The following is a 144,179-nucleotide window of genomic DNA, read 5'->3' on the forward strand; positions in this document are numbered from 1 at the left end:
GCTAAAGTAAAAGGTGTAATTACATATGAGTAGATAGAAAAAGATAAACCATAAATATGAGAAGATAACAATTTCCTAAGGAGTCAGGAACCTGGCCTCTGCCACTTGGTGTGGTCTTTGAACTTCCTGAGTCTGTCTCACATAGGAGGCTAGTTTAAATATCTGAACCCAGGATTTTTAAAGAGCACCAAGATTGATCCTGTGGCATGCTAATGTACGCTTTTTTTGTCTGAGCATAGAACCAAGATTAATCAAGGGCTTGGTAAGACTAAATTTAGGTCTATTCAATAAATAAGATTATAAGCCAAGAAAGGTACTGCTTTTCTCTCTCTTTTCATGTTAAAAAAATTAATTTCTCCTTTCTTTGCTCAAGCCCTGTGTAATTTAGTTTTAGAGCTTATTTCTTTACTTTGATCCTTTTTGTTTGCAAATTCCATGAAATTGGGCTTCATATTTCCTCAGAAGCTGTGGCTTATTATTGATCTTCTAAGAGTCTAGCCTTCTAGACTGTAATCAAATTTTGGGGGCTTATAAGCCTCTTTCCATAGCATTTTACACGAACTACCCATATCCTGGGCTTCCCTGGTGGCTCAGATGGTAAAGTGTCTGTCTGCAATGCAGGAGACCTGGGTTTGATCCCTGGGTTGGGAAGATCTCCTGGAGAAGGAAATGGCAGCCCACTCCAGTATCCTGGAGTAAATAGCATAGAGCTAGTTTAGACTTCCCATTATTCACCCTCCCTTAATTCCAAGAGATCTTTGCTTTATCATTCAGGATAAAAGAGGAACTGCCTGCAGGCACTTCCAATATTAGGTGTCACCAAACTCTTAAAGAATTATATTGCTTGTAGGACTGGAAACTTTTAAAATCTGTCAAGAAATTTACCTTTAAATACCTCACCTTGCCACATCCAGAGATGAATGTCTAGTGTCTTAACTTCAGAGACTTGTTCAGATTTATTCCTATCAAGAATATTTCTCCTTTTGCCAGAATTGTTAGAAGCCTATTCTTATTCAACAGTCTATTGAGGACCTCAGAAAATTCCAAAAACAAAATAAAACAAAAAACAAAAAAAATCTAACTACATTCTACTAGTTATGTTCACTTATTCCACTTCTGGGAAAATAGATTAAGAAAATAAACAAAAGTTGCAAAAATGCCAATTGTGAGTGTTTACATTTAAAAAATTAGAAAATACTTTCATTACCTGTATGACGTTTGGTAAGTTACTAAAACGCTTTCTGACTAAATTTCTTTAACCAAAAAATAGGGATAATAATAGTATTTACTTAAAAGGGGGTTTTGAGTTTTGAATGAGTTAATATATTCAAAGTCCTTAGAACAATGTCTGTAAGTAGTAGTGCTTGCAAATTATTTTATCATCATATAAGAAACAAATGGTGCAAGAAATTGTAGTATAATCATTGATAATGTATCGCTAGGTCATTAAAACATTTTAATAAAAATTAATATTATGAAATAAATTTTGAAAATAAGGAAAATTTTAATAACCTAATTATTGTTTTATATATGTCTGATTATAACTATGTTCATAGTTTTTTTTTTTAAGTAGAATGGAATATATCAAATGACCTTTTCCATCTCTGTGATACATAAAACATTGGGTATTTTTTGGTAACCCATATTTTTTTAGAGAAGGCATTGTTCTTGTAAAAAAGAAAGTATTAATGAAAGATTAGGGCATTTTCATAGCATGAGTATGCCTAATAAAGACTAATGTATAATGTGATATTACTATTTCCCAAGCTGTGTCAAATCTCCTTCAGAGCTGCTATCTAGAAAACAACCAGATAAGTGGTAATTAAGTAACAATAAAATCTTAAAAGTAAAAACTCTGTGTGATAGACTAACTGAAAATGTTCATTCAAGACCATAAGTCTTGCCAGACCTTTAGCATACATGGTTGTAAAACCTGAGCGGTATTAACACCATTTCAACACTCTTGTGGTATTTGAGCAGTATTACTTAGGAGGCAGTCTCAACATTTAACAATATGATCATGAACCCTCAAGGGTTCTGTCAGGTAATAGAACAACCCTTGCCAAATAAGCTTGAAACAAAATTCATTTTGTGTGACTAAGTCCTCTTGCTGGATAAGTGTGAAAAAATATTGGCATCACAGAAGTAGCTGCTATATGTTGAGCCACAAATGAATAAAACCTCCAATAAGACAGGCAAAAGAAATGCACTGAAATAATGCATTAAATAGGATGGCATGTCTGAGGAATGGTGAGGGTAAATGAAATAAAAAGAGAAAAAATTGCCAGATTTTATCAGTTGACACTGCTAGTCAGCCAGTTTAAACATGTGTTAAAGATATAAGGATAAAAGATTTTATTGTTTACTTTCCTGTTTAAAGATGAAAATGAAATATATTAATATCTGATATATTTTCATTGTGATGTGTTGATATTACATGCAGAATGTTCTCCTGCATTTGCTAACATCAAAAACATCACTCAATAACTGCAGGAGAATAAGATCAACCACATGTTAACCCAGAACAATGCAGTGCAGCTGTGTTGGAGAGAAGAAATTTGGCATTTCAATGAAAAAAAAGGCACATATATTAAACTAATCTGTTCCACATGGATTACTAGAATGACTATATTTTAAACAAAAATGCCATCACGTTACTATTCACTGTGTTGTCAGTGTACTGTTTTTGAAAAAAATCTTTTTTCCTTTAGATAAACCATTTACTCTGTAACTTTTGTGTTACTAGATTGTCATTACTTAAACTATATTCTAAATACAATATAAATCACTGTGACTGTGAAATTCATTGTCTAATAAATACCTCCCAAGGAGCAAATTTCCCAGAAAAGATTATTTAAAAAGGCCAAAGTGGTTGGTATCTTGGGAACAGTTGACATGGAATGACATCAGAAAAATCTAGGTTAAAATTCTGATGCCAATTCCTACTAGTGGTAAAAAATATATATAGCCAAGTTTCTGATCTTTAAGAGCTTCAGTGTCCTCATCTGAAAATGCAATTAGTAATATTTAACTTATATATTTGTTGAAATAAAATAAAACAAGTTATGTAAGTTGTCAATTATAATGACTGACACAAGACAGTATTAATAACAAATGACAGCTCTTACATTTGCATATTTGAAATCTTAAACATGTTTTAAAAACAAAACATAGGCTTATCCACAATTACATGCCTACTGGTTAGTCCATGACAAGCCCCAAAGCGAGAGACTTAAAAGTGAAAGTGATCGTTTGTGGGAGATAAAGACTATAACTGCAATGAGAAGTCAGGCATTAAATGGTTCATAAAAAAAATTTTTTTATGTGTTTTTTCATTTGCCCGAAAAGCCAAGTCAGGGAAGATAAGGTTGAAAGATGCATATACATCCTTGAGAGTTCACGCAGTTTCAGCTGACAAGTGTGTTTTTCTATAAAGTATAGTGATGAATGTTCATTCTATTTTATTTTCCTCGTCTCAAGCAGAAATTTTGTGGCTTCTTACAACACTTGACTGCCTGCAGGGTCCCCAATTAGGAAATTATCAAAGCTGATATCTGTATGATTTACATGGATGTTGGGGTGTAGGGGCTGGAAGGACATACATATCACATTCATTCATTGATAAAACTAGTCTTTTGATTTTCATAGTTTTACCAGAATAGTTTCCTATTTAATTTTTTACACTTCTTTATAACTATATGTGAAGAAGGAAATGGCAACCAACTCCAGAACTCTTGCTTGGAGAATCCCATAGACAGAGGGGCCTGGCAGCCTACAGTCCATGGGGTGGCAAAAGTGAGTGGGACGCAACTGAGGGACTAAACAATAGTAACACAGCTAAGTGCTTGACACAGATTGAAGGTACAACAATTTCAACATTTCTTTAAAGCAACATATATATATTTAAATCAAAATCAGCATGAGAAAAATGTAGATTCCATAAAGGAGAATAAAACCTTAAAAGTTCTGGAGGTGTTTAAAAAGAAAATGAAAACAAACGATTAAAAAAGAAAAAAAAAAAAACCCTGTGTATTTTCTGTTCAATTTCAGTATCTGCTCTGTAGCTTTCTTTTTCTTCACTCTAGATGAGTGTCTGCAATCTTAAAACACGACTCCGGTAATACTTTTGTAAATGAATCACTACAGCATTCATACAATTAGCCTCTGAACAGATGTCAGAAAGTAAAGATTGGCTGCTTCTAGATCAAGTTGCCGCTGCCAACTCTCGCGAGCTTTGTCAGTAACTGTTGATTGTAATGTCAGTGCAGTCCAATTTACAGGCTGGAGCAGCAGCTGCATACTGCATTTCCCTGAAGTATTATATGATTTCCACTCCTTGCAAACTTTATCATCTTTGTTGCAGTGAGTCGGGTAAGTTGCTCTGAATTTACGTCTTCCTGTAGAGATGGAAGTTACCCTGAAGCTCATTCTGTAAGAGGAATGTGATCCCTTCACGTGTTTGTTGTGCCCCGTTGGTGCTCTGTGGGAGGCAGTCATTGGAAATGGGACAGATGAAGGGAGCAGCCACATACATCAAACCTTCTGATTATTCAGGAAACAGACTGAGTCCACTTAACTGCTAAGGAAACAATGAATTTGTTCAACTTTGTATAAAGGACCATAGCACTTAATGGGATCACCGCAATGTATGTTCCTAATCCACCCTCTAAGGGAAAACATTTTATGCTGTGTTTTACATTTAAATGCTCTGTTTGGTGAATGTCTCCTTAAAAGAGAAACAAAAGTGTTTATTGACCAATCTTACTCTCTATTTTTTTCTTTTTTTAAAGTGGTTTGAAATGAATAGTTCTCTTATTGTCTGGTTTTACAGACCACTTAGCATTTTGCCATTTGAAACTTTAGCAAAATCAATTTGCAAAAGAAAGGTCTAAGTTTGTTTTGTATAAAAGGAAAGATCTACTTCTTGATTTGATTTACAAACTTTTGTCTAGTTTGCCCTGTTTATTCTTTTTCTAATATGTGTATTTATAGAAAAGTGTTTTACATTTGCTGTTATTTTTATTATTATAGAAATAATAGCAAATGCACACTTTCTGCTCATCCTATAATTTTGTAAATCTACCTTTATTTTGATATCAATTCTTATTTCACCAGAGGATTTAGCATTGAGTTTTTATAAAACAATATGAATGATTAAAAGTGAACTGAAATGTGAACAAAATTATTTCACTATTTATGATTTCTGTTTGTAATTTAAAAGAAAATAAAGTTATTCCTTCCAACTTTTTATGAATATATTGAATAATAATAAACTCAGGAGTTACTGTTACTAGTCTGTATAATGCCTTCCATGATATGAGCTATCTCATAGCTATGATAAATATAATTATATGTCACTTATGTAGTTATTAAGGATAAGCATGAGGTTTTAAATAATTATTTTTACTTTAAATGACAACCTTTGGAATTCTCTGTGTGTTTGAAATAGAGTGGTCTTTTGGATGCAAATTAAATTTCTAATTGAATTTGCAAAGTTCTGTTTTGTTCTCCTAGACATATTATTGTCCTTAGTTTTTTAATTATAAGAAAATATTTGGTGAAACTCCAACTAAAAATCTTAATATATTTATTTGAAACAAAAATTTGTAATATATAGTGGAACTATACATAACATTGTTCTGTAATTTCCAAGTCTCCTGTAAATGTGTTAGCATATTTTCAGAATTTAAAAAAATAAAAAAGAAAGCTAAAAAAAGAAAATATAGGGATCTACTCCATATTTCAGCTTTTCAAATATAAGCAAATGATATCTTATTTACAGATTTAATTTATGCTTTGATTTATTTCTTGGTAACAATGAATAATGCATGCTTAAATTATATGTCTTCATTTTAATGCTTTCTTGCCAAAATCTGCTCATTCTTATCAAAACTGAACGGTTCCAAATGGAGAATTATAAATGAATAGATGTCAACCTAAGAACAGATTGAACTTTGCAAGAAGACCCAAGATATCTAATATTAAATGTTCAAATTATTCACACAATAAAAAGTTTGTAAAATGTTTTCCTCCTTGAGGAGAGTTATAGATCTGTGTTTCATACCTAATATAGTGTCTTCTATCTATACATCCTTTTAGTGTCTATTGGGTATCTGAAGGATCCCTGGAAGACAATGCTGTAGTTTATAAACAGACTTCCTCAATTCCCCGCTTCACTTAGCCTACAACAAAACAAGCTTTTTAGGTTTGATATAAAGGCTCAGTTGTTTTAATTGGACTATCTACATTTTAGTGGCCCTTGTTCTAGATCATATTATCTAGATGGCTCTTTTCCTACCATTTTAACAGTCTTTATTTTTATATAGAAGTATACATTCTACTAAAACTTTCTTAAAAAGACAAGAAAACTACATTCAGCGAAAACTATTAACAGGTTTTGCTTGACCATCCTTTAATAAGTCCTTGACTGCCCCATTATTTAGAAAATTTGGTTGATATCCAATTATGACAAATATATGGCAAATAAACAGCTTTTTATACCAATAATTTTATTATACTCATATCTTATACCATTGAATATTTTTAAAACTAGTCAAGGAATTTTGATACTACTTTCAAAATTGAATTAAAAATGCAAAAAAAAAGAAAATACATTTTTAATTTTGAAAGTTTTTTTTTTTTTTAAGTTGAGAATAATTTCCCCAAATTGCCAGTAGATTTTGATATCCTGGAGCATTTGATAAACTTGGAACACTATAGTATTCATTATTTTCCAGGTTTGTCTCCCTCCTCACTCCCATCAATTTTCTTTTGCAATTCCAAACAAAACTAATGCCTTTAATCAAGTATTAAATATTATTACAATAAATTAGTTGATTTAAACTGAGTATTTCTAAATTCATTTACTCAGTTGTCCTTGGTATGAAAATTTACCCCATTCTTTGTGATAAACATGTTATGTGTTCTCAGAATTTAAATTGTTTAATGTACCAGTAGTCAATTTGCAACAGAATTTATAGGATGAAATAAATGAAATTTTGTTGAATACTTTAATTATTAGTAAACACTTAGAGATACAGAGCAATAACATTTTTTAATCTCCTTTGTCTACTTTTTGATTGCTTATCATGTGATAATGTATATTAAAAACATAAACATCTCTTAATGGTAAAACTACAGTGCAGCATTTAGACTAGAAAATACTAGATTATGAAAAAAAAATTATTCTTACTTAAATAAAGGACTGCAGTGGCTCAGCAGTAAAAAATCCTCCTGCAATGCAGGAGACCCAGAGTTCAGTCCCAGGGTTGGGAAGATCCCCTGGAGGACGGCATGGCAACCCACTCTAGTATTCTTGTCTGGAGAACCCCATGGACTGAGGAGCCTGGCAGGCTACAGTTCATAGGGTCACAAAGAGTTGGACATGACTGAAGTGACTTAGCATGCATGCAAATAAATATAAACATATTAGCCTACACTAATAATGAGTATGCAAATAGAAGCATATGTTCATGCTAAAACCTAGATTTAATAATATAGTATTTAAAATTATTCCAACAGGTTAACACCAAGGTGAATTAGAATTATATTACCATTCTTGCTACAAACACAAGTTTATATGATTGAATGTTACTAATTACATTATTTACAATTACAAGGTGTAAGTACTTATATTAGTAATACCAAGGTGATGACTCATAGATATCACTGTTGAAAAAGAAAGATTATTACTCATATAAATCATATTATATAACATTAAGTTCTACTTAGCACAAAATATAAATAAAAGCATGCAAGTACTTATATAAATCAATTAAGTGACATGGAATGTTATTACAACCTTTTAGATGTTATAGCAGCCTTTCATAATACATGCAATGAATATTATTACATTTATTAATTACATACAAAAACAAAATATGTTGGTAGTAATTTTATATTCGCTATGGAATAAAATTAATAAACAATAGAATGAAAGTTTGAAAACTGTCAGAAACCAAAAATTATCAGGATCTGTTATATGGTTTATGTAAAACCAAACAAAAAGAATACAATCTTTATTAGACTTAGTAGAGATTGATTGAGCTAGGCCAAATGCCTACCTCCAATTTAGAAGAAATGTCTTAGGATTTATCAGAAGGGGGAAAAAATAAAACTGTAGTATGTGTTAGCAGTATCTCTAAAACTCCTAACTCTCTGAAATATAAAATTTTATTAGAGTCAAATTTGCTACTGCTGCTGCTATTTAGTCACTAAGTTGTGTCCAACTCTTTGTGACCCAATGGACTGTAGCCTCCCAGGTTCCTCTGTCCATGGGATTTCCCAGGTGATAATATTGGAATAGGTTGCCATTTCCTTCTACAGGGGATATTCCTGACCCAGGGATTGAATCAAGGCTCCTGAATTGGCAGGTAAATTCTTTACCACTGAGCCATCAGGGAAGCCTCAAGTGTCAAGTTTACAGGCATCTTTATATTACCATGCTGTTGCTGCTGCTGCTGCTAAGTCGCTTCAGTCGTGTCTGACTCTGTGCGACCCCATAGATGGAGCCCACCAGGCTCCCCCATCCCTGGGATTCTCCAGGCAAGAACACTGGAGTGGATTGCCGTTTCTTTCTCCAATGCATGAAAGTGAAAAGTGAAAGTGAAGTCGCTCAGTTGTGTCTGACTCAGCGACCCCATGGACCGTAGCCTACCAGGCTCCTCTGTCCATGGTATTTTACAGGCAAGAGTATATACCATGACATTATATTTATTATTTTTATAAAAAATTATATTTAATTTGATTATATCTAAATTTCATAATAGAATATAGTGTTAAAATATTATATACTTCAAAATATTTTATTGGTAATAACAGAGTCATTTATTTCAAAATTGAGAGCATAAAAAATCTCATGGCTTAATTTTTTAAAGCCTTACTATTATAGCAATCATTATGTATAAATATATATGTGTATGTAGGCATAAACATGCAGATATAAGTAGAATTAGAGATAAATATATTTATAGACATAGCCATAATCATAGACAAAGAGACAGAGATAGCAGTAGAAATGGATATACATCTATAAGTACTGTACATTGAACAAAGTAGTGTATACAGTGGATTAGTTTATTCATATATTTTGGGGGATCAAAAAATACCTGTTGGTTACTAGCTGTCCTGTGAGCAGTGGTGAATGAGGCTCATTAACTGTGAGGATCATAGATCTAAGACAGTTATCTTAATAGGTAGTGCCTAAATCACTGCCTTCTAAGACAATCTAAAATTTAAGAAAAAAAATAAAAAATCTAATACAAATTCTCAGTGCTCACAGGATTAGTTTCATGGACACATAGTTTGGATTTATTATTACACTCTCAAAACATAATGAAGAAAACATTTTGTACATGTATGGAACTTTGCTATTGTTTTATGGATGAGAATCAGTGTTTGTATTTGACAATTTTAATCAGATTTTCTTTTTTTCCTCAGTTGTATGAAGATATTAGTTCTTTCAGATGATATCTGCATTACATTTTTCTATCCTTTGTCACTTAGAGTTTCAGAATGTGATTTAAATTTTTTATTGAAAAGAAACTCAACTGTGCATTATGAATTTTAAATAAAACTTTGATTTCCCCAAATGTTCTTTTCATATTATTAAATAAATATTATTTCATGAAATGTCAAATAGTGATGATTTGGTAGGTATCAAAGATTACTTTTGCTTCCCCCACTTTTTCCAGTAATTCCTTAATTTTAATCTTCTGATTTCACTGTCCACTACCAAAATATAAGCAAATCTGACCATGCTAACACATTTAACCTCCCTAGTTGCATATGCTTTAATAAATTAACAGATTAAGACATGTATTGAGTCATCTCTGAGTGTAAAATTTCTTCTAAATTGATTTCTTCATCCACACATTACATTATCAGTCAGTCTCTTCATTGACAATATAATTTAGGTAGAAAAACCCTTCATGGTTATTCAGTTCCAAAGGACTGGTATATATCCAGTCTTCTCTATCTATTTCTGGTAGACCTTTATAGTGGTAGATTTGTTTGTTTTCACAATTTGTAGGATTAATGGCAGCTACTGCATTTTTTTTTTTGTTACTTAACATTTTATGAATTGCTTGTCCAAATTCTCTTCTGACCTTACATTATCCTTATGCTTGTACAGAGGAAAAAACCACTAAGGCAAAAAGGACCCCAGATGGGACTGTGGAAACAGAAAAAGACAGTAATAGGTCTGAAGATCCTTAGAGTTTCTTAACCTACTTCACAGCTCTGTCAAGAGCCAGTCAGCCATGATTAGAACTGTATATATATTCCAGAGAATATGTGAGCTTGTATTTCTTCCTCTAACCAAGGTAGAAATTTAATCTACTATATCTGTCATTAATAGACTGCCACTTAATGCCTGGTAAAATTGTATATATATATATATATATATATATACACACACACACATATATATACACACACACACACACATATGCCTTGGATGAATTTTCTCCTTAAAATACTAAATCTCTCTTTCTTACAGAGGTTTGTAAATGAATCTCTTCAAATTGAAATCATTTCTTTTTCCATTTCCATTTCACTCATTTCTTTCCTAAATTGAAAATTGAAATATGTCCAACCATTTTCTATTGTTTGTAGCAATAACAGATTAATTAGTTTTCATAATTTACAGGATTAATAAGAACTGCTAAATTTTAGTTAATTATCATCAATAAAATATAACATTAGATGCATGAAGCTGTTAAAACTTCCTGCTTACCTCTCTTGCAGAAACCAATATGCAGAGCCGGAGTACAGTCATATACATCAGATTTGTCTTGTGGTTCCTTCTGCTCTGGGTACTCTTTGAGAAGTCACACACTGAAGAAGACATCATAATTACCACCAAGAATGGAAAAGTCAGGGGGATGCACTTGCCAGTACTTGGTGGCACAGTAACAGCCTTTCTTGGAATCCCGTATGCACAGCCACCTCTTGGTAGACTACGATTCAAAAAGCCACAATCTTTGACCAAGTGGCCTGATATTTGGAATGCCACAAAATATGCAAATTCTTGTTATCAGAACACAGATCAAAGTTTTCCAGGCTTCCTTGGTTCAGAGATGTGGAACCCAAACACTGACCTCAGTGAAGACTGTTTATATCTAAATGTGTGGATTCCAACACCTAAACCAAAAAATGCTACTGTAATGATATGGATCTACGGTGGTAGTTTTCAGACTGGAACATCATCTTTGCATGTTTATGATGGCAAGTTTCTGGCACGGGTTGAAAGAGTTATTGTGGTTTCAATGAACTATAGAGTGGGTGCCCTCGGATTCTTAGCTTTACCAGGAAATCCTGAGGCACCAGGGAATGTTGGTCTATTTGATCAACAGTTGGCTCTTCAGTGGGTCCAAAAAAACATAGCAGCCTTTGGTGGAAATCCTAAAAGTGTAACTCTCTTTGGAGAAAGTGCAGGAGCAGCTTCAGTTAGCCTTCATTTACTTTCTCCTGAAAGCCACCCGTTGTTTACCAGAGCTATTCTGCAAAGTGGATCCTCTAATGCTCCTTGGGCAGTGACATCTCATTATGAAGCTAGGAACAGAACATTGACTTTAGCTAAATTTATTGGTTGCTCTAGAGAAAATGACACTGAGATAATCAAATGCCTTCGAAATAAAGATCCCCAGGAGATTCTTCGTCATGAAGTGTTTGTTGTCCCCTATGGTACACTCTTATCAGTAAATTTTGGTCCCACTGTGGATGGTGATTTTCTCACTGACATGCCAGACATACTACTCCAACTTGGACAGTTCAAAAAAACCCAGATCTTGGTGGGTGTTAATAAAGATGAAGGGACAGCATTTTTAGTATATGGTGCTCCTGGCTTCAGCAAAGATAACAATAGTATTATAACCAGAAAAGAATTTCAAGAAGGTTTAAAAATATTTTTTCCAGGAGTGAGTGAGTTTGGAAAGGAATCGATCCTTTTCCACTACATGGACTGGTTAGATGATCAGAGAGCTGAAAAGTACCGTGAGGCCTTGGACGATGTTGTTGGGGATTATAATATCATATGTCCTGCTTTGGAGTTCACCAAAAAGTTCTCAGATATGGGAAACAATGCCTTTTTCTACTACTTCGAGCACCGATCCTCCAAACTCCCTTGGCCAGAATGGATGGGAGTGATGCATGGTTATGAGATCGAATTTGTTTTTGGTTTGCCACTGGAAAGAAGAGTTAATTACACAAAAGCTGAGGAAATTTTTAGTAGATCCATTATGAAACGTTGGGCAAATTTTGCAAAATATGGGTAAGTGCCAATTTTTGTAATTGTTCTTGTTTGTTTTGTTTTGCTTAGCTTTGCATGTTCCCCAGTGTAGACTTCATTCAAGGTACAGAAACATTTTGATTATTTATTCTCTTCACACCTTAAGCTGGTTTTGTTTTTCATTATTTAGTACATTTCAGTTCCTTGCATCAGAGTGCTTAAAAGAAATAATCAAAGGACTTTTATGAAAAATATTTTCTGATTTCATTTCCAAAGCAGCATAAAGTACTTTAACAACGTTCCCCAAAGTTTGTATGGAACTAGATGTCCACCTTGCGAACAAGATGTCCACCTTGTCAAGTGCTTTTCAGCCTAAAAGTTCACAGTGTTCACATGTTTAAGAAGGAGCAGGAATATCTCTCTTTTGCTCATGCTCTTAAGCAGTGGTACACTGTTTCCTGATACACAAAGAAAGACATACCATCACAGGAAAATCAAAGGGCAGGATGGTATTCAGGTTGGTCCTCACATTACTCAAAATACAGAATTTGACATTTTATCAACGTTTTTTATTCCCTAATATGTTTGTTCAGAGGTTTTAGGTAACCTTGGTTGAACAAGAGCTGCAAGGCTCATCTTGTTTAGCTAAGCTGCTGTCCACTTGAGTAGTCACAAGGGTGACATTACATAATAAGAGATGCTACAAAAGAACATATTTTCCCTCATATGTTATAAATATTGTGATATTATCTCTTCAATAGTCAGAGGAAAAAATGCTCTTTTAATATCAATATATTTTCTATTTTTTAATACTTCATGTGTATAAAAAATAATGATTTTGTAATAATGTGTAACCTCAAATTGAATTTTCTACACCAAAAATTTGTATCAGTGAGAATAACCAAAAAAATAAAAATTGGGGCATCTCTTTTTTTGAAAAATGCTTACAGAAACTCACAAACTGATTGATGCATTAATCCAATTTGTCATCCTATCTTTATAATCAAAAAGAATTTGGGGAATGATTTTCTTTCTGGTTTTATTTTCCGTCCTCCATTTGGTTTGTTTTTTATTTTATTTTTTAACTTTACAATATTGTATTGGTTTTGCCATATATCAAAATGAATCCACCACAGGTATGCATGTGTTCCCCATCCTGAACCCTCCTCCCTCCTTCCTCCCCATTACCATCCCTCTGGGTCGTCCCAGTGCACCAGCCCCAAGCGTCCAGTATCGTGCATCGAACCTTGGAATTCATTGTGTTGATGCTTCATGTTATTGTAGGTATCTTTCTACAAAGTATCTGTATTTTATAACTCCTCTCAAAATGTTTTGACACTTATTCACTGTATATAAGGCTAAAAGTCTTCCATCTGGCATTAAGATGCTTCTCTAACCTTGCTACAACCCATTCTCCTTAGTACCTGTTTCTTTGGTAGAGGAATTATCACATGAATATCAAAGATTTCAAGTTTAACTATACCGTAGAACCTGTTCTTGCTGTGTGCCCTGTTTAGAAAATTTACCTCTCTCCTTTTTAATGACACAAGTCCTACTATTGTGTTGTTTTGACCAATTACATGTTTCATACAGAGTAACTTTAATTCTAAGAGTTGTAATTGCTTCAGACCTGTTTTACACTCCCAGAGAAACCATTGACAGTCATGTATCTAAATGCTATCTTTCATTTTATTCTGAGCCTCCTAAACTAGACTAAGATTTAACTTCTTGATAGAGAAGTTATGGTTTTATTGGATACTTATTGAAGTACTGACATTGGTATATGTCCCACTTCACAAATATTTAGATTCAGTAAGAACAAGTTAAACTTTTTTTTAAGATATGTAAGCTATTATCTGTAGCTGTACAATATATTACACCTTCTCAACATCAGCCTAAATTTCTGCTTAACAAGGAACATCTTATTTCTAGAGCTACTTTAGAATTATGTATATTTCATTCTGTTCTCTCCCTCAAGGCTTTAATCCACATTAAATCACTTGAATATGTTTTTAATTCTGTCTGACAATTCTAGAAATTATAAATAATTTAGGGGAACTATTAAGGTAATTTAAGGGAAACATCAACATTTCTTCAAAATATTGATGCCTATAATTTTTAAAAGACTTATATCTTACATGTTTAAATCATCAAGAAATATATATTTTCTTATTTCACAATGGAGAACACTGAGAACGAGGTGAAGTATCTATGGCAAATGAGTGCAACAGGTCAAAGAAGAGAATATTTGATAATTAATGGAATAAAAGATTGTTTAATCCTAATTTACTTCTATGATTAGCATACTTTAATAGGGAATAAATGAATATTGAAAAATTTTTATGTAATAGTAAATTCACATGAACAAGATTAAAACCATAAAGATTAAAGTAAACTTTTTAGTGTAGTTCAGTCATAGATACCATTCAGCAAGATACCAATTTAACCAGTGAGTTTCTTTATAGTCCATGCTTGCACAATTGGACAGAGATAATAATATGTCATATGCATTGAGATTTGACTTGATGGAAAACATAATGTTAATCTCCTGGTGTGCACTATATTTTTTCAAAGTATACCTATGTAATAAATAGAGAAGCTTAGAATGATTAAATAAACTCCATGGTAACAAAGTTGGTTTAAGTGTCAGGTTGGGAAATCTACTCACATTCATTTGCCCACAAACATGATGTTTGACGTTCTCTTCCCAGGGAGATGCTCCCCCTTGGTTTGCCTCCACTCCCCATACCAAGGACATTTAACAGTATCTGGAGTTATTTTTTTATTTTTTTAAATTTTATTTTATTTTTAAACTTTACGTAATTGTATTAGTTTTGCCAAATATCAAAATGAATTCGCCACAGGTATACATGTGTTCCCCATCCTGAACCCTCCTCCCTCCTCCCTCCCCATACCATCCCTCTGGGTCGTCCCAGTGCTCTAGCCCCAAGCATCCAGTATCGTGCATCGATCCTGGACTTGCAACTCGTTTCATACATGACATTTTACTTGTTTCAATGCCATTCTCCCAAATCTTCCCACCCTCTCCCTCTCCCACAGAGTCCATAAGACTGTTCTATACATCAGTGTCTCTTTTGCTGTCTCGTACACAGGGTTATTGTTACCATCTTTCTAAATTCCGTATATATGCGTTAGTATACTGTATTGGTGTTTTTCCTTCTGGCTTACTTCAATCTGTATAATAGGCTCCAGTTTCATCCACCTCATTAGAACTGATTCAAATGTATTCTTTTTAATGGCTGAGTAATACTCCATTGTGTATATGTACCACTGCTTTCTTATCCATTCATCTGCTGATGGATGTCTAGGTTGCTTCCATGTCCTGGCTATTATAAACAGTGCTGTGATGAACATTGGCGTACACGTGTCTCTTTCCCTTCTGGTTTCCTCAGTGTGTATGCCCAGCAGTGGGATTGCTGGATCATAAGGCAGTTCTATTTCCAGTTTTTTAATGAATCTCCACACTGTTCTCCATAGTGGCTGTACTAGTTTGCATTCCCACCAACAGTGTAAGAGGGTTCCCTTTTCTCCACACCCTCTCCAGCATTTATTATTTATAGAATTTTGGATCGCAGCCATTCTGACTGGTGTGAAATGGAGTTATTTTTGAGTATCACTTCTGGAACTGGGGTGGGCTACTAGCTATATAGAGGCCAGGGATGCTGCTAAACTTCTTACAATGCTCAGGATAGTCCCCCAGCAACAAATTATGCATTCCAAATGTCAGTAATGCCTAGATTGGGAAACTGCAGATTTTTACTCCCATATAACCCCAAAATCACATACAAAGAAAGTAAAAAGTAGAAATAAGAGTTGTAATTATCATTCAGGAAAGTGAATTTTCAAGTACATGGTTCATAAAATGTTTTAATGTCTTTTTCTCCTTAAAGAATGTTTAGTATATGTTCTATTTCTTATTAGGACTAAGTTCAAAATAATTTTGAACTTTTCTTTGTGGTATTTTATTTTCCCAATGGGTTGTTTAGTAGTCTTTTATTTAACTTTCAGCTATTTGTATGATTTCTAGATAGTTTGTTGTGGATTTCTAATTTAATTCAGTTCTAGTTAGAGACTCTACTCAAGATTTTCCGTTTTGAAATATATTGAGAATTATTTTATGACCCAGATATGATTCATATGGGTGATTATTTTATGTGCTCTTGAAAAGAATGCCTGTTATTATTTGGTATGATTAATTAATTAGTAAATTAATTAATTCATGGTTTCTCAGGTCTTCTAATGTTTTTGTCTACTTATTTTAAATACTGAGAGAAGGGTACTAACATCTTTCACTATAATTGTGATTCTGTTTATTTCTCCACTTAATTCTACTAATTTTTCTTTTACTATTTTAAATTTATACTATTAACTCCGTGCACATTTAGGATTATGTATTCCTGATTAGTTGACTTTTATCATTTTGAAATGTCTCTGTCCTGAAATTGACTTTGCCTAATATTAAGATACATACATCAAGTTTCTCATGCTATGTTTGCACAATATATTTTGTTCCATCCTTTTACTCTAACTCATCTAATTAAAAAAAAAAAAAAAGAAACCTTTCTTAGATTTAGCATGATTAACCCAATTGGCATTTAGTATAATTATCAATGTGTTTGTTTAAATCTACCATCTTGCTATTTTGAATCCGTCCTTCTTATTGCTCCTTTGCAACTCGTTCCTCTTTAATGTTTATGCTGTTGTATTTTTTATGGATGTTTAGTTTGTCTTTAATTTTTTCCCCAGTGTTTGTTTTAACACTAAAATTGTTTCACTTATAACTATCTACTTAGAGTTAATACTGACCTACTTTGCTGACATTTCCCACTTTCTAAACAATTCATGCTTCCTATTTTCCATTTCACTCTTAACTACTTCACAACTGTAAGAAATTAGCAATAAAGTTTCATGTATTCTCCTCATTTTTTATATTGTCCTATGTTTATGGAATATATAATATAAAATATCTCTTAAAATTGTATTTGTTTCTTACAAGTTATATTCATGTAAATTCATAAAATAAAAAGCATAGTCTTTTATGTTTACTTGTGTGTTCAGTGGGGTTTCCCTGGTGGCTCAGATGGTAAAGAATCTACCTGCAATTTAGAAGACCTGTATTCCATCACTGGGTTGGGGAGATTTGGAGAATGAAATGGCAGTCCACTCCAGGATTCTTGCCTGGAAATTTCTGTGGGCATATATCATTTCCAGTGTTCTTGACCCTTCCTATGGATTCTAATTGTCATCTGGAATTTTTTTCCTTTGTGCTAAAAAACATCCTTTAGAATTTCTCATTGGCAGTTTGAATAGTTACAAATTCTCTCAACATTTTTTTTTTTAATCTGAAGATACCTTTATTTTCCTTTGATTGAATGAATTTTTTTTTAAAGATAGATTTCTGGTTTAATCTTTTTTTTTCTTTTTTTTCATCAGTTTAAAGATATGTCCCATTATCTTCTTGTCTCTACAGTTCTGATGTAAAGTGGACCTTTATTTGTATGATTGCCCTCTCTATACAATGTAAAAAATTTTTTTCTCTGGTTGATTTCAAAATTTCCTCTTTATCTTTGGTTTCAATTGTTTATCCATGGTATTTCCAAGAATGATTTGTCTAGGGATTTTGTCTTGTTTTGTTTTTGTCTGATGTTTGCTAAGCTTAGTAATTTTTAATATCACATTTGAGAAAATTTGTATCAGTATTCCATCAAATATTATTTCTGCCCCATTCTCACTCTCATCTCCTTCTAGAACTCCAATTATACATGCACTAGATTATTAAATTTTTTCCCGCAGGTCACTAAACTTCTGTTGCCTTTTCTTCAGATTTGCAAATTAGATACATTTTAAAATTTTCTCTACAAGCTCAATGACTCTTTTTGTATCATCTCCAATCTGTGATTGAAGGTAACCAATGAATTTTTTATTTCACTTATTTTAGTTTTCAGATTGAATTTTTTTCAGTAGTTTCATTATTTTGCTGAGTTCCTCCCTGTTTTCTATTTAGATATTATTCTTTAAGTTCCTGAACATATTTAAAATAGCTGCTTTAAGTTGCTCATTCAATATCTAGTTGATGGGTTCATGTACTGTTTTCCTATTTCTTTGCATGTCTAGAAATTTTCACATTTGTACTAGACTTTGTGGATGATGCAGCAGAAATTCTATATTATTTTAGTCTTCTCTGAAGAATATATACTTCCACTGAATGATGGTTGTTTGTTTTTAATTTTACCAGACAGTTCAATTAAGAGATATGTATATACTTCAATTTGTCTGAAGTATGTGTAGACTTTGTTTTATATTTTGAGTGAATCCATGAAAGGTCCAAAATATTTTATAGACTTGTATAGACGAGATACGCAGGTTCAATCTTCTGGGTCAGGAAGATCCCTTGGAATAAGAAACGGCAACCCATTCCAGTCTTGTTGCCTGGAGAATCCCATGGACAGAGGAGCCTGGCAGGGTACAGTCCATGGGGTCGCAGAGAGCCGGACATGACTGAGGACACACATACACCATGGTAGAGATAGACTGGGTCTCCTTAATCTGAAGTTATGGCCTTCCACTCAGCTGGCCTGCATATTAATGAGATGAAAGCAAAGTGTTGACAACATTATACTAGTTATTCACTCTCCAGCTGTCCCATCTCTTCTGCTTTCAGCCATGCAGTCTCTTCTCTTTTCCCAGTCTCTCATGTACTTGCTCTGAATATATTCAGCCCAGGCCTCAGCCAAAGATGTGCAGGGAGACCTGTCCCACAGATTCTAGCTACTTCAATACCCCAGAATTCTTATTTCTGTTTTTTAGCCTCAGTGAAGCTACTGTACTCTGCTTAGGTTCAAGCTCCCTGCATCTTGGATAGCCAGTTATCTTCATGTGAGTAACCACAGTAAACATGGCCTCACCTTGAAGTACCTCTTCTCTCAAATAACATAGACTTGTGTTGCCTGTTATCCAGTTCCTGAAACTCGTCATTTTATTGTTTTGTTTTTTGCTTTTGGTCCAGTATATACTTGTCTATGGTGGGACAGTTAATCCAGTTTCAATTATTCCATCATGGGTGACAATGAAAGCCCAACCCGATTTGTATTTTAAGAGAATCTTAACCTTTATGTACTTCATTCAGTTCCATGAAATTCATTTTTCCAGTTACTTTAAAAACACTTGTCAATTTCCAAGATATAGGTTAAAAAAACAACTTTTAAAATTTCATTTCTTTGCAAAAATAAAGAAAACGTTATCCTGTGAAAGCACTAAATAGTATTTGAATTTAGTATCTTTAGTTGCATGGTTTGAAATTCCTTATAAAATATATACTATATTACTTAAGCCTTAGCTAATTGGAATTAACTACCTATATGCATTTTGCCTGCTTTTGCTTTTCCCTCAATCCCATCTCTAAAATGAATTTAAATCTAGATCCAAATAGCAGGCATGTGCATCACACCCAGTATCCTATAATAGGAGATATTAAAATATCAATATAACATATATATATCCATCAGTTATTCAGCTAGTCAATACCTTGATGACCAATAGATTAGATTAACCAGCACTTAATGATGTATCTTCAGCACTACCTCAGTGATACAGGAAATTGGTGAAATCAAACTTGATTTGTCAAACAGACCAGAACAACTAAAGGAGGAAAATAAGCCAAAATACAATTAGTATAACGTCAGACAGAGGATGGTTATTCCTGGACCCCTCCAATTGCCTCCTGCTGCTGCAGAGCATCATTTGTTTACTGTGTTCTCTCTGGGTGCTATTTTCAGAATTCCTTCAGGGCACCGCCTCCAGTTGAGCTATTCACAGTGCAGTTACATAGCCTTCCCCATCATAAGTGATAGCCCTGATGTGTCCAGTGTTAATCTTACTAGGGATCCTTTGTGTATAATCTCAGCCAAGTGACTTAGCATCCCTTACTGTGTTTTCCTATCTGAAAAAATGAGGCTATAAATATACCTCCCTTACTGACATGTTGAAATAAACCTTATCATTGACAGGAAACTGCATTCCTCTATTTCATTAAAAAATTCTGTTTTTCCCCTACCAAGCATAAACTACTTCAATCTATTCGTATCAAAGTTTAAACTTGGCTTCTTCCTCCAAATGTGAAATTGTTTAACTTCCTGGCTCAGCATTAGTCAAGTTTTCAAACAAATAAAGGTAAACTACAAAATTGAGGCAATTAACTTTCTTCTGTCTCTTTGGTGAGAATTCGTTTATTCAGGATCCTCTAAATTGGTTAATGTTCCCTAATACTTTTTTTTTTTTGGCCAGAAATAAATGGTATGACACAAATACTTTTTGTCCTATTTTGATGTCATGAAACCAAAAAGTTACTTAGCAAAGGATTTTTAGTAATCTCACAGCAGTATACCTGCTGTTATCCTCATGTGTCTTATTTATTTACTATTTATTCCCTTGGAGTGTGAGGAACAACTTTTTTACATAGGAATGAAACTATATTACTAAACTTTCAGTCCCCTAGTTTACTGATCTGTATAAAATAAATATGAACAGTTCATGACATTTGTCCTGGAAAGTAGGTGAGATTAAATGAATGCTGAGTCATAATTTCTTAGTGCACAAGATTATTTTGAATAATTGTCGGCATTTAAAATAGGCTTGCTTCTGTGTACTAAATTGTAATTACAACCATCAGAAATTTACAGATTTGCCAGATTTCTAAAATAATGAACTTTATAGCTATATTCCAGATATATATAAGATGGGTATTACACATGTACTTCCATAACTTCATTATACTAGTAGGAATATGCTTATTTTCTAATATTTATATAAAGTTTATTTAATAATATTTAGTTTTTAATAGGTGTATTTCTCTTGTGTTTACGTATATATGACACAAGAAATAAAGTAATTGAAATAACACTTCAATTCCAGTTAATTTTCAAACAAATCTGTTTTCTTTGTATGTTCTTTTTCATCTCCTGGAATCATTTTATATTTTTAAAAGGTAATAGAAAACTGAAGAAAAGTTAAAAAGAAAATGTTAGTGGAGAACTAGTGCTCCTTTATTCTAATTCTCTGTATAGGGATGTAGCGTGCATCTGTTCTCATTTGATTGAGTTCATATCCTGTTACCAAGAAATTAATTTTAAAATTACACTTGAGTTTATTTTTATTTTATTTTTCATCTTGAAATATATATTCTAGGACTTAATTACAATATACCTCTTAAGAAGCAATTTCTTAAATATACTAAAATGGTAGCAGTTGAAGATAGTTTTAAAGTGAACAGTATGATTAAACTGACAAGGTATGAAATATATGTATGGTATTATTAGAATGAAAATTTGCTGAAATGATGACACTATCTAACATTTCTGATGAGAAGAGTGTGGTCCATAGAAGAATAGTGAATTGGAGCTAAGAGGTGACAGAACAAAGATTAACTATGACTCAAGACTATTAACTTTCATTTCCTTCTATTATCCATTCACCAGGCTGCCTTCACCATGAATTATTGAAAGCAGTCATTAAATATGCTTACGAAATGCATTTGGTTACAAACTTATAATTTTAACATGTTAGCATGCTGATACTTGCCTGGATAATGTTACAGAGGTAAGGACAGAGAATAAACTAAAATTAAACATCATGACATACACAGACAAGTTTAAGTTTGTGAAAGACTCATCTGGCCATCTAATCCAATTATTGTCAGGCTTGTAATTAGATTTTTTGACAGATAATAGTTCATGTGGCTTCAAGAGTGAGACAAAAAGTCCTTGCCCTCCAATTCTATAATTATTTGTGGTGCCTTATCGTAATTAACTTAACTGAAACATTTTGATGACTTTACAAAGAGGTCAGGGTTCAGATCCTCTGGGATTTATTTTATTGTTATCATGAATGCATCAATGTTGTATCACTTCAAATACTTTTCTCCGCCTTAGGAATTAGTTGGGAATAAAACAATAAATGTTGCCTGCAATATTCCTAAAAATACCTTAGTTTAACAAATATATTATATATGTAGGTGAAATATATATACATATATATGCATTAGGTGAAGGTCGCTCAACCGTGTCTGCCTCTTTGTAACACATGGACTATGCATTCCATGTAATTCTCCAGGCCAGAATACTGGAGTGGGTAGCCTTTCCCTTCTCCAGGTGATCTTCCCTACCCAGGGATCGAACCCAGGTCTGCCACATTGCAGGCAAATTCTTTACCAGCTGAGCCACAAGGGAAGCCCATTTTTGTGTTAGTGTAACCTATTTGAAAAGGAAGAATTATGTTACATGACAACTTAAACCGTTTCAGAGTGCAGTCATATTTTACCATCAGTGACAGTGGAATGAAAAGGAGAAACCAGATTCCCCAAAGAGCTACTACATCTACAAAAATGTTTGACTAAGTGTTTTGAAGTACTGTGGTATTAAGGGAGCTCATTAAAACATGGAAGATCATATTTATATTATAGGATCAATTTACTTAGATTAATGTGATTTGTTCTCTGAGTTTGCCCAAAATTTTTGTGTATTTGGAAAAATTATAACATTCAATCTGCCTGTAAATCCTAAATTCAATCTGAAATTAGAGTTAATCATTTTTTAAAAATCAAAGTCATATTTTCAAGAATGTACATATAAATACAGTACTTCAAAGGATGTGTCAGATAGAAAATAACAACTTCAAAAAAAACCAAAATGTGGCTTTAAATATTTTGTTGTTTAAAATACTATATTTTTCTGATTGTTCCAAAATCAGAAAATATTAAAATGTGTTTGGTTAGATTGATAAGTTCCAAGAAATTATTCTTGCTACAGTTTTTCTCCCAAGTCAATAACACTCAAGATCAGAGTTAACAAGCATAACTCCACTCTCTTAAATTTTCTGCATGTTAATATCTCTCCTGGACACCTTCACATTAGCATGATAAATACTATTAACCTGATGGGATAGTCTGTAAATTTTTTTATACATGAAATGTTAATATTAAATTTTACACAGACCTCTGTTATGTAAAAGCAATTGAATCTTTATCTTATGCAAATTAAATTTAATTGCTTTTGATGTATTATTCTTTATGAATTGATACATAATAATATCTGTCTTATGACTAGATTTTAAAATAGTAGTTATAAGTTATATATTATCTGATAAACCATTATAAAACAATAACAATTATATCAAAAGTGTTAGAATTACATATTTTTCTTAAAAGCCATAATGCCAAACATGCTTTTGCTGGTTTGGTATTTATGGAAATAGGAAAAATTACACATTTTATGAAACTCCTTATAATAAAAGTTTGCATCTTTTATAGACCTACTAATCACAAGTTAATATTGTTTGTTTAGATAGGTCATTATGTTGATTGGTTTATTCATTCTTCCACTTAGTCATTCAACAAATATTAACATATTTGAAAGCTTATATGAACCAAGTATTACTTAGGTGATATGAATACAGTAGTCATCAAAATATACCCAAGGAAAGAAAGAAAGGAAAAGCAAAACACTGGAGGGAAAAAAAAATCCCAGAGAAAGTTTCTACCTTCAGGGGCCAAACAATTTAATAGAAGGAAAAAGACAACTAACAAATATATAATAAAATTTTATATTGACCAGAGTTCTGAAAAAATACTAAGCATAATTAGGGATCTAGAGCCTGAAGTGAGTGGAATGTGACGATATTTGTAGGATTGCCATGAAAAGTCTCTCAAAAGTTATATTAGAGTGAAATGACAGAGTTAATCATGTGGATTTCCAGGAGAAAAATGTGATGTCAGTATCTTGGGAATAAGTTTTCTCCAGAGAAAAAGCAGCAAGGACATGCCCTAAGACTGAAATATTTAGGATGTTGCAGTTCCCAGGCGGTACAGTAATGAATCTGCTGGCCCACTGAAGGAGATTCCAGAGACACAGCTTCAGTCTCTGGGTTGGGAAGATCCCCTGGAGTAGGAAATGGCAACCCACTCCATATTCTTGCCTAGAAAATTCCACAGACAAAGGAGCCTGGTGGGCTACAGTCCATGGGGTCACAAAGAGACATGGCTGAATAACTGAACACAGACACAAGCTAACATACGGAAAGCCGGAAAGCAAGTGTATGTGAAGATAAGTGGTGAAAGGCAAAGTCTGAGAAGTATAGAGGGTCAAGATATATAAGATTTGGTGCTTAGATTGATTTTCTGGAATCTACTCTGAATGAAATGATAAGCCATGGGACGTTTGGGGCAATTGAGTGGCATAATTTGACTCAAACTTTATAAGTAGCTCTCTGACTCATAGGTAAATAAGGGGGAAGCAGGGAGAGGAGCTAGGAGACTCCTATTTTAACAATCCAGGTGATGTCTTGAATTAAGTATTACTGGCAAGGACTGTCAGGACATATTTTGAAAGATCTGATAGGTTTTGCTGACTGGATGTGCATATGAGATAACAAGTGGAGTAGAGGATGAACCAAGGTTTTTGATCTGAGTCACTAGAAGAACAGAGCTGCTGTTTTGTAAGATAGGGATGACTGCGTAGGATAGTGGTTGTGATTGTGTGATCAAAACTGCTGATTTAAACATTTTAAATTTAAGGTGCCTATTCTGTAGACAAGATATTCTGAAACTGAAGTCTGGGATTCAGGGGAGCGGTAGAAGTTAGAGATCTAAACTTTGTATATAATAACATGAAAATGATATTTAGAGCCACAGAATTATATCATTTATGGAGGCAGATATCTGAACAGTTCAGAGATTTGGAGGAAAAGAGTAACCATCAGAGGGAATGAGTAGCCAGTGAGTCAGACGGACAACTAGGAGAAGAAGATATCTCCCAAGACCAATGAAGAAAGAATTTCAAGGAGGGTGTAGATATCTGCATCAAATATAGGATACGTATAAGGGAAACTATATGAAACTGTATATATAGGTTTGTGGGTTTAGAATTATGGAAGTTATTGGTGAGTGACAAAGATACCTGATGTTTTGATGAAAACATAGAAACTAAAATCTTAGTGGAAAGCCAAAAAACAATGAGAGGAAAATGATTAGACATTGCAACTCGACTCATCTTTTTTAAGAACTTTACTCTTAAGGGGAACTGAATCTGGGGATATGAGAATAAGAGCGAACAGGAGGGTTTTTGATTGTTTTTGCTTTTTTTGTGGTAGATATTGCAACATGTTTGTGTGTTGATGGCAATGGTATAGTGATTAATATGACTAATTTTGTTTTATGTCAGCATCATAACCATCTACCTAATTTTATACTTTTACTTATTTTCTTTTGAGAAAACAATGCAGTTAAATACAACATGCACCCTTTGGATAGAAATCAGGCTGTCAGTAACTTGGATTTTGCAGAACACAAATTAAGGGACTCAAGAGATGGGAAGCAAAGGGAAAATAAAACCACAACCCAAATATTCTGAACATTCAGAAAAAAGGCTGTCGTGAAATACTTCTTTGATATTTATTCCACAGAAAAGATTGTATTTCATTCTTTAGAGTCTATGGACTTATAATGTGCCCTAAATTCTGGAAGAATTATTTCTTCATCTTTTAAGATGAGAGACAAATCAAAAGCAGCAGATTTCTGAGAGCTAAGGCAGGAAGCAAGCAACTTTACAACAAAACTAAGAGGTCACAGACTAAGTCAGACCAACAGCTGTCGGGGTGGGGAGCCTATAACCTCCGGTATGTAAGTGCCTGTAACTAGTGACAAAATATTAGCCTTTAGACAAAAAAAAAAAAAAAAAAATTTGTGTAATGCTTTCATTAATGTGTCCTTTAACATCCAGGGAAGAATTACACAATATCCATTAGGAAAATTTTCTTTGTTAAAATTAATGTGGTTACAATAAAAGCAACTTAGCCCTTAAGGAATATGCCTCACACATGACCTATACATAATAATAATTTAGCCTAGTGTTGTAGTCTGGATATTCTTAAGAAGGTACAGTAGTTATTTGGATTAATAAATTTAAATCTATTGTAATATTCATGTTAATAACAACATTAGTTAAAAATTTATTAACTGCTAATGATAAGGACAGAGAGAAGGGACGAAGTAAGTGATTAAATAGTTAATACCACTAGGGTATTTTAAACAGAAAATATATAGGAAACCCCTGAAAATTAATGATTACTCAAGAAAGTGGATTTGCTTAACCACAAAACCAAGCAAACATGCTTAGCAAAAAAACCATTCAACAAAAGCATGAGACATGCCCCCAGACCATAAAACAAGGTGGCATGAGACCCATGTTCTGCCCAGGGAACTCAGTTCAGTTAAGTTCAGTAACTCAGTCGTGTCCGACGCTTTGAGACCCCATGTACTGCAGCACACCAGGCTTCCCTGTCCATCACCAACTCCCGGAGTTTACTCAAACTCATGTCCATTGAGTTGGTGATGCCATCCAACCATCTCTGTCATCCCCTTCTCCTCCCATGTTTAATCTTTCCCAGCATCAGGGTCTTTTCAAATGAGTCAGTTCTTTGCATCAAGGTGCCAAAGTATTGAGAGCTTCAGCATCAGTCCTCCCAATGAATATTCAGGACTAATTTCCTTTTAGGATGGATTGGTTGGATCTCCTTGCAGTCAAGGGACTCTCAAGAGTCTTCTCCAACACCACAGTTCAAAAGTGTCAATTCTTCGGCACTTAGTTTTCTTTATAGTCCAACTCTCACATCCATACATGACCACTGGAAAAACCATAGCTTTGATTAGATGGACTTTTGTTGGCAAAGTAATGTCTCTGCTATTTAATATGCTATCTAGGTTGGTCATAACTTTTCTTCCAAGGAGCAAATGTCTTTTAATTTCATGGCTGCAGTCACCATCTGCAGTGATTTTGGAGACTCCAAAAATAAAGTCTGTCACTGTTTCCATTGTTTCCCCATCTATTTGCCATGAACTGATGGGACCAGATGCCATGATCTTAGTTTTCTGAATGTTGAGTTTTAAGCAAACTTTTTCACTCTCCTCTTTCACTTTCATCAAGAGGCTCTTTAGTTCTTCTTTGCTTTCTGCCATAAGGGTGGTGTCATCTGCATATCTGAGGTTATTGATATTTCTCTTGGCAATCTTGATTCCAGCTTGTGCTTCATCCAGTCCAGCGTTTCTCATGTACTCTGCATATAAGTTTAATAAGCAGAGTGACGATATACAGCCTTGACGTACTCCTTTCCCTATTTGGAACCAGTCTGTTGTTCCATGTCCAGTTCTTACTGTTGCTTCCTGACATGCATACAGATTTCTCAAGAGGCTGGTGAGGTGGTCTGGTATTCCCATCTCTTGAAGAATTTTCCAGTTTGCTGTGATTCACACAGTCAAAGGCTTTGGCATAGTCATAAAGCAGAAACAGACGTTTTTCTGGAATGCTCTTGTTTTTATTTTTTTGATCCAACAGATGTTGGCAATTCGATCTCTGGTTCCTCTGCCTTATCTAAATCCAGCTTGAACATCTGGACGTTTCTGGTTCATATATTGCTGAAGCCTGGCTTGGAGAATTTTGAGCATTACTTTACTAGAATGTGAGATGAGTGCAATTATGCAGTAGTTTTAGCATTCTTTGGCATTACATTTCTTTGGGATTGAAATGAAAACTGACCTTTCCAGTCCTTGGCCACTGCTGAGTTTTCCAAATTTGCTGACACATTGAGCACAGCACTTTCACAGCATGATCTTTTAGATATTGAAATAGTTCAACTGCAATTCCATCACCTCCCCTAGCTTTGTTCATAGTGATGCTTCCTAAGGCCCACTCACACTCCAGATGTCTGGCTCTAGGTGAGTGATTATACCATCATGGTTATCTGGGTCATGAAGATCTTTTTTGTATACTTCTTCTGTGTTCTTGCCACCTCTTCTTAATATCTTCTTTCTGTTAGGTCCATACTATTTCTGTCCTTTATTGTGCCTATCTTTGCATGAAATGTCCCCTTGGTATCTCTAATTTTCTTGAAGAGATCTCTAGTCCTTCCCATTCTATTGTTTTCCTCTGTTTCTCTGCACTGATCACTGAGGAAGGCTTTCTTATCTCTCCTTGATATTCTTTGGAACTCTGCATTCAAATGGGTATATCTTTCCTTTTCTCCTTTGCCTTTTGCTTCTCTTCTTTTCTTAGCTATTTGTAAGGCCTTCTCAGACAACCATTTTGGCTTTTGCATTTGTTTTTCTTGGGGATGGTCTCAATCCTTGCCTCCTGTACAATGTCACGAACCTCTGTCTATAGTTCTTCAGGCACTCTGTCTATCAGATATAATCCCTTGAATCTATTTCTCACTTCTACTGTATAATCATAAGGGATTTGATTTAGGTCATACCTGAATGGTCTAGTGGTTTTCCCTACTTTCTCAATTTAAGTCGGAATTTGGCAGTAAGGAGTTCATGATCTGAGCCATAGTCAGCTCGCAGCCTTGTTTTTGCTGACTGTGTAGTGTTTCTCCACCTTTTGCTGCAAAAAGTATAAAATATAATCAATATGATTTTGGTGTTGAGCATCTGGTGATGTCCATGTGTAGCATCTTATAGTGTGTTGTTGGAAGAGGGTGTTGGCTATGACCAGTGCATTCTCTTGGCAAATCTCTATTAGCCTTTGCCCTGCTTCGTTCTGTATTCCAAGGCCAAATTTGCCTGTTACTCCAGGTATCTCTTGGCTTCCTACTTTTGCATTCCAGTCCCCTATAGTGAAAAGGACATCTTTTTGGGTGTTAGTTCTAGAAGGTCTTATAGATCTTCATAGAACTATTCAACTTCTGCTTCTTCAGTATTACTCATCGGGGCATAGACTTGGATTACTGTGTTATTGAATGGTTTGCCTTGGAAATGAACAGAGATCATTCTGTTGTTTTTGAGATTGCATCCAAGTACTGCATTTTGGACTCTTTTATTCACTATGATGGCTACTCCATTTCTTCTAAGGGATTCTTGCCCACAATAGTAGATATAATGGTTATCTGAGTTAAATTCACCCATTCCAGTCCATTTTATTTTGCTGATTCCTAAAATGACCTCGGTGAACTAAGTAAGTTAATAATCCACCAAAAAACACATAAAAAACCATAATTATAAATGTAGTTTGACCATGCAGAAACAGGAAAATTCTTCTGCTTATCCTGGAGGAGTAACTGATGATGGAAACATGACATCTACTTATGAAAGACAAATAAGTTCTTCTCCCCCCACCTGACTTTTCTTTGATTTTAAAACTTTTGCCCTCTAAGTTCTGTGGTATGGCATTTCTTGCCCACTTACTATTAAGCCTCACAAACATCCTATTCTAATAAATCACTTCTTACCTATCACTTGGCTCTTACTGAATTCTCTGCATTGAGACATAAAGGACTATGGTGCTGGAGCTATCCAGAACCCCCGAAATGACACCAAATTGTTTCTCTGACATGTGTCAGTTCTCTGCATGGGACTTCACTTTCATTAGGACAGACAACTTTCTAAGAAAGTATGATCATCAACAGGTGGTGACAAGGATACTGAGAGTATTTAAAGAACTTAAGCTGCTCAAAATTCCACAGGTATTAGTAAAAACCAGAGCTCTAGTTTGAGCCCTGTGGTCTGATAGAAGAACCCAGGTCCATCTTTTCCACACTTTGCTTCTTTTGTATTAGAATTTTTATGGATCAGTGCGAAAGGGAAAGAGCAAATAACTGAATCTTTTCTGCCCTTAGTTTCCTTATCTTTGATATGGGAATGCTGATAACTATCTCCTAGCTGTCATGGAAATCTGAGAAACTATGTGTAAAATATCTAACATATTTCTAGACACATAGTACTCTTGCCTAGAAAATCCCATGGACGGAGGAGCCTGGTAGGCTGCAGACCATGAGGTTGCTAAGAGTCGAACCCGACTGAGCGACTTCGCTTTGATTTTTCACTTTCATGCATTGGAGAGGGAAATGGCAACCCACTCCAGTGTTCTTGCCTGGAGAATCCCAGGGACGGGGGTGCCTGGTGGGCTGCCGTCTATGGGGTCGCACAGAGTCGGACACGACTGAAGCGACTTAGCAGCAGCAGTGCAAGTAGGATTAATGGATAAGAAACAGGATAACCAGTTAAGTTAGTACATATTGTTTAGTTCAGCTAAACAAGAAATATTTTTTAAATATAAGATTTCTCATAAATCCACATGGGGCATACTTATACTAAAATAAAGTGATTACTTGTTTAGCTAAAATTCACAATTAATTTGGTGTTCTGTTTTGTTTAGTTTTGTTTGTGCTGAATCTGGTAATCCTAACAGGAAGTCAGATAGCTTAACAAGAATGTGAAGTAACCGCAAGGAGCAAAGTTTGGTAAAGCTGAGAAAGGTGTCAGAAATTCAGTGAAAGTTCTGAAGCCAAATCTAGCCTCTGTATCCCAATACCAAATTGATTCTCAGAGACAGAGTTTTGGGTCAAGTGGAAAAGAATAGCTTTATTGCTTTGCCAGGCAAAAGGGGACACAATAGGCTCTAGCCCTCAAAACTGTTATCCTAACCTGGAGGGGTAGTGAGAAGTTTTATAGTAATGGTTCAAAGAGGGTATTATCAGTTTGTGGACATTCTTCTAGTTGGTTGGTGGTGAGGCAAGTGGGGGTTAGCATTATCAACTTCCTGGTTCTGACAGGTCTGGGGTCTACATTCTGGTGCCGAACATACTTTAACCGGGATTTCAGCATCTGCAAACAGCTCAAAGACATTGCTATGTGTATCCCTTGAGGGGGAACCAGGACACTGCCCCAAGACTGCTATATTGTTTCTTTTGACTATTCCCCCTCTGTTTCCACATCCCCTCCCTTCAGTAGTTAGCAACTGTTTCAACCTGCTCATTGGAACTCAGGGAAGGCCAAGGAGGCTGAGTGAAGCCTATTTCCTATAACCAAGAAATGGCGGGAAACAGAAAGGCTTTCGTGCCCAGCAGCCCCACAGGGCGTTTTACTTGGTATCAGGCCCACAGGTTGGTAAGAAGATGAACAAAATAAAAAACCAGATACTGAATTCTGTTGTGAGAATTCATTCTCACAACTGGCTCAGACTAGCAGGATTAGGGAATATGGGCTCTGAAGGGACTCATTGTATTTCTGTCCTGGCTGTATTTCTCAAGGTTGGCTCTGGGGTTAGAGAGGCCTCAGTCTGCATGTTTAGGGTTTCCATTATAAGTGAGCTGAGGAAAGTAAAGATCAACATCATAAAGGAAATAGTTGGTCTAAATATTAACTTTATAATAGAAGCAAGACTTTCTTTCCCCTTAACCTAAATCTCTAAAGCTCTGAATATGCATTTGCTGCTGCTAAGTCACTTCAGTCGTTTTCAACTCTGTGTGACCCCATAGATGGCAGCCCACCAGGCTCCCCTGTCCTTGGGATTCTCCAGGCAAGAACACTGGAGTGGGTTGCCATTTCCTTCTCCAATGCATGAAAGTGAAAAATGAAAGTGAAGTCACTCAGTCGTGTCTGACTCTTCGCAACCCCACGGATTGCAGCCCACCAGGCTCCTCCGCCCATGGGATTTTCCAGGCAAGAGTACTGGAGTGGGGTGCCATTTCCTTCTCCAGAATATGCATTTACTTGTGTTTATTTCATTGTTTATTTTTGGATTTTTGTTTTCTTTTCTTTTCTACTTTAAGAAAAGATAAACTCTGGGGAATGAATGTTTCATAAAATATATTCATAAAGACTTTTAAATAGTATCAATGAAACCTGTAATAAAGAATGAGGGGGAAATGGCATAAACTAGAAAATATGTTATTTGTAGTTTCTTCAAACTAATTCTATTTATAACACTAGACTGCAATCTCAGATTTCATTTTTATTACCTCCAGGAATTATTTACAGTGCTCTATATACTCATAAATGTGTGTTATTAGAAAATAAACTACTCAGACCTTGTAATATAAGAGGTTTTCTTACAAAGTAATCATTGTGGAAGTTAAAGAAACCCAATAATTATAAAAATAATTAAAATTCAAGGATGTAGAAGTCCAAATCTTATCTCCTCCATCAATTTGGGAGTAGAGATATTCTATTAGTTATCCAGGCTTCTACTATGTATAATGTAAGTAGATTTTTTGATCTCTACCTAAATTATAGAGCCATACTGTATGGTTTATCCCTTTCCTTTATTACATTCTTTTTCTACCATTAGTACATTGGAGATCATTATTTATATGTGCCTGCATGCTCAGTAACTCAGTTGTGTCTGACTCTTTGTGACACCATGGACAGTAGCCCACCAGATTACTTGGTCCATGGGATTTTTCCAGGCAGAAATACTGGAGTGGGTTGCCATTTCCTCCTCCAGGGGTTCCTCCAAACCCAGAGATTGAGCCTGTGTCTCCTGCATTGGTAGGCGGATTCTTTACCACTGAGCCACCTGGGAAGCCCTATTTATATGCAACGACTAAGGATCTTTACAATGAGAAAAGTTAACTTCTAAATATGAAGTTGAACCTCATCTTTGCAGTTGCCGTTTCTTATGTGGAAACTTTTACATAAATTTTGCTTAAACCTGTTTATATTCATTTTTGTCAAATGACAAAAATAAAACAATTTAGTAATGAGTTTGGTGTTCAAGGGGAAATAATATATAGACTATATATAGATTCAAGGGGAAATAATCTATAGACTGGGGGAATACAGTGCCTTACAAGCAGTGGAGCCTTCTTTCCAAGGGATGTTTGGACAAGAGCAAGTTTTATAGACTCTAGAAGCAGTAAGGAGGGGATAGAACATGACTGACTGGGGTTACATATATGAACTTACTTAGAAAGATCAAGGATCAAGGAAATAAATATGGAGCCCAGAACTGACTTGATGTTTGGAGATTGGCTACCTGGATGTACTGTTGATACTTGAACAATGCTGGGCTTACTGGGACTCAATTTCCTGTGAAATTGAAAAGCCAGTATAATTTATAGGTATCCTCTGTATACATGGTCTACAGCCTTGGATTCAAATAATGGAGGATCTTATAGTACTGTAGTATTTATTATTAGGAAAAATTATTCCTATAAGTGGAGCTGTGCATTTCAAACCCATGTTGTTTAAAGGTATAAGAAATCTTTGAACAAGGATATTACAGTATATTTTTGTCTCTTCAAACAGATTATTGATAAAATTGTGTATTCCAGAGTTAGTACCAAAATGTTAAGAATGTATAAAGACTAAAAATATTTACTCATATAAATTTGTTTGTTCCTGATAGAATGATGTGGTCCTTTATCTGTTCTTGAAAGTCTCTATTCATAGAATCTTCAGGATCCACCTTGCAGATATTTTGAACTCTTGAACTGAGCTTCAGTAAAAAAAAAAAGTCTCTAGAGAATGACAGGTGAGAATAAGAGAAAAGAAAGAAAGAAAAAAAAAATAGGAAGCTTAAGTTTATCCAGTTTCTATCTTTGGACTAATGTGTTCACATATATTAACACATTTAATTTAATTTTCATAGTAAATTCATTTAGAAGGTATTATCTCTCCTAGTTAGATGAAGAGAGATGGTGAATTAAACTGGGCAAAATCAAATGCTAGATATGGTATGAAGTGGGCTTCTGACAAAATTATCTCTGAAACCAAAGCTGTTTTTTCCCACCTGGTCACATGGCCAAATTGCCACTCTATATTTTACTGTTTACTATTATTTTTAAATCCCTATTGCCTATAGTGTCCAGTACTTACAGTTCTGTGTTTAAGCTGAAATTCCATGCACTAGGAAGATAACAATGATTATTCATGTATCCTACTATATTGTTGAGGGACTAAGAATTCTAAGTTATCAGATTAAATTGTCTTTATTTCAAATTTAGAAATTGAATTTTTAATACTGAAAAGAGTAACAGAATTTTTGAAGAGCAAATCAAAATGATGTCTTTTGTGATTTGAGTTTTCTGTTTCTTGGCAGATGCAGATAATTTATTTATCCCCAGAAATTACCATTGTTTTTTCATTTTATTTTAAACCTCTCTTGTTTTTAAAATAACTTTATTACTTTTCAGTTTATCCTTTATTCATGAATTCCCTTTCCACATTTACACTCCTCTATTTACACATATGTGGGGCATTTGTTCATGAATATATAGGTGTTGTTGCTGGCCAAAAGTGTGGCTTTCTCTGCTCACTCAAGTCAAATAAAAATTATGGAGACAGAGTATGGAGGAAATAGAAAGGTGGCTTTAATTATCAGTTTGCAGAGAGGGGAATATAGTAGGCTCATGCCTCAATAACTGTGCCTGATGAGGAGTCTAGGGATTTACATAAGATAAGAGCTCACAGTCAGGAGTCTATGAGGAAAAAGGTGTTAGGATCTTTATTTCTTCCTCCTGATTGTTTCAAAGACAGTTATAGGCTGGCATCAGTAACCCAGTAATTGAGTCTGGCAGTCCGATGGCTCTGAGGCCTTCTTTCTGATATGTAAAAAGAACTATAAGGGAAAGAGTGTTGTAAGGGTAAACACCAGATAAAGGATATATTTTGCATAGAGTCAAAGGAAAATAGGTGCAAAGTGTAGTTCCTATAGAGTTAGGGGGCAGAAAAAAGCAAACTTAGTTACAGACCCTTAAAAAAAAAAAAAAAAAAAGCTAGGAATGTTCAGGCCTGCTCACTGTTCTCAGGAGAAAAAAAAAATACCCTTTTTTTCCCACTATCAATGTAACAGTGTGTCTTCACTTTTATCTCAGACTCATATCCTTTGATATTAAACAAGAAGAAGAATTAGACCTCCATTGGCATGGGCAGAATAATTTCTGATGTCAATTCTTATGTGAGGTTTGTAACTGCCTCTTAAATGGAGAGATCTAAATCCCTCCTCTTTAGATTCTTTAGCAGTTTGAGTCTTTGAGCCAGATTGTTTCATTTCTCAGTGGTTATATTATACTAGTTAAATTCAACATTGCTACTGTTTTCATGTGTGTGCTAAGTTGCTTCAGTCCTGTCTGGCTCTTTACAACCCCATGGATGGTAGCCCACCAGGCTCCTCTGTCTGTGGGATTCTCTAGGCATGAATACTGGAGTGGGTTGCCATTTTCTTACTCCAGGGGATCTTCCTGACACAGGGATTGAACCTGTGTCTCTTATGTCTCCTCTCCTGCCACGTTGGAAGCTGTATTGGCCCACATTTGGCTTAAATTCAAAGTGTTTTCAAGGCTGCATCCCTTCTGGAGGCCCTAAGGAAGAATCAGTTTCTTGCCTTTTCCAGATTCCAGAAGCCACACAGATTTCTTGGCCTGTGGGCCTCAGTCTATCTTCAAAGCCAGCAACATTGGGTTGAGTCTTTTTTAAAATGCCATCTCTCCAGTTCCCCACAGCCAGGATTTTGTTGTTGTTCAGTCACTAAGTTGTGTCTAACTCTTTGTGACCTCATGAACTGTAGCCCACTAGGCTCTTCTCTCCATGGAGTTCTCTAGGAAACAATACTGGTGTGGGTTGCCATGCCCTCCTCCAGGGCATCCTCCCAACCCAGGGATCGAACCTTTGTTTCCTTCAATGGCAGACAGGTTCTTTATCACTAGTATCATTCATGGCTGATATTAAAAATTAAACATTTATTGTATCTACTTTGGCTATCAATTGTGTTCAGTTCAGGTCACTCAGCTGTATCCGACTCTTTGCAGCCCCATGGACTGCAGCACACCAGGCCTCCCTGTCCATCACCAACTCCCAGAGTTTTTTCAAACTCATGTCCATTGAGTCGGTGATGCCACGCAACCATCTCATCCTCTGTCATCCCCTTCTCCTCCTGCCTTCAATCTTTCCCAGCGTTAGGTTCTTTTCAAATTAGTCAGTTCTTTGCATCAGGGTGCCAAAGTAGTAGAGTTTCAGCTTCAGCATCAGTCCTCCCAATGAATATTCAGGACTGATTTCCTTTAGGATGGACTGGTTGGATCTCCTTGCAGTCCAAGGGACTCTCAAGAGTCTTCTCCAACACCACAGTTCAAAAGCATCAATTCTTCAGCACTCAGTTTTCTTTATAGGCCAACTCTCACATCTATACATGACCACTGGAAAAAACATAGCTTTGATTAGACGGACTTTTGTTGGCAAAGTAATGTCTCTGCTTTTTAATATGCTCTCTAGGTTGGTCATAACTTTTCTTCCAAGGAGCAAATGTCTTTTAATTTTATGGCTGCAGTCACCATCTGCAGTGATTTTGGAGACCCCAAAATAAAGTCTGTCACTGTTTCCATTGTTTCCCCATCTATTTGCCATGAACTGATGGGACTGGATGCCATGATCTTAGTTTTCTGAATGTTGAGTTTTAAGCCAATTTTTTCACTCTCCTCTTTCACTTTCATCAAGAGGCTCTTTAGTTCTTCTTTGCTTTCTGCCATAAGGGTGGTGTCATCTGCATGTCTGAGGTTATTGATATTTCTCCCGGCAATCTTGATTCCAGCTTGTGCTTCATCCAGTCCAGCGTTTCTCATGATGTACTCTGCATATAAATTAAATAAGCAGGGTGACAATATACAGCCTTGACTTACTTCTTTCCCTATTTGGAATCAGTCTGTTGTTCCATGTCCAGTTCTTACTATTGCTTCCTGACCTGCATTCAGATTTCTCAAGAGGCAGGTGAGGTGGTCTGGTATTCCTATCTCTTGAAGAATTTTCCACAGTTTGTTGTGATTCACACAGTCAAAGGCTTTGGCATACCCATAAAGCAGAAGCAGATACTCTCTTGTTTTTTCGATGATCCAGCAGATGTTGGCAGTTTGATCTCTGGTTCCTCTGCCTTTTCTAAATCCAGCTTGATCATCTGGAAATTCATGGTTCACGTACTCTTGAAGCCTGGCTTGGAGAATTTTGATCATTACTTTACTAACATGTGAGATGAGTACAATTGTGCAGTAGTTTGAACATTCTTTGGAATTGCCTTTCTTTGGGATTGGAATGAAAACTAACCTTTTCCAGTACTACAGCTTATTTTTATCATTGCTGTGAAATAAATTTCAGTCAATTTATCTTATAACTCTTGAGTAAAATGTAAAACAAAAAAATGCAGTTAATTCAACTGGTGTTTTAGTCAGAGGTTTAATATTAATCATGAATGAGATGTCTCTGCTTGTCCAGAAGTTTCCCTCAGTCTTATATTGACCTTGCCACAGGTTGCCCTTTGAGATGAAAGCACCATACAAGTTCTTCATTTAATGTTATACTGAAGAACAAAAAATTTGAAAGAGATAACAGCTTACATAAAAATCTGCTAAGAAAGCCAATGTCTAATAGCTTGCTCTTAATTTCAAGTGGAGAAACTTGATTCTCCAAATGGCCACTAAAACAGAGCTGATGAACATAATGCATCGTTATTCCCAATGGCATTGTGACTAGTCCTGTTTGTCCTAGTGTCACAACCTAGCTTCTAAACCATAAACTGGTGACAAAATAATACCCCAAGGACAAAATGGGAACAAATGTTATGAAGTGATAAAGCTATGCAAATATTCAGCGAATCCCTTAAAATACAACATTAGCCCACAAATGAAGAAATACGTATCCTGGAAAACCCACACTTTTCCAGGAAAAACTATATAGTGTATATCAAGATATTTTGATATGGTTTTTCCGGTAGTCAGGTACAGATGTGAGAGTTGGACCATAAAGAAGGCTGAGCACTGAAGAATTGATGCTTTTGAATTGTGGGGCTGGAGAAGGCTCTTGAGAATCTCTTGGACTTCAAGGAGATCAAACCAGTCAATCCTAAAGAAAATAAACCCTGAATATTCATTGAAAGGACTGATCCTGAAGCTGAATCTTCAGTACTCTGGCCACCTGAAGCGAAGAGTTGACTCATTTGAAAAGACCCTGATGCTGGGAAAGATTGAGGGCAGGATTAGAAACAAGTGATAGAGGATAAGATGGTTTGATAGCATCACCAACTCAATAGGCATGAGTTTGCGCCAACTCAGAGATAGTGAAGGACAGGGAAGCCTGGCATACTGCAGTCTATGGGGTTGCAAAGAGTTGGATATGACTTAGTGACTGAACAAATAACAGCAAAGATATTTGGCATGGGCATAATCCTCCTAGTAGAGACAATATGGAAAAAATTCATAAACTTTTTGCCTATGAATTTGAATTTGCTGCTAGAAAATCACAAATTGAACATAAAAAAAGCTTATCTATAGCTCATATTGATTATAAGAATAAATAAAAAACCTAATTCTTTTCCCCCGGTTTTATTGAGGAAAAATTAACATATATCACTGTATAGGTTTAAGATATACAGCGTGATGGTTTTCTTTATATATTTTGTGAAATTTTTACCACAATAAATTTAGTCAACTTCCATCATCTCACATAGATGCAATAAAAAGAAAAGAAAATATCTCATTGTAATGAGAAATCTTGGGATCTATTCTCTTCACTTTCCTATGTATAATATCATACAGCAGTTGTAATGTTTTACTAATATATCTTATAACTAGAAATTTGTTCCTTTTAACCTCTTTGCTCCAATTCTCCCTCCCCATTCTCTGCCTCTGATAACCACAAATCTGATCTCTTTTTATCTGAGTTTGGTATGTTTTTGTTTTTGGATTCCAAGTATAAGTGACCTCATACAGTATTTTTCTTTCTCTAACTTATTTTATTTTGTATAATGCATTCAAGGTCCATCCATATCATTGCATATAGTAAGATTTTCTCTTATTTTATGACTGACTGATATCTTATTGTGTATATATATGTGTGTGTGTATGTAGGTGTGTGTGAGTGTGTGTATATATATATATATATATGCATATATGTGATGGTGGTGGTTTACTTGCTAAACCATGTTTGACTCATAACCCTATGGCAAAGTAGCCCAGCAGGCTCTTCTGTCAGTGAGATTTCACAGGCAAGAATACTGGAGTGGATTGCCATTTCCTTCTCCAGGGGATCTTCCTGACCCAGGGATCTAACCTGTGTCTCCTGAATTGCAGGTGGATTCTTCTACCTACTGAGTCTCCAGTGAAGCCCGTGTGTGTGTGTATGTATATATGTGTGTATATATGTATACACACATATGTATATATACTTCTTTATCCATACATCCATTAATGGATATATGTTTTTAAAAATTTAGTTAGCAAGAATATAGCCTACCTAAAACTCATTATTTTTGTCTCCAAAATAAATCTCAATTTCTACAATTAGTGTGAAAGTACAGAATGAATTTAAATCACCTAATACAATGTCTATCATAGAATAAGCATGACTAATAATGGAACATTTTAATATTACTAATAATCATAAACATTAAAAATCTTCTTAAGAACGCCCAGTACTATTGACCACTATAAAATGCTAAACAAATAGGAGTATTTCCAATAAACTATGTTAACAACATAATTTTTATCTAGACAACACCATTTTTTTTTAAAGTTTGACTATGAAGAAATTTAATTAAGGGCCAAGCTCTACTAAACATGCTAAAGTCAGATTTTACTATAATAAGTTTAATCATAAAAGCCATACCAGTTCTCTTAGGTAATTTATGTATATTTTTATATTATGTGCTTTACATTGGCAGATACTGTAAATATGAAAATATGCTACTCTTAGATTATAAAAATGCAGTTGTATAAGTGAAATTAGTTGTAGGGGAATTTACTTAACACATAATTGTCTTAAGGTATCACTGATAAACTTATGCTAAATATGAGCAATGGATTTAAACAGTTATGCATTTGCAATTGTATAGATATACACAAAATGGCAAGTGACATATTTTAATACACCTTGAATGTCAAAAAAATCTTTAAAATCTACTCATTCATCCTAATTTTTTATTGAAGAAGTGAAAGTGTTAATCAGTCAGTCGCGTCCAACTCTTTTCAACTCCATGACTGTAGCCCACCAGGCTCCTCTTGTCCATGGAATTCTCCAGGCAAGAATACTGGAGCGGGTTACCATTCCCTTCTCCAAGGAATCTTCCCAACCCAGAGGGTCAAAACCAGGTCTTCTGCATTGCAGGTAGATTGTTTACTGCCTGAGCCACCAGGGAAGCCCAAATTCTTATTATATAACAATAAACTAAAAGTACCATGTATTTAAGTTGTTATGTCACACAAGAGACCTACAAACATTCAAATTTGATGATAGTTTGATGTCTTGACATAAAAGTTGAAAAATTCTCATAAAATTTTTAAACTGAAACCACATGGAAATTGGTTAAGGAATTTTTTAACCTGGACTTCAGTATTTAAATTGATTGACAATTTTATCCATCCAGCCTCCAAAATAGTCCACAGATAAATAAAGGATAAACATTTTTATAATACAGAAAAATTAAAGTTCATAACAGTTTTGTCTTCTAAAATCTAAATACTAAATAGTATTATGGACACCCATTTATCATAATAACAAATGATTTCATTATCAACTTGAGAAAACTTGTGAATTATATGTTCTTTAATATTAAAGGTAAAAATAGTCTTTAGCTTTCTTAGTGATGAAATAATAAATAATACATGTAAAGTCGAGAGGAATAAATAACTGTAACTCACCTCTCCATAATTGATGATAGTTTTCTTTTTTTCCTACATTTTACTCTCTTAACCATAGATAAGTTTATAGTCAAGATTTTTCTGCAGTATACATGTCTGTTTTGTAGATATAAATGGCATTTTGGAAGAATATTCATAGCAGTCTAAGTGCTTTCAAAATGGCCTTCTTGAGTTGTAGCAGAAATAAACTACAATATTGTCATAGTCTTTGAAATTAAATATTTATTATGTTTATACAATAAGAAAAAATGGTATTTGTTTAATATAGAATGTATTTCCTAATGACAATCTTATCATAATGGATTGATTACATAGCATTTGTTCACAAAATATCACTGGTATATTAGAAATTCAACAAACCAAAGATTACTTTAAAAATTACAAATGTCTTTCACTGTTTCCTTATACTGTATGTAACTAGAATAGAGACATTAGGTATATATTTGACAGTCTAAAAATTTTCTTGAAATCGATTTTTCATCAGCATTTATGAATTCTTAAAGGGCACCTGACATATCTATCATTCCTTTTCCAATAGTTGGTGTCAGAATACTTAATGTTGTTTAAAATAGGTAGGACTATATTACTTGGTAGTCAGTTTTTCTTAATGAAATACAACTCAAAAAAAACCCCTTAAATCGTAAAAATTTTTCTCTGAGTAACATACTTTTAAAAATCTAATCAAATTTAATATTGATAGGAGTCATTTTTAAAATTAATATCTCAGTGTCTTCTGCAGTGATAACTGGTTATTGAAAGCAATTGTAGCTATTTTATGAAAATATTATAATGTTCCAGTCAGGGAGAATTTCAACTCTATTTCCTAAGGAAACTTATTGGGCAAATAAGCTTCTAAAAAATATTACTTTGCTTTAAAGGTAGCCTTTATCATGAGAAATTAGAGCAAAAAAATTTTTAAAGGTCTTATATTATGTCAGAAAAGTAGACAAACATTGTAATTCAACTATAATTTACCTTAATCCATAGGATTTTCATTCTGACTTTATTTGTAAAAAAAAAAAAAATTACTGGAAATTTTTAATAAATTAATGTGAGGAACCTAATGAAACATTTTAATTCCACTGTAGTATTTACCTCAAAAAATAAGTAGAAATGAAATTTATATGCTATTTGAGTTTCTGTATCCATTCCACCAACCACAAATATAGTAATGCTTTCTTCAGGAAAATATGATAGATCATAGTTGCTTAAAGTTTTGATAATATCTATTCAGAGACATAGGATCATTCTTTATTTATAAAGTGAAGTCGCTATATATTGATAATATCTATTCAGAGACATAGGATCATTCTTTATTTATAAAGTGAAGTCGCTCGGTCGTTTACGACTCTTTTCGACCTGGTGGACTGTAGCCCACCAGGCTCCTCCGTCCATGGGATTCTCCAGGCAAGAATACTGGAGTGGGTTGCCATTTCCTTCTCCAGGGGATCTTCCCAACCCAGGAATTGAACCTGAGTCTCCAGCATTGCAGGCAGATGCTTTAACCGCTGAGCTACCAGAGAAGCCCATGTTCCCCAAACGTTATAGTATTCTATCAAGCTATTTTTTCTAACAACTGAATTTTTCAGAATCAATCAACACACCCAATTTGGTCATTAAAATAATCAGAACAATATTTCATGTACTTTGACTACTATTTAGGCAGATTAAAATAAATTACATAATCATTATGCTAAAGATATGATTATACCATTATTTCAGCATCTGGTTCTGGTCCCTTTTTGTTGTATCCAATGTTATGAACTTAAGTGATGATTTAAAAAAAAAATCAAATGGTTTATGTTAAATTTTATCTCACTTCTCTTTTAATATTTTATACTCTCATTCATTGAACAAATATTTATTGAGCAACAGTTACAAACCAGGCAATATGATAAATACTGTGGAGTCAGTAGGAATATAGTGTAGAAGAAATTGCAGACTTACTAGCAGGAGGTTACCACCTTCTTCTGGAAGACAGCAGCAAATAAGTAATATATCATAAGGACTATACCATGCTTAACTGCAGACTTCTCAGACCAATCCTAGAAACCTTCCTGAAGGAGACAAACAAGCCTTTGGGAAGGATAGTGGTTTTTTGTTTGTTTGTTTGTTTTCCCTGTAAGGCCATGCTGTATGATATGTGGACTATCACCAACCAGGGATTGAACTTGTGCTCCTTGCATTGGGAGCACAGAGCCTCAACCACTGGGATTCCAGGGAAGTCCCTGGGAATGTTAATTTGTATTTGCAAAGATCCAGAGGTGATAGAGGGCTTCCCCTAGTGGCTCAGTGGTAAAGGATCACCTGCAATGCAGGAGACACAGGTTTGATCCTGGGTGAGGAAGATACCCTGGAGAAGGAAATGGCAGCCCACTCCAATATTCTTGTCTGGGAAATCACATGGACAGAGGAGTCTAGCAGGCTGCAGAGTCCATGGGCTTGCAAACTGTCAGACGCGACTGAGCGACTAAACAGTGATAGAGTGAGAGAAAGTAAGAAAATGAGAGGGTGACAGGCAGGAAGGCCAGGCATCTCCAAGTGGAGGAAATGGGCTGCAAGTGTCAGACATTTCTTTTTGTCTCTCCCTTAAGCGGCTGCTGCTGCTGCTAAGTCGCTTCAGTCGTGTCCAACTCTGTGCGACGCCATGGACGGCAGCCCACCGGGCTCCCCCGTCCCTGGGATTCTCCAGGCAAGGACACTGGAGTGGGTTGCCATTTCCTTCTACAATGCATGAAATTGAAAAGTGAAAGGGAAGTCGCTCAGTCGTGTCCGACTCTTAGCAACCTCATGGACTGCAGCCTACCAGGCTCCTCTGTCCATGGGATTTTCCAGGCAAGAGTACTGGAGTGGGGTGCCATTGCAAGGGCAGGAGGAAACAAACTCTCTATGGAAATGTTTTTCTTAAGCTATGTTCATGAAACTATATATTTGCTTTGGAATTTTCCTTTCTTTGAAATGGTTCCACCTAAGACTAACTTTTTTTTTTTTTCTTTTTCAAACCTTGGGCTGATAATAACTCAACAAACCAGTATTCATATCAATTGTTTTATGGCTGGGGGATGATACACCTCATGCCATCCTATCTCAAAAATACATATTGTGGGAGAGGAGCCCGGTGAAACTCCTTCAGCCTTGAGGTGTCTCTCTTATCTGATTAATAGCTTTCTAACAGACATAAAATAGCTTGCTATAACTAGGAAGAGTGGGGCACTCTCTGTCCCCCTTCTGATGTCTCTGTCAGAAGCATCTCTGTCACTGTTCTTACTTAAATAAAACTGCTACCCAAAAGGTCTTCAGTGATCAAGCCTGGTCCCTGATCCCGAAGCTAAATCTTCAGAGATCACAAATCCGACATCATTCACAGTAAGCTATCAAAAGGAGGTGCAGAAAGATATGATTCTAGAGAGGTATGGATGAACCAGGTTATACTTTTGCAAATTCCATCAGTTATGGATTATATTCTAAGATTACCATGTGGAAACATTTTGTTTGTTTAAATCAGGGAATAATGCTTATCGACTTTGAATTTTAGTAAGATCATTTTGTTTGCAAAGGAGAGAATGATCTAATGAGTCAGAAAGGTGAAAGGGAGAATAATTTGGAAACATGTCACAATCACTCGGAGCAGAGGCAGCATAGTAATGGTCTCAATTAGCAGGGTTTCATTGGAAATGAAAAGACTTGGTAGAAGATGGCTTTGAGGGCTTCAGTGGACATCAGTCAAATTGTTTGGTGATTACTTAGGTATGGAGAGAGAAGTAAAGTAAATCAAGGAATGTTACCTGGTTTTCTGACTTGACTAGCCAGGGTCTTTTACTGAATTTGAAGCATGTGGAAGATAGGGTTAGATTGATGAGTTCAGTCATTTGTACGCTGAATTAGTGCTCAGGACACATCTATGGGGATATGTTGAGTAGGCACTTGGATATAAATAATAATTTAATTAATCAAACTGGATGTGATCACTAAGATATTTTATGTAGAATGAGAAGCCTATTAGGTGTAGGACCTGACAATCTCCAATGTTAGTCCAATGTTAGGGAGGAAGAAAAGGTAAAGATGCCTACAATTTAGAGTAAGAAGGAATGACTAGAAAATTAGAAGGAAAAAATAAGAAATTTGTGGTGTTTATAAAGGCAATGAAAATTAGTTTTCAAAGAGAAATGTGAACAATTGTTGAGCAGGGGCTAAAAATATGACCTTTATAGTTAATAATTTAGGTCATTGGGTCATCTGTGCTGTATTTTAGATCTTCCAGAATCATATGAAGATAGATCAAGTCTGCATATCCCATCTGCCTATATACATATGACTGTGCAAGCATCGAGTTAAATATTCAAAACACATGACAAGCCATATTATGTCACTAAGGAATGTAACCTTGTTTAATAATCTCTTTGAAAATATATTTTTGTTCCTTTAATAATCTATACTGACAAATATACTAATCATATTACTACTTTTCCCAAACCTTCAAACCCCATAAACTGTTCTTTCTGGGATTCCAAAATTCACTACCATTTCAACTTCTTGAATATTTCCTTAACTCCGGCTTTGAATGATGTCTGGTGGATTCTAAAGATTCTATTTCACCTTCAGTCTGTTCAACTGATGGCTGTTTTTATTTCACTATTCTTGTACCACAGAGTTGTATTTATATCCACCTGACTAGTAGTTACCATTTTTAAAACACTACTTCTCCCTCCTCTCTCACAATATTTCAATTTACTTGAAGCAGATTCGGTCAGACTATATTGCACTATGCTATCCACTCCCCGTTTTTGCTGTATCATCCTCTTAAATTCTGGTGAATCCTATTCATTCATTGGAGATTTTTAGCATCTAGCTTACTTTCCTTCTGTCTACCGTAAGTCATATAGGCACTTTTAATCATTTTAGTGTTCATACTAATAACCTATCCAATGTTTTGACTCCTTTATCTCAATATTTCTCATTATCAAGAATCAAAACTTTATGTCTAAATATATAATTGTGGGCTTCTCTGGTGGCTCAGTGGTAAAGAATCTGCCTACAATGCAGGAGACATGGGTTTGATCCCTTGGTCAGGAAGATCCTCTGGAGAAGGGAATGACAACCCACTCCGATATTCTTGACTGGGAAATATGGACAGAAGAGCCTTGCGGGCTACAGTTCACGGGGTCTCAAAGAGTAGAACACGACCAAGCAACTAACACTTTCACTTTCATCTCATCTCTAAACGTTAGTGATTCAAAACTCAGCTCTTGACATGTTGTCTTTTCTCTACGTATTTATTCCATAGATGATACCACGCAGTTTCGTACCCACCATCTACATGTGAATGGCTTTCAAAGTTATATCTGCAGCCCAGATCTTTGCCTGAACCCCTGGACATAATGTACCTATCCACTTAAATATATAGTACCATAAACTTTTTATAGCCATAGTTTTCTTTTAATATTTCCTTCCAAGGTTTTGCCATTTCAGGTAAAAACCACTCCATTATTCTACTTTCTTATGCCCCAAACTTCAAGAACTATGTTGCTGTCTCCCTCATCATTCCCCACATCCAGTTCAGTGAATTCTGTTAACTTGACCTTTAAAAAAGTAACCAATCACGCATTTCCCTGGTTGCCCAGGGCTTAAGAATCCACCTTGCAATGCAAGGGACACCGGTTTGATCCTTGGTCTGGGAAAATTCCACATGCTGTGGAGCAACTAAACCTGTGTGCCACAACTACTGAACCCTCACTCTAGAGCCCACGCTGTGCAACAAGAGAATCCACAGCAATGGGAAAACCTTGCACCTCAAGGAAAAGTATCCCTCGCTCACTCCAACTAGAGAAAGCCTATGCATAGCAACAAGGACCCACCACAGTCAAAAAATAAAAATAAATAAATAAATCTTTTTTTTTTAATGTAGCCAATCAGAATTCTCATCAAGAGTGCACACTGTTTACAATTACTAATGTCCATTCAGTTCAGTTCAGTTCAGTTCAGTTGCTCAGTCGTGTCCGACTCTTTGTGACCCCATGAATTGCAGCACGCCAGATCTCCCTGTCCATCACCAACTCCCGGAGTTCACTCAGACTCACGTCCATTGAGTCAGTGATGCCATCCAGCCACCTCATCCTCTGTCGTCCCCTTCTCCTCTTGCCCCCAGTCCCTCCCAGCATCAGAGTCTTTTCCAATGAGTCAACTCTTCACATGAGGTGGCCAAAGTACTGGAGTTTCAGCTTTAGCATCAGTCCTTCCAAAGAAATCCCAGGGCTGATCTCCTTCAGAATGGACTGGTTGGATCTCCTTGCAGTCCAAGGGACTCTCAAGAGTCTTCTCCAACACCACAGTTCAAAAGCATCAATTCTTTGGTGCTCAGCCTTCTTCACAGTCCAACTCTCACATCCATACATGACCACAGGAAAAACCATAGCCTTGACTAGATGGACTTTTGTTGGCAAAGTAATGTCTCTGTTTTTGAATATGCTATCTAGGTTGGTCATAACTTTTCTTCCAAGGAGTAAGCGCCTTTTAATTTCATGGCTGCAGTCACCATCTGTAGTGATTTTGGAGCCCAGAAAAATAAAGTCTGACACTGTTTCCACTGTATCCCCATCTATTTCCCATGAAGTGATGGGACCAGATGCCATGATCTTCGTTTTCTAATGTTGAGCGTTAAGCCAATTTTTCACTCTCCACTTTCACTTTCATCAAGAGGCTTTTTAGTTCCTCTTTAGTTTCTGCCGTAAGGGTGGTGTCATCTGCATATCTGAGGTTATTGATCTGTCTCCCGGCAATCTTGATTCCAGCTTGTGTTTCTTCTAGTCCAGCGTTTCTCATGATGTACTCTGCATATAAGTTAATGTCTATTACATATCTTTTAATCTAAAATAGTCTTAAATATAGTCTGGCATTTGTGTACTCGTCATGTCCAACTCGTTGTGACCCCCTGGACTGTGGCCCACCAATCCCTTCTGTCTATGGGATTTCCCTGGCAAGAATACTGGAGTGGGTTGCCATTTCCTTATCCTGGGGATCTTCCCAACTCAGGGATCAAACCCAGGTCTACTTCTTTGCAGGCAGATGCTCTAATGTCTGAGCTATGAGGAATAGCAGTCTGGCTGGCTATTAGGTGATTAAAAAATCGTTGTTAAATTTATTAGGTATTACAGTGTTTTGGATAAATAGAAACAATGTCTTTTTTGAGAGGAGGAAGATGCATCCTGAATTGATTAGGTGAAGAATGTGATGTCTCTACTATAGCATAAAACAAACAAATAAATAGAAAGAATTAGAATATATGCAGAAATTAACCAGTCTTGGCTACTTCCACTGCTACTACTTAGGCTCAAACCAACCTCATCCCATAGCTGTGAAAAGAAGGGAAGTGAAGGAGGAAAGGAAAGATATAAGCATCTGAATGCAGAGTTCCAAAGAATAGCAAGGAGAGATAAGAAAGCCTTCCTCAGAGATCAATGCAAGAAATAGAGGAAAACAATAAAATGGGAAAGACTAGAGATCTCTTCAAGAAAATTAGAGATACCAAGGGAACATTTCATGCAAAGATGGGCTCAATAAAGGACAGAAATGGTAGGGACCTAACAGAAGCAGAAGATACTAAGAAGAGGTGGCAAGAATAAACAGAAGAACTGTACAAAGATGTTTATGACCCAGATAATCATTATGGTGTGATCACTCACCTAGAGCCAGACGTCTTGGAATGTGAAGTGAAGTGGGCCTTAGAAAGCATCACTACGAACAAAGCTAGTGGAGGTGATGGAATTCCAGTTGAGCTATTCCAAATCCTGAAAGATGACGCTGTGAAAGTGCTTCACTCAATATGCCAGCAAATTGGGAAAACTCAGCAGTGGCCACAGGACTGGAAGAGATCAGTTTTCATTCCAATCCCAAAGAAAGGCAATGCCAAAGAATGCTCGAACTACTGCACAATTGCACTCATCTCACACGCTAGTAAAGTCATGCTCAAAATTCTCCAAGCCAGGCTTCAGCAATACATGAACCATGAACTTCCAGATGTTCAAGCTGGTTTTAGAGAAGGCAGAAGAACCAGAGATCAAATTGCCAACATCCACTGGATCCTTGAAAAAGCAAGAGAGTTCCAGAAAAACATCTATTTCTGCTTTATTGACCATGCCAAAGCCTTTGACTGTGTGGATCACAATAAACTGTGGAAAATTCTGAAAGAGATGGGCATACCAGACCACCTGACCTGCCTCTTGAGAAACCTGTATGCAGGTCAGGAAGCAACAGTTAGAACTGGACATGGAACAACAGACTGGTTCCAAATAGGAAAAGGAGTACGTCAAGGCTGTATATTGTCACCCTGCTTATTTAATTTATATGCAGAGTACATCATGACAAATGCTGGGCTGGAAGAAGCACAAGCTGGAATCAAGATTGCCAGGAGAAATATCAATAACCTCAGATATGCACATGACACCACCCTTATGGCAGAAAGTGAAGAAGAACTAAAAAGCCTCTTGATGAAAGTGAAAGAGGAGAGTGAAGAAGTTGGCTTAAAGCTCAACATTCAGAAAACTAAGATCATGGCATCTGGTCCCATCACTTCATGGCAAATAGATGTGGAAACAGTGGCTAACTTTATTTTTCTGGGCTCCAAAATCACGGCAGATGGTGATTGCAGCCATGAAATTAAAAGACACTTGCTCCTTTGAAAGAAAGTTATGACCAACCTACACAGCATATTAAAAAGCAGAGACATTACTTTGACAACAAAGGTCCATCTAGTCAAGGCTATGGTTTCCAGTGGTCATGTATGGATGTGAGAGTTGGACTATAAAGAAGACTGAGTGCCAAAGAATTGATGCTATTGAACTGTGGTGTTGGAGAAAACTCTTGAGAGTCCCTTGGACTGCAAGGAGATCCAACCAGTCCATCCTAAAGGAGATCAGTCCTGGGTGTTCATTGGTAGGACTGATGTTGAAGCTGAAACTCCAATCCTTTGGCCACCTGATGTGAAGAGTTGACTCATTTGAAAAGACCCTCATGCTGGGAAAAATTGAGGACAGGAGGAGAAGGAGACGACAGAGGATGAGCTAGTTGGCATCACCAACTCGATGGACATAGGTTTGGCTGGAATCCGGGAGTTGGTGATGGACAGGGAGGCCTGGTGTGCTGTGGTTCATGGGTTTGCAAAGAGTCAGACATGACTGAGTGACTGAACTGAACTGAACTGAACATGTATTTTTGCATTAGCCTCCTGTCTGGTATCTATTTTCTGTGTTTGTTCAACTCCTATCTGTTCTCAATGTAGCAGCCAAAAGAAGCTATTAAGTTTATCAGGACATGTTAAGTCTTTTGTTCAAAGTGCTTCATTTATTTTCATCTTACTCAGAATAAAATGAAGTATTTTACACTGGTTTATAGGCCCCTTGAATAATCTCTTCTCCAACTTCATCTCCCCTACCTTTACCACCTCCATTCCACACCAGCCACACTGATTTCCCTTCTGTTTTGAACTTCCAGGGTAAACTCCCATTCTAGATATAGTCAGGAGATTTGCACGGAGTTTCCTTCAGTGGTCTCTTTTCCTCCTTCTCTAGAGAAGCATGTGAATATAGCTTTCATTTTCTTCAGTTCAATCCAAAATCACCTTTTCAATAGAGACTTTCCTGGTCACCTTACCATATTTTCAACTTTCTGCATACTAAATATCTCCTTCTTAGTTTCTTTTTTCCCCTGAGTTTGTACTATTTAACTGGTTGATCTTATATACCCTCTCTTTATTTCTCTCACCAAAATACTAGCTCCAGAAGAAAAAAGAGTTTTATTTATTTTGTTCAGAACTGTATAATCCAGTACCTGGAACATACTTACACACATAATAAGCAATAAATAATTGCTCAATAGTGAATAATTGAATAATTAAGTGGATTATTTTTATCTTCCCTGTATTTATAGCTTTCCAGAGCTTTAAATCTCTTCCCTCCTCCTTTCCTATGTGCTTCCCTAAGTAAGATTATCTTATCTCTATGATGTTAAACATCATATATACACTCTTGTGATTTTTCTTTATATCTCTGTAAATATCTCCTATATTTACAAAAGTTACTTAAAACCAAAACCTTTGCTCACTAGGAATCCTTACATTTTCCATTGCATATCAGCAAATTCTATAAGCTCAATCTTCAAAATATATCAGAAGCTAACTCAGATAATACTATTCTCAGTTAAAAACCTAATCTATGTCAGGAGTGTGACTGGGTTTCCTACAATAGCCAGCCTCCCTGGTTCCACCACTGCCTCTCTATAGTTTATTCTCCTCAATGTGGTTGCAATTATCTTTCCAAGATGTAAGTTAGATTTTATCACTGCCTAGATAATAACTCTCCAGTGACTTCTTATTTTATATAGAATAAGATCCAAATTTCTTATTGTCTAAAACAGCCTATATGACATGTTCTTTGTCTACCTTGGTTAAAATTTTCTCCCTGCTCACTATACTTGTCAATGTAGTCTCCTTGATACAAGTTATTTGTATGGATAACTAGTCTCTGAGAAGTTGAAGAATTCCATGTAAGTTTAACCCATTTTAGTAGTAGATTCTGGTCACAAAACCTGTGGTTACAAATCAAATATTATGTGTTCCCTTGGATTGTAATGTCACACTGGGACCAGGTTGAGGACATCCACTGAATTAGATAAAGCGAAAAGTATGTACTTTTGTGGAGGTTAAACATAGTGTGGCCTCACTGAGTTGAAGGGAGAGGTAGAATGCTAAATATAGGTTTATACACAGTGGCTGAGATTTCATCACTAGGGTCAAACAAAGTGCTTTGGATGAAGAATATGGAGACAGGCAGGTGAGTTCACTACATACTGGAACAATTAAAACAGAGTGGGTAAATTTGTTAAGAAGTGAATAGAGGCAGAAAGGAAATTTAAGCTTGGAACCATGAACCTTATAAAAGGCTATACCTGGGGAACCCAGAATCTGAATGGCAATTTGATTTCTTACTTACTACAAACCTTTGAGTAGCAAGGTCTTATTTGCCTCTGGAATATTGAGTCACAGTGATAGCGCTTTTAATGATAGAGAATAGGACATCCATCTTCATCAAAGTTTCTAGATAGGTACATGCAATTTTTAAAAGTCCTGCAAATAAGTCTGGCATGATTCCAGATGGATGTGTCTCCTAATTACCACTATTTCCTTCTACCCTTATTTCCCTTTCCATTGAGAATCGCTGATTTATGTTATAAGAAGCAGAAATATTTTAAATTATTTTTCAAACTACATCAATCAGGAAAGGTTAAAAATATAACAGAAAATGATGGCAGTAGCTAAAGAGACACAGAGTAAAAAATAAATATATATTTAAATTAAAAGCTATATTATGGATAATTGTCATCATTGCACAGATAATGTAAATTACTGGTATGTGAGTGTCTGAAAGAATGTACCTTCCAAAAAAGAGTTGTGTTGACAATATTTAAAAGTACAAATACATTTAAAAGATGCAGTGCTTTTAATTACTTTTCAATCCTGAACATATTGAAATAAATGATGCTGAAAATCTAAACACATACTTTAGTATGAACTTATTTTACCTCCACAAAAAATTTTTATAGAGGCCTTTTTTTAAGGCCTCTAACAAACAATGATGCATCAGAAATAGCATGACCTTTAGACAAACACATAGTTGAATTTTGAAAACCATGTTTACCACAGAGTTGCCAAGGTAATTAATTCTGTGTCTCTGTTTCCTGAATAAAACCTATCTCACATCTTAATTGGCAAATCTTGTCCAATAACTTGTGGATCCTACCGTGAGAAGTTGCAAACAGCAGCCAGCACGACTCCGGTGGTTACAGGATAGTGTGGGTTTTGCCTTCGCCACTGCCGCCATCTTCCTCTTCATCATCATAGATTCAATTCATTAAATATTTTATTCAGATTCAAATATTTCTGTGAAATAATGTATAAATATTTCATATTTAATTTACAACTACTCTACATAAAATGCATTAATATCCCTATATTACAAATCAACTAACAATTGAAGAATTTAGGCAAATTGCTCAAGATCGTGAGCTTCCCAGATGGCGCTACTAGTAAAGAATCTGCCTGCCAAAGCAGGGGACATAAGAGATCCAGGTTGGATCCCTGGGTCCTGAAGACCCCCTAGAGAAAGGAATGGTAACCCATTCCAGCATTCTTGCCTGGAAAATCCCATGGACAGGGGCGCCTGGTGGGCTACAGTCCTAGGGTTGCAAAGTCAGACAGTGAAGCCACTTACCATTCATGCATGTCATGAACCACACAACCAGTAAAATTTTAAACAAATACTTTCCCACCTCATTTTATGATATTAAAATTCTCTTTAAATTATGATACCTGCAATAACACTTTAATACTAGTATCAAAGCAAAAACAAAAACACCTTTGAAACATAAGATTATATTGTTGGCAGAAATATTTGTCTTCTTTAAAAATCTACCATTTTCTATGCAGAAAATAAACATTTATCTCACCTCTCAGATTAAGGATATTTTAATAACTTTAATTTCAAAAATCATATTTATATTGCTAAGTCACTTCAGTCGTGTCCGACTCTATGCGACCCCATAGACAGCAGCCCACCAGGCTCCCCCGTCCCTGGGATTCTCCAGGCAAGAACACTGGAGTGGGTTGCCATTTCCTTCTCCAATACATGAAGGTGAAAAGTGAAGGTAGAGTCGCTCAGTCCTGTCTGACTCTGAGCGACCCCATGGACTTCAGTCTACCGGGCTCCTCCATCCATGGGATTTTCCAGGCAAGAGTATTGGAGTGGGGTGCCATCACCTTCTCCAATATTATATAGGTTTCATAATTTATATTTCAGGTTTCATAGTTCTGTAGTCATGTAAATTGTTGACAATATGTCTCATCATAACAAGATAAAGATATCTGTAGCTCTAATCATAAAACAATACAATTTAATAGGAAAGGTATTTTTAATCTTTCATTACCTTAATATTTTTGCATAAAATTCATGAAATAGTGTCCAAGGAAACCTGTATTAAATTAACAAATTATTACATCATACTTCCTTAGTGAAATAATTATCTTTGTAGTTTTTGTTATTGTCCATCTGCCACGGACATAAGAAATAGAATCTTGTGAGTGACTTAACTGTAATTCTCAAGTCATTCGGAAGTCATATTCATCACTGTCACTGAGAAGAGTCCAGAAGGTATTGCCTGGGCTGTATTTAGCATCTATGAGAATTGCACAATCCATTGCTTCTCATGTTTGTCTTTCTAGGTAAAAGCCAGAAAGCTGTAGCCAAGAACCAGTGCTGGAAAGAAGGTTTACTTTCATTACCCGTCCTCAATTTGTTTCACTTCTCCTTTCCATGACGCAGTAGCCAGTTCTGAATTATTGCATGCTCTTTAAAGACATTTGGCCATACTGCTTATCTTTTCTTCATAGTAAATATAAGTACCTGAATTTTTATTTTATTTTAGTACCTGAATTTTTGATAATGTTACTTTACTTCTAGTCCATCTTCACTCATTAAATTAATAAATCTCTGTGATCAGGAACTTTATCAGTCTTGTCACTGCTATATCCATTGCCCATGGAGTTCCTGCTGCACATTGGGCAATAAAATTCAGTAAGTGAATGACAAACAACTTCCTTAAAAAAAAATAGATTTGACATTTTATTGTGGATTAAGGAAAATTCAACATAACATTGGCTATCATGTGACACATCTCCAGATAAGAAAACCTCATTGTCTCAGGAAGGAAGAGATTATCTTTAGTCTGGAGGACAAAAAGAGGTGTTTGGGTGAGGAGATGAATGTATCTGGCTTCAAGTAAAACAAAGATGTGTCAAATTGTCATAAAGAGAATTTGGATATATTCTTTGTGGACATAAACCAGGGAATCTTTGGGTAAAATTCATAGATATGTCAATTTAGCTTAGCATTAAAAAAAGCCCCAAACTACTCTTTGATAAAAAGTGAAAAATAGCTGCAGTGCCTGGAATTCTGGAAGGGCTTTAATACAAATATGTTTTATCAACTAGAGTTAATAATGAATAAAGTTGTCGGGATTTGGAATGAACTTTTCCAGAATCTGACACACACCCCATGATGTAAAACGAACAAACAAGAAGACCTTTAAGCAGATATTTTATGCAGAATGAAATACTGAATAGGAGATGAAACAACATTACCTCACGGAAATTTCAACTTTATTTAAAGATCATAATATTTATCTCTGAGTAAAAAAAAAAGTTAAAATTATTTAATTAATAAAAAAGCTAGGAAAAGTATCCAGAAAAGAGCCAAAACAATCTAAGAATAGAAAATCTTTGATTATAAAATATTTCCAACTTCATGCCAATAAAATACAAGGCTTTCAAGAGAAATAATTGAGATAAGGATATCATAAAGAGCTTTCCTCATGGCTCAGACAGTAAAGAATCTGCCCTCAATGTGGGAGATCCAGGTTCGATCCTGGGTCATGAAGATACCCTGGAGAAGGGAATGGCTACCCACTCCAGTATTCTTGCCTAGAGAATTCCATAGACAGAGGAGCCTGTTGGGCTACAGTCCATGGTGTCGCAAAGAGACAGATACAACTGAAGTGACTTAGTATGCATGCTTGCATGGGACATCATAAAAGTTTTAAATAATTGAAAATTATGAAAATGATTATTTTAATTTACTAATTAATCAATTAATATGATAAAAGAAGTATTAAAATAGCATTGTTTTTTATATGGTAGATAGCAAACATATAGATTTAATATCAGTTGGATCAAAGGATTTTACCTATTAATTGGATTATACAAAATTGATATTAAATAAGATTATTTTATTTATATAATCATGTTAATAATTAGAAATTCAGTATGCTTTGGTGCTCAGTTTGAAAAATTCATTAATCATGATTTGGGTCTATTGTGTACATATGTGTATTACAATAAAGCTTACTTAAAATATTTATTTCTCCAAAAATAATGTCACTGCTATCACTGAAGCTTAACTTGGCATATTTTTTCCTTCATCTTACTTTCCTTAGAATCAATGTCCTGTAAATAAAATCAAATATACATGGATATTTTAATTTTAGTTTGCAATGTATCATTCATCATATTACCTAAATGTGTGTGTGTGTGTTTGTGCTTTGTACTCAAAATTACATTGGGTTTTGGTACAATCAATCTAATGGTTTACTTACGTAAGCAAGCCCTCTGGTAGGAAAAATCTTCAGCAAGCCGCTTTTATTGAGTACAGACTGTGCTGGGCTACAGGAATGAACAAAACAGGCATGTTATCTACTCTCATGGAGTTTTCCAACCTAATGGAGTTGATTATTCAAACAAAGGAACCTCAAGTGAACGGTGATACAATGAAAAATGTTTGAATTCAAGAAGAAGTATTTTATATACTCAAAGTCTCCCATAAATAAAAAAACTTGCAATTAAGTTTTTATGTAAATTTCTTAGAGTATTTGATTTCCCAAGTCCCTTCTAATGTTCAAGTGTTCCCTTAAAATCAACCTATTTTAAGGATTGCATATGCTACTACAAAACTCAGTTTCCAGGACTTTTTCTTGGGATTTCCTAGGTTTATTCTTGAAACTGTGGGCTTGTTGCCATCAACTTTATGGCACAGATTAGAGCAAACCGACATGAAGAACAAAAATGGTAAAATTTGGAAGACTCAAAAGAGAAGCCAGTGTGTTTCAATTTTGGGGTTATTTTCTCATCCATGATTAATACTAAGTCTGAACTCATTAAAAGAAATATACTCTGTTGACACTTTGTAAAAGTGCATTTGAACTTAATACAGACTATTGCCCTTCTGGGATTAATATGATTGCATCCAAATGATAGCAGTTGCTCTGATGTCACTGGAAGACAGATATAGGTACAAATATAATGCATTTTCACATTAGAAATTTGGCAGATTATCTGGATGCACTTGCAAAGCTAATAAAGAAAAGAAAGAAGGCAGGAGGAAGGGAGGAAGAGAAGGAGAGAGGGAAGAAAGAAGGAAGGAGAGAGGGAAGAAAGAAGGAAGGAGGGAGGGAAGGAAGGGAGAGAGGAAACATTTTTGCTTCTCTTTAAATCAATCTAGTATTCAGTCCAGTTCATTTTTCTAGAGAGCTGGAAGAGGCTAAACATTGCCTGGTGTTTCTCTGTAACTCTCTAGCTAATTAAGCCAACCCTTCTGTTGAAACAATGCAGAGGAAAGAAGAAAGAATAATCCTCTAAACCATGAAAGCTTTGTTCATCCATCATATCAACCATCTAGTGAGAATCTTAGAGATCTTTTGTCTGGCAACCTTTTTCCCTTTCAACTGACAAACAACTGAAGCTGTGCTGTGCAACCTAATTGCTAAATGCAAACTGTGTTCTGGGAATCAATTTGTTTGCGTGATTCTATCCAAATACTTTAGTGAAGCATTTAGGAGACTGGGTTAAGTACAAAAATCTCTCTTAAATACTAATTACAATCTAAATTTTCCTATAAAATAATAGAAAATGTGCTTTAAAATGGGCACCTGACTTTTAGTTATATATTTAGAGGAAAAAAAAGAAACGATGTCTCAGCAAAGGTGAAAATGTGTTGGAACATACAGATTTGGATTAAGAAGAGTAGCATGTTTGTGTGTTTTTAAGATATTTTGAACTTTTTATTTTCCCCTTCAATATGATCGAGTTGAACAACACTGATTGAAAATCTGTGGCAATTTCTTTATTCAGTTCAGTTCAGTCACTCAGTCGTGTCCAACTCTTCATGACCCCATGAATTGCAGCACACCAGGCCCCCCGTCCATCAATTCCCGGAGTTCACTGAAACTCACATCCATCGTGTCGGTGATGCCATCCAGCCATCTCATCCTCTGTCGTCCCCTTCTCCTCCTGCCCCCAATCCCTCCCAGCATCAGAGTCTTTTCCAATGAGTCAACTTTTCACATGAGGTGGCCAAAGGATTGGAGTTTCAGCTTTAGCATCAGTCCTTCCAAAGAAATCCCAGGGCTGATCTCCTTCAGAATGGACTGGTTGGATCTCCTTGCAGTCCAAGGGACTCTCAAGAGTCTTCTCCAACACCACAGTTCAAAAGCATCAATTCTTTGGTGCTCAGCTTTCTTCACAGTCCAACTCTCACATCCATACATGACCACAGGAAAAAACATAGCCTTGACTAGACGGACCTTGGTTGGCAAAGTAATGTCTCTGCTCTTGAATATGCTATCTAGGTTGGTCATAACTTTCCTTCTAAGGAGTAAACGTCTTTTAATTTCATGGCTGCAATCACCATCTGCAGTGATTTTGGAGCCCAAAAAAATAAAGTCTGAGACTGTTTCCACTGTTTCCCCATCTATTTCTTTATTAAGTGCTAGTAAAAAATAAAAATGAAAAGATCAGACAAGGTTCTAACAGTCAAGAAGTCTTACCTTTTATGAAATGTTCAGCTTTTAGACCAAAAGTTTTTTCTTACTTCCCAGGCATCCATTTCATAGTGCCTATCTATCTATATTATATAATAATTGGCCTCTGCTTATTGCTAGAGCTGAAACCTCATCCCATGTTCTGAATGCCTCCAGTTACTACAGTTACTAATTATTTTTAAAGTTAGAAGATGATGTGCAGCTAAATATATCTCATCTTCCTAATGGCATTTTTTTAACTGAAATGTAATTTGTTCCTTTTTATTAGTGCTGACTGAAAATAAATCTTCCTCTTTTCTTCCTTCCCCAGAAAGTTTAGATTATTGGTGTATTTTGCCTTTTGATCAAATTTGGTAGCAGGATTATTTAATTTATATATTTCTATGGGACTCTTTAGTTCCCTCTTTTATCTTGCCTTCTCTTTTCTCTTCTCTTTCTCTTATAAAAATTCTGAATTCCTATTTCCCTGTGAAGTTGAGAATATATCCCAATTCACTAGTTAAGAATAATGAGATAATAAAATTTAAGAACCAACTTGACCATGGATCCTGTTTATGTAGTATATTTAGAAGGAAGAAATAATTTTTAGAGAATTGCTGAATTATTGCAAACTTTTACAGTGTACTAGTTCAATCCTGCCACCCTGGGTACCCATATTCCTGCCTTGAAAAACAAACCTGTCGAAGTAAGGAGGAAACTTAAATTCATGAAGCTAGGGAATGGTTCTTCAGTAATTACTTCTTTCATTTCCACAGTTTTCAATGAAAATGTCAGGAGATGGGGAAACAAGTACCAAAAGTGAACTAAATTAAGACATTTGCATTAAAATATAATCCAAATTGCAAGTGATCCACTTATAAAAAATGCTGTATGCCCAAGTAAATTGTTATAAACTCTATATTGCTTTAGTAACATTTTTTTTTTTTTGACCTTATTACCTCCAGGGAGAAAACAGTACAGTCATAAAAACCTTTCTGATAATGTATAGTGCATCTGGATGGAAGAAATAAGACTTGAAAGAGTTGAGATTCAGTCTGTGAACAGGCTTAAGAGTAACTCATACACATTGCGACCTTCCATTAGCTCATGTAGGACTTTGAAGTGAAATGTATTATTGCTTTAGGCACTTGAAGAATCAATGTACATCTTGGGGTTTTTATTCTTGAAAGAGTAATGTTTACCATACATTTTTATTCATCTTAACCCAAGAGAATAAAGTGAATTTCTCTTTTCATATAGTACTGTGAAAAATATTTAATAGCTCATATTGAATTAATTCAAAATATATCCAAAGTAATGAAGGTTATTCACTTAGTTCTCATTTCAACAAGCATTTATTGAGCATATACTTTTTGCTCAGGATTATTTCAGGTACTGAGCATACAAAAATAAATAAGATATGATTTATTTCAGAGCTCAATATATAATTGTTATTATGTAATTTGGCACTGTTACAGTGAATTGCAATAATATGCTACTATGATATATTTTAATCTTTATGTAAATGATATTTGCTCAATTGGTTTTGGCTTCCTTAATATTTGGGCTTTCCAAGTGGCTCAGCAGTAAAGAATCTGCCTGCAGGCCAGGAGACCTGGGTTCCATCCATGGGTCAGGAAGATCCCCTGGAGAAGGACATGGCAACTTGTCTGGAGAATCCCATGGACAGAGGATCCTGATGGGCTACAGTCCATAGGGTCACAAAGAGTTAGACATGACTGAAGAGACTTCGCATACACACAGGTACATCCTAAATATTTAAGTTGTGTAATACACACACACACACACACACATATATATATGTAATATACAATAATCAGAAGACAGATTAACCAGAATGTATACATTTGCATGTATATTTTTGAAGAAAACTAGTTTACATTATTTCATTCATCATTGGAGCTTCATCATGGAAGCTTGTAGAAAATCATGAGATTCAGGATAAGAAGTTTTATAAAACTAATTAGCCTAGGCTATAACCTTATAAATTAAAATGCAATCAGTATCCTTAAATTACTGGAATGCATTTATGAATTAATAGTTGTTTTAATATAATTCAGTGGTTATTAGACAATTTTATTTGGTTATATAATTAAGAATAATTGTTATAATTTATTTAATTTAAGAAAGCTATCTTTGGGTCAGTTTTTAAATTGTTCAGATTTTCAAACACTTAAACACAATTAGTAGTGCAACCTGATCAATTTTACAAATGTTACAGTCACAGAAATTCTTCTGGAAGGAATCAAAAAACTACTTCAAAATATATTTAATGCTTATTTTTATCCTAATAAGTTTACCATATGCAAGATGATATGGAGAATATGACCTTGCAATAAACAAGATGGTATTTACCCTTTTCTGTTTGTTATCCTTTTCTGTTTCACCTGTGTCTCCATGTTTACTTAAAATAATAGATTCTGTTGGGAATACACATTCCTTTTTATATGCTTAAATATGAAGAGTAAATTTGTTTACTATATGAAAATTGCTTTGTCTGTTCTTTATATAAATATGTCAGTATAATAGAAGCAACATGTGAACTGTTTCAAGTACTGCTCCCACTACTAATCATGATACTCACTGAATGTCTCCTTTTTTGAGCTCAATTTTGCTCAGTTGCTTCCTGATTTTTTTTCTAAGGGTCCTAAATCTGAACATCTCACTTTTAAAATATAGATCCTTTAGGCACAGGCTATATGCTATATTATCAATTGTTTTTATTAAATGCTGAATTGCTATGGTAAAAAAAGAATAGTGTACATGTAAGGGGCATGTAAAAACTGTTGCATGGTGTCTTACAGCCATAGTGAAAATTTATTTGATGCAGAGTTTCACATTATTTAGCTTAGCATGTAGGACACTCAGCTGGTGTCAAAGACTTTCTTATTGTTGTGAAAGGGTGGGGGAGTCTTGTGGGACTGAGTCCTTTTCTGTTGGATCTGATGCTCTGTCCAGGTAGTATCAGAATTGAATTAAATTGTAGAACACTCAGGTGGTGTCAGACTAGCTTATTGTCTTGAGAAAAGTGTTCACACAGTTAATGTCTAAAAGGGTCAGTAGTGAAGTGTTCTATGTGATAGAAAAGGAGACTAACAGGAAAGAAATATACGGTAAAGAAAAGCTGCATTTTTCCCCCTGCATAGGAAGGGGAAAATCTGACATTCTTCCTAAAGACCTGGGAAGAGTTGAACTCATGTTATTTTCCTCCAAGTATGCTCTTCTGGATGAGTTATAAGCTGGAATTAAGATAGGCATGAGAAACATCAACAATCTTAGATATGCAGATGATATCACTCTGATGGCAGAAAGCCAAGAGGTACTAAAGACCCTCTTGATAAGGGTGAAGGAGGAGAGTGAAAGGACTGGCATAAGACTAAATATTAAAAAACCAAAATCATGGCATCCCAGCCTCATTACTGCATGGCAAATAAAAGGGGAAAAGGTGGAAGTAGTGACAGATTTCTTCTCAGGCTCCAAAATCACTGTGGACGGTGATTGCAGCCATGAAATCAGAAGACGATTCCTTCTTGGCAGGAAAGGGATGACAAACCTGTTTAAAAGCAGAGACATTACTCCTCTGACAAAGGTCTATATAGTTAAGGCTATGGTCTTCCCAGTGGTCATGTACAGTTGTAAGAGCTGGACTGTAAAGAAGGCAGAATGCCAAATAATTGATGCCTTTGGACTCTGCTGCTGGAGAAGACTCTTAAAAGTTCCTTAATCAGCAAGGAGATCAAACCAGTCTATCTTAAGGGAGATCAACCCTGAATATTCCCTGGAAGGACTGATGCTGAAGCTGAAGCTGAAGCTGAAGCTTAAGCTCAAGTATTCTGTTCATCTGATGTGAACAGATGACTCATTGGAAAGTCCCTGATGCTGGGAAAGACTGAGAGCAAAAGAAGAGGGTGTCAGAGGATGAGATGGCTGGATGGCATCACCAATGCAATGAACATGAACTTGGGAAAGCTTCAGGAGTTGGTGAGGGACAGGGAGGCCTGGTGTGCTACAGTCCAAGGGGTCACAAACAATCCGACAAAACTGGGCGACTGAACAGCAGTAGCAACAACGTGCTCTTCTTACAGGATTTCCTATTTGAATGATGGCAGCTCTGTTAATCCTCCCAGTTCCTCAGGCCAGAATTCTTGGAGTCATCTTTGACTGTTCTCATTTCTCTCCACTTCTAATTCATGGCCAGTTATAAGGACTCACCCTTCAAAATATTTGCAAGCTTTGAGCACTTCTCTCTATTTCTGCTACTACTTCTGTGGTTCACACAACCATCATCTCTCACATAAATTATTCCTGTGGTCTCCTAACTGATCCCCCTGCTTTTACCTGTGGATTCTCTGCAGTCAATACTCAGAGATAATCTTTTTAAAAAGAATAAGTGAGATCTTGTCCTTTATTTGTGCAAACCTTCCAATTGCTTCTTCTCTCCCTCACAGCAGATGTAAAAAGATTATAATGTCCTACAGGTAAATAAATAATATCACCTTCTACTCCTTCCTCCCTGACTGGCTTCACTTGAGTCACACCCTCCTACTAAGGTTCTTGGAAAACTCCAGGCACACACCTGTCTCACTAGCCTTTGCTTTCTGCTTTTGTTAAAATACTCTTCCCTCAAATAAATTGCATGGCTCACTCTTATCCTCTGTCAACTCTTCACTTAAGTTTCTTTGTTTTCAAATATTGCAGAGTTTCCCTACCCAGAGTCTTCCAAAGTCAAGGTTAAGGCACAGCCCTTCAGACTGTCAACGTGTCCCAAGATTTCAGATCTAACTTGCGAGTTCAGAGTCCACATGCATTCCCTCAGATTTGATAATTCACTAGAATGACTCATAGGACTTATAAAAATGCCATAAATTACAAATAACAGTTTTAATATAGCAAAGGTCTTCCCTGGTGGCTCAGACGATAAAGAAAATCTGCCTGTAATGTGGAATACCTGGGTTATGAAGATCCCCTAGAGAAGGACAAGGCAACTAACTCTAGTATTCTTTTCTGGAGAATTCCATGGACAGAGGAGACTGGTGAGCTACAATCCGTGGAGTCACAGAGTTAGACACAACTGAGTGAGTAACACACACGATATAGCAAGAGCACATAGTTCAGAACCAAAGTAAAAGATACAGAGAGCAAGATCTACAACTAACAAGCTTCCAGATAGAAATCTTCAACATCCTCAGAGACACTTCATCTTCATGGCATCAATTGTGGTAATGTGCACATGGAGAACTGCCAACCCAGAAAACTCACCTGACCTTGAGGTTTAGTTTTATTTGGGTTGCATTAGAAAGTCATGGCACAGTCAGTTATTGGCCAAGTGGTTCAACTCAATCTTTAGGCCCTTCCTCTTCCTGGAGCTCAGGCTGATATCAGTTGGCTCAAAGTCCCAACCCTCTATTCACTGGTTAGTTTTTCAGGGGAGGTCAGTTCCTTCCCTAAGATTATCAGTGTGTGCAGCCCCACCCTGAGTCATTGCATTAGCAAAAGCCGTCATGTGCACAACATGAATCACCTTGTTAGTATAAACTATCAGGTATGGTGCGAAATCCCAAGACTTAGAGGTTATCTCACGAGGAAATTTGGACAAAGTCAATCAAATTCCTTATTATACACTCCCTACCTCTGCCCTCCACACACACACACATACTTAACATACTCATGATTTCCTATCATCCCCACTTTCCGCTTTATTATTTCTAGGAGCTATTACTATCCAACATACTATATATTTTTCTTTTATTATTATCATTATTGTCTATCCTTCTCAAGAATGAAAACTATGTGAGGTAGGATTTTTTTTCTGTTTTTGCTGTTGTTGAATCTTCTGTGATTCAAACAAGTTTGACAAAGTATGCTCTCAATTGATATTTGTTTAATGAAAGAATAGGTTTAATCTCTAAATTCAGATTCTTTTATAACCCTTCTATTCTTTAAATTGAAATATAGTTATTTAAGCATGACATGACAGAATATAAATCCATGAATATTTGCATATAAGATATTATCCACTATATACTATATCCTCGTGCCCTGCTTATGATTGAGGAATATTTCCGGTGGCCTTTCAGTTTATAACTACTAATCATGACTTCATTTTACTAGATTGTAAAGCACACTAAAATATATTCACTTTAAAATAACTGTATAGCACAGGGAATTCTGCTCAGTGTTATGTGGCAGCCTGGATGGGTTTGAGGGAGAATGGATCCATTAATACGTATGGCTTGAGTCCACTCAGTGTTCACCTGAAACTATCGCAACATTGTTAATTGGTTACACTCCAATATAAAATAAATGCTTAAAAAGGAACCATATATCTTAGTTAGAAATAACCATCTCTGAATTCTTAAAGGAATCTTAATTCCTGTGTTAGGATTGGGTAAGCAGTATTGGAATTTGTATTTCTAAGAAAATTTGACACATGAAGTTGAGTATATCCTAGCTCTTCATACCAGGCACCCTGAGTCAGTTAATTTATTTTTAGAGATTCTATTCATAAAATGAATAGAAAATGATCCAATACCCATGATAAGCAAGCAATTTTCTGTAATACAATTGTTCAAACGATATTCTGCATTTTTGGTTAAATAAACCATGTTTTAAAACTTTTCAATCTTACATTAGAGGAAAAGTGCAATGAATGATCTTTAGACTACTTTTGTATAACACATATTAGAAAAAAAAAACCTGATAACAAAAAGAGAAGAGATTTCTTTATATGATGGAAAGTGTTGCATATTTTCACTTTGAGGTCTTAATTTTGTAATCGGAATATAAAATATTTTTTTAAAAAATAGCAAAGTCAGATCAGATCAGATCAGATCAGTCGCTCAGTCATGTCCGAATCTTTGCAACCCCATGAATCACAGCACGCCAGGCCTCCCTGTCCATCACCAACTCCCGGAGTTCACTTAGACTCACGTCCATCGAGTCAGTGATGTCATCTAGCCATCTCATCCTCTGTCATCCCCTTCTCCTCTTGCCCCCAATCCCTCCCAGCATCAGAGTCTATTCCAGTGAGTCAACTCTTTGCATGAGATGGCCAAAGTACTGGAGTTTCAGCTTTAGCATCATTCCTTCCAAAGAAATCCCAGGGCTGATCTCCTTCAGAATAGACTGGTTGGATCTCTTTGCAGTCCAAGGGACTCTCAAGAGTCTTCTCCAACACCACACTTCAAAAGCCTCAATTCTTTGGCGCTCAGCCTTCTTCATAGTCCAACTCTCACATCCATACATGACCACAGGAAAAACCATAGCCTTGATTAGATGAACCTTTGTTGGCAAAGTAATGTCTCCTCTTTTGAATATGCTATCTAGGTTGGAAATAACTTTCCTTCCAAGGAGTAAGCGTCTTTTAATTTCATGGCTGCAGTCACCATCTGTGGTGATTTGGAGCCCAGAAAAATAAAGTCAGCCACTGTTTCCACTGTTTCCCCATCGATTTCCCATGAAGTGATGGGACCGGATGCCATGATCTTTGTTTTCTGAATGTTGAGCTTTAAGCCAACTTTTTCACTCTCCACTTTCACTTTCATCAAGAGGGTTTTGAGTTCCTCTTCACTTTCTGCCATAAGGGTGGTGTCATCTGCATATCTGAGGTTATTTATATTTCTCCCGGCAATCTTGATTCCAGCTTGTGTTTCTTTCAGTCCAGCGTTTCTCATGATGTACTCTGCATATAAGTTAAATAAGCAGGGTGACAATATACAGCCTTGACGTACTCCTTTTCCTATTTGGAATCAGTCTGTTGTTCCATGTCCAGTTCTAACTGTTGCTTCCTGACCTGCATACACGTTTCTCAAGAGGCAGGTCAGGTGACCTGGTATTCCCATCTCTTTCAGAATTGTCCACAGTTTATTGTGATCCACACAGTCAAAGGCTTTGGCATAGTCAATAAAGCAGAAATAAATGTTTTTCTGGAACTCTCTTGCTTTTTCCTTGATCCAGTGGATGTTGGCAATTTGACCTCTGGTTCCTCTGCCTTTTCTAAAACCAGCTTGAACATCAGGTGTTCACGGTTCACATATTGCTGAAGCCTGGCTTGGAGAATTTTGACCGTTACTTTACTAGCGTTTGAGATGAGTGCAATTGTGCGGTAGTTTGAGCATTCTTTGGCATTGTCTTTCTTTGAGATTGGAATGAAAACTGACCTTTTCCAGTCCTGTGGCCACTCCTGAGTTTTCCCAATTTGCTGGCATATTGAGTGCAGCACTTTCACAGCATCATCTTTCAGGATTTGGAATAGCTCAACTGGAATTCCATCACCTCCACTAGCTTTGTTCATAGTGATGCTTTCTAAGGCAGGGTGTTTACATTTATCTTATAATTTTGAAATGAAAATTATATAGTGTTTCAGAGGGTTTCGCAGTTGTCTCAGTGGTAAAAACATCTGCCTGCCAATGCAGGAGATGCAAGAAATGTGGATTCAGTCCCTGGGTTGGGAAGATGGAGGAGGAAATGGCAACCCACTTCATTATTCTTGCTGGGAAAATTCCTTGGACAGAGGAGTCTGGTGTGCTACAGGTCATGGGTCACAAAGTCAGACACAGCTGAGGGACTGAACATGCACAGCACAGTGTTTCCGAATTTTGTACCTGGAAAATATATTGCATTTTACAAAGTTTTTAATTTATACAAATAAGAGAATTGTTTCTCTGGTTAAGTTTTAGTCTTTGGAGGTTTTTTCAAATTATAGAATAAAATGTTTCATCACTTCAATAGCTATTTCAATCACTTTTTGAAAACAATATCTGCATCCATAGGCAAAGGAATTTTATTATCTCTGAACTACAATTTGGAATGTCATGAGTTATTTCATAGGACAAAGTTTGTTAAATGAACACTGGCAGTGCCATTAGTGCTTCGCTCTTGAACTCAAGTACAAGTCAGCTCTGTTTAAGTCACCATTTGCAGAAGCCAGAAATGAATGTGCAGTTAAAATGGTGCCATAAGTTAATTAGAATAGAATTAGAAGGAAAGTGGGCTATTTAGGAACATAAGAATTGCTGTACCGAATCACACCAGTGGTTCTCCTGGTTTAATATCCAGCCTCCAGCAGCTGTACTTGTTAGTTTCTAAAGCTTTAAAATAAAAGAAAAAGACTACATAATTCACCTAGACAAGTGTGCCATCTGTGATCTGGAGAAATTTTCTTCCTGACCTCTTTCAAATAATACCCTAAAGCAAGAGGGTTCAATCCTGTTATGATATTGGTTTAGCTTGAATAGCTCTGGTTTTTAATAATTCTTATTAAATCATCCAGTTCCTACATAAAATCAACCAGTTCATCACGAAGCTATTTATCTCTATAGCTCTTGACTCATGGTTGAATATGTCTGCATCTGTGATAAAATAGGAACTTGTGGTACTTATTCAACACAAGTTCTTGATGGCAAAATCTGCCTCAGATAACCATGCTGATGAATGCCTGCTTTTCTTTCCAAATTCTAGGGGTTCACAGGCTTTTGGCAAGAAAAAAAAAAGAGCTGACTTGTACTTGAGTTCAAGAGCGAAGCACTAATGGCACTGCCAGTGTCCATTTAACAAACTTTGTCCTATGAAATAACTCACGACACTCCAAATTGTAGTTCAGGGATAATAAAATTCCTTTGCCTATGGATGCAGATATGTTCTATCAGTACTCCCAAGTTTCTGTCAATAATATATTGAAGTTGTGTCATTAATGGTGAAGAATTTTGTGTGGTATACTTTTAGAAAAGTTCAGCTAGAGATTTTCTTATATGGTTGTGCTTAAGTTAGAAAGGGATGAACTGCATTTGCCTGTCACTTTAATCTTTTTTTTTTTTTTTTTGATATCAGTCTCAGTGACTACTTTCTAGGTTTCTTGGTTATTCTAGATACCACCTCTAGGTTAGTAATTCTAAACTATTATGTTTATACTAAACCGTCAGGCCAAGAATCCCTCAAGAATCCTAAATGCCTACAAACTAAAGTCTAAACCATTTTCCTAGATTGTCAGATCTTATTGCTATAACACTAATATCTTAAAGCTATTATTCTAATAGAATCTCCTCTTAGAGTCCAAGAAAATAACTTTTATTTTTCATTGCTATTTGAACTAGGAGGAACACAATTTTGTACCTATTTTGTTTTAGTTCCCTTTCTTTAGTTTTCCAAAATTTTCTTTCTGGTTCAGTTTCTTTTTTTTTTTTTCTCCTTACTTCAGGTAAAATTGCATTTCTTTAGGTAATTTCATTTTCTGACAAGTCATGTTTATGCTTGATTTAGGCTACCAGATATTGTTGGTTCTTTGTTTTCATGGATGTCTTTTCTTGTAATTCTCTGAGGGAAACTACGTTTTCCATATGTATTTGTATTTCTAAAGCCTAGAGCAGTCTCAGACTCATAAAAGTTGCATACAAATATATTAAAGAAAAATCTTTAGAATCACCAGTAACTATCCAGATAGTCACTTCCAGAATGTTTATTCTTTGAGTTTCTGTTTGTGTGACCTAGGCAATAATATATTATTGAATCCTACAAGGTGTAAATGAACCCAAAATTATAAATTTCTGAAAAATTGAGTCAAGCACTATTGATTTAAAAATCACAATTGAAAATATGGGAAGCATCAGCATGAAAACAGTATCTAAAGGTTCTGAATTGGTTTTTACACCTGATGTTAAGAAATAAAGCAAATTCCAGGCAAAAGTAATACCTAGGCAAAGACAGGAGGTGAAATAGAGAAAGAAATCACTAAGAAAGTGTTCCTAATTCGTGTTGGCTGGCTTGCAAAGAGAATACCCGAAAGTAAGCTTGGAAATGTGGGTGGCATGTTCACTAATCTTTATCTGATCTCATAGGGGAATTATTGAAGGATTTTTAAGTAGTGAACAAATTTACATGAATGAAAGAACAATTTAAAAGTTAGACCTAGAGTAATACAGTTATTACATACCAAGGAAATAAGCAATCAGTCCCAAATTTAGATATATATGTTCAAATGTAAAGAAAATATTATTATTTTAAAATAGAATATATTTTTCTTCCTATATGTTAAGCATAAATATGTGTAAAAATTTCATCTTTAAATTTTAATTCCTACAATTTTAACTAACATAGTGCTTCAAGGTACTGAAAACATTCAACTAGTTCTTTTATGCTTGATATTATCAAGCAAATCCACATTTTTCTGACTTTTTAGAAGCTCTTATTGATTTCTGAGAACATTATATATGTGCGTGTGTATACACACACCCACACACACACACACACACATATATATATATATATATAAATCTATCAGTGATTTCAAAAGAACTATAATGCCTCTCTATTTTTTTAGAAATCCGAATGGGACCCAGAACAATAGTACAAGATGGCCTGTCTTCAAAAGCAATGAACAAAAGTATTTCACCTTAAATACAGAGTCACCAAAAGTAAATACCAAACTACGTGCTCAACAATGCCGATTCTGGACACTATTTTTTCCCAAAGTTTTGGAAATTACAGGTATTTATTACTTTTTTGTTTTGTTAGTATTTGGTTAAATAATTAGTTGTGGGCTATGTAAAAGAGGAAAATGTTACACAATCCACGGCAGGGTGATAATGTTCATCTGAGAATTTACAGTTAATTGATTCCACTGTGTACATTATTTAAAGAAAGTAAAACCAGACATTTTCTCTAGAAGAAAATGAAACCTAATACTGGAACTAAGATAGGGTGATCTTTCTATTCAGCAAATTTTTGTGGAATTATTTAATAGAAATTGAAAAAGTAAATATATAAAATAAACAACTTATAAAACTGAAAAATTGAACTGGTATAAAACTAAATACAATTGATAATCCAAAAGAGCCAAAAACAAATTTAGTAATACATTGATTGATTTTTAAGGGGAAAAAAATCTCTAACATTTATATATTTAAAAACATTATCCAAATATTTCTAAATATTCTGAGCTTGGAAATATTTAAGACCAGAGACATACATTATATAACATAATAAACAAGTAGTAATTTAGTTAGCTATGCTTCAGAAAGTGATTACTTAGATTTATATAGGGAAATACTAAGAAAATGGTTCAGATCATCATTTATTTCAAAATTCACTAGTAAAATATTTAACTAAGCTCAAACAATCAACTTGAGTGATTGCATATTCTCTAAGAAAAAAGACATACATATACAATCCATTGTTGTTTGTTTGTTTTGTTTTGTATTTTTAATGCCCAGCTCTTTATAACTGATGTGGCTCCTCAAGTCTATTTTCTATATTTTTCAAATAAAAGTAATTTACTTTCAACCACTAGACATACTGCTAACCAGTTCCTTTATTTATTTATTTTTTTAACCAGTTCCTTTAGACTTTACCCTTCTGTTTCTCATAATATGCCACAATTTTCAAGCTATATTTTAGATATCACTATATAGTAGCTGTTTTAGTTTCTTCTTTAGAGAGGTTAAGGGTTAGTTTCAGGCAAATAAGGACATTTCAGAGTTGTATTTGATTGTTTAATATGCTTTTTTATTTTCTCAGACATTACTCACCAAAATTATAATTACAGACTCCACCTGTTTGGGAAGCATTACTTATAGACCAGTTCTCTGTGTACTCCCAAATGTTCTGTGACACAATATACAGCAGAGATGGGCTTCTGCATCCCTTGGCAGAGCTACAGTGCTGCCCTCGTGTCCTCTGGGTGTGAATAGCAATGAGGTAACATGCATAATCTGCCAGGAGACTAGAAGAGGTACCATTTAACATATCACATATTATATAGTCTCAATCTTTACTTAAAATATCAGTATTTTGAAATGGGAGGATCATAATTTGAAGCAAAATAAGCTGAGAGTAGGGGAAATTTTTAAATGACTACTTTATTATAAAATCAACTTAGTCGTTCAGGTTCAAGCACATGTGGTCTATTGCAGTGTGTGTGCGTGTGTGCTAAGTCGTTTCAGTTGTGTCCAACTCCTTGCAACCCTGTGGATGTAGCCTGCCAAGCTCCTCTGTCCATGGGATTCTCCAGGCAAGAATACTGGAGTGGGTTGCCATGTCCTTCTCCAGGGGATCTTCCCAAACTACGTATCAGACCTGTGTCTCTTAAATCTCCAGCCTCCATTGGCTGGTGGGCTCTTTACCACTAGCGCCACCTGGGAAGCCCCTACTTTAGTTTATTTGTGTATAAAATAAAATTTCAATATCAGGAGATTTTGAAGATGTACTTCAAAATCTCTATCTCTAAATACCCAACTTCTATAAAGCAGTTGAATAAATCAATTCCTATGTTTTTGGCTAGATGCTGCTCTATCCTACACAGGGCTGAACAACTTCCTAATGAAAAGAACACTGAGCTGTATGGAAATACATATCTCACTCTGGGATACTTCCAATGTGCCTTGAAAACATATTTTATATTTATCACTATTTTTTCAGATAATCACCCAAAAGGAGTTTTATGAAATATATTTAATAAATTTTAAAATAAATGTATGACATAATTGTTATAATATCAACAAATTATTCATTAGTAATAACAATATTTATACTTAAATAAACATAGTTAGTTTGAAATGTCATGTCTTTGAGTTTTATAAGCAAATAATGTCAGAGAAGGCAATGGCACCCCACTCCAGTACTCTTGCCTGGAAAATCCCATGGATGGAGGAGCCTGGAAGGCTGCAGTCCATGGGGTCACTCCAGGTCAGACAAGATTGAGCAACTTCACTTTCACTTTTCACTTTCATGCATTGGAGAAGTAAATGGCAACCCACTCCAGTGTTCTTGCCTGGAGAATCCCAGGGATGGGAAAGCCTGGTGGGCTGCCGTCTATGAGGTCGCACAGAGTCGGACACGACTGAAGTGACTTAGCAATAGCAAGCAAATAATGTTGAGGGATTTAAATATTAAGAAGATATGTTCGGGATGGGGAGCACATGTATACCTGTGGCGGATTCATTTTGATATTTGGCAAAACTAATACAATTATGTAAAGTTTAAAAATAAAATAAAATTAGAGAAAAAAAAAAAAAGAAGAAGATATGTTCTTACCATACTTTATAATTTTCAGGTCATAAAACTTTAAACATTTTACTCTTCAATATTCTGAAAATAGGGTTCTTCAGATGGCTTAGGCTGAAGATTTTATGGAAATACTCCTTTTGGTTTTTTAAAAGCAAGTAAACTTCATAAGCAAAGGAAGATTTCAAAAAATAAATACTGAACAGGACTTCTTAAAAGGAGAAATGTTTACTTCACTCACAATGGAAGTACAATAAGCATAAGTACCTTCTGAGCAGTTATTTACATCTGAGTAGTAAATATGCTCAAACAAATAATCCTTAAGATTTCTTTAACACACAAATTCTAACACTTAACTTCAGACTATATTTCAGCACACACCTATGGTCTTATTGCAAGTACCTGCAAGAAATAAAATACACTATTTGTTTCAACTGTTAACAAATTCAGATTTTTGTTGCTAAGAATATAACTACAATATTTCATAATCACAAGAAACGGAAGTAGAGAAATGACCCAATGTTGATGAAATATCAATATTTTTCAATAAAATTGAGGAAGTAAATTCATATAAAGGGAAAAAATTGACCTTCGCATCTTCTCAGATTAAAAAAAAAACAGATCCAATTATTCCTCCTTTGGCCTTTGAATAAATCATGAAATACTGCTTGATACAACTAAAGAAGACTAATATAAATTTAAGAGCTGAGATATTATTCTGATTGGTCACATTGGAATCTCATATTCTGCTACTGGCTAATTAGTTAGCAAGAATGCAAAAAAAAAAAAAAAAGGTATAGTGAAAAGGTAGTTTGAAGGAAAAATATCAAGCAATTTTCCATATTTGACTTTTCCATGCCTTGTTAAAAGCAAAACAAAGCAAGTTCAGTTCAGTTCAGTCACTCAGATGTGTCCAACTCTTTGCAACCCCATGAACCGCATCACGCCAGGCCTCCCTGTCCATCACCAACTCCCAGAGTCTACCGAAACCCATGTCCATCAAATTGGTGATGCCATCCAACCAGCTCATCCTCTGTCATCCCCTTCTCCTCCTGTCCTCAATCTTTCCCAGCATTAGGGTCTTTTCAAATGAGTCAGCTCTTCTCATCAGGTGGCCAAAGGATTGGAATTTCAGCTTTAACATCAGTCCTTCCAATGAACACCCAGAACTGATCTCCTTTAGGATGGACTGGTTGGATCTCCCTGCAGTACAAGGGACTCTCAAGAGTCTTCTCCAACACCACAGTTTAAAGGCATCAATTCTTCTGCGCTCAGCTTTCTTTATAGTCCAACTCTCACATTCATACATGACCACTGGAAAAAGCATAGTCTTGACTAGACAGACCTTTGCTGACAAAGTAATGTCTCTGCTTTTTAATATGCTGTCTAGGTTGGTCATAACTTTCCTTTCAAAAGCAAGCGTCTTTTAATTTCATGGCTGCAATCATCATCTGCAGTGATTTTGGAGCCTAGAAAAATAAAGTCAACCACTATTTCCACAGTTTCCCCATCTATCTGGCATGAAGTGATGGGACCAGATGCCATGGTCTTCGTTTTCTGAATGTTGAGCTTTAAGCCAACTTTTTCACTCTCCTCTTTCACTTTCATCAAGATGCTCTTTAGTTCTTCGCTTTCTGTCATAAGGGTGGTGTCATCTGCCTATCTGAGATTATTGATATTGCTCCCAGCACTCTTGATTCCAAATTGTGCTTCCTCCAGCCCAGTGTTTCTCATGATGTACTCTGCATATAAGGTAAATAAGTAGGGTTATAATATACAGTCTTGACATACTCCTTTACCTAATTGGAACTAGTCTGTTCTTTCGTGTTCAGTTTAACTGTTGCTTCCTGACCTACATACAGGTTTCTCAAGAGGTGGGTCAGATGGTCTGGTATTCCCATCTCTTTCATAATTTTCCACAGTTTATTGTGATCCACACAGTCAAAGGCTTTGGCATAGTCAATAAAGCAGAAATAGATGTTTTTCTAGAACTCTCTTGCTTTTTCGATCATCCAGTGGATATTGGCAGTTTGATCTCTGGTTCCTCTGCCTTTTTTAAAACCAGCTTGAACATCAGGAAGTTCACAGTTCACGTATTGCTGAAGACTGGCTTGGAGGATTTTGAGCATTACCTTGGTAGTGTGTGAGATGAGTGCAACTGTGTGGTAGTTTGTGCATTCTTTGGCATTGCCTTTCTTTGGGATTGGAATGAAAACTGACCTTTTCCAGTCCTGTGGCCACTGCTGAGTTTTCCAATTTGTTGGCATATTGAGTGCAGCACTTTCACAGCATCATCTTTCAGGATTTGAAATAGCTCAACTGGAATTTCATCACCTCCACTAGCTTTGTTCATAGTGATGCTTTCTAAGGCCCACTTGACTTCACATTCCAGGATGTTTGGCTCTAGGTGAGTGATCACACCATAATGATTGTCTGGGTCATGAAGATCTTTTTTATACAGTTCTGTGTATTCTTGCCACCTCTTCTTAATATCTTCTGCTTCTGTTAGGTCTCTACCATTTCTGCCTTTTATTGAGCCCATATTTTCATGAAATGTTCCCTTGGTATCTCTAATTTTCTTGTAGAGATCTCTAGTCTTTCCCATTCTATTGTTTTCCTCTATTTCTTTGCATTGATTGCTGAGGAAGGCTTTCTTATCTCTCCTTGCTATTTTTTGAAACTCTGCTTTCAAATGGGTATATCTTTCATTTTCTCCTTTGCTTTTCACTTCTCTTCTTTTCACAGCTATTTGTAAGCCCTCCTCAGACAGCCATTTTGCTTTTTTGCATTTCTTTTTCTTATGGATGGTCTTGATTCCTGTCTCCTGTATAATGTCATGTACCTCCATCCACAGTTCATCAGGCACTCTGTCTCTCAGATCTAGTCCCTTAAATCTATTTCTCACTTCCACTGTATAATCATAAGGGATTTGATTTAGGTCATACCTGAATGGTCTAGTGGGTTTCTCCACTTTCTTCAATTTAAGTCTGAATTTTGCGATAAGGAATTCATGATCCAAGCCACAGTCAACTCCTGGTCTTGTTTTTGCTGACTGTATAGAGCTTCTCCATCTTTGGCTACAAAGAATATAATCAATCTGATTTCGGTGTCGACCATCTGGTGATGTCCATGTGTAGAGTCTTCTCTTAAGACTAGAGTTATTTAATGATCAAAGTAACTGTTCTATTTATCTCACTGTAAAAGCATATGGAGACTTCACAAAACCCAGCCTGAGTTATCATGAAAGTGAAAGTTGCTCAGTGTGTCCGACTCTTAGCGACTCCATGGACTATACATTCCACATGGAATTCTCCAGGCCAGAATAGCCTTTCCAACCCACAGATCAAACCCAGGTCTCCCCCATTGCACACAAATTCTTTACCAGCTGAGACACCAGGGATGTCCAAGAATACCAGAGTGGGTAACCTCTCCCTTCTCCAGTAGATCTTCCTGAAAAGTTTATCATAGTTCACTCTATCTCACCACACACCTCAAATTATAACAGGGAAATTATTGTTTATGATTTACTCCATAAAGAATTATTAATCCCTTTGCAATTTTAATAACTGATTGAGAAACTGGAAGATAAGCAAGTAAAGGGAACAGAAGATATTTTTATGATCTCTTAAAGCACAGGAAATATGTTATTTTTTATTGTAATGTTCAGTACCATTCAGTATCAATATAATTAATGTCTTCTACCTTCATCTTGATTAACAATAACAGTAACTTCTCTTATGTTCTGTCCTAACTCCTCAGACTTGGCTAGTTAGACTTAGCTCACTCTTTTTTAACTGACAAGACAAAAAATTGTTTAATTATTATCCTTCTTTCTGTAGGGAAGCCTGCTGACTTTTCCCCAAATGAAACAAATGTGGGCAAAACAAAGATCATAAAAATCCTGAAAAAGTTGTATCAGTGTGTTATTAAATTACTGGTATTGATCTAGGTCTACAATGATTCAATAAAGAGCAAAGTTAGGAAATAATTTTTGTAACAAAGGCAGTAAGTTCATTTCCAGAGCTCCCCAAAGATGCATATAGTTTAATTCCAAAATGTACACATCATCTCAATTATCCCTCATGGCAACACTGCAAAATAGGGATTACCAACTCCATTTACAGTTGGAAAATTAATTTGAAAAGCTAGTTTCTTTTATACTAATATCATAATTGGTCAACTGGAATTTCAACACATGTCACTCCAAAGCCTATACTGAGGTTCTTTTCTTTATTTCACAATGCAGCACCCTGTTAACTACAAAACAAATAGAACTACATCACAATGATGATGATAAATCTATAGCCACTTAAGTATAACAGTATTCCAGTTTGGGAGGAAAAAGAAGGAGGGGAGGAGAAAAAAAATTCTAATTTTGGTTATGATTTATGACATAGGACTAAGTTTTTTTTTTTTTATTGTCTTTTCATTAGAGTGTATTCAGTTGCTTTAGATTCTGTTAGAAAATAATTAAATGTTTTGTACTATATTGTCTCAATCAATATTCAGTAATTCTAAAGGGAAAATGTAATCAGATTTACAGAGCATTTTGACATTAGAAAGTAAACTTTGAGTAAGTAAATTGTATAGATATTTGATTATGACACAAGAAGAAATAAATTTATCTTTATATGAATCAATGGATTTTATATAATTCCATGAAGAAAATCAGATATAAGACCTTTTCTATAAATATTAAAATTCATCATCTAAATGCTAAATTACTAGTCATTTATTTGTTATACCAAAAGTTTTATCGTTTCTAAACCAGTCATTTATTTGTTATAGAAAAAGTTTTGTTGTTTCTAACCTTATTTTGTGTAAATAATTTTAAAACAGCATTTAATTATCATAAAAAAGAACAGAAGAGTGAATCATTTGGTAGGATATTTAATATGTTTCTTCCACATTTACTGTTTTTTGATTCTTTAGAAAAGTTCTTTTATTCACTTAAAAAAATAGTATAGCCATTGACCTTTTCAAAGGCATTTTACCTAAAAATAGGACATTTTTGTCCTATAAACTCAAATATAAATGCACAAATATTTGTCCAATGTCCAAGCACTGTGAACATTTCAAACCTAAATATATCTTAAATTACAGGGGAATCTCTTAATGACATTAAATATTTTGATTTTCATTTAACAAAAAACAAATCACTGAATGTGCTCCATTGTTAATAATATGAAGACATTTTTATGTATACATTATAATGTAGTATGAGATCACATGAACATTCTTCTCCTAATTAGCACCTTACAAAGTTATAATTAATTTCAAAAATTCCTAACTGGAAAGTATATAATAAAAATTGTCAGTTTTTATTTTCACAATAGTTGAAATAACTTAAAATTTTGTTTTTAATTTAATGACTGTAGCTCAGCATCCTAAAGACTTAAAAAGTGACAGAACTACAAATATATAAAAGACCTATAGATTTAAATAAACCATCTTCTAGCTTTACTCAGTTCAGTTCAGTCGCTCAGTCATGTCCGACTCTTTGTGACCCCATGGACTGCAGTACGCCAGGCTTCTCTGTCCATCACCAACTGCTAGAGCTTGCTCAAACTCATGTCCATTGAGTCGGTGATGCCATCCAACCATCTCATCCTCTGTCGTCCCCTTCTACTCCTGCCTTCAATCTTTTCCAGCATCAGTGCCTTTTCCAATGAGTCAGTTCTTCATATCAGGTGCCCAAAGTATTGGAGTTTCAGCTTCAGCATCAGTCCTTCCAATGAACATTCAGGACTGATTTCCTTTAGGATGGACTGGTTGGATATCCTTGCAGTTCAAGGGACTCTCAAGGGTCTTCTCCAACACCACAGTTCAAAAGCATCAATTCTTTTGCACTCAGCTTTCTGTATAGTCCAATTCTCACATCCATACATGACTACTGGAAAACCATAGCTTTGACTGGATGGACCTATGACAGCAAAGTAATGTCTTCTCTTTTTAATATGCTGTCTGGGTTGGTCACAGCTTTTCTTCTAAGGAGTAAGCATCTTTTCCTTTCATGGCTACAGTCACCATCTGCAGTGATTTTGGAGCCCAAGAAAATCAAGTCTGTCACTGTTTGCATTGTTTCTCCATCTATTTGCCATAGATCCAGATGCCATGATCTTAGTTTTCTGAATGTTGAATTTTAAGCCAGCTTCTAAATTCTCCACTTTCATCAAGAGGCTCTTTAGTCACTCTTCACTTTCTGCTCTAAGGGTAGTGTCATCTGCATATCTGAGGTTATTGATATTTCTCCTGGTAGTCTTGATTCCAGTTAGTGCTTCATCCAGCCTGGTATTTCTCATGATGTGCATATAAGTTAAATAAGCAAGATGACAATATTCAATCTTGACATACTCCTTTCCCTATTTGGAACCAGACTGTTGTTCCATGTTCAGTTCTAACTGTTGCTTCTTGATTTGCATACAGATTTCTCAGGAGGCAGGTCAGGTGGTCTTGTATTCCCATCTCTTTAAGAATTTTCCACAGTTTGTTGTGATACACACAGTCAAAGTCTTTAGTATAGTCAATAAAGCAGAAGTTGATGTTTTTCTGGAACTCTCTTGCTTTTTCAATGATCCAAAAGATGTTGGCAATTTGATATTGGTTCCTCTGCCTTTTCTAAATCCAGCTAGAAAATCTGGAATATTGCCGGAGTCCAGCTCCGGCAGCCAGGGAATCAGCCTGAAGGGGTGAGCAGTGTCGGCGGATGATGATATAGCCTCTTACTCATAGTGTGGAACTACATGTTTATTTCAAGCTTCAGGTTTTCTTTTATACTTTGAGAAAAGCATTAGGTCAGTGGTTTGACATTTTTAGATTTCCCCCACCCAGATTTATTGTCTCCAGAAATCATTGTTGTTCTACAGAGTTCCAGCTTCAGGGATTCTCTCAGAATCGGCTTTACTATCTATTATCTACTTTCTCTTATGTGTTCTATACTTAACTTGTGATTACATTGTAACTCATGCTACATTCCTCAGTTTATTTCTTATTTTTCTAAATCCTGTTTGCCCCTAGCATCTTAACATCACTATCTCCTAAAAAGGCTTCTAGCTATTCTTAATTATTCCTAAACCCAAACTAAGCAAACTTCTTTTGCCATAACTATTTCCCTCACAAACAGGTCTCAGATAACAGTCCTTCCCCTGGCCTCAAGCTGCGGCCTATGTGCTCATCCTGGGACATTCTTTGTAAAGATCCTTGAACAAATGTCAACGGTTATTTTATAGATTATTTTCCGGGCACAACTGCAGAAGGCTTTGTGCTTTCTCATGCTTCTCTCAAGCACCTTAACATTCTTTCCAGCCAACTCAACCGAAGAAAGGAAAAAACAAATCAGAATCACAAGGCCTAACTCCTTCATCCCGGGGCCGTGCCTGCAAGATGAGGAGAGGGGGTTGGGGCCATGCCTCCATTTGGTCAGTAATGCCTAATGCAGATCCTGACAGAACATCACAGTTCACATACAGTTGAAGTCTGGCTTGGAGAATTTTGAGCATTACTTTGGTAGCATGTGAGAAGAGTGCAATTGTGTGATAGTTTGAACATTCTTTGGCATTGCCTTTCTTTGGGATTGGAATGAAACCTGACCTTTTCTAGTCCTGTGACTACTGCTGAGTTTTCCAATTTGCTGACATATTTAGTATAGCCCTTTCATAGCATCATCTTTTAGGATTTGAAATAGCTCAACTGGAATTCCATTACCTTCACTAGCTTTGCTCATAATGATGCTTTCTAAAGCCCACTTGACTTCGCATTCCAGGATGTCTGGCTCTAGGTGAGTGATCACACCACCATGGTTATCTGGGTCATGAAGATAACTTTTATATAGTTCTTCTGTGTATTCTTGCCACCCTTTCTTAATATGTTCTGCTTTTTTGAGGTCCATACCATTTCTGTCCTTTTTTTGTGCCTATCTTTGCATGAAATGTTCTGTTGGTATCTCTAGTTTTATTGAAAAGATTTCTAGTCTTTCTCATTCTATTGTTTTCCTCTAGTTCTTTGCATTGATCACTGAGGAAGGCTTTCTTGTCTCTCCTTGCTATTCTTTGGAACTCTCTTTCAAATGGGTGTACCTTTCCTTTTCTCTTTTGCTTTTCACTTCTCTACTTTTCTCACCTATTTGTAAGCCTTCCTCAGACAAAGCCTTTTGCATTTCTTTTTCTTGGGGATGGTCTTGATCACTGCCTCCTATACAATGTCATGAACCTCTGTCCATAGTTCTTCAGGCACTCTGTCTATCAGATCTAATCCCTTGAATCTTTTTGTCACTTCCACTGTATAATCATAAGGTATTTGATTTAAGTCATACCTGAATGGTCCCATCACTTCATGGGAAATAGATGGGGAAACAGTGGAAACAGTGTCAGACTTTATTTTTTGGGGCTCCAAAATCACTGCAGATGGTGACTGCAGCCATGAAATTAAAAGACACTTACTCCTTGGGAGAAAAGTTATGACCAACCTAGATAGCATATTGAAAAGCAGAGACATTACTTTGCCAACAAAGGTCCGTCTAGTCAAGGGTATGGTTTTTCCAGTGGTCATGTATGGATGTGAGAATTGGACTGTGAAGAAAGCTGAGTGCCGAAGAATTGATGCTTTTGAACTGTGGTGTTGGAGAAGACTCTTAAGAGTCCCTTGAACTGCAAGGAGATCCAACCAGTGCATTCTGAAGAAGATCAGCCCTGGGATTTCTTTGGAAGGACTGATGCTGAAGCTGAGACTCCAGTACTTTGGCCACCTCATGCAAAGAGTTGACTCATTGGAAAAGACTCTGATGCTAGGAAGGATTGGGGGCAGGAGGAGAAGGGGACAACAGAGGATGAGATGGCTGGATGGCATCACTGACTCGATGGACATGAGTCTGAGTGAACTCCAGAAGTTGGTGATGGACAGGGAGGCCTGGCGTGCTGCAATTCATGGGGTTGCAAAGAGTCAGACATGAATGAACAACTGAAGTGAACTGAACTGAAATTAATGGTTTAGTGGTTTCCCCTACTTTCTTCAATTTAAGTCTTAATTTGGTAATAAGGAGTTCATGGTCTAAGCCCCAGTCAGCTCACAGTCTTGTTTTTGCTGATTGTGTGGAGCTTCTCCATTTGTGGCTACAAAGAAAATAATCAATCTGATTTTGGTATTGACTGGTGATGTCCATTTGTAGAGTGTTCTCTTGTGTTGTTGGAAGAGGTTGTTTGCTATGACCAGTGCTATCTCTTGACAAAACCTCCTAAAACCTTAAACCATGAGAGTACTACAAATATATTAAATACCTATAGATTTGAATAAACCATCTTCTGGCTTTATTACATCTATTTATATTAGGAACTTAAATATATGATTTTAAAAGCCTGTAATTTAAGAGCTTCTATTGTTTACAATCTTTATTCTTTAATATAATACACTTCAAATAAATCAAAATTTCAAGTTTGTTTTGTATTACATAAACCCTTTTTGGTTCCTTGTCTCATATTATTTCTGGTAGAAACACTCCTTTCCCCTGACACATACATACACTTTGCAAACTGCTGAAAAACAGAGATTTTCTTGGTCATCTTTCTAATTTTCAAAGCAGTTAATAAACTTCTATATTACACTATTTTTAATAAACTCTTTTCAATGACCAGGCTTTGTGTGTAATGAAAATATATTCATACAGAAAGAATGTAAGATCTATGTAGAATGCCAATTACACAGTTCTCCTAAAGCATTAATAATACATATTTATATATGAATATTTTCATCAGAAATAATACTCTGCTATATAATTAGATATGTAAAATATATGTATTAAATGAGATTTTTGCTATGCTTAGGGGAGTCTAGAAAACAATATTTATGTATCTTCTCAGAAACTATAGCAAAAATATTTAATATAATTTTACATAATATACAAACTGATGTGTGTTGCATTTTATGTTGAATACATCTTGTATGTATATATAATTTTCAATTTCATATAGTATATTTAAAATTTATTAGTTTTTTCATGTAGTGAAGGAAGTTGATAATAAATAATGAATTAAAAGATCACTGTGCAGTGTGCTAGGAGAAAATGGTATCTGAAATCAAAATTATTTTTTAATTAACCAACAGATATTGAAATGTAGATTAACACAACTCACTCCGTGTTTTACAGGAAATATTGATGAAGTAAAACGAGAATGGAAAGCAGGATTCCATCGCTGGAACAATTACATGATGGATTGGAAAAATCAATTTAACGATTACACTAGCAAGAAAGAAAGCTGTGCAGGTCTCTAATTAATAGATTTACCTTTTATAGAATGTTCGTTTTCCTGTAGATCAAGGCAAAACTATCATTGGCTCTCTTACACTCCTGGTAAGAAAGCTATTATGTATAAAACAAAAATGTCAAAAGGATAAAATCGATTCCTCTCTTCTTTCACTTAGTATTGTACCTAGCATTCCAAAACCCAAATGGCTAGAACAAGTTTAATTAAATTTCACATTATAAAGTATGACAATTAATTATATGCATATTAAAACAGTTTGCAGCTTCAAACTCTCTCTTTCCTGAATAACTTTAAGAAAGTATTTCCCTAAAATGTATCTGAGTTGTTTCCAATCTCCAACTGATTTTTATTACCACTGATAAAAGATATTTTTAAAAAATGGGTGGGAGGTCTTGAAACATTACATACTGTGATTTACAATATTATTTCCTTTTAATTAATTTATGCATTTAATGTTAATATGATATATTAAAACAAACAAAGTAATTGGCTTCTTTGGTTTTTCTTTTATATGAAGGCAAGAGAATTTATTTAAGAGAATCTTAAAATAAGAGACTTGGTCACTTGAAATTACCTAATGATAGAAACAAAATGTCACAACCAAAAGACAAAATGTAAAAGAATATAATTACTTGTATTTTGAATTTTTTAAAGATGTGTATGCTTATAGTCTTAAAATTATACTCCTGTTTCTTCAATTTTTTTCTTTCTCACTTCCTCACTCGTCAACTGTCCCAAACATGTCCACATGTAAATTACTCTTCCTGTAATTCAAAAACTATGTACTATCTGAAATATCCCTTGACTGGACCCAGATATATCAGGATTTTAGTAAAGAAATTGTTCAATTTCAAAAAAGAAATGATTATATTTTTTCAGATAAATTATATTGTTTTAATAATATTAAAAATTACAAATTTGCACTTACTAACTTTCATGACAAGGGAATGCATCCCATGAATAAATTCATTGTCTTTCATTAAAGGGGAGATGTCAGGGGATTTTAAATCCCAGGAAAAAGCAGCACTGTTTTTGTTTTGTTTTGCTGTTTTTCTTGTCATTTCTTTTTTTCTTTTTTCTTTACAATTTTATTTGTTTTTCAGGCTGTGCTGGGTCTTCGTTGTTGTGCAGGCTTTCCTCTAGTTGTGGCATATGGGGGCTACTCTTCTTTGCAGTGCCCAGGCTTCTCATTGTCGTGGCTTCTCCTGTGGAACACAGGCTCTAGGGCACATGCACTTCAGTAGTTGTGGGACAGGGGCTCAGTAGTTGTGGTTCCCAGGCTCTGGAGCATAGGCTCAGTAGTCGTGGTACAGAGGCTTAGTTGCTCTTAGGCATGTGAGTTATTCCTGGATCAGGCCCGTATCTCCTGCATTGGCAGGTGGATTCTTTACCACTGAACTACCAGGGAAGCCCAGGGCAGTGTTGTTGATTATGCTAATTAAGCACTGAAAACTAGTACTCAGTATAAAGTGAGTCTATCAGTCTGCAGACTGTCAGCAGAAGCAAATCTCATTATTCATTGGTCATAATTATCTCTATGCTGCTGCTAAGTCGCTTCAGTCGTGTCCTACTCTATGCGACCCCACAGACGGCAGCCCACCAGGCTCCGCTGTCCCTGGGATTCTCCAGGCAAGAACACTGGAGTGGGTTGCCATTTCCTTCTCCAATGCATGAAAGTGAAAAGTGAAAGTGAAGTCGCTGAGTTTTGTCTGACTCTTAGCGACCCCATGGACTGCGGCCCACCAGGCTCCTCAATCCATGGGATTTTTCCAGGCAAGAGTACTGGAGTGGGATGCCATTGCCTTCTCCGAAGTATCTCTATAGTTAGATCCAATAAATATAGATCTGCAGTCCTCAGTGTGTCAAAGATCATGGTATTTTATCAACTTCAGCTGATCAAAAAGAGTTGTTATACATGTCAAGTTAATTCATTTCAGTGGTGCTATAAATGGACATTTTATTTTATATTTCTTCCCTCATCTTGAGATGAATAAAAAAGCCACACATAAGATAGCCAAATATCCTGGTTTTCTATTATATAACCACCATCTTGGTTTCAGGTGCCATTCTCCTAGGATCTATTATGTTTTTCTGAATCAGTTGAGTGTCATTTTGATGTAGAACACTCTTATTTATAAAACAACTAAATGATGCCTGTTCAACAGCATTGAGGACCCTTTAAAAGTTCTCTTGATGAGAGTAATAATGAATAAAACATAACCAATGTTTGTAGAATACCTATAAATTTTCTTATATGATTAGTCCCAGTCATAAGAAAAGATACCATGGTCCACTTTGTCCTACCTTGGACAACCAACTGCTTCATTCTTGAATTTTACCTAGAATACCACTTGACTTATTCTGAAGCTTTTATCCGTGAGTTTAGTTTGCCTTGCTCTGTCTTATACCTGATGCAAAATCTCATCATTAGAGTCACCAACTGATGAGATAATAAAGCAGCAGGAGTGAAAGAATGATTTGAGAAGTGAATGTTAACACAAGTAACCATGTACACACCACATAAAACCCGCCCCAAAAAGACTGGTTTATTTTCCAGACATTTTCTTAGCCTAGTTTAATTCTTTATGGTTACCCTGAAAGGTGAAAAAATCCAAATTCCCATGGCAATTAACTGCCAGTGCCTTGATATTATCAGATCCATCTCTAGATTCCCAACTGGGAACTGTTTGCCAAGTACCATTACACTGGTTAGATGCTTGCTGACTGAGTGATTGGATGGGAGGATGAGATACAGCCGAGCTCAGTTCCATTGTGTAGCAGGAAAATTACATTGTGAGTCCTCCGAGAACCAGGAAGAAACATGACAAAAGTAGAAGAAAAAGATTGAGGGAGGTGTGTGTAGGAGGAGAGCCTTCACTGAATTTGTCCAAATAGACTATCCTATGTATGCAGGTCAAGAAGCATCAGTTAAAACTGGACATGGAACAACAGACTGGTTCCAAATAGGAAAAGGAATATGTCAAGGCTGTATATTGTCATCCTGTTGACAATATACATCATGAAAAATGTACATGATGAGAGTACATCATGAGAAATGCTGTGCTGGAGGAAGCACAAGCTGGAATCAAGATTGCCGGGAGAAATATCAATAATTTTAGATATGCAGATGACACCACCCTTATGGCAGAAACTAAAGAGGAACTAAAGAGCCTCTTGATGAAAGTGAAAGAGGAGAATGAAGAAGTTGGCTTAAAACTCAACATTCAAAAAAGTAAGATCATGGCATCCGGTCCCATCACTTCATGGGAAATAGATGGGAAAACAGTTGAAACAGTGGCTGACTTTATTTTGGGGGGCTCAAAAATCACTGCAGATGGTGACTGCAGCCATGAAATTAAAAGATGCTTACTCCTTGGAAGGAAAGTTATGACCAACCTAGACAGCATATTAAAAAGTAGAAACATTACTTTGTCAACAAAGGTCCATCTAGTCAAGGCTATGGTTTTTCCAGTGGTCATGTATGGATGTGAGAGTTGGACTATAAAGAAACCTGAGCTCAGAAGAATTGATGCTTTTGAAGTGTGGTGTTGGAGAAGACTCTTGAGAGTCCCTTGGACTGCAAGGAGATCCAACCTGTCCATCCCAATGGAGATCAGTTCTGGGTGTTCACTGGAAGGCCTGATGCTGAGGCTGAAACTCCAGTCTTTTGGCCACCTGATATGAAGAGCTGACTCATTTGAAAAGACGCTGATCATGGGAAAGATTGAGGGCAGGAGAAGGGGACAACAGAGGATGAGATGGTTGGATGGCATCACTGACTCAATGGACATGGGTTGAGGTGGACTCCAGAGGTTGGTGATGGACAGGTAGGCCTGGCGTGCTGCAGTTCATGGGGTCATAAGGAGTTGGACATGACTGAGCGACTGAATTGAACTGATGTACTTGAGAGTTTCAGCAAAGAAGAGGTGATGAGATAGAATTGTAGATATGTATAGTAGGTAATTTCACATTGACATTTGGGTATTTAATTCAATGATTCTCAACTTTAAACCTTGAGTACATGTTAGAATCTTGGAGTGGAATCTAGACATCAGTATTTTTAAGTTTCTCAGGTAATTCTGATTTCAGCAAGTGGGGTGGGGGTGCAATATTCATACTGTTTTAGTACTCACAAGCAAATAACCATAAAACTTGCAATTTAACATGAGAAAGAAATGTACTTATTATTGATATCTGAGGACCTAATTGTTTTTCTCTGAACAAGGAACTGTAGCAGATATTACTGAATGCATAAAATAAATTTGGCACACACAGTTTTTTCAATGACCTCCACACCAGAAAGGTATCCTTTCAGGATGTCATTTTTATCATAAATATATACTCTGAGAGGATGTTTGAAAAATAAGAAAGAGTACATGAAATACATAGAATATTTTACAGTTGTTCCTTAACTGCAGTTATTTCTGAAGATCATCTTTTTGTTTGAGCTAACCCAAAATTTGCTTCCGTTTCCCTGGTGGCTCAAATGGGTAAAGAATCTGCCTGCAATGCAGGAGACCCAGGTTCAATTCCTGGGTCGGGAAGATCCCCTGGAGAAGGGAATGGTGACCCATTCTAGTATTCTTACCTGGAGAATTCCATAGAGGAGTTTGGCAGGATACAGTCTGTGGCATCGCAAAGTTGGACATGACTGAGTGACTAACACAACACACAGAATTTGCTTACTTGACACTAAGTAACAATAGCAATTCAGATGCAAGATGACTAATCAGACTTTTAATTTTTGTTTCCCATCACACTTTTCATTTTATTTTTAAAAAATTTATTATTATTATTATTTTTTACTTTACGATATTGTATTGGTTTTGCCATACATCAGTATGCATCTGCCACAGGTGTACACGTGTTCCCCATCCTGAACCTCTCTCCCACCTCCCTCCCCATACCATCCTTCATTTTAAAAGTACTGACTGTTTTTTGAACTCTCAAAAATATGGACAAGTAATCATTCTTACCAGGTTCAGAAAGATATGCTACTAGGATTAATTACATAATAATTATTAAACTAGGTAGGTGAATACAAAGACTTGCTTTTCTCCTCAGAAGCATTTGCAGACATCTTTTGCTTGAGGCAATTACTATATTACCTTGTTTTTCTGAGTTAGACATTCTAATTATTTTTTATATCCTTCAATGGTTAGGGAGAAAGAGCAGGAGCAGAGGGGATTTATCAAAGAAGTCTCTGGATAATAAACTATAAAAATGTATTTAACAGTGTAAAACACCATTCTAAAATGCTTGAAGTACATATATCAAGAGAATGATCTAAAAATAAGAGAGATAGAATGATCTATCAATCTATCTATTATCTATCTATCATCTATTAAGGATAACCGCTCCCAATTTTAGTCAAAGGGAGGGATAAAAGCCAGAGGAATGCTACTAGTATACCTAATACAACCTGGAATATAAATGCAAAGTCATTGCCTTGACCAAGACAGCCTTACTGTTCCCCTCAGGTTGACTAAGCTTTAGACAAATTTCTTCCTGGCTGTGGGCCTCTGACTTCCAGTTTCTTAAGAGAATTTGCTTCAGAAATCTTGCCATTGTAAATTCTTTCTCTATCCCTTTGAAATGTATATAAATCTTTCAGCCTCTTGTCAGTTTTACTACCCATGAAATGTCTTTCTCAAGGACCTGGGAACTATTACTTTGAAATTAAACATTAAAAGAGATAGTGCCTCCATCACTCAGTCTCAATGGGAAGATAGGAGCCTAACTTCTTTGGGAGCCAATTACCAAACACTGATGGCTTAATCCCAGAAGAAAACATTGCAAACTCAAGAATAACTCTATGTGCTCAACATATCCCTTTGGTCAACCCTCCCCCAAAGTCTGCCAGTACTTTTCTACTAGCTCACCTCAACACGTAAAAACCTTCACATCTTTTATTTCAGAGAAGTTGAGTTCAGTCTCTCTCCCCATTTGAAACTGTTGTTATTGTTGTTCAGTTGCTCAGTCATGTCTGAGTCTTTGCAACACCATGGACTGCAGCAGGCCAGTCTTCCCTGTCCATCACCATCTCCCGAAGTTTGCTCAAGCTCATGTCCATTGAGCTGATGATGCCATCATCATCCAACCATCTCGTCCTCTGTTGCCCCCTTTTCCTACCTTAAATCATTCCCAGCATCAGGGTCTTCCTAATGGTTTGTCTCTTTGCATCAGATAGCCAAAGTGTGGAAGCTTCAGCTTCAGCATCAGTCCTTCCAATGAACATTCAGGACTGATTTCCTTTAGGATGGACTGGTTGGATCTCCTTGCAGTCCAAGGGACTCTCAAGAGTCTTCTCCAACACCACAGTTTAAAAGCATCAGTTCTTCAGTGCTCAGCTTTCTGTATAGTCCAACTCTCACATCCATACATGAATACTGGAAAAACCACAACTTTGCCTATACAGACCTTTGTTGACAAAGTGATGCCTCTGCTTTTTAATATGCTGTCTAGGTTAGTCATAACTTTTCTTCCAAGGAACAAGCATCTTTTAATTTCAAGGCTGCAGTCATCGTCCACAGTGATTCTGAAGCCCAAGAAAATAAAATTTGTCACTGTATCCATTCTTACCCCATATGTTTGTCATGAAGTGATGGGACAAGATGTCGGTGATCTTTGTTTTTTGAATGTTGAGTTTTAGGCCAGATTTTCCACTCTCCTCTTTGACCTTCATCAAGAAGCTCTTTAGTTCCTCTTTGCTTTCTGCCATAACTGTGGTGTTATCTGCATATCTGAGGTTATTGATATTTCTCCCAGCAATCTTAATTCCCCAATTGTAATAACCTTGAATGAAGTCTTTATTGACTGTTAAACTTTGTTCAGTGCAGTATTTACTTTCACAGCCTAAACTAAAATTCAACACTTCTTAAAGTGCCTAGGGCACATTCACATCTATATTCGTATTCTACTACCATATTAGAAAATACAAGTATTTTCTTGAAGCAGATATTCTTCAGAAAGGGTGATTCCCTATTGAAGAGGGGAGTAAAACTTTAACTTATGAGGTTTTGACTATATACTTTTTAGTAAACTTTTTCTGATATCTTTTAGACTTTAGTCACATATGATAATTTTCATTCTTACGTTAATCTTGATATTTTGGCATTTTTTGTTTTTAGCATTTCTTAATGTTTCATGATAGATTCTTTTTTCTTCTTGACATCAAATTTAAGTTTTCTTGGTTATATTCTTCTCCTCATAGAATGGCTGAGGACAAATGAATTCACTCATTTGCATGTGGACTTTGTTTTTTCTTCTTTATTCTCATCCTTTTTTTTTTTTTCTTTTCCATGAATGCAGAAAATACAGATTCTTGTGTTGTGGTCTAGGAATCACAGGTGACATAAAGGACTGTGTATATATTTTTAATGCAAATTTTCATTATACTGTTAGGCCTTTGGGATGAAAAATAATATTTTCCAAGAAAAAAGGTATCATGCAGAATAACAAACTTCAAGAATCATACTTGCAAGGACCCCTTTGAAGACACTGTGTGTAATTTTATTTTTGCTAAAGACAGTTTCCAGAAAGACAGGAGTTTCAGGAAGAGCAAAACTTAGTTTAGTTTCTGTTTTTCACTGCATCAATGGAAATGAGTCTTTAGTCTATAGCCTCAGGCACAAAACAACATTTTAATCCAAGAGGACTCTGCCTCCCTCCACTGCCTTTAAAGACATTCCACCAATTTTCTTTAGTTGAAATGTGCTATCATTGTTTTACAACATTGTAATATGCTAATTTTGAAGTTACTATCTTTGTGCAAGGTAATAAGTGAGTAAAAGCTCAAATCCTAACATCTGCTGTGGCATTTCAATTTTAAACCAAATGTGTGTATAATATTCTCTTTGGTAAGTGAATTAACATTTTCACATAACCATGAAAGATAAAATTTTAATAATCTCCCTTGGAGTTTTCTCTTTGAAGTCATGTGCAAAATATTAAGTGAGAAGAAGAACAGAACACTAGTTCTTTCTTATAAGATTATTGAAGTCTTCAAAGACAGAGAGTGAATACCATGTCCTTCTTCTCAGCTCACCTGGAGTTACAGTTCTCAGGTGAGTCACCTCTCAGTCCTGAGAGGCAGCAATTTACTTAGAGTAGATTGAAGTCTACAAAAAATGCCTTAAATTCCAGAGCACCCATGGTTCTTGATCAGTGGTTGACACTGCTGTACAGAATTCTACCCTTTAATGCATATTTTTCAATGCCTGAAAAAACTTTTTCTAGGATGTCTTTCAATCATCTTTTCAATCTCTTTTTGACTGTCACTATACCTCAGGATAAAAAATATTCCAACTATTATATGCTAATGTCTTAATGAAAAATATTTTATTTATCATATTACATTATCACTCCAAGTCATGTCATTTTCAGTAAAGTAAGTCTGTCTTGGATCCCATCTACAGAAATGGTGTATTAGAATATTTGGGGACATCGTCCCATTAAAGTTCAGGCAGAGGGAACAAATGAGAAGGTCCTATGGAGATCTCCTCACATACTGTGTTTAGGGAGCAGGTAAGAGGTCTAAGCTGCTGGAAGAAATAAGGGAGGGTGATAGGAAATGAGGTGGGAACTGAAGAGAAAGGCAGATGGCAAGTCATCACAGGGCATTGAGCAGATTGAGTAACACAATCATGATCATGCTTTTTTTTAAGAAGGAGCACTCTCATTCTTTACAGGCTAAACTATAAAAAGGCAAGAGTGGGCATAAAGGAAGCTGTTTAATTATCCAGGTAAGAGAAAAGAATGGCTTGTAGTTAGTAGCTACTGAGAAGTACGAGATATATTTATAATATTTGTAAGCAATAGCCAAAAGGATTCACCAAAAGACAGAGGGGAGTAAACAATAAATATAAGATTTTCTGCTTAAGTACCTGGTAGAATGAATTTATCATATTCTGAGACAGGGAAAGTTGTAGGTCCTACAGGTCTAAATAGAGAAACAACAGTTCATTTCAGGGTATGCTGGCTTTCAGATGCTTATGAGGTATCTAAGAAAGAAAAAGAGAAAACACCTCACTGAAGGAGAGTAGAGGGGAGATTTCTAGGTTAGAGATATGAATAAAATTGTTTCCAGCATAAAGATGGTATATAAAGCCATGGAACTCAAGATTACCTAGAAACTGAGTGCAACTATGAACTGATCCAAGTCAGCACTCCAGCACTGAGACTTAATTTGATGTTCAAACCTGTCAATTTTATAAAGTTCCCTGCTTATTACCAGACCTTTCCCTATCCTTAAGTTTCTAACCTTGATTCATCTCCCATTCATCTGTAGTTCAACAAATTTTTTTCTTCAGGAGAAGTAAACCAAGACTTTTTATAGATGAGAAAATCTTTTGGTGTCCTCAAAAATAAATGAATATTTGGTTCAATTTATAATATCACCATTTAAATATATTTTACTCAACTCCATAGAATTCTCTACAAAATGAAAGTCTATGAGCAACTAGATTCTTATTTTAATGCTTATAATCTGTATCTTCTCTTTGTGTATTTTGCAAGACTTGCATGTGCATGCAAGCATACATCTAATTCATAGGCTAAATAATGGACCCCCCAAATGACAGCCACTTCCTAATTCCTGAAATTTGTAAAGGTGGCCTTATATTTCATAAAATAATTTTGTAGAAGTGGTCAAGTTGAAGACCTTGAGAGAAGCAGGTAATATTGTATTATCTAGGTGAGCAATAAATGCAATCACGTGTATTCTTACAAGAGAGACGCAGAGGGAGACTTGACACACAGAAGAGAAGGCAATACCACAGAGGCACAGTTCTGAGTGACACAGCCACAAGCCACGGAATGCCAGCACCCACCAGAAGTAGAAGAGACAAAGAACAAATTCTTCCTTGGCACCTATGGAAGGAAGTGTGGCTCTGCCAACTACTTGGTTTTGACACAATGAAACCAATATCAAATTTCTAACCTCCAGAACTGTGAAAAAATTAATTTCCATAGTTTAAATCATCAAGTTTGTGTTAGTGTATTATGGCAGCCATAAGAAACTAATACATGAGATTAAATTTCACCATGATGAACCTAAGTATTGTTTATCTAACGTTACTTTCCCTAGATTTTCAAAGATATTTTCAAGCTGCAAGTTAATATGTATCTTAATTTGGTGAAAGTTCTTATGTGTATCTATTTGTTATTTCTGGTCTGGCTCCTTCATTCTCACCACCTGTAGTCCTACTATACACAGGTCATATTACCTGAATCTGTCTCACTTTAGCTTCATTTTAATCTTACTTTATTCTTTTCCTTAGAAATACTATAATTTGGGAAAATTTCCAAGTGTTTGTGCCTCCTCCAAGATTTGTCTTCTATAACTGATCCATTATTTTTATTACCACAATTATTATTAACTGTTACAATTTTTGCATCTCATATATTTTTACTTATTTAAAGTTTTTCTCTCATCATCCATTGTTATGATTTCATAAGTGTAAAAATTCCTTTAATCTTTAAAGATAATTTTTATATATTCATAAATATTCTAAAAATTTCCTTTATTTTTGCACTAGCAGAATTTCAAAAGCAGTATAGATTTAGATATAGTTATTCCTTTCAAATGAGTCATCTTTTCATAGGTCTAATATAATACTATGTGATATAAATATTGAAATAAATTTTGACAGAAGTAGGTGGGGATTCCTGGTCTATTCCTTCAGACACAGGCAAAGGAAAAGGAGACTTTATAGTTAATATTATTTTCATTTATCAGTGAGGAAATCCAATATCTGGCACCATCTAAGAAGTAATTCTAGTGGAGGGCCGTGCCACAGAAGGGATATTTCTTGAATTCTACTCCAAGATAAGTGTGATAGCAACTTAGCAGTGTCCTATTTTTTCATTTTTCTTGTTGGCTTTATTTCACATATTTTTCAACTTTGCTTGGTAATGGGAAACACCAGAATTCACCTTTAGAGGTCCGTTTGGTCTTTGTCTGGCTCAGTCGTCAGTGTGAGAAATATGATTAATTAAAATGTTAAGAGCCTAAATTCTGTTGACCTGTATTTTTAAAGTTTTTTAAGATCCTAAAAGAGTAAAGGTGTATAGTGAGTGTTAATTGTGTTCAGCATGTCCGACTCTTTGTGACCCCACGAACTGTAGCTTGCCAGGCTCCTCTATGGATGGGATTCTCCAGCCAAGAATACTGGAGAGGACAGCTATTCCCTTTTCCAGGGGATCTTCCCAAAGCATGGAGTGAACCTAGATCTCCCGAATTGCTGGCAGAGATTCTTTACCATTTGAGCCACCAGGAAAGCCCGTAAAAGGGCTGGAATTATGAGTGACATCTGTGCAGAAATTCATAAGCTAGAAAAAGAAGAAGAAGAAAAAAAACTTTATCCTTAAAATCTGTCAGTAAATCAGTATGTCAGAAATATTTCATTAGAAACTCAAAGAGATATATCACACAAGAACAAGTAACTCTGCTATAGTGATATCAACTGATGATCACAATATTGGGTATTAATTGTTCTGTACAAAAGACAACTGAAAATGTATCAAATAATAGTCGTAAGAACTAGAAAATTATTTTAACTGGATCAGAGTACTACAGTTTTCTTTTTGAGTAGCACTTCCATCAATAATTTTATTTGCTTGTAATAGAAGCTCAAAAACTGTCAGATATACCTTCTATAATATGCAGCAGCATTTGAAGACTCCTTTCATTTTTCACTGAGATATTTTCAATTAAAAGTCAAGAGGCATTGTGCTGCTAACTCGGAGTTGGAATAAATCAACTCAGGACTCAGGTATAGTAAATTCACCAAATGCTTCTTCCTTTTATTGCTTTAACGTAGCACTCAAGATGAACAAGTGGGGACCACAAAGCTAAGAGATTGTAGGTGCCATAATTAAATATCAAAATGTATTTTAAATATAATAATATTTGTCAATAATGAATGAAGGAAATAATGACCTAATTTGGAAAAAAAAATTCATGGAACAGATAAAAACTGTAAGCAAATATATTACCATTAAAAAAAAAAAAACAAGTAATTATAGATTCAATAATTCAAAGCACAGATAAAAGAATTCAGGAAAGAAATGATAGGTAACAGATTAAGAGTTAGCAAAGGACAAAACAGAAGGAGGAAAAAAATAAACTCTCAGGTATGATGCTTACACTAAGAACATCATAAAAGAAAATGATCCTGTTTGAGAAGACACCAATGATATGACAGGATTGAAAATAAAATAAGATAAAATAAAAGCAGGAGTAAAAGGAGAATAGAAGAGATTGCAAAAGAATATACAACACAATCAGCCTGCTAAGAGTGAAAACTGAAATAGATCAAAAAGGAATTGATGATATAACTCAGGGAGAAAAGGATGTTAAATACAACTTTTCGTCTGTAAATTGAAAAATGGCACTATTTCTCAGGGTGGAAAATATGTTAGAGTAGTACAGAATCTTAGGACTTCTCCAAGACTTTAAAAAACTTCTTTGTTAGAATGATACATAAATGTCCACTAATAGGGAGGTATTAAAGCTAATTTGGTTTATTCAGAAGATAGAATACCGTGTAGCTATTTGATGAGGTAACTAACTCCTTATGAGCTGATATGGAAAGATTGCCATGATTTTTTTTTCCACCAAATTTGAAAGAAAATAATGTGAATAATATTAAAGATGAGCTATGATTTCTATTTAAAAACATTATGTTTGGTACCTATGCTACAGATGCTCTCTGAAAACATGTTTTAAAACTATAGCAGTGAATACCTCTGGGGAAGGAACTAGATGGCCTGTGATAGAAATGTCAGACTAAGAGTTATTGCTCATGTTCTGTCTTTAAGTGCCTTTTATACTCTGTAGCATGGGCATATAACACCTATTCAAAACAAATAATAACATGTAATTGTAAAAAGGCAGGCAAACCTGTTTAATTATTTGCAAGGAAAAATTATACAATAACAACGATAAGAACTGAATACCCATACAATTGTTTTTGACAGGCATTGTTCTACAATACAATAGATGATGCTAAATAATTCCATCCAACGTGAATACTTTCAACTACTTAAACTGGTATTTTGCTGCCAGTTCATCCTGGAAGATCCATGAAAGCAGTGCTATTCAAAATTTTATGTTTGGCAAAGAGATTTACTAATGTCCTCCAATGTCTATGGATAACTGGAACATCTGCCCTTAACATTTCCAGGCCAAAATGGCTCTCCCATTCTCTGTGGTGTGGAACTCTGGGATCTCAACCAAGGCATTGATTCTTTTACAGGAAAAAAAAATAGTCAATATAACTCTTTAAAAGAAAATACAATTTACAGTTCTTAATTTCCACAATTAACTGTTAAAATGAGTACTTACTGTTTGCTTCAATCAGTATTAAATGTATGTATTAATATACCCCGGGTTTTTTGAACAGATGAAATGGATATGAGGACTTGCCCCAAACCCAGACCATTTTGTCTTCTTATACGATAAAGGAGAATAAGCCCTTAGATTTGAGTACCAACCACACCCACACAGAATTTCGTTGGATCTTCATATTACCCATACACATTCCCTTTGTCTCTTTGTCTGTTGATAAGGTACAAGAGGAGGTTAACAAAAGGCATAAAGTCACAATTCCATGCCCAGGTATGTTCTTTTTCATATATCATGTCTGTTTTCTGATCAAGATAAAGGCAATTTTCCTTAGACTGTTCACCATACTGGTTTCTGTAGTTTCTGAAAAAAGCAATTATGACACTTACATATAAAATACTATAGTTGACATTTTTTTGCTACATAGCAAACGTTTCTCAAGAAAGCAGTGCATTAATTTACATTCTGTTGCAAGTTCCTTATTTACATTTCCAACTACTCAGAAGGTCTTATTTGATAACCAGTGATAGTATATGCCTGGTATATGGTCGCAAATGGTCCCCCAAGTCCATGTTGTAAATGTGAGACGAAAATGACAAGAATGAGAACGTTACATAGATATCTGAGGAAGAACATTCTATATTAGTGCAAAGACCCCAAGGTGAAAATAAGCATTGTGTGTTTGAGGAAAAGACTAGAATTAGAAAGAATAGCATGAGCCATAGGAGATAAAGTTGAATCATAAGAGCTCTAGGATTTTGCATTTTATTATAAATTCAATAGAGAGTTATTAGAAGGTTAATAAGTGAAGGAATGACATGATCCAATTTAGAAATTGAAAGGTCACTCTGACATCTCTGTGGCAAAGATTCTTAGGATAGGTGGTCCAAGCAAAGCAGGGAGACCAATAAAGAAGCTATTAAAATAGTGCAGATAAAAGCTTGAAAGGTTTGAATTTGGAATATGCTTGGAAGGTGAAATCATCAGGGCTTTTTAGTGGATTGAGTATGGGGTATGAATGAAAGAAAGACTTGAGAATGACTCCAAAATTTTTGATTTGATTAACTCAGTGTGTTGTGGTGCAGTGAGGTGGGGCAGCTGAGATCAGGAAACTCAGGAAGTGGAACAAGTTCATTAGCTGAAGGTGTAAATCAAGTGTTCCCTCAAATAGGACACACAATTCATATTGCCTATGCTTAGTAAGTCCCATACTCCTTAGGAAAAATTATTAGATCTTCATTTTAAACAAATTTTTCTTTTCATTTTTTAAATTAGGGGAAGGTATGATAACATATTTACAGGAGACTTGAAAAATACAGAACAAAGTTACATATAGTTCCACTATATATTACAAATATTTTTAAGTATATAAATTAAGATTTTTCACTGGAGTTTCAATATCAAACTCTCAAAAATTAATAACATAAATAGAAAAGTAGAAGGATACAGTGGACCTGAAAAGCACTATGAACCAATTCAACATAATTAAGCTTTATACAATTTTCACACAACAGTAGAATACAAATTCCATTTAGGTTCCCATAGACTGTAAACTAGGAGACTCTAAAACATATCCAGGGATATAAAACAAGGTGCAAATTTTTCATGATTTAAAAGTACCAATATCATGCAGTCTGTTCTCTTATCACTGTGGAATTAGAAATCAATATTGAAAGATATTTGAAAATAACCCACATATTTTCAAACTCAATGTGACATTTACCAAGAGAGATCCTTGATTTAGCTTTTTAAAGCCTAAATAAAGTTAAAAGACAAAAAACACAGAGTGTGATTGTAGAGAAGAAAGCATTTAAATGAAAAATTAATATCAAAATGAGAGATCAACATCAAACATATTTTAAAAACCCCATGTATTTGGAAAATAAATGTCCTCTTTTAAATGAGGGGTGGATATAAGAAGCCGTAATAAGGAAAATGAGAAAATACTTGTAGCAGAGCTTCATTTTTGATCCAAGACGATCTCTCCAACCACATCTCTAGTTGATCCTAACAAACATATGTAAATTCCACTTTCCAAAACAAACCTACTGTTCCATATTTCTTTGTCCAAACTACCTACATCCAGATACTTTCCTTATGAAGTATTACACATCTTATAAATCTCAAGTATATGTCAATTTCTTTCTATTGTTTTCCTTGATCCTCATCAGGCACACTGCCTCCCCTCCAATACTATCACTTCATTTTATTTGGACCTTTTAGGAGAAGGGATCACATTGGCATTTCCATCAGCTCTACTATGAGTTCCTCAATGGTGAATCTATCTCTAATTCATATTAAGATTCCTGGAAACTTGCCCAGTGCATAAATTCTCACTCCAGACAAATTTTCTTACACACTTAATGCTGAAAAATAGCTCACAATATTTTAGACCCACCCACATATCTAACTCTAGTATTTTTGGACTTCCATGGTGGCTCAGACAGTAAAGCATCTGCCTGCAGTGTGGAAGACCTAAGTACAATCCCTAGGTTGGGAAGATCCCCTGGAGGAGGGTGTGGCAACCCACTCCAGTATTCTTGCCTGGAGAATCCCCATGGACAGAGGGTCGGGGTGGACCACTGTCCATGAGATCTCAAATAGTCAGACATGACTGAGCAACTAAGCACAGCACATATCTAAATAGCAATCCCTCTCTCTACATACATCTTCAAGTATGTACGTATGTTTGGAGCATCAAAGGTTTAATTTAAAAACTAATAGCAGATATAAGATCTTTTTTTTTTTATTAAAGAAAACCTCATCTTAAACAGTTTTATTATTATTGAAGAAACATTCTCTTCTGTACTAGGAAGAAAAATACTATTTTCAAGTTTCTCGATTCCTACTCCTTCGTTGGTAGTAAATATTACATGAAGGAACACATTATTTTCATATTAAATTTGTGCATTTGTAATTAAACCAAAATGGTTTCCTTGCAAGTCACAGATTTGAGTCAAGAATCTGACAGTGATTCAGGGGCTGAGAGGCAATGAAAGCAGTGAGTCTGGCTCAACTTTGGGCCCCAGTGCAGAAAAGGATGAGTGCCAGCTGAATGAGTATGTGCTCTCCCTCTGCTTCTTTTTACAACTGTGGGGGCACAGCCAAAAATCTGTAGATTGCTGGCAGGCAAGCAGAGCCAATCCAAGCACCTGTGTTGCAAAACTCAGCAATTATGTGATTGCCATTACCAATCCATCTGTGAGGATGGTTATTTGCCACATGTCAGTTGACTCATATGAGGTGAGTTGGAAGGGAAATTCCATTAGATATGGAGGACAGCAAAACTAATAGATCATTTATTCTTTTTGATTGAAAAAATATAGTGAACATTGATGGAAAGTGAGAATTATACAAATGATTGGAAGAGATTAGTAATGGCTATTTTGTGGCAAATGGAAAAACTTCAATTTGAAAGGCAAAAATAAATAATATTGTATCATTTGAGGAACAAAGCTTTTACTTTATGTGTTACATACCTTACATCACACACCTGGTGGCTCAGATGGTAAAGAATCTGCCTGCAATGCAGGAGACTCGTGTTCAATCCCTGGGTCAACAAGATCCCCTGGAGAAGGGAATGGCAGCCCACTCCAGTATTCTTGCCTGGAGAGTTCCATGGACAGAGGAGCCTGGCAGGCCCCAGTCCACAGGGTCATGAAAGAGTGGAATACGACTGAGCGACTAACACAGACACACAAATGTGGACTTGCCTGGTGGCTCTGTGGCAAAGAATCAGCCTGACAGTGCAGGAGATGGGTGTTCCATCCCTGGATCAGGAAGATCTCCTAGGATAGGACATGGCAACTCACTCCAGTATTCTTGCCTGGGAATTCTCATGGACAGAGGAGCCTGGCACGCTATAGTCCATGGCGTCTCAAAAGAGCAGGACACGACTTAGTGACTAAAGAACAACGACAACAAAAACACACAGATGAAGTATCAGAGTCATAGTCCAGTATAGAGATAAAAGAATGATGTCTTCCCAAAGAATCTAAAACATTTAGTGAAGTTCATTATCTTAGATTCTTAAATAACAAAATCTCAATGGCTGAGACTCAAAAAATTCAGACTTTGTGATAGTAGATCTTGTCTAAGCTGAAGTTGGGCTGCATTATGGGAACAGTCTTACTAAAAATATCAATAATGCAAAAAATATCTATGGAAAAATATTGAATCCTCTTTTAAGTACAGACATGTTTAGCATATTTTGGTCTGTGAATATGTGAATAATATGCAAATTTAAAGTTACATACTAATATCAATTCACACTTATATACACTGAGCATGTGATGTGCCCTGGATGAAGTGCTACAAGCATCTTATTTTGCTTCTCTTGAATCTGTTAAAGGTCTATAACTGGGGCTTAGAGTAGTTACCCATTTTAACCATTAAACAAAATGACCTGTTTAATATTCTCTAAAATAGTTTTACTTCCTTTATATTATTTTGTGGCACAATTCATAGTGGTGCCTATTATGCAGTTCTTGATAAACATCTCAGTCCCTAAGCTATTGAGACAGTACAATCCGATAATACTGTATTATGAAGTACATGCAGAAGACTGTACTAGCTGAGAAAATCAATAGAACATAAAATACCCATGGGATAGGTCAATGAGAAATCTGAAGGATAAAAACAATATTTGTCATGATACGGTTCAGGTGGGAAATGATAAATTTGAATTTTAAGAAGCAGGGTTTCTGGCCAAATCTGTTAGATGACAAAGATAATATGTGCTTCCCATCTATTTGCTTTACTCACTCACTTTTAAAAAGGCATTTATTTATTTATTTATTTTTTTCACTCTCCCCGCCCAGGGCCCGCCCAGGGCCGAGCCGCTGCCTTTCGTCATCCCAGGCAGGGCCCCAAAAGGGCATTTATTAAAGCAAATTCTAAAGAACACACACCAAGTATCTCTGAGTAGTAAGAATATACATAATTTATATTTTCAGATTTTGCTCTTTTGTATTTAAAAATGAATAGCTATTCATTATGAAATTAAAAACTTCAAGGAAATGTTTGAGATGACCCATTGCAATCAGTGAGAAAGGTGCATATTGAACTTAGAAGTTGAAAGGTAAATGAATTTAAAGCAATGTAAAATACTATCTGAAGTATACTAGGAATAGAGATTCTTCTAGACTCTCAAGTGCATAGAAATACTAACTGAGAATGCATGCTTAATGTGAGCAAGTTCTGTTTCATTTGGTTTTTATTTTTTCCCAGTATTTCATTGGGATAATTTTCAAACACACGAAAAAGTTGGAAGAATTTTTCTGTTAAAATACATATATGTACTATATCAGTGCAGAAATTAATATTTCACTCTATTTGTCTTATCACATATCTGTTTGTCCATATCCATCTACACATCCCTCTAACCATTGATTCATGTATATTATTTTTTGATGCATTTCAAGCAAAGTTACAGACACAGTACAGCCTCACAAAAACCTTAACATGCACATTATTAATCAGAGTTCAATATTTATTTACAATGCTTTTTTGTTATTGTTGTTGAGGTATATATTTATATACCTTTTTCAGCATGAGAAGAGGTTGTTTCAGCAGCAAGACTGAACCAGGAAACAGTCCAAGTGACTAATGACAAGAAAGCTCTAATGACAGTCATTTTGGTGGTTCCAGTTCTTTTTCTGAGGTTTGGACATATGAGGCCCTTGGTGACCTGTAAGTTACCCTTATATTCTATTCTGCTAATATTTTTTTCTTTTTGATTAAATGGTTTACAACAAGCTTGTTATTTGCCAGTAAGAGTTATAATTATCATATTAACTATAGGTAGACAATTTTGATCAGGAAACTCCTTTACACCCACATTGCAGTTATATGACAATTTATTAAATGTGGAACTCAACATTTCTAACTATAATCTTACATGTAATTAATACTGAATTTATTGCCTCCTTAATAAATGACATGATAGAATGACGAGTTTCTTTTAAAACAAGGAATTCCTTCTTGTATCCCTTAGAAGTAGCTGAGAGAGCAAAAGAATTGAGAAGTATTAAAGAACCATCTCATCTTCATTTAAATTACTATCCATTTTATCTTCTCCACCCCATTTCTATGAAACATAGAAGGCTGTATGTCTGAGCTCTTATGTCATTGTTACTAAATGTAGCTTTTGGACACTCCAAGAGATTGACTCCAAATATGGTATTTTCTTGCTGCAAGTAATGTGCATATGAGAGGCAATAACTCATCTCTGCAAGCTCTAATTTCATAATAATTTATTCCAAGGCCTTGGCAGCTAATGCTTCAGTCACTATTAATAGAAAACTGTGCAAGTAGTGTAGGTGGTACTTTCAGTTTAGTGGTGCTGTAGTTAATTTCTTTAATTTATAAGGTATTTATAAATCTCATTTTTGCAAAGCTGCTGAAACTGTGTAGGCAGAAACCAGTTATCTCCTTATCTCATAGCCTTCCAAATTGTATCTTCTGTAGCCTACATAATCACTTGCACTCCTCTCACTAAATCTGTGTGACCCCCATCTGTTACTTTGTATCTTATGAAATAGCTAATTATTTGCATGGCTTATGACTAAGAATTGTTTTGTCATTCCAATTACTCTACAGCAGATTTTTTTTTTTTTTACAGAGGGTGTGGTACAATTTCAGATTTGTTGTTGTCATTGTTGATGTTTAGTCATAAATCGCGTACAACTCTTTGTGACTTCAAGGACTATAGCCTTCCAGGCTTATCTGTCCATGGGATTTTCCAGGCAAGAATACTGGAGCAGGTTGCCATCCCCTTCTCCAGGGGATCTTCCCAACCCAGGGATCAAACAGCATTGGCAGTCGGATTCTTTACAGCTGAGCCATCAGGGAAGACAATTCAGATTCCTGAGCTCTATATCAGCCCAGTTAAAAATGTCTATTTCATCTTCATGAATTTGCCTCAGTTATATTTGGAAATCCCTGTACCCTCAAAGCCTCCTTTACATGATGCTAGTACCATATCAGTTTTATCACCCTCAGTGTTTGTATGGTATATCTTTTCTCATCTTTTTACCTTTCCATGTTATAATAAAACTTCATTTCTGCTTTCTAACATTGAATTTCATATCATTTTTTCACTTATATTTTCTTCTTTTGATCCAGTTACAATGGAAAACCCATTCCTAGCTTGAGGGCCATACAAAAATAAGCAGTGTGCCAAATTTAGCATCACTTGGCATTGCTCTGCAATACAGAATAAACTTAATCCTATCTACAATGCTGGATTCAAAATTCAGAGTTCATTTTCATTTGCTCACTTGGTATTTATTGATTATTCAAATTGGGAAAAGTGCTGCAAAGTTGCAAAAATAAATAAATAACACAAGTGAAAGTGAAAGCTCAGTAGTGTCAAACTGTTTGTGACCCCATGGACTATAGCCTGCCAGGCTTCTCTGTCCATGGAATTCTCCAGGGCAGAATACTGGATTGGGTAGCCGTTCCCTTCTCCAGGGTATCTTCCCAACCCAGTAATCAAACCAGGGTCTCCTGCATTGCAGGCAGATTCTTCTCCAGCTTACCTATGAGGGAAGCCCCCAAAATAACTCAAGCAGGACTCTATGTATTAGAAATATGTATTGGAAATATGTATTATTTCCAAAAGGAGAAATAATACATTTAAATGTGTAGAAAATCCAATATTAAATGTGGTAAGTGAAAAAGGGGTATTATGGTAAATACTGGGCACTGATTTGAAGTTTTTTTTGAAAAGGAATTTGCATGCAGTAAAAACCACAGGTGTATAGTTTGAGAAGTTTGACAAATGTGTACTCCTGTGTAACCACCATCCCAGTCAAGGAAAAAAGGTATCTCATTACCCTGAGAAAATATAATTTGCCCCTTTACAATCAAGCGTTCACCAAGATCAACCATTACTGAGATTTGCCTCAAATTAAATTAGTGTTTTGTGTATGTAAATAAAATCCTACTGTATGCCCAATAATAATGATGGATTTGTCTATTTCTCTCTTAGCTCCAACAGTTATTACTTATGATTTGCTGAGCTCTGTTATTAGGTACAAACCATTTAATATTTTTAGATCCTTTTGTTAAATTGATTCTCTTACAATTATAAATATTCATTATACCTGGAAATACCCTGTGTCCTGACATCTACTTTATCTGATATAAGTACGGTCATGTCAGTTTATTTTATTGTGCTTACATAGTATATCTTTTCTGATGCTTTCACTTTCAACTTTCCTATGTTTAAAATTCATCTCATGTATACTGCATATGAAGTCTTTGCAGGTGGCTCAGTGGTAAAGAATCTGCCTGCCAATGCAGGAGACCTGCTTTCAATCCCTGGTTTGGGAAGATCCCCTGGAGGAGAAAACAGCAATCCACTCCAGTATTCTTGCCTGGAAAATTCCATAGACAGAAGAACCTGGTGGGCTACAGTTCATAGGGTCATAAACAGTCGGACATGACTGAGAACACAGACACACATACTGTATATAGACAGAATTTTGCTTATTTATCCAATTTGTCAATCTTTGGCTCTTAATAAGAGCACTAAGTACACTTATATTTTGTATAATTAGTGATATTTGGGGGTTCAATTGTACCTTTTTACTATTTTCCCTATTTTTTGTCATCTGTCCTTTGACTACTGTTTAGCCATCACTGCCTTTAGTTTGCTGCTTTTCATTTCACTTTTTTTAGTTTTGAAGGGTCACTGCAAATTCTCATAAATTCTATGAGAAAAGTTGCCTCTGGATGGTTGTGCCTAGGAATCACTGAGAAACAACAGTCCCATGTAGAGCAAACAGAGTGGTTGAGCCAGGCAGACTACACAGGTCAATGTGTCTTCTTTCTTTCCCCCAACTCAATACAAGCTAAGAGAAGACTGAGTCGCAAATCCACGATAAAGCAACTGACTGGGGCCTGGGAGGCAGAAGATGCAGAGCACAGGCTCCCCCAGACCAGGATTCAGGTAGGTGATCCCCAGGAGAGTCCACTCTAAGGACTGAGGCTGGCCCTCAGTACCTATTTGTAGATAGTTAGTGGGTCTCAGTTGTTCCAAATACTGAAAATTGATGTGTGAACAATGACCTTGGGTGTTCTCTTCAGCTGTGTTCTAGACTGGGACCTTGTACGGCCTTCCATTTTCACAAAGAACTTGTAGAATGTGGAAGGGAAGAGAGAGGGTTCCAATCACAGCATCTCTCACCCCTTAAGGCAAAATCTAGTGAGGGCCTGCTGAAGCTGAAGCTCCAAAACTTTAGCCACCTGATGTGAAGAGCCAACTCACTGGAAAAGACCCTGATGCTGGGAAAGATTGAGGGCAAGAGGAGAAGGGGGTGACAGAGGATGAGATGGTTGGATACCATCAATGAACTCAATGAACTTGAGTTTGAGCAAACTCCAGGAGATAGTGAAGGAAAGGGATGCCTGGTGTGTTGCAGTCCCCAGGGTTGCAAAGAGTCAGACACAGCTTAGGAACTGAATAACAACAACAAGGGCCTGGATGAACACCTTTTATTAAAAAATCTTCAGTGAGGTGAATTGCAGTTCCTATTGCTGTGGATTATCCAGACTCTTATCTGAGAAACCAGAGGTGAATAATGATATTGGGAAGCCAGCCAGGTCCAATAAGAAGACACTTTTGGTGAAATTTAACACCCCAAGGTAGTTTCTTCAGACCTGGGACCAGAATGTACATCCAAGGGAAAGACCATTCTGCTGGTGCCAGTTCTCTAGCAGAGGTTGTTGGTTTGGATTTCCTCCCATCCCCATGGTTACCGAGATCCAGATGGGCTATTCAAGGTGTGGTGAATATAGAACTGATCCACCTTCTAGGAGAGCTGAGTGCAGACTAGTTGGGGTCAGTGGTCACTTGGTGGGTCCTCTGTCAGCAGTCCATGCTGAGGTCTACATCTCACAAACAGGGTGCAGGATCAAAAAACAAAGACTGCATGCAGTCTTGAGCTTAATACTACCTCTGTGATCAGAGTGGTCTCAGTTTCAAAGCCTCATCTAGCTGACACTCGGGAGGATGTTCCATTTTAAAAAGTGCTTTTACACTTTTGTCCAAGGCTTAGATTGTTTTAAGTGTCCTGTCCTTTCCTTCTCATCTCACATCCCCCTTTCTGTTATTGATGTACAATGTCCAAACATAAACATCAGTTGCATTTATCGTATGGCCTATGAAGAGGGAGGGTACAGGCATATTTCTTCTTTCTCCCTCTAGAAGGATAGGAAGTTTCTCCCAAACCCATGTGTACTGTGATTGAAACTATGGAATTGGGGGATAAAGTCTATGGGTGAGGTTATTCCTTTGCTCCATTCTTGACAAGTCTTTTCTTCTCTTGTCTTGCCTTGGAGATGGAGGGCATCATGTGTTTCAGGGTAGAGAGTGTTCTCCTGGCTGACTGGGGATACCACTGTCAGGACTCATGAAATGACTGACCCTGTGGAGAGCCTGGCCTGGACTGGGGCGCATGAGCATAAGAGGAAACCTCAGTTTTAGCCACTGAATGACCCTGTCAGCTTCCTTGTCTTCCCATGGGGAAAAGGATCATTAGGACAAGAACTCTTTAAGGATCTCGCATGTGTCCTCAGGCACAGACTTGGTGTGGCCTGTGGTTCTCAGATCTGTGACTATCTCATGGTATTTCCTACTTGCCATGGTTATGTCTCCAAAGAGAGAAACAGTCTTATAATCATGATTTTCTGCACATCCCAGGAAACATCTCTTGTTCTAGCTATCAGGAAAGACATGAAAGCTGATCTGGCCTCCTAACAGAAAATATGAGGTTTTTATTTGCAAACTCTTTCTCCAGATCTGCTACATCTTTTTTGTCTTAACTTTTCTTCATTAGTAGTGTACAAAGAATTCCGTGTGTTCTTTGGGGCTGCAGCTTCTTTCAATAGAGGACACATTCACATCTCATTTAGAATTTCATTAAAAATACCCCTTTTCTTCAGGAGATTCATTTCTGCAATGTAGCTCAGACAATTGATTAAATCTTGGATTAGGGCCTCACCCAGGTGACCTTGAATATTCTGTTTGTATTAGAATTACCCATCTTTGTATGCCACCAAGCCATTTCCTGAAAACACATAATCATATCTTTTTTAACCACATCATTTTCCAGCTTCTCTTGCACTTTATCAAAAGTCAACCCACCTATTACTCAGATTTTGATCTTCTGCCTCAATTTGTGCAGAATGCCATTTATTTCTTTCATAGTTTCCTGGCAAGAGGCCAGAAAGGTCAAGGAGGGATAAGATGGTGCCAGGAACCCTCAAACCCCTAGTTTCCATCTCTCCTCCCTTACTTTCTGTTAAATTAATGAGATAGTAATAGATTGTTTTTACTATTCCACTCTACCTCCTATGCAGAATTTTGTTTTTCACTGTTTCAATTAGTTTTCTACTGGTTAATATAGAGATGACAATATGCTCCCTTAACTTTTCATCTCCCTGGAATTAATATCTAATTAATTCACACAAGGCAATAATTATTTTCAGTCTCATTTTCTTCTGTTGGATCCACTTCCTGTGATGACCCTTGCAACCCTGCTCTGTTAGTTCCCGATTCTCTTAAGTTTTGTTTTCCTTAAGTCTTGTTTTCTTTATTTTACCTTCTTTTTTGAAGAATATCTTCACTGTATATACCATTCCAGGCAAATGTACTTTATTTTTTTAAGCACTTTAAAGATACCATTTCATTGCTATCTCTCTTCCACCAGCTGTCCTGTTCATCTTCTACTGTATACATTGCTTGTTCTCTTTCTTTCTCTCCCTTTTTTCTTTTTTCTACCTCCCTTCTCTCTTTCTTACTGGGTGCTTTTGAGATATTTGCTTTTTATATCATTAGTAGTATTTTCACCAGGCTGAGACCTGGTGTAGTTTTTATTGTATTTATCCTGCTTGGGATTTCTTTCTTCTTGGCTCCTTGGACTGATGTTTTTAAAAGCTTAAAAATTTTATTTGGTGTTAATATTTTTTCTTCCCATTTTTACTTCTCTTCCTGGGACATCAATTACATGTATATTAGGTTCCCTGCATACAAACAGTTCTGTTCCAAGAGGACATTCGTAAGTCCAATTTGTTGGTTAAGTCCAACAAAATTAGTCTAGGTACCCCACTATTGGCTATAGTATTGCACCGTAATAGGGTTTGTAATACTTTTCACACAAATAATACAGAAAAATAAACATAAAAAAATAAAGAAAGCATTTTTAATCTTACACTATGGTACCTTGAAAAGCACAGTAGTATAGTACAAGAGCTGGCATCCAGTGAATAGGCAAGAAGAGCTACTGACTGGAAGAGGGAGAGGTGGTGTGCTAAGGTAGAGCTGAAGGATTGTCAGCAATAGGAAATGGAGGACAATCTGCAATTTCGCTTGTGCCTGACACTGATGGCACAGGTTCCGGTTCCTTGCTGGAACAAGATGCATGCTCACAACTTCAAGAAGGTTCGTAAGTTTAGGTTTGTATTTAGACTGTTTGTTACTATCACCACCTAAGTCTCTGTGGCTCTATTTTTTCAAGCTTCCTTTCTATATCTGTGCTTCAGATTAGATTAGTTTCTATTTACTGATCTTCAAGTACATATTCTTTCTCTATATTGTCATTATTCCCCTCCAATAATTTTATTTCAAATATTGTATCTTTTTAGTTCCAAGATTTATATTTGGTACTTTTAAGAGAGATTTCAATCTGTTCTGAAACTCCTTACCTCTTTAACATTCGATTCATCTTTGGCTATAAATTATTTAACATATCCCCAACAGTAATTTTGATGTATTTGGCTGCTAATTCAAACAAATGCACCATCTGAGTATCTTTTTCTATCCACTTGCTTTCTACTTTGATTATAAATTTAATTTTCTTGCCTCTTCATATATCAAAAAAGTTTTAACTCTATGTAAAACACTATTCTGAAGGAGATCAGCCCTGGGATTTCTTTGGAAGGAATGATGCTAAAGCTGAAACTCCAGTACTTTGGCCACCTCATGAGAAGAGTTGACTCATGGGAAAAGACCCTGATGCTGGGAGGGATTGGGGGCAGGAGGAGAAGGGGACGACAGAGGATGAGATGGCTGGATGGCATCACTGACTTGATGGACGTGAGTCTGAGTGAACTCCGGGAGTTGGTGATGGACAGGGAGGCCTGGCGTGCTGCGATTCATGGGGTTGCAAAGAGTCAGACACTACTGAGTGACTGAACTGAACTGAAAAACACTGTTGATGATATATTGAAGAAAATCTTGATTTTGTTACCTTCATCAGAAGAATATTGAATTTTCTCTACCTGGCAGTTACATTATCGGTGAATCTCTCTGTCTTGTGAAGCCTCTTGTTTTAGGCTTTATTAGGGTGAATCTATGGGCTTCCTGACTTTCTGCCTTGCAAGTAATTTATTTCTGTTTTTTGTTTCTTTACAAGTTATGTTTAATCATGACACTATTTCACATTACCTGGCTACCCTATGCTGGTTTTGTTACTTGGTTGCTTTCTTTTTTGCTTGTTTTTATTGTTTTGTTTCTTTTGAAGAATGGTCAGGAGATAGGACTGTGTCTTTGTTATCCTTTTTTATACTATATTTGAGGCAAGTTAATACAATTGTTTCAGAGCACACTTAACTCTGAGCAATGAAACTGAATCTGGCTAAGGGATTATACAGATACATATATAAATTTTTTTTTGACTTGGGCTAAGGCAATGGCAACCCACTCCAGTACTCTTGCCTGGAAAATCTCATGGATGGAGGAGCCTGGTAGGCCCCAGTCCATGGGGTCGTGAAGAGTCGGACATGACTGAGCGACTTCACTTTCACTTTTCACTTTGATGCATTGGAGAAGGAAATGGCAACCCACTCCAGTGTTCTTGCCTGGAGAATCCCAGGGACGGCGGAGTCTGGTGGGCTGCTGTCTATGGGGTTGCACAGAGTCGGACATGAGTGAAGCAATTTAGCAGCAGCAGCATGGGCTTCCCAGGTATTCCTAGTGGTAAAGAACCTACCAGCCAATGCAATAGACATAAAAGACACAGCTTGATCCCTGGGTCTGGAAGATCCCCTGGAAGAGGGCATGACAACATAGTCCAGCATTCTTGCCTGGAGAACCCCATGAACAGAGGAGCCTGGCAGGCAACAGTCCACAGGATTGCAAAGAGTTGGATATGAGAAGTGACATAGCATGCCCACATGCAGGGTGAATCTACATTTACTCAGTTTTTCCTATACAAATGTAGCTCCATATTTTGAGGAAGACTTTTACTCCTGAAACATTGACCCATCTATATTTCACTGGAATTCTTGAGTTGTTTGATATATGAGCTGTTCAGACACTTTTAAAATTTTGATATACATTCATCATTTTTTTTTTTAGTATGCTTTTACTTTCTCGTGTAACAAGAATTTCCAGGCTCATCTCTTCCTTTCCCTGTACCACATCTATAATCAGTCAATGGGAAGTTGGAAATCAGCCATAAGGAGTTTTGTTTCATTTCAGTTACTAATAGTATTTTAAAACATAGATCTGGATATACTTGTATTGATGATGCATCATTCTTTATGGGCCCTTTTCAGGGAAAGAAATAGGAAAAAAAATTAATGAATTCAAGGGTATTTATACTTCTGGCCATAAAACACTACTCTTAGAATGACCCTGCTGCTATAAACAGCTTAAAAACTATATATACTTCAACAGGTTTCAGACATTAGAAAACAGCCAGAATAGGACTGTGATTCTTGAGAGAAAGAAGACAAATAAGTAAGACTTATGCTTGATATACGTTACTTTCTGAAGTCAGTTTTCTGAGCTATGGTGCAGGGAAAGAGAAGCCAAACAAAGCTGAGTAATCTCAATCAGCTGAAGAGCCAGAGTCAGGTGGAAGGAGGTGGAGAAAGATCAACGTGTTGGAAAAAATACTGGGGAGAAGATAGTGCAGAGACAGAGGTTCAGAGAACTATAGCGAGGTCTTCTTGAATATTTATCTTATTATTTATCTGTACATGAATAGGGAAACATTCCATGAAGCTAAACAAATCCTAGAGCTCAAAAATACCAAAAGCAGAAACACAAAGTTAAATACTTTACGAGGCCTTGGGGATAGTACACAACTTTAGAAGTTGAGCCAAATCAACTATAGACTAAAGATTTCTCTGAAGTTGCCTTCACAAGGCTTAATAGCCATCCCCAAGGGATCAAATTTCTTTTAAGCAGCTTACATACATGCTAAAGAAACCTCCAAGCTTATTAAAGAAATAAAATCTATTCACCCAACATAAATATCATAATTTCTAAGATTCAATACAAAATTACTACATATGCAAATAAGCAGGAAAAATAGGATCTATAACCAGCAGGAAAATGAATCAAAAGAAAGAGATGCAGCAATGGCAAAGATGACATTGTATTAAAATAGCTAATGTATGTGTCCCAAATGCTCAGAATAAAACAAAACTATGAACATGAGGAGGAGAGAACTAGAAGATAGCAAAAAAGAGCAAAAATTTAAGACTGAAGACTGTAAAACTTTTAAAGTTGCTAAACAATATTTGAAATAAACAGTACACTGGATGATATGAACAGCAGATCAGATGCCACAGAAGAAAGATCAGTGCATTTGTAAACATAGTAATAGAATGGAGCGCAGAGGGAATCAGACCTGAAGGTGGAAGAAAAAAATATTTGAAGAAATAATGATCAAGAAATATTCTAATTTGAATTCTAACGGTGAATCTGAAGATAGAAGGAGTTAAATAAACTCAATCAGCATAAATATGAAGCAAAGCACATCAGAGTCATATTTTGAAAACCACTGAAAAATTGTTTTAACCTTTAAAATTCAGTATTAATAAAGATTTAGTAAAAACCTTTACGTGTCAATGAACTATGTTGAATCTTTACTAGATCAGTTTGCTTGCCAGAAAATAACACAAGGGTCCAGAGTAGAAAGTAATTACGAGACCAAAGTATAAGAAGTAAGTGCTAAAATAAAGAAATGATAATGTAGACAGTTAATAAGGAGTTATTGACCAATATGTGTCCACTCTAAGGCAATATCTGTTTTCTTCACTCTATTATTTCAATTAATGGATCTTTAATGCCTTCATATTTTCTTTGTGAGTTTAGATTTGTGAGGAGCTAGAACTGAGAAAATTCCATGAACATCTATGATATAATGATGTACTATTTTTAACATGTCATTTAGCAAGTCATTTAGCCTTCCACAGTGATAAATGCAAAGAAATAGAGGAAAACAATAGAAAGGGAAAGACCACAGATCTCTTCAAGAAAATTAGAGATACCAAGGGAACATTTCATGTAAACATGGGCACAATAAAGGACAGAAATGGTATGGACCTAAGAGAAACAGAAGATATTAAGAAGAGGTGGCAGCAATACACAGAAGAACTATACAAAAAAGATCTCCATGACCCAAATAATACAATGCTGTGATCACTCACCTAGAGCCAGACATCCTGGAATGTGAAGTCAAGTGGGCCTTAGAAAGCATCACTATGAACAAAGCTAGTGGAGGTGATAGAATTCCAGTTGAGCTATTTCGAATCCTAAAAGATGATGTTATGAAAGTGTTGCACTCAATATGCCAGCATATTTGGAAAACTCAGCAGTGGCCACAGGATTAGAAAATGGCAGTTTTCATTCCAATCCCAAAGAAAGGCAAAACCAAAGAATGTTTACACTACCACACAATTGCACTCATCTCACACGCTAATAAAGTAATCCTTAAAATTCTCCAACTGAGGCTTCAACAGCACGTGAACTGTGAACTTCCAGACATTCAAGCTGGATTTAGAAAAGGTAGAGGAGCCAGAGATCAAATAGCCAACATCCAATGGATCATTGAAAAAGCAAGAGTTCCAGAAAAACATCTACATCTGCTTTATTAACTATGCCAAAGCCTTTGACTGTATGAATCACAACAAACTGTGGAGAATTCTGAAAGAGATGGGAATACCAGACCACCTGACCTGCCTCCTGAGAAATCTGTACGCAAATCAAGAGGCAACAGTTAGAACTGGACATGAAACAACAGACTGGTTCCAAATAGGGAAAGGAGTACGTCAAGGCTGAATATCATCACCATGCTTCTTTAACTTATATGCAGAGTACATCATGTGAAATGCCAGGCTGGATGAAGCACAAGCTGTAATCAAGATTGCCAGGAGAAATATCAATAACCGCAGATATGCAGATGACACCAACCTTATGGCAGAAAGTGAAGAGGAACTAAAGAACCTCTTGATGAAAGTGAAAGAGGAGAGTGAAAAAGCTGGCTGAAAACTCAACATACAGAAAATTAAGATCACGGCTTCTGGTCCCATCACTTCATGGCAAATAGATGGGGAAACAATGGAAACAGTGACAGACTTTATTTTGGGGGGTCCAAAATCACTGCAGATGGTTACTGTATCCATGAAATTAAGACCCTTGCTCCTTGAAAGAAAGTTTATGACCAACCTAGACAGCATGTTAAATAGCAGAGACATTACTTTACCACCAAAGTCCATCTAGTCAAAGCTATGGTTTTTCCAGTAGTCATGTCATGAGAGTTGGACTATAAAGAAAGCTGAGTGCCAAAGAATTGATGCTTTTGAATCGTGATGTTGGAGAAGAGTCTTGAGAGTCCTTTGGACTGCAAGGAGATCCAACTAGTCCATCCTAAAGAAAATCAATCTTGAATATTCATTGGGAGGACTGATGCTGAAACTGAAACTCCAGTACTTGGGCCACCTGATGTGAAGAACTGACTCATTTGAAAATACCCTGATGCTGAGAATGATTGAAGGCAGGAGGAGAATGGGATGCCAGAGGATGAGATGGGTGGTTGGATGACATCAATGACTCAATGGATATGAGTTTGAATAGGCTCTGGGAGTTGGTGATGGACAGGGAAGCCTGGTGTGCTGCAGTCTATGGGGTCACAAATAGACATGACAGAGCAACTGAACTGAACTGAACTATTTTTAGCATCTCCTGGAGTTGCTGCAAAATTAACAATGCCACATATATGACATAAAGAGTCTTGCTCTTTGAATTTGCTCCTTGAGCAATATTGATTTTAAAAATTATATCAATTACACAGTGGCATTTAATGAGTTGAGACTTTTCCAATGATATTAACCCTCTAAAATCATGTATACAAAAGAGGAGTTTTCTAAATACATTTTAAGTTTTCCTTACAGCACAATACTTTTTTAAAAAATCTAAATATGTATGCCTTCCACTATCTATTCACCTACCCATCCATTGATCCATTTACATTTTTTGAGAAAGCTACATTGATTATAATACCTAATTACTGTGCAATTGTGTAAACTATTCCAAATTAACTAAGAAAACATAAACATGAATATTTCACTTAGCAGTAGTCTAATAGTAATCACAAATCTCATTTACATTAAGTTTTATGAATGTATTTATTCATATCATTTCATTAGAATTTCACAACTGTGTCAGGGAGAAAACTGACATGACTCCCATTTTCAATATGGCAAATATAACTTACAAGGAAAAGAGATTTCCCTAAGGCTCTAGTGGCCAGTATTGGACTTGAAATCAGCTATTTTGGTTGGTCTTCCAGTGTTTTTTCTAATATGATAGAAAATGTCTTTGGAAATAGCTGCAAATTTGAATACTGCCCATATATTGATTATACATTCACTAAAAGTACAAATTTTATCATATTTATATCATTAAATTAAATATACAATTAAATTTAAGTACATGTATTGGTTTTTCTATGTGAGTAAATCTCTTAACATTGAAGTGTTGTCACAAGAACTAAGGAACCACAATAGTAATGAACACTGATTTAGATAGTAAATTAGATTTCTATTGCTACATAATCAGTTGCAAATATAGCAACTTATAATTACATTTTTATCATCTCCCAGTTTTGGTAGGTCAAAAATCTGGCAAGACATAGGTTAAATCTCAGTTCAGTGTATTACAAGCCAAGATCAATGTTTCAGCAGGATTACAATTAAATCTAGGGCTTGGGGTCCTTTTTCATGATTACTAACTATTGGCAGAATTTATTTCCTTCTCATGTTTACCATGTATTTCCTCCCATCTTCAAGGCAACAATAGTAGGTTGAACTTTTCACCTTCTTCAAATCTCTCTGATTTATCTTTATCCACACATCTCTGACTTCCTTTTCTGCTTTTAAGAGCTCATGTGATTGCTTTCTGCCTACCTGGATAATCCCAGATAATCTTTCTGTCTTAAAGTCAACTGATCATTAACCTTAATTATAGCTCCAATGTCTTTTCTCCGTGTAAGGTAACATATTCATTGACATAACACCAGGAGCAAAGGTCATGGGGACAAAATTCTGCCTAACATAGAGATACTTCCTGAGAAGAAAGAGCTATCAAATAAATTTCTGTTTGTAAATATACAGCTTTATCTATTTAAATTTAAGCTTTAAATGTTAAAAAGCAAATTGAGATTAAAATTCATTCCAAAAGTATTTATTTGGTGCTTAATAGCATAGTCAAGAAATATATATTTAACACTTGGTGTTGAACAGTACTGGGGCTCTCCAGGTGGTGCAGTGGTAAAGAATCTGCCTGTCAATGCAGAAGACATGGTGATGTGGGTTCGATTCCTGGGACAGGAAGATCCCCTGGAGTAGGAAATGGCAACCCACTCCAGTATTCTTTCCTGGAAAATTACAAGGACAGAGGAGCCTGGGGGTCTACAGTCCACAGAGTTGCAAATGTGTTGGATACATCTGAGCAACTGAGCACACACACAAAGAACAGTACTACAAGACAAAAGTCTATCTTCATATCATTCTTTCCCTGGTGGGTAACAATATCTGACAAAGGAATATGCTGGATATACATCTCAAAAATAATCATATAGTAGATGTTACTATCTCTCATCCCAAAGAACTCTCCATATATAAAGAGTAATTTCCATACAAATTCCCATGAAAGTGAAAAATACTGTATTGCTGTGGCAAGAGATCATGGTGTATAAAGATAAAACGGCCAAAGACAATCCTAGAAAAGTAAGCAAGAATCAGATCTTTGAAAGAAAGCTTTGAAAAACTGATTCTAAAACAGGATCTTGATCAAACAATTTAAAGGTTTTTTTTATGGTCTTTTTCTCTTTGTGTAAATTGAAAACAAGCATTAACTCTTCTAAGTCATATTAGGGTTGGGAGATAGGAAGAATAAGGAAATATCATTGATATGTGTACCCTGTCCAATGATGCTGTTGTTGTTTAGTTGACTCTTTGTGACCCCATGGACTGTAGCCTACCAGGCTCCTCTGTTCATGGAATTCTACAGGGAAGAATGTTGGATTAGGTTGTCATTTCCTTCTCCCTGGGATCTTCCTGACCCAGAAATCAAACACATGTCCCCTACATTGGCAGGTGCATTCTTTACCTCTGAGCCACCAGAAAAGCACTAAATGGTCGAATACATTATAGGTAATGTTAAATAGATAAAGTTAAGTACTTTTGGTAAGTTTCTATTTGTCTATGAAATTGTGTAGTATAGGTAATCACCTGTTTTGTCAATATGCAAATTAAATCTCATGGTCCTTTATCAGATTCATTATCATGAACAAGTATAAATTTTTTCTGTGACCCATGATCAGACCCCAAGAAGATTCTTTAAAATTGCAAAATTGGTGAAAGTAGTATAATTGAAACTATCACTGCAGATGGTGACTGCAACCATGAAATTAAAAGACATTTACTCCTTGGGAGAAAAGTTATGACTAACTTAGCATATTCAAAAGCAGAGACATTACTTTGCCAACAAAGGTCCGTCTAGTCAAGGCTATGGTTTTTCCTGTGGTCATGTATGGATGTGAGAGTTGGACTATGAAGAAAGCTGAGCGCTGAAGAATTGATGCTTTTGAACTGTGGTGTTGGAGAAGACTCTTGAGAGTCCCTTGGACTGCAAGGAGATCCAAGCAGTCAACCCTAAAGGAAATCAGTCCTGAATATTTATTGGGAGGACTGATGTTGAAGCTGAAACTCCAATACTTTGGCCGCTTGATATGAAGAGCTGACTCTTTTGAAAAGACCCTGATTCTGGGAAAGATTGAAGATGGGCAGAGAAGGGGAAGACAGAGGATGAGATGGTTGGATGGCATCACTGACTCAATGGACATGAGTTTGAGTAAACTCCGGGAGTTGGTGATGGACAGGGAGGCCTGGTGTACTGCAGTTCATGGGGTCCCAAAGAGCCGGACATGACTGAGAAACTGAACTGAACTGAACTGATTTCATAATTAGATACATCTGAGCAGTTCTTTTTACTCTTCGAAACACTCTCATGCCATCCTATTGTACTTAATGACAACTTTCTCAAAAGCTCAGAAGATTTTGTATTTTTTACTCTGCCTATTTCTCCAACCTTTTCTCATATCAGTTATACATCCTTTCTGTCTTTGCTACATTAACACTGTCCTTTTTTTTTTTTTTTTAAGTATATAGTGATACATACTTATTTTCACCTCAGAGACTTTTAACATTTTAATCTTCCACACATACTTCAGCCCAATTAACTCATAATGATCATTCAAATTGCAAAACAGTGTTCTCCCTTCTTTTCTTTTTTCTTTTTTTTAAATCATTATTAGGTATAGTGATTTTCTTTCATATAAAAAAGTGGTTTAAAATGCCTCTTTATTTTTCTGTGTTGTGGACCATTTTAAATAACATAGTCATGTTCTTATTTTAAAAGTTTGATAAAATTGTCTTTTTTGGTTCCAAGGATTTGGGGAGAGTAGCAGCAGTATTCTTGTATTATTTATTAAATGATGACTTTGCTTCTGCTTTTTTATGTTCCTGCTTTCTGAAAATCTTAGTAGATTGATATTGGATATCAAACATCCTGGGTAAATGCTTTAATTTTTCTGACATCCCACTTTCCATCTCTTTTTTGTTGCTTTTCTACTTTACAGAAACTTTGATCAAATTATTTTCTCAGTCTATTGAATTTTACATTTGTGCTATACTATTGTAAACCCTGAAGGTCTTTCTTGTTCTCTAAATGTTTTTATTTATTACTTTTTATTTATTTACTGTCATTTATTGTGATGCTATAACTCTTTTTTCTTATGCAATATTTGCTCTTCTTTAGAATGCTATTAAAATTTTTTAATAATTGTCTGCTTTCTTAGTAGCTCTCTTTTTCTATTCCTCCCTTTCTCCCTTTCTCTTTCTCATTGTCTGTTTCTTTTAATTGGAGTATTTCCTTCAAGTATATTTTAAGAGTGAAAGTGAATGCAAAATTAAAATTTCCACATATGTATACCTATGGCTGATTCATGTTGATGTATGGCAGAAATCAACACAATATTGTAAAGTAATTATCCTTCAATTAAAAATAGAAAAAAATAAACTTATGGGAAAAAAAATATTCAGGTCTAATGTCCAAATCTAGTCAAACCAAATGTAGGAGATTTTAATCCTCCAAAGTAGTTAATATCTCTTAATTTTATTGCTATATTTTGTCATTTTACTTTCTAGAGTAGTTTCTAAATATTGGAAAGAAATGCATTTACAACACAATTTTCTAAATTGTGTGTCTGATCCTTAACATTCTATATACAGAAAGTACATTCCATAGGTGATCAGTTTTCAATCAGCTTCTTGATTAGCAAAGAAGCTAAAAAAGAGGCATATCAATGCTCATGGATCCTCATGTTAAATTTTTGGCTCTATTGAAGTGCAATGCATAAATGCCCCAAATCTTCACCCTTGCCATGGCCACATAGTGAGCACGGTGTTCTCCTCTTCTTTTCTGACTTCATGACATGATTTTTATACATGTGATTATTCTGGCTAATGGAATACAGGTGAAAGTATCAATGAGTCAATTCTGAGCTTAGACTTAAGAAAATTTTTATTTCCTTCAGAAGAGATCCCTTGGATATATATTAGTCAGGGCTCTCACAGAAACAGAATCAATAAGATGTATGTATATTATTTATATGTATATTTAATCTATATTGTATATAACATTATTATATATAATATTTATAATTCCTTAATATATAATATAGTAGTAGTAGTAGTCAGTCATGTCCAACTTTTTGTGATCCCATGGCTTGTAGTCCACTAGGCTCCTTGGTCCATGGGATTCTATAGGCAAGAATACTGGAGTGGATTGCCATTCCCTTCTCCAGAGGATCTTCTCAACCCAGGGATCAAACCTGGGTCTTCTGAGTTTGACATATAATATATATATATATATATATATATAGGGAAACTAGCTCATATGATTATGAAGGCTGATAATTCCTAAGAGCTGCAATATACAAGCCAATAGTTTCAAGACTCAAAAAGAATCTATGTTTCAATTGGAGTCCAAAGGCAAGAAAAGACCCATGCCCCAGCTCATCGTAGTCTCAGTGAAGAAAGAGCTCCTGCTCACCTTCCAGTGAGCCTCTCTGCTCTACTCAGAACTCCAGCTATAGAAAAGGATATGGCAACCCACTCCAATACTCTTGCCTGGGAAATCCCATGGATGGAGGAGCCTGGTAGTCTATGGTAGGCAATGGTAGGCCATGGGGTCGCAAGAGTCGGACATGACCAAGGGATTTCACTTTCACTTTTCACTTTCATGCATTGGAGAAGGAAATGGCAACCCACTCCAGTATTCTTGCCTGGAGAACCCCAGGGACAGAGGAGCCTGGTGGGCTGCCATCTATGGGATCACACAGAATTGGACACGACTGAAGTGACTTAGCAGCAGCAGCAGAACTCCAATTGCTTGAATGAAGATCATTCACATTGGAGAAGGGAATCTGCTTATCCAGTCTATTGATTCAAATGTTAATCCCATCTGAAAATATCCTCACAGACACACTCAGAATTGACCAAATATCTGGCAACCCCAAGCCCAGTCCATTTGACACTTAAATTAACAAATATAGCTGGGTCACTAGGACCTCCACAGCCTAGACCCCAAAGAACATTATTAAAATAGAGCTGTCCAAATCAGGCCTAACCAGGCTGAGAGTCTGAAGCTAAGGATAGCCTATATCATAAAATTCTGGAAATCCACAGAAGTGTGAGAATAAGTTTTTTGTTTATTTTTTGGGGGTGTGTTAAACCATTGAGTTGTTAGATCAGTTCAGTTCAGTCGCTCAGTTGTGTCCAACTCTTTGCGACCCCGTGAATCGCAGCACGCCAGGCCTCCCTGTCCATCACCAACTCCCAAAGTTCACTCAGACTCATGTCCATCGAGTCGGTGATGCCATCCAGCCACCTCATCCTCTGTCATTCACTTCTCCTCCTGCCCGCAACTGCTCCCAGCATCTGGGTCTTTTCCAATGAGTCAACTCTTCACATGAGGTAGCCAAAGTATTGGAGTTTCAGCTTCACATCAGTCTTTCTAATGAACACCCAGGACTGATCTCCTTTAGCATGGTCTGGTTGGATCTCCTTGCAATCCAGGAGATTCTTAAGAGTCTTCTCCATCACCACAGTTAAAAAGCATCAATTCTTCTGAGCTCAGCTTTCTTCACAGTCCAATTCTCACGTCCATACATGACCACTGGAAAAACCATAGCCTTGACTAGAAGACCTTTGTTGACAAAGTAATATCTCTGCATTTTAATATGCTATCTAGGTTGGTCATAACTTTCCTTGCAAGGAGTAAGCATCTTTTAATTTCATGGCTGCAATCATCATCTGCAGTGATTTTGGAGCTAAAAAAAGTAAAGTCTAACACTGTTTCCACTGTTTCTCCATCTATTTGTCATGAAGTGATGGGACCACATGCCATTATCTTAGATTTCTGAATGTTGAGCTTTAAGCCAACTTTTTCACTCTCCTCTTTCACTTTCATCAACAGGCTTTTTAGTTCCTCTTCACTTTCTGCCATAAGGGTGGTGTCATCTGCATATCTGAGGTTATTGATATTTATCCCAGCAATCTTGATTCCAGCTTGTGCTTCATCCAGCCCAGTGGTTCTCATGATGTACTCTGCACATAAGTTAAATAAACAGGGTGTTGATATACAGCCTTGACGTGCCCCTTTTCCTATTTGGAACCAGTCTATTGTTCCATGTCCAGTTCTAACTGTTGCTTCCTGAACTGCATATAAGTTTCTCAAGAGGCAGGTTAGGTGGTCCTGTATTTCCATCTCTTTCAGAATTTTCCACGGTTTATTGTGATCCACACAAAGGTTTTGTCATAGTCAATAAAGCAGAAAGAGGTGTTTTTCTGGAACTCTCTTGCTTTTTTTGATGATCCAGTGGATATTGGCAATTTGATCTCTGGTTCCTCTGCCTTTTCTAAATCCAGCTGGAACATCTGGAAGTTCACGGTTCATGTATTGCTGAAGCCTGGCTTGGAGATTTTTGAGCATTACTTTACTAGCATGTGAGGTGAGTGCAATTGTGCAGTAGTTTGAGCATTCTTTGGCATTGCCTTTCTTTGAGATTGGAATGAAAACTGACCTCTTCCAGTCCTGTGGCCACTGCTGAGTTTTCCAAATTTGCTGGCCTATTGAGTGCAGCACTTTCACAGCATCATCTTTCAGGATTTGAAATGGGTCAACTGGAATTCCATCACCTCCACTAGCTTTGTTCAAAGTGATGCTTTCTAAGGCCCACTTGAATTCACATTCCAGGATGTGTGGTTCTAGGCGAGTGATCACACCGTCGTGATTATTTGTGTGGTGAAGATCTTTTTTGCACAGTTCTGTGTATTCTTGCCACCTCTTTTTAATATCTTCTGCTTTTGTTAGGTCCATACTATTTCTGTCCTTTATTGAGTCCATCTTTCATGAAATATTCCCTTGGTATCTCTAATTTTCTTGAAGAAATCTCTAGTCTTTCCGATTCAGTTTTTTCCCTCTATTTCTTTGCATTGATCACTGAAGAAGGCTTTCTCATCTCTCCTTGCTATTCTTTGGAACTCTGCATTCAGATGCTTATATCTTTCCTTTCCTTCTTTGCTTTTTGCTTCTCTTCTTTTCAGAGATATTTGTAAGGCCTTCTCACACAGCCATTTTGCTTTTTGCATTTCTTTTCCATGGGGATGGTCTTGATTCCTGTCTCCTGTACAGTGTCACGAACCTCTGTCCATTGTTCATCAGATACTCTGTCTATCAGATATAGTCCCTTAAATCTATTTCTCACTTCCACTGTATAATCATAAGGGATTTGATTTAGGTCATACCTGAATGGTCTAGTGGTTTTCCCTACTTTCTTCAATTTCTTTCATAGTCTGAATTTGGCAATAAGGAGTTCATGATCTGAGCCACAGTCAGCTCCTGGTCTTGTTTTTGCTGACTGTAGAGAGCTTCTCCATCTTTGGCTGCAGAGAATATAATCAATCTGATTTTGGTGTTGACCATTTGGTGATGTCCATATGTAGAGTCTTCTCTTGTGTTGTTGGAAGAGGGTGTTTGCTATGACCAGTGTGTTCTCTTGGCAAAACTCTATTGGCCTTTGCTCTGCTTCATTCTGTACTCCAAGGCAAAATTTGCCTGTTACTCTAGATGTTTCTTGACTTCCTACATTTGCATCCCAGTCCCTGATAATGAAAAGTAAATCTTTTGGGGTGTTAATTCTAAAAGGTCTTATAGATTTTCCTAGAACTGTTCAACTTCAGCTTCTTCAGCGTTATTGGTGGGGGCATAGGCTTGGATTACTGTGGTATTGAATGGTTTGCCTTGGAAAAGAGCAGAGATCATTCTGTCATTTTTGAGATTGCATCCAAATACTGCATATTGGACTCTTTTTTGACCATGATGGCTACTCCATTTCTTCGAAGGGATTCCTGCCCATAGTAGTAGATATAATGGTCATTGGAGTTAAATTCACCCATTCCAGTTCATTGTAGTTCACTGATTCCTACAGTGTTGATGTTCACTCTGCCATCTCCTGTTTGACCACTTCCAATTTGCCTTGATTCATGGACCTAACATTCCAGGTTCCTATGCAATATTGCTCTTTACAGCATCGGACCTTGCTTCTATCACCAGTCACATCCACAGCTGGGTATTGTTTTTGCTTTGGCTCCATCCCTTCATTCTTTCTGGAGTTATTTCTTCACTGATCTCCTGGAGCATATTGGGTACCTACCGACCTGGGGGGTTCCTCTTTCAGTATCCTATCATTTTGCCTTTTCATACTGTTCATGGGGTTCTCAAGGCAAGAATACTGAAGTGGTTTGCCATTCCCTTCTCCAGTGGATGACATTCTATCAGATCTCTCCACCATGACCCGCCAGTCTTGGGTGACCCCACATGGCATGGCTTAGTTTCTTTGAGTTAGACAAGGCAGTGTCTGTTTGATCAAACTGGCTAATTTTCTGTGATTATGGTTTCAGTGTGTCTGTCCTCTGATGCCCTCTCGCAACACCTACCGTCCTATTTGCGTTTCTCTTACCTTGGACGTGGGGTATCTCTTACCTTGGATGTGGGGTATCTCTTCATGGATGCTCCAGCAAAGCACAGCTGCTGCTCCTTACCTTGGTCAAGGTTGCCCCTCCTGACCTTGATCGTGGAGTAGCTCCTCTCGGCCCTCCTGTGCCCGTGCAGCTGCCGCTCTTTGGACATGGGGTAGCTCCTCTCGGCCGCCACCCCTGACCTAGTTGTTAGATACATAGTGATAATTAATGTATACTTCTAACATTTCCCTATTATATAACTGGATAGCCAAACATATTTGTGAGAAGGCCAAGCACAATGCCACACTAGTGCATTTAATTTGAAGATCACTACTGATATCTATATGCACTTCTTTATTTTGAGCCTTTACCACATTTGCTGTGTTGGAAAGCACACATGTGCAGTTTTATGTAGGAGATAGTACAAGTATAACTGTCAGTGTATATCCCACATGTGATTGAAAGTAGTGTTTTAAAATGATGAAATAAGCTATTGAAGCACTACTGAAGCAATTTTATTCTTTGTTTTAAATGTGGCATTTCTTTGTAAGCATTTATTTTCTGTTCCTGGTTTTCAGATGTAGTTTCTCCCATAATTTATGTTAAGCCAACCAATTTTCTGTTCCTATACTTGTCATCGCTTAATGGCTTTTTGATAAGTGTGTTATGACAACCATTATCTAGTCTTCAGGAATCTGATCTGTCACAAGTGCATTTCTAAAAATATCAGTTGCAATGTCCCTTATTTCTGCTGCACTTATTACGAAGTCTATGGATGTGTATGCCATGTGTTTCTGACACAGAGTGTTTAATTAACCTGAAGAACATTTGATGATACCTGAACACTATTGGAAGATCTTTCTTAAGATGAAATAAATTTTCTTTTGTGTCAATTACACCTAACCTCAGGTACTCATAGGTCAAATTCTCTTTAAGATAAAGTCTAGTAGCAATCAAATCAAAGATTGCAAGCAGATAGACACCTGGGTTTAATTGTTGTGTTCACTACTCTGTAGTCATGTGATAGCAGACAATGCTTTATATCTCCAGCCATTTGTTTCTGCAGCTTAATGACTTGCTTAAAGGTAGCTTATGATGATTAAATGAGATAACAAGTAGCAGATTATTTAAAAGTGGTAAGTTGTTCCATAATGGCATTTATTCTTTATATTTTTACTTACAGAGAGCTCTTTTCATATAAAGAGAGGTTCTTAGTGCAATCTTATTTGTGACCTTGCTTTAGAAAAAACTTTTACTACTGAAAATGTCCAGTGGCACCTAACTTGTCAGTCAGTTCAGTAGCTCAGTCATATCCAACTCTTTGTAACCCCGTGGTCCACAGGATGCCAAGCTTCCCTGTCCATCATCAACTTCCAAAGCTTGCTCAAACTCATGTCCATTGAGTCGGTAATGCCATCCCCTCATCTCATCCTCTGCGACCCCTTCTCCTCCTGACTTCAGTCTTCCCCAGCATCAGAGTCTTTTCCATTGAGTCAGTTCTTCACATCAGGTGGCCAAAGTATTGGAGCTTGAGCTTGAGCTTGAGCATTAGTCCTTCCAAAGAATATTCAGGACTGATTTCCTTTAGAATTGACTGGTTTGACCTCCTTTCAGTCCAAGGGACTCTCAAGAGTCTTCTCCAACATCACAGTTCAAAAGCATCAACTCTTCAGCTCTCAGCTTTCTTTATGGTCCAACACTTACTTTCATACATGACTACTAGAAAAACTATAGCTTTGACTAGACGGACTTAGCCAGCAAAGTACTGTCTTCTCTTTTTAATATGCTGTCTAGGTAGGTCACAGCTTTTCTTCTAAAGAGTAAGTATCTTTTAATTTCATGGCTACAGGCATCATATGCAGTGATTTTGGAGCCCTCAAAAATACAGATTGTCACTGTGTCTATCGTTTCCTTATTTATTTGCCATGAAGTGATGGGACTGGATGTCACGATTTTAGTTTTTTGAACGTTGAGTTTTAAGCCAGCTTTTGAAGTCTGCTCTTTCACTTTCATCAAAAGGCTCTTTAGTTCCTCTTCATTTTCTGCCATAAGGGTGGTGTCATCTGCATATTTTAGGTTATTGATATTTCTTCCAGCAATCTTGATTCCAGCTTGTGCTTCATCCAGACCAACATTTCACATGATGTACTCTGCGTAGAAGTTAAATAAGTAGGGTGACAATATACAGTCTTGATGTACTCCTTTCCCAATTTGGAACCAGTCTGTTTTTTCATGTCTGGTTCTAACTGTTGCTTCTTGACCTGCATAAGATTTCTCAGGAGGCAGGTAAGGTGATTTGGTATTCCCATCTCTTCAAGAATTTTCCACAGTTTGTTGTGATCCACACAGTCAAAGATTTTTGCATAGTCAATAAAGCAGAAGTAGATATTTTTCTGGAACTCTCTTGCTTTATCTATGAATTAACAGATGTTGGAAATTTGATCTCTGGTTCCTCTGGCTTTTCTAAATCCAGCTTGAACATATGGTATTTCTCGGTTCACTGAGGAAGAAAGCCTTCCTCAGTGATCAATGCAAAGAAATAGAGGAAAACAATAGAATGGAAAAGACTACATATCTCTTCAAGAAAATTAGAGATACCAAGGGAATATTTCATGTAAAGATGGGCAGAATAAAGGATAGAAATGGTATGGACCTAACAGAAGCAGAAGATATTAAGAAGAGGTAGCAAGAATACACAGAAGAACTATACAAAAAGGATCTTCATGACCGAGATAACCATGATGGTGTGATTACTCACCTAGAGCCAGACATCCTGGAATGCAAAATCAAGTGGGCCTTAGGAAGCATCATAATGAACAAATCTAGTGGAGGTAATGGAATTCCAGTTGAGCTATTTCAAATCCTAAAAGATGATGCTGTGAATGTGCTGCACTCAATATGCCAGCAAATTTGGAAAACTCAGCAGTGGCCACAGGACTGGAAAAGGTCAGTTTTCATTCCAATCCCAAAGAAAGGCAATGCCAAAGAATGTCTAAACTACCACACAGTTACACTCATCTCACACGCTAGTAAAGTAATGCTCAAAATTCTCCAAGTGAAGCTTCAACAGTATGTGAACTTAACTTGTTCTAGTTATGATAACAATAGGAGAAGAAAATTGCAGAATTATGACTCAGTGAGTACATATAAAACTATATTAAATAAATACCTCTAACAGACAAACCATTTTGTTATTCATAGACATTAGAATTTCTAAGTAAGAAACTGGCTTCAAAGTTGGCTCAATGGTGAATAATCTGCCTGCCAGTACAGGAGCCACAGGAGACACAAGTTTGATCCCTATCCCAGGAAGACCCCGTGGAGGAGGAAATGGCAACCTACTCCTGTATTTTTGTTGGAGAATCCCATGAATAGAGGAGCCTGGCAGGCTACAGTCCACTGTGTTGCAAACAGTCAGACATTACTGAGCAACTTAGCACACACGCACTCTAATTAAGACACTGATGATATGTTGTTTTCAAGGTCAGTAGTACTACTGTCTTATCCTTTGGGGAAAGACAAAAAAAAAATATGTATTAAAATTTGTTGTTTTATTCTATTCTGCAAAATACAAGGGTAAACATTTTTTGAACTGAAGATATAGTATAAATATGGAGAAAAGTAAATCTGTACCTTGTATATAATAAAAGTAACATTTATGGAGAACTGATTGTGCTCTAAGTATTTGTTACACATTTGCATATTAATTAATTTAAAACTCACAACAAGCCTATGAAGCAGCTATTTTTGTTATCCCATTTTATAGGTAGGAAATACAAGTGCCAAGAATTTGTGTCACTAATCTGAAATCACGCAACTGGAAAAGAGCCAGTGTAAAATAACCAATACAATTCACTTACATCCATGTCCAGCCACTTATACATTGACATTACCCTAACATCCTCCACTCTGCACATTTAAATCTAGTATTCCACTTTCAAACCAAAGTTTCCTGATATTTAGTTGTCTCAACAATTTATCTTTCTTTTAAAATTACAAATATCTGCTATTAGATCAGAAAATAGAAAAAGCCTTATTCCTCTCTGTTTGTTGCTGTATATAGTAAGTCCATGATTCCCAAGTGAAATGTTCACCAATATCCTTCAATTCATCCCCAGTAAAATTCCACATGGTGCTAAAACAATGGGCATTTCAAATCTTCTTATCTAAGTAATTACCACTCTCATTACCTCTTACTTGAGAACTACCACCATCTCACCACAAGAACCAGAAATACTTGATAATTCAGAGAAAACTGATTTTTCTTCTCTACACATCTCAAAAGTAACTCCTTAACCTCTCCCAGTAAACTCATTCTCTTTATGTGTTACTTAACTCTGAATACTATTAGCATATGTTTTCTTCCTCCAGATAGACTACTAGAAGTCATTGTTTACACTTCATATCCTCTCATCTTCCATTTCCATCGGCAATCCTTGTGATCTTACCTCTTACAGATCTCTAGAACGCATCTCTTGTTCTCCACACTCTTGTCCCTAGAACAAGCTACTACAATCTCCTACCCGAGGTATCACAATGCAATCCTGTGAATGTGTCCCTCTGCTTCCACTCTTGCCCATTGCTACTAAGGCAAACAGTTCACAAAACAAGTCTAATCAACTCAAGATCCTTACTCAAAATGCTACAAATTTCTAACAAAAAACTTAATAGAATTTGGCATGATATTATGTTAGTCTTAGTTTCTATGTCTTACACAGTGGTTTTTCATGTGATGAACTGAACCTCAGACTTCACCACTGGGCCTTTTACATGTTCTTTCCTCTGTTTTAAATGCACTTTCCCCTTCTCTATGTGTTCATTTCCTGTTATTTCCTGATATCACAATTTAATTTCCTCTCCCCTAGTCCCCAGTGATAGGTCTTTCCCCTACTCCATGGCATTGTGTAATTTATCTTCACAGATCTTATTCTATTGTAACTGTAATGTTACATGTCTGTGATCATTTTATTAATATCTGCCTCATCAACTAAAGAATTGAAAACTCCACAAGAACAGAGATAGTGTCATATATTGAGTCTTGATATATAAAGTCCTTAATAAATATTTGTTATTTAATGGATTGATCTATATCAGTGGTTGGTAGAAGTGTTCTTTATTGTAAGCATTTTGAACTTCTGAACTTCAGGATGGAAAGATAATAAATTTGTATTGTTTCAAGCCACCAGGTCTGTGGTAATTTGTTACAGCAACAGTAGAAAATTAATATACTGGTGTAGCATTTTTAACTATAGAACTTATTTATAGCACAGAATTATAATTTTCTGCTTGTTATGTCTCCCACCAGATCTTACCTCCCAGAAGAGAGGAACACTTCTTGAATAAATACCCTGAGTAAACTGCACAATGCTTGGCATATAAATTGACAGAATGAAAGAATAAATTCTCTTCTAACAGTCTATTAAATAGGAATGACCTTTCACACATAGTGGCAAAATTTTTATTACTCTTTCATTTGGAGTAATTTTTGTGATCACTGAGATGTTGCTGGTGTGTCTCTTTGAAAAAAAACAAACAATAAAACTTACTTCTCTTGGTATTCCTTTTTCTCCTTCATGGTAATAAATGTTTACTTCAAGCAGCCTTTAACATTTTTTTTTATACATTCTAATGACAATGTAAATTAATTATTAAGAAGAATAAGAAAACACTATAATATTCCTGTTTTTCTATAACAATGACTTTTTAAGCCATAGTTTTACTTCTTTTTCTGATTTTAAGAAGCTTTATTTTCTCAAAAAAAAAAAAATTAAATTTTCCAGTGGTCAGTTCATTTACAAACACCTGACAGGTGAGGGATAACTAAGAAAATTCAATCATACATTAAGCAATGTGCTACAAACTAAAATAGATGCAGAGTTAAGTGTATTTCTTTACTGCGGGCCCAGGGCTAGAATGTAATGACTTACAATACCCACATGTGTGGGTGCTAAGTTGCTTCAGTCAAGTCTGACTCTTAGCAATGCCATAGACTGTAGCCTGCAGCCCATGGAGTGTATTGCCATGTCCTCCTCCAGGGAATCTTCCTGACCTGGAGATGGAACCTGTGTCTCCTGCAGCTCCTGCATTGCAGATGGATTCTTACCTCTGAACCCTGGGGGAAGCCCCCATAATATCCACATCCAAATGCAGTTGTATTGCAGATATTTGAAGTAGAATAAGAACTTAATGAAGAGAAATATGAGTAAAAATCCTTATAGCAGATACAAATTTAAATGTCTACCATATCTTGCAGCCATGTCCATCTATATCTAAAATGACAGCAGTATATTCATCAGTTCAGTTCAGTTTAGTTCAGTCACTCAGTCGTGTCCAACTCTTTGTGACCCCATGAATCACAGCACGCCAGACCTCTCTGTCCATCACCAACTCCCAGAGTTCACTCAAATTCATGTCCATCGAGTCGGTGATGCCATCCAGCCATCTCATCCTCTGTCGTCCCATTCTCCTCCTGCCCCCAATCCATCCCAGCATCAGGGTCTTTTCCAATGAGTCAACTCTTCGCATGAGGTGGCCAAAGTATTGGAGTATCAGCCTCAGCATCAGTCCTTCCAATGAACACCCAGGACTGATCTCCTTTAGGACAGGCTGGTTGGACCTCCTTGATGTCCAAGGAACTTTCAAGAGTCTTCTTCAACACCACAGTTCAAAAGCATCAATTCTTTGGCACTCAGCTTTCTTCACAGTCCAGCTCTCACATCCATACATGACCACTGGAAAAACCATAGCCTTGACTAGATGGACCTTTATTGGCAAGGTAATGTCTCTGCTTTTTAATATGCTATCTAGATTGGTCATAACTTTCCTTCCAAGGAGTAAGCGTCTTTTCATGGCTACAGTCACCATCTGCAGTGATTTTGGAGCCCCCCAAAATAAAGTCTGATACTGTTTCCCCTGTTTCCCCATCTATTTGCCATGAAGTGATGGGACTAGATGCCATAGACTCACCTTAATCCTTTCCAAAACATTCAAATAAGCTTTTATACCTGTGCCTTTTTGTCTTGTAGTGCTTCATCTGTTTGTGTAATATTATATTAATAATAAAATTATAATACAAATGTAAGTGACAGAGCAAATTTGAGAATAAATGCAGCATGTAGTAAGTACACACTCCAACTTACAGGAGGAGATGGCATGGGATCCACGAGATAGCAGGCTCTTATCCCAAGTCTGCATTGGGGCCCTGTGAAATGAAGATCCATAGAGGGGCAGTTAACCAACTAATTAAGTGGAGATTGCTTACTAGAGCCACTACTCAGAATGACCTTCTTAATGTTTCTCTGTTTTCTATCTGGAAATTTCTTACTTTTCCTTTATAATTCAGTGTACATTTTCCCTTCTCTGGGAGGGTGTCTTCAATGTTACCAGATAGAATTAACAGAGACAGTATTTCGCTGTTCTCTCAGAGTACTTATACTTTTTGTAGTACTTATAATTGGTAATGGTCAGTCTATTATTTGTCTTCTTTGGAGAAGTTTCTATGATCTACAAAGAACGGGGACTGTATTCTATACATTTTGCATCCCACTGACACCAGCATAGGCCTGCTTTTAAGCTAACAGACGATTAATAATTTTTTGTAGTGAGTGAATGACATTTTAGATATAAATGTATGCTGGATAAAGATTGGGTTCATACATTGGGGAAAAATTGTTAAAATAAAGTAAACATAAAGGAAAGGCATTGTAATGGATATTTGAGTGAAAGTTTTAGGTTAGAAAATGATTTAAAGGAAAAAAAACAGATTTGAAGCAAAGAAGAACTGAATTCTACGCTTTCATTTATACACACATTGTTGTATATTAAGCAGAATCAGTACTAGGAAAGTCTTTATAAAACTGTTCAGAGATATGGGAAATGGGAATAAAATAGAATGAACCAATATGATTTGGGAGGCTGAATTATCCCTACATTTAGCAAGTATTTATTGACCTGATTCTTACTGGTCTTAATGAGGTTTTGAGTTATCTGAAAGTAAGGAGGCTTTGATTATAATGTAGTGGGTTGACAAAAAATAATGAACTTGGAAGGCATTATGAAGGCAAAATAAGCCAGAGAGAGAAAGACAAACTTTGCATCATATCACTCATACATGGAATCTAAAAAATACAATAAACTAGTGAATATAACTAAAATGAAGACTCAAAGATATAGAGAACAAATTAGCAGTTACCAGTGGTGGGGGAGGGTCAATGTAGGGGTGGAGGTGAGGAGGTACAAATTATTATGAATAAGACAGGCTCAAAAATGAACAACACAAGGAACATCACCAATATTTTGCAATAACTATACATAGAAGGTAACCTTTAAATTGTATAACATTTTTTAAAAAGGTCATTGGAATTTTAATAGAGAAAAAAGTAAGTTAAAGAAATGATAATATAGAGGTATGGGATTAACAGATACAAGCTACTGTATATAAAATAGATACAGAAGATTAAGAGACATGAACTATTATGATAAAATAAATAAGCTAAAAGGATATATTGTACAATACAGGGAATGCAACCAATACTTTATTGTTGGGAGCGAGCTCCACCTGTGGCAAAGGTCCTGAGGAAGGAGGCTCGGCAAAGGCAAAGGCGGGATCGAGCCTCAGGAGTCCCCCTGGAAATTCTCAAGCATCTACCCTCAAAACCAGAGTCTGCCTACTTTCTGCTTTGTGCTTTCACCTACACCTCTGACTTTACAGGGGGCTATCCCCCACTACCTCTCTCTGAAAAAAAAAAAAGAGTTAACTTACAGCTCCAGTTAATAAAGTTCCTGGGTGTGATAGTGTTTCAACCTACAAACTCCTTTGGAAGTCCTCTAGCCTGCCTGAATAGGTTTTTCCGGCCACATGTGATTGCTCAGAGCCTCCCAACTGTGAGAGGCATGAGATGTTCTAAACTGTCTAAATACAGATTCCTTTGAGCAGTTAGATTGATTAGAAATTATATTGGTGAAGGGTTTTTCACTTGTTGGGCCAATGTTTGCTGCTAAGTCTCCATATCCCTTACCTGCTGTGTCCCTGGCAGTGTATTGATTAATATAATTGGTGTAAGTAGTAGCTTTAATATTTGTAACCTTGGACCCTTGAGTTAATTCTTTTCTTGTTATAGCCCACTACACCTTTGCCTATAGGAATGCAACTTTATCTAATGCTTTTGGAGGGTGGCGCTTGACTTTAGAATAATCACCTTTAGAGAAAAATAAGTTTCTTAAAAAATTAATAGGCCTCTTGGCCAGAAGATGATGCAAATCACCTAAGCTTTTGCATATGATAAGTTTGCAGGAAGAAAGCCTGGCTTACTGCATGACTCTACCCCTTCCTCCATTTTCCTCTATGCATAACTTAAGGTATAAAAACTACTTTGGAAAATAAAGTGCGGGCTTTGTTCACCGAAACTTGGTCTCCCCATGTCATTCTTTCTCTCACCTTCTGGCTGAATTATTCAGCCTCTTTTCTCCACTGAATTTCCTCACTGAGCTATCCTTATTTAACCACTCTTTTTATCTTTAATTAACATTTAAATAAGCTGTTGTTTCCTGATCGCTGAAGCCGTCTCCCCTTCGAATTCCCTGGATCCACTGGGGCTGGTCCCTGGCACTTTATAATAACTATAAATGGAATTTTCCTTTAAAAATTTGAATCACTCTGCTACACACCTGAAACGTAATATTACATCAAGAATACCTCAATTAAAAAAAAGAAGTGCTGATATTGCCTGAGTGTTTAATCATAAAGGGTAAATAAACATATAAGAAAAATTTTAATCAAATATATAAAAGAAAATAGTGACTTTCCTGGCAGTCCAGTAGTTAGGACTTTTCCTTCCAATGCAGAGGATGAGGTTCAATTCCTGGTGGGAGAGCTAAACTCTACACAGCTTGGGACTAAAAAAACAGAAAGAACATAAAACAGAAGCAATATTGTAACAAATTCAATAAAGTCTTTAAAAATGGTCCACATTAAAAAAAATCTTAAGAAAATATATGAAAGAGAAAACAAAGAAATGCACAAGTTAACCTTCTCCAATTAAATATAAATGAATAGATAACATTAGGTATGGTATTTAAAAATTTTAATGAGCAGAGAGCATGAACACTGACAGAAAAGACACAAACCAGTTTGTCCAATGGGAGCTAATCCACTCTTTAGTATACCTGGATATGGTATTTCCCTCCTCTTCAGTTCAGTTCAGTCGCTCAGTCGTGTCCGACTCTTTGCCACCCCATGAATCGCAGCACGCCAGGCCTCCCTGGCCATCACCAACTCCCAGAGTTCACTCAAACTCATGTCCATTGAGTCAGTGATGCCACCCAGCCATCGCATCCTCTGTCGCCCCCTTCTCCTCCTGCCCCCAGTCCCTCCCAGCATCAGAGTCTTTTCCAATGAATCAACTCTTCACATGAGGTAGCCAAAGTACTGGAGTTTCAGCTTTAGCATCATTCCTTCCAAAGAACACCCAGGACTGATCTCCTTCAGAATGGACTGGTTGGATCTCCTTACAGTCCAAGGGACTCTCAAGAGTCTTCTCCAATACCACAGTTCAAAAGCATCAATTCTACGGCACTCAGCTTTCTTCACAGTCCAACTCTCACACCCATACATAACTACTGGAAAAACCATAGCCTTGACTAGATGGACCTTTGTTGGCAAAATTATGTCTCTGCTTTTGAATATGCTGTAGATACCAATTTATTTTTACTTATCTGAAAATGTTTGGGATAATTTCAGTCTCTACTTTCAAGAATTAAATTCTTAACACTCAGTGTCTTCTTTATTTAGCTCACTATTCTATTCTTCTAGGCCAGGTGTTAAGTCATCTACTTAGACTTTGAACTTTCAGCAGTTTTTAATAATGCTGACTTTTCAGAGTTTTTCACTGTAATTTAAATTACAATTTTCATCAATATTTCTTTTCTGTATTATATTGTGCTTAGTGATATTAGGAAATATAATTACTCTTTGGTTGAAAAATGCATGGTCCAGTAAATATGAAAAAAATTTTATTCTGCTCTGTCAAAAATAGCTTTCAAAATAGAGCTAAAAATATAGATTTTTTTTTCAAAATACTTTTATGCTTCATGAAATGATGTCTATGTGTATTTTCTCTTTTTTACTAACAAAATCATCTGTTGACATGTTTTCAATATGACAATATTTTGTGAAAGTTTGTGTTTCTTTAATAAAAGAGAAATCATATTATTTAGAAAATAGTAAATTTATAAGCTGTAACTTTAAACAATGAAAGAATAATTTCAATTGACCAATTTAACAGTTTTCAATACTGTTATCATTGAATTAATTACTTCTATTAAAATGACTGCTATTAAAGACAATATATATATATATAAACATTTCAACTTAAATTCTATACTTTTTCTTAATAAAAAATAGATTAACTAAAAGTTTAATTAAAATATTTAATGAGCATATGATTTTTTCAATCTGTCTGCAACCCCATTCACTCATCCAGTTCTAAAATAAAATCAACATATAATGAATAAACTCATAGGTATATTGAAGTTAAAGAAGTGAAGTTGCTCAGTCGTCTGACTCTTTGCAACCCCATGGATCAGGCTCCTCCCGTAGAATTTTCCAAGCAAGAGTACTGGGGTGGGTTGCCATTTCCTTCTCCAGAGGATCTTCCCCACCCAGAGATCGAACCCGGGTCTCCCACATTGTAGGCAAACGCTTTACCGTCTGAGCCATCAGGTATATTAAGTCACTGTAAAGAATCAGAATGACTATGGAGCTAGCTGACTTTTTAGTGTTAAATTGCTTTAAAATATAAACCTGTTAAATGGACTATGCCAGTTAAAAATGAGATGGTCAGATATAGGATCATAGAAAAAGCATTTAGAATTTCAGAGTAAAAAGTAAACAATGTCCACTCTAGAGATTCTTAGAAAAAGGAGAATTTGTCCTCTTATTTAAGCTGTTTAGATCATGAACAAGTTCCACACAATCATAGTGATGGTTTTAGCAACCTATTTTAACCTCCCTTAAATAATGAGAGAGTCTGACCAGGACAAGTTCATTACAACTCACCAAATCTTTGCATGCATTTCAACATTTCTCAGTCCTCTGCCAACTAGGCAATGTGACTTATTCTGGGCCAGTTGTTTGTGAGCAGTGATGTGTGTCACTTTCAACTGTATTTTTTAACATTGGATGTATATTCCTCCACCTCTCCTAGAAAGAAATGAACCCTAGTTAAAGTAAGTCACTGAGGTTTTAGGGGTTTTATGTGACAGGTATCCCAGATTTTCTAAATTTTGCTCTAGGCCACTTTGCTTTTGCAAAAGACCTACATTAGTACCTATTTTCACTATCCTAAAGCAATCCAAAGAGGATTTTGGCTTTTATAGAAAAAGTAAAAATAGCATTTTTCATGTGTTCTGTAGACAGTCTTTGAAGATGGGAGTATGCACCCTGAGCTGTGAGAGTGGCGCCATCCAGCCCCTTCTTGGGGAACTGCACTCAACATCTCAGCATCAAGGCGCCTTGCCATTGAGCTGCGTCTGTGATCATCTGTGATTTATCAGGATTTTTTTTTGTGTGTGTGCACTGGTTAGATGTGTCCTACAGTGACTGCTTCTTTGTTTTATGTCATTGCAGATTTGAAACATTTTATATAGTAGGAGAAACCTATACCACAGTGTATAGTGGCCTATCTGCCTAGTGTGCTAATTTACATTATTATAATTTCATATTCACCAAATAAAAAATATAATTTTGCTCCACATATAATTATTTAAGTAATTAATTTAATAGTAATAATTATCTCAAAATAATGTGTTGATCAGGCTATGAAGATTCTTGTAAATGTGACAGGTACATGACTTATTGTCAGTTCAATACACTGGTAGTAAATTTTTATGCACATCAGTTTTCTTATTTTGGTTAGTTTTAGTCTTTCAAAAAGATAACTATTTCTCCTATATAAAATATAAAGTTTTAGAGCCTAAAATACTGAGTTTGTTTATCAATAGTACCGGACCTTGTATACACAGAGGCTCACCTCCATCGTGGTAAAATCTTTTTACACACTTTCACTCTCCCATTGCTGCATGCATTTTTCATTTAATAGCTTTTCACTATATACATTTAGAAAAGCATTTGTTAAAGTCATAGAAGGATGTATAAAGATAAAAATAAATAACATTTTCTTTTTATCCAAGTAGAACTAAATATTATTTAACTGAGCTTAGGAGTTTAGTTTCTTGCCCTCAAATGCTATAAAAGCACCAACCTCAGAAATGATTCAAGTGCATAACATCACAGTTCATCTTTATGTTTAACCTTTTTTCTCAGTACACTTTAAGTACATTTTTATATGTTCTGTTTTTGGTTCAAATAGAATTTTCAGTAACTCAATGCTCAGGATTCTCTTTTCTAAGCCAACCATCTCTTTTAGCCTTCTTTATATATCTTATTTTCCAGACCATTTAGTATTACCATCACTCATGGCTGAGCTCTGGATTCTTTCCAGAGTTTTCTTTAAAATTTATACCATCAAATTCTCAGAATAATTTAAACTTGATACACACACAAAAAAATCCGTGTTTACTGACATACTTGCCACTCAATGGCCCAACACTATTTTTCCAGGTAGAAATAAGGCCTAAGAAATATTATCATTTCACAAATAAGATGCCTTGCTTTCAAAAAGTAGTTCCTATAACAAGGTGCTGAGATCACAGTATTACAGTGCATTTAAATATCTTTATGTTTTTCCACTGACATCAAAGTGAATTCAAAGTATTGAAATCTGGTGATCTTGCCCATTTATTAAATTTGGCTTGTGTTTATAGAGATGCTAAGTAACTGCAAAATACTAGGGACTTCCCTGGTGGTCCTGCAGTTAATAACCCACCGTCCAATACAGTGGATGCAAGATCAATCCCTGGTGATCCCAGGTAGGGTAACTAAGATCCCAGATGTCATGGGGCAACTAAGCCTGTACTTCTCAATTACTGAGTTCCCACACTCTAGTATTCCCAGGTTGCACTAATGGTAAAGAACCCACCTGCCAATACAGGAGACTTAAGAGATGTGAGTTTGATCCCTGGGTTGGGAAGATACCCTGGAGAAGGACATGGCAACCCACTCAAATATTCTTGCCTGGAAAATCCCACAGATAGAGGAGCCTGGCAGGTTATAGTCCATGAGTCACACAGAGTCAGACACAACTGAAGTGACTTGTACACACACACACACACACATACTCTAGACACCAAGGGCCACAAGAAAGATTCTGTGTGCAGCAACTAAGACCCTACTGTGCCAAATAAATAAACATATATATATATAGATAGATAGATAGATAGATTTAAAGTAAAGAAAAATGCAAGATACTCAATTTTAAGTATGATTTTTATTCTACATAGCTTGAATACTATTTTTAGTATAATCTTAAGCTTTTTTTTAAATAAACTAGTTTACTTATTTTTTTGAAATAATTACTCTTCTTGATTTGAAGTCCTTAGTCAGATTTATGTTTTCATGTTAAATATTTCTTACTTTAATTTTCTGTAAAAATGTATAGCATAGATAGTAAGTTTTGAATTGTTAACACATTCTTAAAATTACATGCTTTTTTATTTGTCAGAATCAAACTTTTGTAAATAACTAGGCCCCAAGATAAAGTCCTACACAATTCTCAGCCTTGGATTAATAGGCCACACATACTTGAAATTAAGTGTCAAGTCTATATGCTTATTACCTAGTAAACTTTTTAGAAGGTGATTCTCATATTACTGTGCCCCTTATGTCCTAAGAATATGTTCCCAGATGCCAAAATAGTGTTTCCCCAAGTTTTCTTGCAAAACATTAGCTTCTCAACATGTTTCATTAGAAATAGTCTCCAAGGTCAATTAAGTTTGGGAAAGAGGGCGTGCAAAATGCCACTTAAGAGATTTAAACTGTCCATTAATATATTCAAGAGTCTGAGGAATACTTAAGCAAATAACCTACTTAAATTTGTCAACTACGTGGACCACATAGCTGTCTATGTGTATGTACATGTATAAATATGTATATGCACAAAGTCTATTGATATTCTCTGGAACTAGTGCCAAGTGTGTTCTAAAACAGCTACTTGCAAAATGTTTCTCTAGACCAGTGATTCTCAACCTCAGCACTGTGTACATTTGTGGGTGAATAGTCCTTGGCTGGGGACAGGGCCTGTTGTCTGGTATCTAATGCTTAGCTGCTTCCCAAGTTTTACCCACCAGATGCCAGTATTAATAAAAAATATCTCCCGACATTGCCAAATGTACTCTCAGGGGCAAATTTGCTCCCATTTGATATCTACAGGTAGTAGTTTTCCATTCAGATTTGAACTTACTGAAGGTACTTCAGAGTGTTACAGTAAGGTATGTATTTGGGCAGAAGGGCTGAGGAAAAAAGAAGGTAGAGAAGGTTAAATACTCATAGTGTTGGTAGCCTAGTTCTAAGGCTGCTGGTTCAGAGGAATGAAGTAGGTGATTCTTTGCTCTTAATGTGTGTACAACTTGCTTACCTGAATCTGTTTCACTTGATTACTCAGAGTATGGAAAATCTTTTTTTTTCTTTTTTTTTTATTTCTTAAGCTTTATATTTTTACTCACTCTCTTACATTCCAAATATTTAAGGACTTCTTTGACCTCTTTCTAACTCACTTCTACAGTCTACGTGGATAATCTCTACTACTGTCATGGGTTCAAATAAGACCACTATCTGATACATTTAAATTAGTGTCACCAATCCTGACTTTTATCCAGAAATTTCCATTGGAGTTGAAAAAGTCAAACTCAATATCTGACTCCCCTAAGCCAATCCTTCATCTTTAATCTGCTGAAGTATCATCATCCCCATGAGAAATGAGGAATGGGAAACTGTTTCAGGCTCTAGTCCATCCTCAACTGTTCCAGTTTGTCTTCACTTTCCCAGCTCCACATGGATCTCCCTAAAACTTCCTGCACTGCTGACTTCAGCCTCCAGTTCCACATGCAAAGATGGAACACTTGCATGGGCTTAATCAGCTCCTACATTGTCTGAATTCAAGTCTTTGGAGAAGCTCCTCATATATTCCTCCTAGTGACCCTGTTTTTACAAGGAATCAGGAATCTCCTATCTTGGTTCTACCTTCTTTCATCATTTACTTCTCCATAGAGGAGATGAATCAGCCAATCTAGTCTTCTTTTTTTCAGTGTTTTTTATCTTTCCCTTTCATTTTTCATCCTGTTCTTTTTCAGGTCTTTACTGTTCCAATAATCCCCTATCTGGTCACCGAGTCACCAATCTCTTCTTTAATTCTTTGTTCACATGGTCTTCAGAGTTACCTTTCTAAAAAGTATCCACTCATTCATGTTTTGTTCATTCATGTGTAAAAAAATACTTCATGAACATTTGCTGTATTTCAGGGGTTGTAACAGACCTTAGAGACGAAGTGAGTAAGAGGACTAACATAACTCCTTCTCCTATAGAGTATACTTAGTAATGAAGGAAACAGACAAATAGCACAGAAGTTTAATAAAACAAGTATAAATAAGTGTTTGGAAAGAAATTAGCAAGGTGAGGAAATGGTGTATAACTAGAGGAATGAGAAGAGGAACATTCTGGTTAACAGTGTTTGGGAAGACCTCTCGAAGAGTGATATTTGAGTTGAAGCCTGAATGGAGAACAGAAGCTAGTATCATTGAGGTTTGTTTGAAGGAACTGAAATGAACCACTGGGAGTGGTATATAAAGAATTTCTTACAGGGATTTGAGCTCACAGGATGTGAGAGCTGATTAAGCCTATATAAGACTTCTGTCTTTGCATATGGGGCTGGAAATGAAAGTTGGTAGGCAGGAAGTCTGGAAGATGATGTGAAGTGGGAAGAGTGAGGACACAGTTGAACAAGTGAGGATGAACTGGAACCTGTGTCAGTTTCTTACCACCTTCAAACTATCAATCTTAATGGTTCAAGTGACTTTCTAGAAAAGTTGCAACCCTTGTCATGGAGCTAAACACACACCTCCTACAGGAGCAGAGGAAGCCAAAGGAGGAACTCATAGATTGTGAAGGAGTTAGAGGCCCTACTGCTGCTCAGTGCTGTCAAGATGAGTCAGCCGAGAAACAAACACCTGTGTGAACTACAGCAGCACTGGCACACAGTTTTTTTTGTATCAACTGAGTGTGAACAGAATGTATCTGTTGCTCCTCTTCTGCCTTTCAAATTTGTTTGCTTCTAATTTGGAATTATTTAAGGAAGAGAATTCAGGGAAATATGATTCCCATTTAACTAAGTTGACATAGTCTACTTCGCTAGCCAGGTGAAGAGTGGAAAAAGATGTATTCAAGTCATTGGGACTATATATGTGAAATCCCTGAGACACTAAAATGTTTGATGAACTGAGAATGAAAATGGTTGGACAATAATACAGGAGCAGAAGAGCATGAAGTGTAATTAAAGAGACAGCAGGGTTGAGATTCTGCTCCATTACATGGACTACTAGGTGGCAAATGGTCACCATTACCTTCAAGGTCTTCTGTTCTCTCTCGACAGTAAACCCAAGTTTCTTGCCTTTGCATTCTAGCTGCTAAAGGAAGCTTACAACATCTAACTAAATTGGGAATGCACAGAATGCTCTGAACACAAGTTGCAATCACCTAGAGAAAATAAAAATACCACTTTTGGGCCTCACTACAGATATTTTATTTTTAATTGGTGTGAGCTATGTTCCTGGAGTCTGCTGAACTAGAATGGCATTGAGATGGGTTCATACCAGGGTATGTGTGTACTTAGTCGCTCAATCGTGTCTGACTTTTTGCAACCTCATGGACTAAAGCCTGCCAGGTTTCCCTGTCCATGGAATATTCCTGGCAAGAATACTGGAATGGATTGCTATTTTTTTCCTTCAGGGGATCTTCTCAAACCAGGGATCAAACCTATATCTCCTGCATTGGCAGGCAGATTCTTTACCACTGAGCCACCTGTGAAGTCCTTCACAGCAGGGCACTCGAGAATACTTGAGGATTTTCATTAGCAATTAGGTCCTGGAGAATGAAAAGTTAAGATAATAATTACTAAGACATATAATATTGAGTCTTTTTGTAGGATGGGGGCTTCCCTGGTACCTCAGTTGGTAAAGAATCTGCCTGCAATTCAGGAGACCCAGGTTTGATTCCTGGGTTGGGAAGATCCACTGGATAAGGGATAGGCTACCCACTCCAGCATTCTTAGACTTCCCTTGTGGCTCAGCTGGTAAAGAATCTGCCTGCAATGCAGAAGACCTGGGTTTGATCCCTGGGTTGGGATGATCCCCTGCAAAAGAGAATGGCTGCACAGTCCAGTATTCTGGCCTGGAGTATTTCATGGACTGTATAGTCCATGGGGTCACAAAGAGTCAGACATGGCTGAATAAGTTTCACTTTCACCTTTTGTAGGATAACACATTAGAATTTCAGGAGCACCTACTTGTATCTTTGTTTGAAATTAATTAATTTATTTTAATTGAGGCTAATTACTTTATAATATTGTAGTGGTTTTTGCCATACATTGACATGAATCAGCAATGGTGTACATGTGTTCCCAATCATGAACTCCCTCTCACCTCCCTCCCCATCCCATCCCTCAGGGTCATCCCAGGGCATCAGCCCTGAGCAACCTGTCTCATGCATCGACCTGGACTGGTGATCTGTCTCTCATATGATAATATACCTGTTTCAATATTATTCTTTCAAATAATCCCACCCTCTCCTTCTCCCACAGAGTCCAAAAGACTGTTTTATACATCTATGTCTCTTTTGCTGCCTTGCATATAGGGTCATCATTACCATCTTTCTAAATTCCATATATATGTGTTAATGTACTGTATTGGTATTTTTCTTTCTGACTTACTTCACTCTGTGTAACAGGCTCCAGTTTCATCCACCTCATTAGAACTGATTCAAATGCATTCTTTTTAATAGCTGAGTAATATTCCATTGTATATATGTACCACAGCTTTCTTATCCATTTGTCTGCTGATGGACATCTAGGTTGCTTCCATGTCCCAGCTATTGTATACAGTGCTGCGATGAACATTGGAGTACACGTGTCTCTTTCAATTATGGTTTCCTCAGTGTGTATGCCCAGCAGTGGGATTGCTGGGTCATATGGCAGTTCCATTTCCAGTTTTTTAGGGAGTCTCCACACTGTTCCCCATAGTGGCTATACTAGTTTTCACTCCCACCAACACTGTAAGAGGGTTCCCTTTCTCCACACGCTCTCCAGCATTATTGTTTATAGACGTTTTGATAGCAGCCATTCTGACCAGCGTGAGATGGTACCTCATTGCGGTTTTGATTTGTGTTTCTCTGATAATGAATGATGTTGAGCATTTTTTCATGTGTTTGTTAGCCATCTGTGTGTCTTCTTTAAAAAATGTCTTTTTAGTTCTTTGGCCCATTTTTTGTTTGGGTCATTTATTTTTCTGGAATTGAGCTGCAGGAGCTGCTTGCATATTTTTGAGATTAATTCCTTGTCAGTTTCTTCATTTGCTATTATTTTCTCTAACTCTGAAGGCCATCTTTTCACTTTTCTTATAGTTTTCTTCATTGTGCAAAAGCTTTTAAGTTTAATTAGGTCCCATTTATTTATTTTTGCTTTTATTTCCAAAACTCTAGGAAGTAGGTCATAGAGGACCCTGCTGTGATTTATGTCAGAGAGTGTTTTGCCTATGTTTTCCTTTAGGAGTTTTATAGTTTCTGGTCTTACATTTAGATCTTTAATCTATTTTGAGTTTATTTTTGCGTATGGAGTTAGAAAGTGTTCTAGTTGTATTCTTTTACAAGTTGTTGACCAGTTTTCCCAGCACCACTTGTTAAAGAGATTGTTTTTTCTCCATTGTATATTCTGGCCTCCTTTGTCAAAGATAAGGTGTCCATAGGTGCGTGGATTTATCTCTGGGCTTTCTATTTTGTTCCATTGATCTATATTTCTGTCTTTATGCCAGTACCATACTGTCTTGATGACTGTAGCTTTGTAGTATAATCTGAAGTCAGGCAGGTTGATTCCTCCAGTTCCATTCTTCTTTCTCAAGATTGCTTTGGCTATTCGAGGTTTTTTTTGTATGTCCATACAAATTTTGAAATTATTTGTTCTGGTTCTCTGAAAAATACCGTTGGTAGCTTGATAGGGATTGCACTGAATCTATAGATTGCTTTGAGTAGTATACTTATTTTCACTGTATTGGTACTTCCAATCCATGAACATGGTATATTTCTCCATCTATTTGTGTCATCTTTGATTTCTTTCATCAGTGTTTTATAGTTTTCTATATAGGCTCCAAAATCACTACAGATGGTGACTGCAGCCATGAAATTAAAAGACGCTTACTCCTTGGAAGGAAAGTTATGACCAACCTAGATAGCATATTCAAAAGCAGAGACATTACATTGCCAACAAAGGTTCGTCTAGTCAAGGTTATGGTTTTACCTGTGGTCATGTATGGATGTGAGAGTTGGACTGTGAAGAAGGCTGAGTGCCGAAGAATTGATGCTTTTGAACTGTGGTGTTGGAGAAGACTCTTGAGAGTCCCTTGGATTGCAAGGAGATCCAACCAGTCCATTCTGAAGGAGATCAGCCCTGGGATTTCTTTGGAGGGACTGATGCTAAAGCTGAAACTCCAGTACTTTGGCCACTTCATGAGAAGAGTTGACTCATTGGAAAAGACTCTGATGCTGGGAAGGATTGGGGGCAGGAGGAGAAGGGGACGACAGAGGATGAGATGGCTGGATGGCATCACTTACTCGATGGACTTGAGTCTCAGTGAACTCTAGGAGTTGGTGATGGACAGGGAGGCCTGGCGTGCTGCGATTCATGGTGTCGCAAAGAGTCGGACATGACTGGGTGACTGACCTGATCTGATCTGTTCTGATGTAGAGGGTCATGTCATCCGCAAACAGTGAGAGTTTTACTTCTTCTTTTCCAATCTGGATTCTTTTTATTTTTTTTTCTTCTCTGATTGCTTGTGGCTAAACTTCCAAAACTATGTTGAATAGAGTGGTGAGAGTGGGCACCCTTGTCTTGTTCCTGACTTTAGGGGAAATGCTTTCAATTTTTCACCA

General features: G+C 36.2%; 1 protein-coding gene and 1 pseudogene across 2 annotated transcripts; one reads left to right on the top strand and one right to left on the bottom strand.

Annotated features, from left to right (window-relative positions):
- The first annotated feature begins 4,227 nt into the window (after positions 1-4,227).
- BCHE (butyrylcholinesterase) lies at positions 4,228-82,845 on the top strand. Of its 2 annotated transcripts, XM_019959949.2 has the most exons (4): positions 4,228-4,371; positions 10,747-12,271; positions 69,423-69,589; positions 82,242-82,845. In XM_019959949.2, exons 1-4 carry the CDS (start codon positions 4,257-4,259, stop codon positions 82,364-82,366), a joined length of 1,932 nt encoding a protein of 643 aa, XP_019815508.2. In that variant the 5' UTR covers positions 4,228-4,256; the 3' UTR covers positions 82,367-82,845. The 2 variants fall into 2 exon arrangements, with proteins under 2 accessions (XP_019815508.2, XP_070648345.1); XM_070792244.1 differs by lacking the exon at positions 69,423-69,589.
- Positions 82,846-106,004: 23,159 nt separating this feature from the next.
- LOC109562949 (phosphomannomutase 2-like) lies at positions 106,005-106,920 on the bottom strand (annotated as a pseudogene).
- Between the last annotated feature and the right edge of the window lie 37,259 nt (positions 106,921-144,179).

Source organism: Bos indicus, chromosome 1 (genome assembly GCF_029378745.1).
Source record: "Bos indicus isolate NIAB-ARS_2022 breed Sahiwal x Tharparkar chromosome 1, NIAB-ARS_B.indTharparkar_mat_pri_1.0, whole genome shotgun sequence".
Lineage (NCBI taxonomy): Eukaryota > Metazoa > Chordata > Mammalia > Artiodactyla > Bovidae > Bos > Bos indicus.

Excerpts from the sequence above, each read along its gene's own strand:
- BCHE (XM_019959949.2), top strand. The coding sequence starts at position 4,257 with ATGTCAGTGCAGTCCAATTTACAGGCTGGAGCAGCAGCTGCATACTGC. Across the intron at positions 4,372-10,746 it reads TCTTTGTTGCAGTGAGTCGG|AAACCAATATGCAGAGCCGG; the intron begins GTAAGTTGCTCT and ends CCTCTCTTGCAG. Across the intron at positions 69,590-82,241 it reads CAAAGTTTTGGAAATTACAG|GAAATATTGATGAAGTAAAA; the intron begins GTATTTATTACT and ends CGTGTTTTACAG.